Source organism: Thunnus thynnus, chromosome 12 (assembly GCF_963924715.1).
Source record: "Thunnus thynnus chromosome 12, fThuThy2.1, whole genome shotgun sequence".
In the NCBI taxonomy this organism is placed as follows: Eukaryota; Metazoa; Chordata; class Actinopteri; order Scombriformes; family Scombridae; genus Thunnus; species Thunnus thynnus.
In genome coordinates, this window is record NC_089528.1 from 17,355,601 (window position 1) to 17,477,496 (window position 121,896).

A 121,896-nucleotide genomic window follows, 5' to 3' on the forward strand; every position below is an offset into this window, starting at 1 on the left:
TAATCTTTGTTGAAACTGTATTTTAGAGACGTGTTAATTCAACTTCGTGGTCATTTATGCAGTTGAATTCTATTGTGATATATTGAGAAGTAATTAATATTTACCCTACCCTTATTAATATAAATGGGGTGAGAAAAATATTAGAAACAACTGTAAGTATAACAATTCAACAGCACTTCAATCTACAGCCTTAAAAATTACCATAAAGTTAAATCAACTAAGGCTCCAACTAACAATTATTTTCATTATTGATGAATCTTGCAATTATTCTCTAGCTTAATCGATTAGTTGTTCGGTCCATAAAATGTCAGAAAATGGTGAAAAATGTCAATCACTGTTTCCCAGAGCACAAGAGGCATCCTCAGAGGCATGTCTTGTTTTCTCCGACAAACAGCCCACAACCCAAAGATATTCTATATATACTGTACATATACTATCACAGATGAATAAAGAAACCAGAAAATATTCACAGTTAAGAAGCTGGAACCAGAGAATTTTGGCATTTTTCTTTTTAAAAAAATGACTCAAAATGATTAATCGATTACAAAAATAGTTGGCGATTAATTTTCCGTTGACGACTAATCATTGCAGCTCTAAAATCGACATATCTCTCAGTTTAACAAAAACTTAACATTATGACCTTCATGAAGGATTTGTTAGTTTTAGCTAAGTGTACAAAATAAACTGAGAGAAAATTAAATCATACAGAAATAATTCCATATTATTTATTCTTGATCTGGATAGTCTACATGAATTATTTGTGAAAAACAGCTCCAGAGAAAATATACTTCAAGTGGTTATACCTTACCGCTTTAATAAGAAACTAGGTACTTTATTTGACTAGTACATTGCATTAATGCAATTCATAAAATAACTACCCTGCCAATATACTGTACCTACACCCCAGCATATACATTTATTTGTCAGTCAAAATAGTCATTACATGCACATCAACACTATGGTGGATTCTGAGGCCATGTTTGTTTCTCAGGACAGAGACATGTTGACAGAACATACATTCTTCAAAAGTGGTTTGGTCACTCAAACTGGACAGACTCATGCAACCTGACACACCTGGATCATGTTTCATATGTCATGAGTGGCTTACTCTGCTGCAGTTTCAGGTAGTGTGTGCTGACACAAATGATTCTGATTATCCAAACTTTTGTCTTGATCTTTCCTGTCAAATCTCTGTGAAAATAATGACTCCGACAGGATTGGTCTAGAGACGGTAACCCCATCCCTCCACTTTTATCTTTATCTGATGTGAGAATTTTTATTGTGTATTTGCCATGCATGATATGGTACCATGGAAACCACCCTCCCACCTTTGTGCTTGCATTGCTTTTAGTTTCTAAGAAACCTGATGAAGAATGAATAATTGCTGAACAAAAGAAATCACCCTCATTGTGGTAAGAAACTGGTGTGTTCTGTATTCCAGTGAAATGTATTGTCACATGATTATTCCATAATTCCTTTGAAGAAACTAATGTTGTACTCAGGCAAGATAAACCTGATACTCTATTTCTTCTTTCGCCCACCTTTGACCATGGGGTGTAAACGTTATTTGTATCTTAGCAACACAAACGCCCGGTGCCAGTGTCCACCTTTTTCCTTATCTCTTTTTCTCTCTCCCTCTCTGTAAAACAAACACACCTAAGCCTACATGCGGCCACTCTCACTGTCACACACACACACACACAAACACACACAATCCAGTGTGCAGCTGAGTGTTTATGAGTGGTGAACCCAGAAACAGAGGTGTACCTCTTGGGAATTTCACAGGCACATGTGAAGTTTTACAGATGAGTGATGAAGCATTGGTCTAAAGAGAGTCCAATATTTTTTTTTTTTTAACTGGATATTAAAATCAATAATAGTAAATAAATAAATAGTAGTCTTTGCCACAATCTGCAAACTCAACCTGGGCATCTAATCTTATTATTGAGTATTGCTCTCAAACACAAAACAATTATTTCAGACACTGTCTCCAGATTCAAGCACGCCTGTTTGGTTTGGACACATTTTTGGGGGTCATTCTGGAGTAATTTCCTCTCAGTACGGTCCTTTTTTTTTCTTTTCTTTTTTTTCTCCCTCTCGCGGTCAAAGACAATAGGTTGCACACAAATATTACAGCTATGCTCAAAGTGGACACAGCCACCTCCTTTCCCCGCCTGTTATCAGCAGTGGCTTGTGAGCAACAGCAGAGAGGAACCGCCTATTGCAGTAAAAACTTCTTCCTCCCTTTGGAAAGGGTCAAAGTTTGTACGAAACCAACAACAGATTCAGGCAGAGACGCGATTTCATCTCAACAGCAGGATTTATCGAGCTTACATTCTTCAAGAAGATGGCTCCACTGCTGAAATGCAGTTTTTTAATCCTGTTGGCGTTCAACCTAACTGTAAGTAAAGACTTTGTTAAAAGTCTTAAAGTTTGTGTTCGTGGATGCGTATTTTTGTTGAATAACGGGTCTTTAACAGGTGTGGCTCGTCTCTGGTGCGTTAAATGAAGACTAGTCAAAGTTAAACGATCAGGTACAAGTAGCAAAAAGATACGACAGGAAAAGTAAATGCGTAGTCTTTAGTTTAGACTCACATATTGGGCTTGAAGGTCACGAATCAGCTCTATATTACAGTTTTTCATAACTGTCTTCCTTGATACCGGAATCTGGAAAAACCCTACATAGTTTTTGATGAAGTGCAACTATCATGTGAAAGTCATTATCAAATGTCGATTTCTCCAAATAAACCGTTTTTAAGCTTTAAGACAACTGTAGATTTTAATGTGGATGACGATTTTGGAGATGTTTTAAGTATGTTGTATATTTGATTATGGATTTTTTCCACCACCTAACAGAGAGGATGGTCATATTTTACTGGCAACAACTCCAAAAAGTCCCCAGTTGGTCTAATCTCTAGTGATCTAAAATAAAGACTTTATGCGTAAACTAATGCCATTTGTGTTTGAGTCAGGGACAACAATACCATACGATTTTGTGATTATTACATATTAATAATGACCGTCTTTTTCCTCTCTCTTTGTTTACCTGCAGCCTGTTCCTGTGGGGGCAGAAGGAAACGGGCCAGTGTTACAGAGACAGAAAAGAGAGTGGATCATCGCTCCCAGAAAGCTATATGAAAACCATGATTACACCGGCTTGGAATATATTGCTAGAGTGTGTACTTTTTTGTTCAGTTTTGTTTTCTAAAGAATTCTATTAAAGCTGAGTTAAGAGTTTTTTTTTTTTTTTTTTAAATTAACATTTACTCAGTCATGCAGGTATTTAATGTTGCAACAGTTCATTCCTCTTCCACCTCATTGGTTTAATCCTAAAGCCACCTTTGTTTCTAAAGCACCTAGTGTAGTCTGAGATAACAACTGCGTGAGAGCAACTACCCAGACATTCATAATGAGTCAGTTCACACTCAGTACATGACGACGAATACAGCCTTATTCAGATGTTTAGAGACACACACACACACCTGTGTTTGATGTTCTAAAGCTTATCAAGTCTCACATATCAGCCAGAAGTTTTAGGATCAGAGCCATGTTGTCATCATTAGATATGTTAATGAGTCATGTGCTAACAAACAATTGTGGCTTCTGTGTGTGTAATGGTTTTCATCAGAGCAAACATTAAGTAGAAAAGCAAATACTTTTGTTTAGCATACATGCCACGTCACATGCTTGCATTTACATGATCTGAATGGCCTTAATTTGAAATGATACCTCATACAATACAGTATATTAGTTTGTGATAAAAAAAAAAACGTATTGTTACATTTTCCTTTGTAATTCAATATCTTACATTTCATTCATTTTGTGTTTGTGTATTTGTGTTTCAGATTCGTTCTGATAAAGAGAATTTTACGAAGATATTCTATTCACTATCAGGGCAGGGTGCTAACGAGCCCCCTGAAAATGTATTTCGTGTCGACAGTAAGACAGGTTTTGTGAAAATCTACTCCATATTGGACCGCGAGCAGATCCCTTCCTATCATGTAAGAGCACATAAAAATTCCTGTTTCTCAAATCAAAAGCATTTTGGAATCACATCCTCAAGTTGGACAGTGAGGAAATGGTAAAGCAGTTCTGATATCTCTTTTTGTAGCTAATAGGTAAAGCAGCATACGAAAACGGGAGCCCTGCAGAAAAGGATATTGACCTTAGAATTACTGTTCTGGATGTGAATGACTGTCCACCAGTCATTAAAGTACAGCAAGTCGGATCCGTCAATGAATCCAGTGCAGCAGGTATTTTACAGTAAGACATTTACAGTATGGTATATTTGTGGCACGGCTCAGGGAAACAAGCATATGTTCACTTTTATTTAACCGCTGTCAGCAGTTAACTGACTACAGATATATTATTTCATTCCCTTTGGTGATTTCTAGGTACTGTTGTCATGAAAGTGATAGCTACTGACGCTGATGAAGAGAACACACTCGCCTCCAAGATCTCCTACAGAATTGTGGAGCAGAGTAACATAGGTGGAATGTTCAACATCAACTCTGAAACCGGAACGGTCATGGTTCAACGGAGCACTCTGGATAGGGAGGTGAGGCACTTTACTGAGCCATTGTGCCTCTTCTCATCTAACTACAACTAATTCTATTTGTTGGAAACATTTTTTTTCCATATCAGTTATGTTATGTTGTCTTGCATGATGACACAAGCATCACCACGTTATGTAAACATGCTTTCTTTTTCATCATAAATTCCTACTACTTGTTGAATCACAGTTAACGGAGAAGAAAAAAACATTTTGTAATGTTTTTGCAATATTTAACCAAATATTAATACTGAATTATATTTATATATGTCAGTCAACATTTTTTTCTAGAATCTAAACTCTTGAATGCATTAATCAGTAAATTGTATCTCTGCTGTATTTTTAAGACAAAAGATACATATAGGTTGACTATAGAAGCCTCTGACATGGGTGGACAATCGGGAGGAAACTTTGGAACTGGACAAGTTGAGATAAAAATTCTGGACATAAATGACAATATCCCCACCCTGGAGAAAGAATCGGTACATGTGACATTTACCACCAACAATACATTCTGTTCTTCTTTAATTGGTTTCTTTAATCATGTGTGGCAGTAACCGTAGTTCTAAAGCAACTGTTGGTGTGCGTTTTACTGTATTTACAGTATGTTGGGAGTGTGGAGGAGAATACCATCAATGTGGAAGTGATGAGGATCAAAGCTATTGACCTGGATCTGATTCACACTGACAATTGGCTGGCGGTCTTCAAAATAATACAAGGGAATGAGGCTGGCTATTTCAGTATCACTACTGATTCTAAGACCAACGAGGGAATTATCATGATTCACAAGGTAAAGGAGTGTAATCTCATTTTGATGGACTATAGATATAGAATGTCGTTCCACTACAAAACCTAATTTGAACTGCATATCCTGTGCTTTATCTTTGAATTTGCAGGCTCTGGACTATGAGGAAATGAAGGAAATCAAATTGAAAGTGGCTGTTTCCAACAAAGCAGCGTATAATTTTGGCAGTGGAAGCATGACAGGTAGCGCAACCTCAAAATCCTACGACGTTAAAATCGATGTGATCAATCAGAAGGAAGGTCCCCGTTTCCAACCAAGTGTCAAAGTGGTGACCATCTCCGAGGACCAGACTTCCATTTCCTTAAACAAAGTCATTGTAACCTACGCCGCTATTGACAGTGACACGCTAAAGACTGCCACCAATGTAAGGTATGGTCACATACCTAACGTCCATTTATACATCTGCCTTCCCAAATTTAGTAGCAGCTGTATAGATGTGTCTCTTTGTGTCTCTGAATTGATGCAGTTTACTTGAATAGCAAGTATCATACATGGATTTTTGTTCTTTCAGATATGCTAAAATCCGTGATGAGGACAACTGGTTGATTATTAATGAAAAAACAGCAGAAATCAAACTGGCTAAACTGCCCGACAGAGAGTCCAAGTTCTTGATAAATGGAACATATTATGCTGAAATAATATGCATCACCACTGGTGAGTACTGCACCTACCGGTATGACCATTTGTCTCCAGTGGACACATGTAGTGTGCAATATTTTAATGTTAATCTCTATTTTGATTGGCTTTCAGATGGCAGTTCAAAAACTGCCACAGGGACCATAGCCATTCAGGTGGAGGACTTTAATGATCACTGTCCGCAACTGACCACTACAACTCAGACTATGTGCCATGGGGATAAAGTGATCTACGTCACAGCCGTAGACAAAGATGAGTTCCCCAATTCAGCACCGTTTGAGTTCACTGTGATTCAAGGGAGCAACAGGGGGAAATGGACAGTGGACCATCTTAATGGTAAAGTTGTGTAAAGAGGACAATTAACGCTTGGCAAATTTCTGATGAATCAGTGTTATATAGGCATTCATCCTAAGTGCTCTTCTAAGTTTATGTTAAAGAAATACTTTGACATTTGGGAAATACACTACTTTGCATTCTCTGTGCAGCAGAGTTTATAATTTGGGTCTCATCTTTCTTCAGGAACCACAGCCATTCTGCGAGACGAAGCCAACTTGTGGCCAGGCATGTACAAAGTGGCAGTGGAGGTCAAGGACCAGCAGGGAAAGTCGTGTGCTGATGTTCAGATGATGGACGTAATTGTGTGCACTTGCCATGAAAACACTAAAACTTGTGTGGCCCGCAGTACAAAGACTGCAGGTTTTGGAGCTGCGGGTGTTCTACTATTGCTCCTGGGACTGCTGCTGCTTCTTTGTGAGTAGACTGTTTTCTTTCCTCTTCCTGGTTGGTTATTTTGATTAGAAAAAAACAAATAAACAACTTTCCCCCCACAAGGTAGCCTAACCGGACATGTTGTAACATGCCTAGGAGATTTACTGTAAAAGAAGGGTTGTCATTGGCAAATTTTTAAAGAGACATATCATGGCTCTAGCATGAATTACACAATTATTTGGTATTTTTTCGCCTTGTGGCAAATCCCTTAGCAGAAGGAAACTAAGTCACTGATTGATAATTTAACTTGATTTGACATGACCTGTATACTCTTTTTAAGAATGGCTTTTGAAGTAGTATCAAATGTGTGTATTTTTCAGTGGTGCCCCTTCTGCTGATGTTTTGCTTGTGTGGAGGTGCAGCAGCTATGGGAAACTTCAAGGCCATTCCATTTGATACAAAACAGCAGCTGATCTCATATCACACTGAAGGACAAGGAGAAGACAAGGTACTTCCTTTAGTGTAGTGTTATTGATGTATATCGTACTATATTTAGATATTTTTAGTTTTGAAAATGTGTTAATCGAAGTCTCATTTCCTTAAAATGCTGTATCTCAGACGTCTCTCATATTTCTCTCACAGGACATTCCTCTCCTACATGTCCCAGTTGAAGTTGATGGTGAAGCAGTGAATGCCAAGGACATCAACACCTATCAGGGGAGGGGGTATCTAGGAGGACTGGCTGACTTTGGAGGAACCTTAGGTGGAGGAGCCTTAGGTGGAGGAGCCTTAGGTGGAGGAGCCTACGGCGGTGCCTTTAATACTTCCAACTTGACAGCTGAGAACATGCACATGTACAACCAATATAACAACACCAGTGGGCAAATGAACGTGGATACTGGAATGATGACAGGACAAGAACACCACTTCTCCCAATACGGAGCTGGGGTCTTTGATGGGATGGCTCTATCTGAACAATTCCTGGGGGAGTATTATTCAAGTGTGAGTATCTTGAAATATCATTGAAAACCAGAGTATAATCCAAGTTCAATGTTTTTTAACTGAAGCTCAGTATTTGGAATTTGAATAGTGATGAGTTTGTTTTCATAATGTCTCAGTGACGAGTCACTAATATATAATTATCATTAGGTTACACTGCTGGGATGAAAGTCAGGCTTAAAAAAGCAGGACCCCAGAATATATTTTACAAAATATAACTCATATAGAATCATTATACAGTATGTAAAGACAAGTTAAGGCAGTATCATGCTATCACAATAGAAATGTCAGCATTATTGCCTTGAGACTCATGCAGTATATTTTAATTCTATTTTTTTGCAGAAATCCAACCATGCTGCACAGCAATCCCATCAGAAGGATGGTCTGCTGATATATGACTATGAGGGTCAGGAGTCTCTGGCAGGTTCTGTTGGCTGCTGCAGCCTTCTTGATAATGATGATGACCTTGCGTTCCTGAATGACCTTGGGCCTAAATTCAAAACCCTGGCTGAAATTTGCCAAGGGTCTTCCGTGGTGACTGAGTCTGTTGGTGCAGGCATTTCTGTCTCTCCACCTAGACCAGTGTCTCCCATCAGGCCCTCCACCCACACACACGTCCATACACACACAGAAACAATCAGGGACAGGGACCGTGTCAACATCAACACCCTCAACACCTCCAATGTAGCGTCAGGATCGTCCACCATGGTCCAGGAGGAGCGAATCACTGAGAGAGCCCAGGGCTTAGCCACTGTTCCCAAGATACATGTCCAGGACAATGTTGTGATACCCAGTCAGACGCTGCTCGTACAACAGCCTGCTATGTACTATGCTGCCACACCCATGTATGTTGTCGACTCCAAGCCCCAAGTAGTGCTCGTGGCCGGGGGCGCCCAGCAGGCAGCAGGTCAAGTAGCTCAGGTCGGGCTAAGTCAAGGCCTGGTGCAAGTTGGAGGCCTGCAAGGTAGTCAGGGTGCGATACTTATAGATAGACAAGTAGGAATGGGTGGAGTGGCAGGGCAGGCTGCACAAGGCCTCTCACAAGGAACCCTCTCCAGACAAGTGTTGGTGGTGGAGAACGGGTCCTCAGGTGGAGGGCAAGGTGCACGCTTAGCACAGACATTTGTTCAGACAGGACAGGGATCTGCAGAGCAGGGCTTGGCGGTCAGAGGTGAAGGTATGCAATTTTCACTGGGATCAAATGAAGACTTTACCCAGACAGCCACACCCAAAGTGCAAGGGAGCCAGAGAGTAGTTGTGCAACGTAAGAAGGTCTCAGTCACTGAAAGAAATATTGAATCTAGTTCCAGAGCATAAAGCAACCCTTTTGTTTAGCTTATCTACAAATGTCACACTTGTTTTGTTATACTGAAATATATTTCAGTACACTAAAAGATACAACAGTATATTCATGTATCTTTTCATACAATAGATTAAATTCTGGTAAAACTACTAAAAGGATAGTTTTGTTTGCTTGACAAAAAATGCAATACTATATGTCCTCATCTTGTAATAGCACAATACAAGATGATGATAGTGCTCATAGTAGTTGACACATGGTACAGTATTGACCACATGACTACCATGACTATAAAAGGCATACTAATACTATTTAGTAAAATGACTTTGACATATGTTGTGCATTAATTTCTTGTATGCTACCTGTCAGAATGTGGCTCTGTCAAAATTAGTTCAAAGTGTATACTTTACAGTATTAGCTCAAATTGGGAGCAAACAACAGATTTGTAAGAGGCATTACATTGCTGAGGGAAACCTTGGCAGAATATGAGGTGTGACTTCCCTTTTTCTCTGGTTCCAAGAATCGCCAGTTAGGCACAGATAGCTCTAAAAGCACCGTATTTATTTCAAGTACAAAGTATGGCTTCAGGGTGGGAACAGCCAAAGTAAACAAAAGATAACTAAACCAGTCAGACCTACAGTGTATACTTACCCATAAAACAAAAATTATGAATGCCTTATCTCCTAACTTAAGAGACATACGCACAGCCTAGCCACACCTACACCCTGTAGGGCAGCTATAGATTATTTACAACATGATGATCCAAGTCTAACATGAGATCAGAGAGTTCCCTTCAGCTCCCAAACTGTCAGGCTGGTGTAGGCAGGGAACCACTGCATTTGGTTGCAGCTGGCCTTATATCCCTGAAAGCTGCATCACAGGCCTGGAATCACTTGCACAATCAAAATTAATCAAACCATCCAATTGTAGCACCCTAAATGTAGCTCAACGGACAAATCCTCACCCCAATAGGAAAGAGAGAGGAGAGAAAGAAAAGTTAAAACTTTACGTAGTGCTCTTCCTGATGAGAACAACACAGAACACGTCTGTATAGGATTATTTTCAGAACTTCTTATGAAATGATCTGAGTTTATAGAGTTCTGATCTTTTGTCCCTCATCCAAGCTCCCGTTAAAATTACTATAATCATACTGTAAATCATCCCCCTTGAGAAGCACACATTCATTTTGAGAGTGACTAAGGCAGAGGAAGAACAAAGTTTCCGTAGTTAGTATCGTTTTTCATTTATCCATTTAGGCTTCGAACATAAGACTCAGTGCTCTGAGAACTTCCTTTTTGTAGTGTTGTGTTATTCTAAAAAATGCTTGGGTTGCATTTTGTACTGTTTTAACTTTCGCCATGCCATAAGCTGTTCTGCTGACCTTTAGATTGTTGAACTTAGATAAACTGTAACTAATCAGGAACTGCTGTATGGGTGGCCACTGCTTCCTTGGAAACTTGTGGAACATAAATGAATGCACTGTATAACTGTTGAAAGCACAGAAGAATTGCAGAAGAATCAAGGCCCAAATGTTTAAATGATTTAGGGTACCAAGGGAATAAACTGATTATTCAGTGGACAACATAGTGGCCACAGACTATAAAACCAAAGAAGAGAATTCTACACAAATTCTCTATTTTATTGTTGCACTCTTTTTATTATTTCTACTGATTATGTGTTGGTTGGTAGGTAAACCAAGTGCTAATTCCAAAACATCTCAGTGTCAAAGCTGTACAAATTGTGTACAATATCATTATGACACTATTTTTGTATATATTATCAATATATATCTATATTGTGCCATAACTCCCATGATGTGTTGTTTTCATTTTATGTAAGTGTGTGTGTGTGTAAAGATATCATGATTTGGGTATGTGGATGAGCAGATTAATCAAAGATCGCCTTGCCAAGCACTGAGAATATTTGATAGAGTGAAATTGTTTGATATTGCTGTTCTTGCTATTGATGTGTGTGTATTTTTCATCTCAACTGCAATCTCTAGTTTTTAACATTCTGTATGTATATAGCATAAGCAGCGGCAAGTCTTTTTGTTTTTTCAGGTTTTACAACTGTCATAATAAAATTGAATTAAAAGCAGGCTGTTGTATTGGCCTTTTTCTGGTTGTGCACTATTGCTACATTACAATACAGACAATGTTAAGTTTTGTGCATGCATCAGAAATCAAACACTTAACACGTTTCTGAAGATGCATTTGACCTCACCAGTCATTTCACTATTTATATTCATTAAATGAACTGCAGATTTAAGGTTACTCACTTCACTGAATGGAAAACATAAAATACAATTACTGTGCACACCTATATGTTGCAACAAGTGTATGGAAAGGGTAGAGGCATCTGTGATACTGTGATACTGTCTTCATTTAAAGAGAGGTTTTTTTTTACTGATGCAATGTTTCAGTCATCCAGCTTGCAACAGGAAGAACATCATTCAAATGTATTTGTTTGCACTGCAAATCAGGTGCAAATGAATAGATCGTTCCTCTTTCTAAAGGACTTTAATATGATGTTTTGAAATGCTATAATTGGAAATGGATCGTAATGTCTGTAATACAATTTCACCACTCACAGTCAACTTTGCTGCTTTAAATTAAATAATAGACTTGAATAATTCTGTTGCACAAATTCTGTAAAGTATTTGCATACCAGTATTCATCTAATATACCCTTTAAATTTATTATTGATTTAAGATTATTGGTCAGAGTTTTTTTAAGTGACAGCATAGTAATTTATTTAATTTTATAGTATGTTTTGGTGCGAAGATCTATCAAATGCACATACAGTACTTAAACGGTTTCAAACGCACTGACTGTGGAGTTTGCCAGATTAAAAACATAGAATCCATTCCCGACCCACAAACCTACAGCATATTTCCTTGTCAGTTAAAACATTCTCCATTCAGTGAGGTTAAAATGTCAAAAGGATGTCGCTCTAAGCATTTTCAAGTAGACAGTGGTATGACAATGTGGAATGGATACAACTGGTTTTTTTGTAGCTGACTGGAAAAGATTCAATCTTTCTTCTCATAAACAAAAGAGAGAAAGAAGAAAATTGAGGTTTCTTCATGGTTTAGCATATGAGTCCTTTGAAAAGTAAATAAAGTCCAAAAAGAGCCAAAGACTAAATGAAATGTTGATGGGCAAAAGTCTAGTTTTCAATTTACTGAATCCAAAGCTGACACTTAGCTCTTTGGCATATATATTCTGCATTCAAGAATGCAATCAATCAATACCACAAGTTCATGAGCATAGCGATGTGAGCTGCAGAGGAGAGACCCGTGAAAGTCCAAAACATGCTCTACCACTTTCTCAGATGTCAGAAAACTGGTCATGCCGTTAACAGATGGGGTTATTGTAGGGATTTTACATTCCACAAGAGTTCATTTGTGTTGTATGTAAAAAAGCAGTTGTTGTTTTTTTAGGAGAATCTTCTAGATGCCAAGAGTCTGATTCAACGTGATGTCTGCATTAAGAAAAATACCACTGTTGGAATGAATGTGAGAGTAAATCTATGTCACAGAGGCTGCTCAATCACATAGAAATTCATCATAGTGGGTAAAAGAAGGTAGTTTGTTATCTCACTGTCCTAAGGTATGTATCCCCATGAGCAAAGAAAGAATCCATAGTCTTAGTTACAACAAGAATAAGTTTTCTGTTGAGCTGCGAAAAAGTTAATAGTGAATTTTTTTGCACCCAGCAGGAACTGGTTCTCAAGATGATTAGCAAACCATAAATCAACTATGATTACCTCCCCAGGGGAATGGATGATTCAAAGGTGGGATTTCTCTTTGTCAAGACAGTTACTCTTTGTCATGTCATATTCTCCTTCAGTTCTTTAGAAAAACCCTCCCTACACTAACGCTGTACTTCCTGTATATGAAATAAGTCAGCTATCACAGATACCAGTGACTCAACCATGTAAATTTTCATGTTCTAGTCATGGCAGTACATACATTCTCATACAGTAGTTGTCCTTGCTTGTGTCGGAGTAAAATTCTTTTACTTCAAGTTTTCATACTCTTCAAATACCTTATTTGGCCTAGCCCATTTACTGTGTCTTCACTGTGCAAGTTTTTTTAAAAATGTTTTTCATAAGTATTTCATTAATTAATGTTTTTTTTTATGTTAAAAATGCTATTATAAACATATTTTTTCACTTGCAGACAGAGTTCACTTTCAGACACAGCTGTCTGAAAGTGAACCAATCCAAAAGGGTTGGAGGAGGGTTAATGACATCATTTACTAATAATTTACTTCTAATGAGATACTAAAAAAGCCTGTTGTGGTGAGTACTTTTTTTTTTACAAGAATTTGCACTTTTGGCCATCAGTCATCTCAAGGCAGATGTTTTCCATCAACTGTCAGATGAGAAATTCCTGCTTTGGCTGCCATGACTTGGGTGTGGCCAAAAGTGAGACATATTTTTAAACTTGTAATCTTTAGAGCGTAGTTCAACAGCCTGCCTCAACTGTCGTAATAACAATGTGTGCCTGAGTGTCTTTTCAAGAAGCCCGGGTATCATATTAGCAAGTGTCATCATGTCACTGTCATGGTGTTCACTGACAAAGGATTTAATCTGTTGAGATTGTCAGTGATTAATGATGAGCAACACAGAGAAACGCAAGAGATCATGATTTCACAACAAGCTTTCAGTGTTTCCAAACTCAAATCAAGCGTCTACCCTGGTTGTTCTACAATGAATCTGACATTAAAACTAAACTAAAGACATGTTGTCCATAACAGAGCCAAATGTACTCTCATCACTCATCAGTATATTAAAGGATAAGGCAGCCAAATACTGTCAATCAAACCCATAAATAGACTAAAACCAACAATGCCTTAGTCTATTTCTCAATACTTTCAGACTTCCACAACTTGTTGCTCTCAGACTGAAACCCTACTATTGAAGATATGAATCACTTTTTTTTTTTTTTAACAAAAACAGCTGACTGCACCTGTCTTCTTTAGCAAAAGCTCCTCAAACAGGAGTAAATCATGTATTTGTTGAGAACTATTTTTAGCTGTGAATTTTGTGCACTAGCGAGTATTTACAGCAGCAGGAAGGTTTATAGGGGATTGATTCAATCTGTATGTATTCATAAGAGTTGTGAAGAAACATGTCAGCCAGTGCAACTGTGTGACTCACTGATGTGTTTTTAATAGTATGGAGGTCCTTGGCACGGAGGATGAAGCTATATCAGGCTTTGCCTGCACAGCCAATACTTGTAAGAAGGATCAATTCATTGCTGGTTTTGGTCTTTTCATAGGATTTGTTGACAATAAGAAAAACAGAATATTACTAGACACATCCCATAGAGAGGAGGTGTCTCATGCATATTGTCTACAGTTTTATGGCAAATCTATACACATAAGTCACAAATAATTCAAGGAACTATATTATAATAGAAATATTGTCCTTATGCACCTTTAAAAAACACAATAATACAAGTATTGACAGGACTTGATCTTTTATTCGAGACTTGAGACAGTGAATGCAAGTAAATGTTACAAAACTGTGTTAAGACAAGACTTGTTTTGACAGTGGCAAAGCATGACTTGGAAAACCAATTACTACTTGTGTATTTTAGGTTCTAACGCCACTCATGATCTTTCTCAGTATGAGCCGTATCTATGTGCAATATACATTTTGTTAAAGAGTTTTATTTCATCATGATCTGCACACTGCAATGCGTAGCTAAACATTTGCATCTCTAGCTTACTTATTATCTCACTGCACTATCCAACAATAATTATTATTGTGAGGGACTAGTTCACTCAGAACAGCAACAGTCAGTGTTTTAAAATCAGTGGCGAACATCATGGCGGACTTCATCCTCATCCTCTATTTCATCCTCTTCGTACTCTCCTATCTCGTCAGCAGTGGCATCCTGATACTGCTGATACTCAGACACCAGGTCATTCATGTTGCTCTCGGCTTCAGTGAACTCCATCTCATCCATTCCCTCTCCAGTGTACCAGTGGAGGAAGGCCTTGCGGCGGAACATGGCCGTGAACTGCTCAGAGATCCTCCTGAAGAGCTCCTGGATGGCAGTGCTGTTGCCGATGAAGGTGGCGGACATCTTGAGGCCACGGGGCGGGATGTCGCAAACGGCGGTCTTGACATTGTTGGGAATCCATTCGACAAAGTAGCTGCTGTTCTTGTTCTGCACACTCAACATCTGCTCATCCACTTCTTTCATTGACATGCGGCCGCGGAAGATGGCTGCTACAGTAAGGTAGCGGCCGTGACGAGGGTCACAGGCCGCCATCATGTTCTTGGCATCGAACATTTGCTGCGTGAGTTCTGGCACAGAGAGGGCACGATACTGCTGACTGCCCCTGCTTGTGAGGGGTGCAAAGCCAGGCATGAAGAAATGCAAGCGGGGGAAGGGCACCATGTTGACGGCCAGCTTACGGAGGTCAGCGTTAAGTTGGCCAGGGAAGCGGAGACAGGTGGTGACCCCACTCATGGTGGCCGATACCAGGTGGTTCAGGTCTCCGTACGTTGGTGTGGTCAGCTTCAGGGTGCGGAAGCAGATATCATACAGGGCCTCATTGTCAATGCTGAAGGTCTCATCCGTGTTTTCCACTAACTGGTGGACAGAGAGGGTGGCGTTGTAGGGCTCCACCACGGTGTCGGACACTTTTGGGGAAGGCATGACACTGAAGGTGTTCATGATGCGGTCAGGGTACTCCTCGCGGATCTTGCTGATGAGCAGCGTGCCCATTCCTGAACCGGTACCCCCACCCAGTGAGTGGGTGAGCTGAAAGCCCTGGAGGCAGTCGCAGTTCTCCGACTCCTTCCTCACCACATCCAGTACCGAGTCCACCAGCTCAGCTCCCTCGGTGTAGTGACCCTTGGCCCAGTTATTTCCTGCTCCACTTTGACCTGCATAATGCATGGTATGTTTAAAGACATGTTATTTAGGACAAATAATGGTGCAACTTTCTAATAAATCATCATTTAAAAAGGTTTATAAGGTTTTTAATGACTTTATTAATTATTAATAAATGTTCTCTTACTGCTTTATAGATCAGTAATGAGCAATTCATAAGTACATAAGTTATGCTACAGTAGAGGACCATTTCCTGTGCACCAGCCAAATTAATTTTTCACATCCTAGAAACCCAGTGTTGTCTTACTAATGGCTTACTATTGATCTATAAAGCATTAATAAATAATATATTAACATTTATTAAGCAATTTTCCAGAACATATTCATTACAACCCCTTAAAAAGTATGCTGTATTAGAAAGAGTCACACAAATACGATTTATTATCAATGACAAAATCTAAAAAGAGAACACATGTAAGCTTCAGTGAAATGTACATTAGCTTTTGGCTCAGAATTGATTACATTATCAAAAAGCTTAAAAGCAGCTCTTTTGCTTGCGTATTTCCTGATAATGAGAATTGTGGAGTCATCTTTGTGGCGGACATTATTGGCCCTGTATCCTCACTTGCAATCAGCACTGCAGCAGAATCTTCAAGTAGATTTCTTTTTTCGCTGAGTCACCACGAGAGCTGTCTCAGTCTGACACAGCTGCACATGGACTATGCATCACACCACTGGCACATCGCTGAGAGGCTGCAGAAGCTTAGTGCTGGTTGCGAATATTCTGCTGCACAGCGCTTTTAGGTGAAACTATGCACATCTTTACAGGATATGACAGCAGTTGCTGCCATATGCATACTATATGTGCCGTTGGTTCAGGATGAGTGGTGACATCGTGATTTATTATCCACTCACCAAAGACAAAGTTGTCAGGCCTGAATAGCTGTCCAAATGGACCGGAGCGGACTGAGTCCATAGTTCCTGGCTCCAAGTCCACCAGAATGGCACGGGGGACAAATTTGCTGCCTTTGGATGAAAAAGAGCAGAGAACAGGGGGATACAGAAAGGAAGTGGATGGAAGGGTGGAGTAAGATACCGACAGTCTCAGTGTGCATGATGTCAGCTAAGGATTATAGTGAACCGTGACATAAACTTCTGACTGTATTTAAAAGCATTTCTCTAACTGTCTCATAGATATATAACTTTAAAAGAATATAAATGCACCAGCGCATTTGCAAATGTAATCTTTTAGGTAAACAGCATTTTTGTTTTGAAGGATACTACAGCTCATCCATCAAGCTGGGTATTTAAAGGCTGCCTGCTGCCTTTTGTTTTTTCTTGTGCTCCACTTTGCTCCTCCATCTCTGTCTGTAACCAAACTGCTGCAGCATGCTGCACTGCTTAATCTTAACCGGTGGGGCTTTCAAAGTGCTGAGCTCTGCAGTCCATTCAAACAGACGTGATCTTTCTTAAGTCCTAATGTTGCTTGATGCTATAAAAAAAAAGAAATCTGCTCATCTATTCTTTAAATTTTTAAAGGACAAATGAATCAGTAGAATCCTCAATCAATCCACATGTGATAGTGAGTTAGTAGGTGACACTGGTGCTAGCATGCAGCATGGAAACAAAGATCAATATTGCGTGCTGTTGGGGAGTAGCATAGGGGTTGACAGTTTTAGTGCTATGTTGGCCTTCCTGTGCGGGCTTGTCATCTAGCCAAAGTGGATGACTGGGCACTGTTTGTACATGGATTGAGATCTGCACTGACTTGTCTATCTGTGAAAGCATCAGTCTAAAGGCACCAGAGCTACTACTTCATAATTACTGCAACTTCATCTGGTGGGCACAGCTTGTTTAGTAGTTGTGTGTAAAAACACAGGATGCATTTGGAAGACCTTCAACATGTCATGACAATACAATCAAACACTGAGATGATACCGAGGCACAGTGAGCTTGGGGTAGAGACTGCAGATACCTGTACTCCCTAGAGAGAGAGAAAGAGAGAGAGAGAGAGAAAGAGAGAGAGAGAGAGAGAGAGTCAGAGGAAGACAGAGAGAGAGAGAGAGACAGAGAGAGAGAGAGAGAGAGAGAGAGACATATTTTAGAAGGTTCACTGTCCTAATTTTTCCCTGCTCTCATGGTGGGACCTACTTTCCCCTTGCAGCTAAATTAGTGACATACTGTGGCATTCAAAGCAGGTCTTTGTAGCATTAAGGTCATGCAAGGATATGAGCAATGGGAACAAAGCTGCATGTAGTGGTCATTTATTCAGATGCAAATATGGAATTTATTTAGGACAAAGTTTGATGTAGAGATCAGTAGACTTGATTTTTACCTGATGCCTCATTGTAGTAGACGTTTATCCTCTCCAGCTGCAGGTCACTGTCACCTTGGTAACTACCGGTGGGATCGATGCCATGTTCGTCACTTATCACCTCCCAGAACTAAAACGGGACAAACAGGGAGATACGAACTTCAGTTGTTGAGCTTATACCTTAATATCTTATAAACCATGGTTTTGGAAGTAGCTGAAGCCTGTGCCTTGCTCTCCATCATTTAGTTATTGCGCATCTGTTTGGTGACAAAATGTCACGCAGCAGCGGGGCCCACATCACTGCAGCCTCACAGCAAAACCCAGCCCGACTGGACCCCACCCTACTCATATAAACAACTAACAATCCATCTCAAACTTTTTAAAAATTCATTTTTAATCCATTCCCTCATCCGAGAGACGCTAAACTGATCGTTTAAATGACTCAAGTCAATCGTTGCAGAAAACCCTAAAAAAAAAAAAAAGAAAATAATAACACGTGAGATGTCTATTTTTCCGTTAATTTCTCCGCTTCCTAAATTAAATTATAATATTTATACCTTCGCCCCAATCTGATTTCCACATTGTCCAGCCTGGATGTGAACGATTTCCCTCATGGTGCGCTGCGGATGCGGGCAGAGAACGTCCTGTCTGGTCTTCACCGGTGTCTGGTCTTCAGTCTGTTGCCGCTGTGTTTCTCAAAATCAGCACTTGCCTCATTTCTAGGGCGAGTGTTGAGCCGGCGAGATAGATAAACGTGCTGCTGGTCAGATGACGTTACACACAGCGCAGCATCCCAGTATCCCTGTCAGCCAATAGGAGCGCACCGGTTTGATGCAGTGGACCAGCGGATCCTGCCGCATCATCCCCCTGTAGCCTGACATCATCCCCTGTCCCATGCAGATTAAATGTTGCCTTTTTTGTCGCTTGGCTGAGGTTGTTCCATAAAGTCCTGACGACTGCTTTCCCTGCCAGGGAATGTTAAACGTTATCGGTGTAAAACTAGTTCTACAAGTGCTGATTCGATCAGATCTGTGCTGTGTGAATATCATGTTCAGGATCAGCACCTACCAGGCTAGCTGCACAAAACAGCCTACTGTTTAGAAAAAAACAGGCAGAAAGAAAGCTAGCTATAAACTCAGAGTTTTCATGTTTTAGTTTGAATGATGCAGAGACCCTTATGGGTTGACAAAATGCTACAACCAGAGCTGCATTAACCCACTATGGGACCCTGGGTCAAAAATTAGCTGTGGGCACCTACTGAGCCTCGGCCTCCCATACACATGTTCCCCGGCCCAGTCTGCCCAGAGACCCAGAAACCAACCAGTATCTCCATGCTGCAATGCTATCCTGTTTGCTGTATTTCAGTTTGATTGTAATTATTTCATTGAATGTAAATATGTTGTATGTATGCATAAAATAAACTGAAATATTAAAGACATTAAAGGAATAGTAACATCACTGTAGGGTACTGGAGAAATACAATTTACCGAGCTTTAAGAATTTTAGATTATTCTCAAATTTGTGCCTAGTTTATAAAATTTTAAATGGTTTGGTCCCTCCTCCACTATGTGACTTTGTGTACACAAGCTCAGTAAGTTCTATTAGATCCTCCAGAATATCCTCTATAAAAGATCATACCATACCATTTTGTCGCACTGCATTTGGGCAGTCAGCTTTCTCTGTGAAAGCCACAACTCAGTGGAATGCCCTACCGGATGATATGAAGAACTGTAGTCCTATCAATGCATTCAAGACCAGACTGAAACATGTACTAAAGACCAATCGAGTTTAGTTTACATTATTTCTAATTGACATTGTGGGTGTATGTGATGTGCTGTGTGTAGCTTTGTATTTTGTATTTTGTATGGTGTGTTCTGTGTGTTTTTTGTTTGTTTGTTTGTTTGTTATGGGGCTTTTTTGTTTTGTTTTGGGTTTTTTTTGCTTTTTACTGTTTGTTGTTGTGCTGTTGTATGTTTTTTGTCGGGGACTACAGATGCAAATTAGCTTCAAGCTAACTCTGGTGCAGTGCATCTTAAATGTTTCAAACTGCACACCGTCCCATTCAATAAATAAATCAGTCAATCATTTTGGGAAATATGCTTATTCATTTTCTTGACTGATACCACTCTCATATCTGTGCTTTAAATATGAAGCTACAGCCAGGACACAGTTAGCTTAGTTTAGCATGAAAGTCCAGATGAAATAGTACTCGAGAGTATCTAACTTCTGTATCATGACATACTTACGAATGAAACAGGACAGATAGGCGGGACATGACGTTGGGAGGAATTTGATTGGAACATTGAATAGTGGGCATGTCACAATGAATTTTAGCTCTGTTGCGCTAAAAGTTGAAGATTGATTGATGGGTGGGTGTCATGATATTATTGGTTTAAGCCTACATATGCAAGCACACGCCATATTTTGTTTTACAGAAAGAAAATATGATTGGATTTTCATATAAGAACACAAAGAATTTGTATTTAAAATTTAAAATTTTGCATTTTTTGGCATATATTGTTAAATTGATGTACAATATGAGCGAGGATGTGATCTAAAAGGGTTAAAAAGGCATTTTTCATTTCATCTCGACTTTAAGATTGGAAACAGTCTTCCTGTGGTGACAAGTCATTCTGCCAGGACAAAACATAGTCCAGCAGATAACCCCCCCAGAACTGGCAAACTTTCTACACTCTGGTTTTTTGTTAAACAAACAGGGTATAACTTTGTAATTTGTGAGATTTAGAGGTGCTGGTGGGCAGATTTTTTTTTTTTTTTTTTACATTTAGCCAGAGCAAGAATAGCTAACCCCCCGTTTCAAGTCCCTTTCAGTCCCTATTGGATAACTTAAATAGGTGTGAGAGGGAGAAAAAGAAAAAAGAGAGATGATTGTTTGTTCTTATTTTTTAGTTCTTAAAAAGTTTATTTCTTTAAGTAAGGCCAGCCAACAGTGAAAATATTTGAATGTCCATTTAAAATTTGATTAAAAAAAAAAAAAAATCAATGAAATGTCATGATAAAATCAACGACTCAGCTAATCCACAGTTGATCAATAAATAGTGGTTTATTTTAACAACAGGTATGGCTTATATACAAGTGCATTATGTATGTTAAAACACATGAAACCAAACAATCGGAAATTATAAATGGTACAATCCATGGTTTTTACATTCATTCAAATCTCCCTTCAAGAGATTCTGAGTCGCATGGTTGAGAGAAGCAAAACCTGAAATGTGTACACTGGGGACTTCATGTCTCTGAGACTTTTTAGTTCAAAACATTTCACTAGTCCATGTTATGATCTATGATCCTTCATATCATTGACGCTGCGTGTTTCCTCACACTTATTTACAAAAGGCATAACTAGTGTAATGACAGCCTGATGTACTCTGTTTCATCAATCTTTTATTCTTTTTTTTCTTTTTTTTTTGCTTTTTCATCAATAGCTGTCTGCTAGTCTACACTTTCGCTGGTGCTAATGTTGCTTTGGATTGTTTTTATTGATTTCTACCTTAATTCTGCTCCAAACCGAGTTAAACCAATTGCTTATTAAGAAGGATGCAATAGCTCCCATCTGCACCATGAAATAGCTGCATGGAAGTTGTGAAAGTGGAAGCAACAGATCTCAGAGAAGACATCGGTTGTATTGTGCTGTGTCATTGTCTTTACACTGGTGATGCATGGGGGCTTGGCGATACACAGTTTAAATTTCTGCAGCAATATACACACTGAGACAGAGACACCGACACTCACAGGCAAGGAGGAATCAGAGTAATGTGAAGCTACTGACCACTGCAGTCAAGCCACTCTCTACTGCAGATGCCATGAATTCCTTATTAAATCCAGTGTCAACCCTGTTCCACAAAGTAGATCATATATGGGTCTATTGCAAGAGTTACTAGTTATTCCTGTATTGTATCTAAATTTCAACTCCATTTTCCCTTTTTTTTTTTTTTTTTTTTTTTTTTGCTTTTACTGTCAAGACAGCCAAGCTCCACCAAATCTGACATCACATGATTACAGGGCATTGTGCTTTGAGGCGCAGCAGCATGGCATAGATATGTTAACACATCAAATGCTCATATGAATATTTCAATGAATGGAAGTTTGCTGACTTGATAACCTATTAAAAGATCACCCTGAATCAATCTAAAATAGAGCTTTCATACTTTGATTCAAGCTGCATTTGAGGATGTCATTCACAGGAAAACAACCACAAAGAAGGTTTGCTCAATCATTCAGATACCTAAAGATATGTAAGCCTTTGTCAGTGCACATTTGACTTGGATTAAAAGAAAGGTGAAGTTTGGTGAGTAAAGTACTTGTAAGGTTCATTACAAGTGTATCACAAGGTTGTGAGAATGACAAAGTCTTCTGTCATGTCTGGAGTTGTCTTCTGACTCCTGAATGACACGTTAATAGGTCACCAATACTCCCTGGATGAATTACTTGTAATATGATATATACTGTGAGAAGGTTTTTTGTTTTGTTTTTTTTTTATCACATTTGAAATGACAAGACATCATTCAGTTGGCTCTAAGGTTTTACAGTACAGTGTAATTACTATTGTTATTTAGCATGATTTTTATGAGGATTTTTGTAAACAGTGGTATATCTGCAGTTATACATCTTTCTAAGACAAATATTACAACCTCCAACGCTTGAAGTACTACAACTGTCAAGTTACACACGGATCGTAGTCAAGTATAATGCTGTCCACAGATGGACATGGGCTTTGGAAGAAAAAGTACCACCTCAGAGTCTGTCAATTTAAGAATGTGAATATGTCAAGATCTGTAAGTAAGAATTTGACCTGTATTTTCACAAAAATGTGAAGTATTGCATTTTTCTTTAAGGTAAACTTAGTTGTGTGCGTGTGACTGTATGAACAAAATGACATACAAAAACTAGTGTTAATGCCAGATAGTGATTTGGAGAAAAACACACTGAAGGTTAGCAATGCTGTGACTGTTGGCAATCACATCAAACATTTTGTCATCCACGGGTTCATTTCAAAAAATATCATTTGCGTCTTTTTATAAGGTTGCTCATTTGTTTTGCTGACACGTTCACAATTATTTTTCATGCTTTGTCCCCACTGCAAAGAATAAGGTGCCACCACACTGAGGTGTCACGAATACTGCAAGAATGAAGTATAGCTTTGTACAGTAAGGGCATGCCATGGGAGATTATTCAAAATAATACTTTGAATTTAAAAAAAAAAAAACAAAACAAAACAAAAAAAAAACTGAATCAAGCTCAACAACTAATTATGCATTTACTTACAATATCACATTTACAAATAAAAGCATTTGCATACCAGAAATTTCATTGACTCAAACATTTGAAAAAATAAAACAGTTTTTCAGACCGACAAAATATGGGTCACTCTTTTCTCTGATGTTCATACAATGAACCACATATTGATGAAAGCAATTTGGTAATCTCATCTCTCAATTCGAATTGATCAAATGTTGATACAGCCATCAGGCTTTTATTACTTTGAGAAATAATTTAAGTCATATTTAGTATTTCTGAACTTTGAAATTGGATTCATCTGATTCACTTATGCACATACAGTCTATGGCAGGGGAATGCGCTCGACAGTATTTCCCCCAACAGGCAAATACTGTAATTATACTGATTTTTGGCACTATTTCGACATTTAATTTTGGTCAGAGTAGTTTTTGGCGCTGTATTTAGAAAATCCCTCCAATTATGATTGTTAACCTCTGTAATGGCAAAAAATACTATGTAACATTCAGATGTTTTTTGTCCATAAAGGTAAGGCGATATTTCTATACAAATATGTTAGATGGACATTTCATTTGAGCAGAAGTACCAGTGATTTGATTTTTTTTTTTGTTTGTTTTTTTAGCATCATTGCATTTCTCACCAGCCCTGGTGACACATCTCAGTGATTGTGGGTAAGTTTTAAGTCTCTTTAAAATGACAGACAGTGATTTCCCATTCATTTACATCAAAGTAGTTTATAGGCTGGTGATTTCCAGTGACATTCAAAAAAAGAGCAGAAGATATTGTCACATTGTCACAAACCAGCCTCTGGCACTCTCTCACTTGTGTGGTGTCATTTATTGGCTAAATGTAGGAAGGGGGGGCATTAAGAAACATACAGCAGCTCTGTAAGATATGTCTACTCAACTCCAGGTGGGGACAGTCTTCATTAAGTGCCTGAAGTCTGAGCAGGACAGTTTGTGTGTCCCCCCCCTCCTCTCCCCTCTGATTATTCATGTGGCGTGGGCTGTTTCCTGTTGCAACCGGAAAGCTTCCTCCTGCCTGCAACACTGGATCACGATGACGCCACTCCGTTGATGGTGTTGTTTTCTGTGCTGGCACTGTCCCTGATGGAAAGGACACCAGAGTCTATGGGGGAGGAGACGGTGCAGTCCATTACAGAGGGGGGAACTGCTTCTGTAGGGCCTGAATCCGTCACGGAAGTCGGTATTGAATCTACAACAATGGAAGCAGGTGAATCCTGTGTGGGCTGAACAATGTCTGTGACAGTCAGAGCGGTAGACTCTGGAGTGGGGGCGTGCACAATGTCTGTGACGGGGAGAATGGAAGGAGACGACGCAGTGGTGTTGACAGTATCTATGACAGGAGGAATGGAGGAGTCCGCTGAGGGCGTATGGCCTGAGTCAATGGTTGGGGGAGGAGTGGGTGAAGGGGAAAAAGTGGCTGGGCTAGGAGAGGTAGGGGAAGGAGGAGAAAGGTCATTAACACAGGGAGAGGTAGAGTCTAATTGTGGTGGTTGGGAGTCTATTACAGCCGGTATGGGTGAGTCTCTAGTGGAAGGAGTAGATGTAGATTCGTCTACTATTTCTAACTGGATGGGAATGTCAGAGTTTGCACTAATGGAAGGTGGAGGGTCAGTGGAAATGTTGCAGTCTGTCATAGGAACAGGAGAGGGAGCAGGTGATGGAGGGAGACTGTCATGCAAAGATGGAGACAGGGAGTCTGCTAAAGGGACATGAGTGGCCTCTAGCAAAGGTGGGTCGAATTCTGGGGTGATGCTGTCGATGTCATTGCCCAGCAGGTTCGGGGATTCTAATGTGGAGCTAGGCAGTGGCTCGATGATGGGTGTGGTGCAGATCAATAAGGAGGCAGGCACAGTTTGAGGGACAGAGTCCAGTGAAGATGGGAGAGGAGTAGCTGATTCGTTTGCAGGAGACGGACCAGAGTCATTCATCTCAGGAACAATAGGATCCGTCAATGGCTCAACAGAATCCAGGACTATTGCGGGAGGTTCTTCAGCACTGCCTAAAAGTGGGTCTGTGACACATGAGGCTTTGTGTAAAGGAGTGGAAGATAGCAGGTGCTCTTTACTGGCAAGCATGATGCCGTCTTTACCCAGGGCTGCGATGGGGGTCGTGGATAAGGACGAAACTGAGTGACCGTTTGGGTCTTTCGGCTCAGGCTTGACAGGCTGCATCTCCGTGAACGTGGGGGCAGACATATCCCCCACCGATGGAGCGGTCAAATCAACAGCCGAAGAGGCGGTGGAGTCCATGGTGGACACTGCTGTGGCGGCTGCCTCGTGGAGTGGCGTGTCATGCACCCTTGTGTAGTCCCTGCTGCTCTCAGATTGGGCCAGCAAGAGGCGCTGTTCTCCAGGTTTCCTCGGGGGAATAAGGGGTTGACGGGTGTAGGTTTCACCGTCAGCCAGGGTCTCAGGGAGGGGCTGGTAGCGCGTCTCGGGCAGCAGGAGAATGCAGATGATGCAGATGAGAGTGCAGCAGGCAAAGATAATGTGGTGAAGGAAATAGCCCTTCTGATTGTGGAGCTCCATGATGGGTGCAGTCAGCATGCCGAAGCCAGCACTGGCCAGGACCAGGCCAAGACCACCACCCCTATGGTGAGAGGGAAAATGTTATTACCTGGCATGATTTGGGGATTATCCCCTACACCTAAAATCCTCATAAACTACCCAAAGGAAAGATTAAATTCACTACAATAAAATAATGTTTATGTATAGATGTATATGTTGTATTGTAACTGCCAGCTAAATCATTTAGAAAGGGGAAACTCTCATTTTTGTCATGTATGCTTCTGTTGACGTATCACTGCCATTTTATCAGACAGCAGCAGAGAGTGCTGCAGTACCACCAAACATCCCTTCGTTTACATGCAGTCCCATTCCTCTCCTATCATTGCCTGTGTTATCCACCAGAGGGCGCCCTTACAGCACTTTAAGCAGAACAACACCCCTTACATAACCCCAGATAATGAACATCCAGTGCTGTGTCATATATTCTCAGAGGGGGGTGGCTAATTTGTACAAGATGTGGATTACATTTGACACTGAACTGTAAGAGTCTGTTGTTTCCAGCAGTTCAATAATTTCATACTCTCTTTTAACAAGAGGTGGAACAGCTAATCCATCTGTAGGAACATGTAATGTGGTCAAAGCAAACCTTATATCTTAAACCTCTGTACTGACTGAATTATCAGAGTGATCAGGATAATAAAACAGGTAGAAAAAGAAAAGATCAGCATTGTTTACACCATATGCATTTCTTGCAACCTGATGGCTGACATTTATAATTTAAGATACATTCAAACTACAAGAGCGAACACAAACACATCAGAGACTATTCACCCAATGGCAAAGCATGTGTTATGCATTAGAAAAACAGCTGTTTTACTCCTTCGAGGAGTAAATCTTATTTTTCCACATTTCCTCCTACTCCTCCTCCTCCTCCTCGAAGCGCTCTGTTGGTACAGTCCCAGTGTTTCAGTGGGCTTACCTGATCACAGTGGGTGTGATCTCAGCACAGAAAAAGATGCTCAGGTTGCTGACTGCGTGGGAGGAGAACATGCCGATGATGGAAAAGGCGATGGAGAAGTTCTTATTTAGTGTACCTGAGTTTTCTGCAGACAAAACAAGAGACACACACATGTGGCAATTTGCACTCAGTAACCTGTGTAATCAGTAAAAGCTTAACAGTTCTGTACATGTAAATAAGGGTTGGGAGAAAAAAAATGTGCAAAGGGTGCTGTTTTTTTCCAAGAAGCACAGCATATTTTGAATTTTTAGGAAAGTGACATTGGTGTGCTGGGAGAAGAGAATACCTTCTGATAATGATTTCAAAGGGTGTAAATTAAGGATATATGGAAGCAAAAACAGGCCATAATAATTAAAAAATTTTTATCAGCAACTGTTACCTAATTGTGGAATTTAACCACAACTGAATACTTAATATTGCAGAATGTATAAGCATTCAAATATTTTTTAAATCTGTTTGAATATATATGGTTTCATTTCCTATCTTCCATTCTCTACTGTTTAATGTTTCCAGTCACTCATCTGACTCTTTCTGCCTTGAATCATGTGACTGACAGGGCGTAACCTCACAGAGCAGAGGTCTGATCAGTTCCTTCAGGCTCGATTAACTATCCTCGGTAGCCCAGATATTCAAGTTTGACTTTTTTTTATCTCAAATTTTGGTGCCTGAATGTAACCAATCTGATTTACGGCCTGACTTGAATTTTGACATCAGAATTCAATTAACTGAATTTGAGCAACTTACATGGAGATTTTTGAAGCTGAATGTGTGAACTCTTAAGAAACGCTGATATCAAGTTTGTGAGGTTGTAGAATTTAAGAGTGGCTTCTGGAAATTCCAAAGATGGGGAAATGAAACAGATAGATACTAGATATTTCAACAATGCTATAAAATCAGTGATATTTGAATTTCAACATTAAGTATTCAGTAGTGGTTACATTTCACAATTAGATATACAGTTGTTTATAAAAATTCAAATTACTGTGGCCTCTTTTTGTTTCAGTATATCTTTAATTTACCGCATAAAGCCAGAAAAGATGGATTCCAAAGTCGAATATTTCAATTTGAAATTAAGTATTCAATTGCTTGTAAAATTAAAATTATTATGTATCTCCTCAACCACAAGAGATGTTAGGGTTTCTTAAATTAGATCTTTCATGGCATTTCAGAGTGTATCATCACTAATTTCAAACTGCACACTGCGAAAACATTAATATAAAGTGCCAATAAACTCTGGTCAAATTAAACTGTTTTCCGGCACTGTTTATTTTGATGAATCACCAAGGATTAGGCCGGTACACAGAAAGCCCATTCACACCAAAGATGGTTTGTTTGTTTTTATGAATAAGACATGGTGAAGAAAGCATAAAGAGGATCAGAGGGAACTGCTCTATGATCAGTTCCTGCTTCCCACTGGGGGATTAGCGGGGAGAGAATAAAGAGATTGATAAACAGAGGAGAACAGTAGAGGAAGGCTGGTTGGGAGATTCACCGCTCCGTAACAAAGAGGCTCACCCTCTTCCACACAAAGGGGATAAATAAGTGAAATGCTAGCCTTAATTTCATCTAGGACTTCATTATGAGTCTATGCAGGGCTTGTATAGCCCTAGTGAAATACTGCAAGATATGCAGCACATATCTAAAAGCCCATCAAGATAGCGCAGCAACCTAAGTGATGTGGTAGGAGTCGTTCCATTCACACTTGAATGTGGAGCTGATAAAAATATGATCCACCTGACAAAGAGTAATCAATTATTGATTGATTCAAAGTTTATCTACACAACCAAAACACTGCAAGTACAAGACTTGAGAGGAGTACAAATAAGCAGATGATCCTACCTATATTCAGATGGCCACTGTATTTCCCCAGCACTAGAGGAGAATAAAAGAGATAAGATGTGTATCAGTGAGAAACACAAAAAGGTTACATTTTCACATTCAGTCAGACAATAAATTAAATCCAGGGGTCAAACATTAAAAACAAAAACACGCACACACGTCGGGGAAAGCTTGTCAACACACAGTTACAACACAAACAACTTCAAAGGGGAACATGAATCATGAGCATAACCTTGATGTGTTGACTCTGGTTAAACATTAAGTCAGGCTCATTTGTAACTCAATAAACGGACTTGTGTACCGTTTTGATCATCCGGAGCACTTTTTGGTACACATTGACGACAACAGCAGTTTGTAATCATGTTCGACTACTCCATTAAAAACAACTAAAGGTAATGAAGCTCTCACGTAGTACACTCAACACGCTGAGCATTAGCATCGATAGCATGTGTGCTGGAGACAGAATTTAGACTAGAAATGATCGAGATGTCTCAAATGTAAGGACGGTCAGTTTGTGTTACTATTAAATGGGTTTAAACTGACACATTTGGCTGATATTTCCTCTGTATGAAACACTGGATAGGAGGGAGAAAGATGGCTGAAATCAGTATGATGATATAAATACTTTTTTCCAATATTGACATATATTGTAATACAATAAATATATTCACACACAAGTCATATATAAAAGAATCTCATTGATCTTTGATGCGATTAACTGTCCCACTGTTATGCATTACATCAGACAAAACTCTTTTAAAATCCAATTTGCCTAACCATAACTCTATCTGAGTCATTCATTTGGACAGATTTGTTTTAAAAACAAACTTGTACAAGACAATATAATTATATTATCATAATTAGATTAGACTGTATTTCAATATTGGCCAGTCATCTCCTCTATGATGAAGGTTTCTCTCTGACTATGATTCAAAAAAATCCTGTCTGCAAAACCTTTTCCACATATTGTGTATTCAGTTAATTTAAGTTTAAGTTATTTCAATCGTCAATTTACAGATTTATGGATAAAGCTGTCGTACATATATTTATTGTTGTCAACAAATCCCATAAAAAGACCAAAAGCAACAATACATTAGTTTGTCTTTAAATACTTGCCAACTTCTCTATCCTGGCACTCTTCCCCAAGCTCAATCGTTGATACTGAAGATGTAAATCTTTTTAAAGAGGTTAAAAAAAATACATAGTTTCATTTTTGAAATAGGCTAAAGTAGTTTCCTAAAACTGGCACTGCAGTTTTTAGCAAAAGTAGTAAATAGTGTATTTGTTTGGGACTATTTTCAGCCGCAGATTAATACCCATTTCGTACACTAGTGAGTATTTGTGGCACTCAGGTTATTGACTTAAAATAAACTACAATGTCCGTGTTTACTGTGCTGAAGGGACATATCACCAAATGCAACTGTGTGCCACCGTTATGTGTTTTAATAGTTTTGACAATAAGAAAATACAGATTAACACCATTTTTAAGGCCTAATTTTGAGAGAATTATGTGCCCCCAGAGTTTCTTTGACACAGAGTACTGACACAGAATCCAGGATATCCGAAGCCAGTAAACTAGACGTAGGCGTAGACATAACTAGACAAGACCTGCCTCAAGAAAGAGTAGAATTTCACTTGTAAGTGGATGTGTGTTCTTGATGAAGTACTCACAGTTGAGCAGGCCCAGCTGCAACAGTGATGCCAGAGCAGTGATGATCATGAACATGAGAAGGCCACCCCGTCGTCCCATCAGGCCCACCGCCGGGCACAGCGCCAGGCAGGATGCCACAGCGATGCCTGCCATGGTGTAATAGTCTGCATAGAAGTTGTGGAACATGGTGGTTTCCTGGGCTTCGGGGTCCATCATGCTGCGGGCGAAACAGTGGTGGATCCCATAACCTGTTAGCCTGGATAAAGAACATACACAATGCAAAGTGGTGAGGTAGAAGGTAAAATAGAGGTATATCAGGCTACAATAGCTAGATTAGGGGATGCTAGACAGAAGATATTAGAGGAAGGTTGTGGGAACAAAGGGATAAAATGGTATATATAAAGTGAAACGATATACAAGAACAGATATATACACTCATGTCTAAAAGATGAAGAAGTTGGGAGGAGATGGGAGAGGAAGAGGCACAGTTTATTATGTTTTCTCTCATCTTGAAAAAAACTGCACAAATGTAAATACAGACCTATTGACACACAAGCACACACACCCCACAAGCATACACAAAAAAGGCAAGCAAACACTCACACCCTTTCTCCTGCTTGTCTAATGTTTCATAAGGATACAGCTCATGTAAAATTTATGGTGACTCAGGGAGTCAGGGACACCATGCGCTGAAGCAGAGCTAAAGCTGCATCTGCCTAGATAAAGCTGAGGTCTCAGATGGAGAGAAGAGGAGAGATCTCACTGGAGATGAAAAGGCAGAGAGGCACAAATATGGAAAGGTAAACTGTTTGGACAAAAAGCAGAGAGGGCCGCTGATGAATGCTGTATCGAGCCGCCAGGTCAATAATGGCATCTTGACAGCAAAATATGGCATGTCTGACTGGCATGGCCTCGCCCTACACACACACACACATCTACAAGCACTAGCACACATTTGCTTTTTTTTCCCCCTCTTCTCTGGTTCAGATGCTCCCACACATATTAGCACCTCAATCACATAGATGTCCAAATTACTTTCTAAGCAGCAATACGCATATGACAAATACTTACGAGTTGACACACAGCACAACAATATTCTTCCACAGGTTCCTTGTCCCGACCATTTTCACAATGCATGTCTTTTTGGGTTTCTTTTGAAGAGCTCTCTGCAGTTCTGGAAACAAGCAAGCCAAGTTAATATGTGACTTTTGAGGCGGATAACAATATTTGAGAGTAAGAGTTATTTCAAGTTATGTCATAACTTGAAGTGTAGTATTGCAAAGGATAGCCATTTTGAATAGTCTAAAGTTCAGCAGTTTTTAATCACCTTAAGACTCTCATGGTCACTGTTCATAGTGTAAATGCATTAGTGTTGCTTCTTGGTTATTGTACTCTTGTATCTTTACATGGGGGGAAAAGTCTATAAAACATTACACACAAATATCTAAAATAGATAATGAAATAATAAAAATTTGATGACAATATACCAATATTCATTTTTTACACTAAAACTAACACAAAATCACCCATCTTTTGCTAATTATCCTGCAAATTGTCAATTATCTCTCATTATCACAGATCATTGTGACAAAGATGTGTACTGAGGAAGGATATTTACACCTGAACAATAAACCTTACAGTAAAAGTAATTTAATAGTAGATTCTGATAAATCAACTTCACTGGAAATTAAATAATCTCACATTGTAATTCTAAGTAAAATACGACAAAAATATTTCAAACTTTAAAAAATATAGAGAAATATGAGTCAAAACACGTAAAAATCAAGCATATAAAATATTTATGTGCTGTCCTGCAATTTCTGTTTTTCGTATCTGCCTTCATATATACAAATACAAAAATATATTTGATAAGTAAAATACAACAAAAATATTTTAAACTTTTCAGAAAAATAAGAGTGAAAAAACTAAAATAGCCTATGTACTCCAAACATATACATAACACCAATATAATCATGATATACTGACATCAACCTGCTGATATTAAAATCAGGCACCAGTCGATATAATCTTGTCAAATTGACTTTCATAGGAAACTTTGACAGCACTATGTGTTCTCCAAAAAGTCAAACAAGGACACCCCTGATTTATCGCAACCAGATATTGCACATGTATTTTTAATGAGAACATTTCTTCCCACACGACCGATCTCCTGCTGCTTTGTGAGACAGGTATGACAACGCTCTGAGAGGGCAACACCCCTGAGCCACTGGTGTTACACGACCTGGCACACGGAGGATGTTTTGGTATCAGACGGCGGGTTGCCACAGGAACACTGCTTTGCGGTCAACTGTATGTGCATGTTGACTCAGGCATGTGACAGCATTCCACACCCCCGCCTCAAGGTTATCTCTGGCAGTATCACTCAGGCTTTCCAGTGATCCTCTGGCAAGGCTACAAACCTCTGAGTAAGACTATCACAGCCAAGATCTATGCACATCTTTCGGCTCACTTTACAATCAGTATCAATTTCTTATCAGTATTTATACATGGATCTGCTGTGTCTAAATGCTTGGACATGTTTCTCAACTAGTCTGTTATAGCAGCAGTAAATGAGAAAGTAGGAGATATTACTGTAAGGGTTGGTAACAGCCAGTTACTATAAAAACAAGAGAAGATAAGCTCATGTCTGTTACAATGTACTTTTCTAAATGCTGCATCAGCATTTAGTCTCAGAGTTCTAAAGAAGTGCAGTCAATTTCACACTGAGTGGTTCCTCTTTAAGCCTTTTTTCCCAGAAGAAGCACCATTTTTCCAAATGTATTGATAACTACAGTAAGCAATAGCAGGCCAAAAATGGAAGATATATACCAAGGTAAACAGCACTGTTAAAGCTTAATACAAACACAATCTGCTATGACATTTTGACAACACAATCCACTCTGCTCTTTGCCTCCTCTACTAGCAGGTCTTCCGAGTACAGACACTAACAGTTAACCCGGGGTCAAAGTGCCTAACCCGCGTCCATCTGCCGTCTGTACACCATCATGTCAGCTCATATCCACCCACCCGAGCTGTAATGAAATTAATGAAGTCCTAAAGTGTCATAATGCAACGTTCAACACCCACTGCTACCGTTTGAGTGGTCTGTTACTATGGTAACCAGACAGTCAATGGATATAACCTTGTCAATCTGCCTTATTTAGGAAAAGCACAGCTGGGGATACTACAACACATCCTGTGCTTGGAAAAAAAAAAGAAAAATAAGCTCAGAAGATAGCACTGTGGCAAACAAATAATGACACAATGGCTATTTTAGTGAAAAACAAATACAGTAACATATACATCCCATAATCATCATATCAAAATGTAAAATGTAGCCTATTTAGTGCTTATTTCTTTAATTAGTGTCAGTATATTCCTTACCTGTGAGGATGTTATCTGTATCAAGCTCCATGTTCACCCGGTTTTTCTTTGCTATGTGTCCCATGATCCACTTGGAGCGGCAGTACTGCTGAGTGGCCAACAGCCAACGCAGTGACTCAGGGAAGACCCTGTCAAAATAGACGGGGGATGTCCTTGTTAATAAGACATGAAAAATGAGTCAAAATGAAATGAATCCTCCTTTTAAAAAGGCTTATTGAGATCTCATTTAAGCAGGGTTAACAGTATTAAATGCATAAAGAAAACTGTACTGGAATGCCAATGTAGATAATAAATTGCTTTATTACATATATTACTTTCATCATGGTTAACATCCTTAACGGGAAATCAGTCCATTGCATCTTCACACACACAAACCCTCACACACCATTTACAGGTATTCAAATTAGCTTAAACCTGAAGTCTGACGGAACAACAAATAAACATGATTGCAGTTGTTTTCCTATCATTGCTTTTATTTGCTACCTTCCATTATCTGGTATTTAGTTTTGTTGCACACACATTCCTCTGAGTGGTCAGGCATCTGCTTGCAGAGATATGTTAATCTGAAGATAGCTGACTAAAACAATGCCAACATCCCTCAGTTGGGTGGATTTCTGTGAAACAGATGTCTATGCAAGTAAAAGTGCAGGTTTGCAGCACTGGTTTTGTTTTAAATTGTTTCTCTAAATCAGCAAACTTAGATCATCTGCAGTGTTGAACTGTTCAGCCCAATCAGCTGTATTGGTGAATTTGCAGAGTCAGCCATTTTATCGGTGATGAATTCAGTTGGTGCCCATAAATGCTGTCTAGCTTAATCAAGAAAAGTCACCATGGGGTCCATACTTTTCCCCAAATCCTCTTGTGAAGGTCGGCCGATGTATTTTCATATCTCAGTATCATATGCTGTGTGGACGGCACTATAACATGTTTGAAATACCAGAAAGAGGGGGTTGCCAAAATGTGTAAGACAGCTTCACTATCCAATGCCCAGTTATATAAGAGAGAGAAAGATCAGTTTCACAACCTATTTTATGTCCTCTGTGGGATTTTTTTTTTCAGCCAACAAGGCCATGATTGCATCAAAGCAGATGACAAACATGCTCCAGGCACCTCACACATCTTAGCCACCTAACCGCTCAGTGGTGAGGGACATATCTTTGCATGTGAAGTCCCTTTCATCATCAGATGTGAGGACAAGTCAACCTTTAAAAAAGAAGCTTCCACATTTTCCTTCCCTCACACATCCATTCACCATTGTAACAGTAACTACACTGCTGTCTGCCTGACCTCTGCACTGTATCATCCTCCTGCTGTGGAAATCCCCTTCGATCGGTTCCACTCTCTGTGTCCCACACTGATTGAAGTGCACTATATCACCGATATTGATATGTGATCACATTAGTGCTTTAAAGTACTATTTCTGAGGGAAAACCCCCTTTGTTCTTTGGGCACACCATGGAAGCATGCCAAGGTCTTTGACACTCGATAAAATCTATTTTCTTGGATTTTCTTCTGCTGACTTTGTACACATCAGGAGTTTTTTAAAGCCCTCTGTGCCATGGTAAAATAAATGAACACACATATGTTTACTGCTTGAGCTTTAGCAAAAGAAACTGAAGTCACAATAGAGGTCACTAGAAATAAGTTAATGAAAAGACTTTACATTTAATTCTGCTGGGAATTCAGTGCTGGAACATGTACTGTTTCCAATTTTATCATTGATGAACACTGTACATCTCTTGACTTAACAAGGTTTTATTTGGACTATACAAATGCTGGATGTTTACAATCTAAAACATAGAATTCCAATGCAAATGGCATCACAGATTGTAACAGCAGAAGAGTCTCACGTAGAATTCAAACTAAAGAAACACAAACAAAATAACGGAAATATAAGCAGAGTTTGCGCCAAAGTGCGGCAAATGCTTGGGTCTTTTTCCTTACCAGATGTATGACAGCATAAGCAGCAGAGGGCAGATGATGACAGCCTGGAGTACCTGCCAGTCACGACAGAGGTATGCCACACCTGGCATCAGCAGCTGACCTCCCAACACCACAAAACTGGCCACCATGGTCATGGAAAAACGCCACCCTGGCAGGCACAGCTCGATCCCTGGCAGAGAGAAAAAAGAAGAAGGGCAAGAATGTTATTAGATTTTCTGCAAAGGACAAAGACACAAAATGGGCGTGTGCTGTATGACATCAAAGCAAATGATACTTTTTCCAGATTTTCTACCCTCACCAGTTGAATTTATGTAAACAGAACATTAGATCTGATTTTTTCTTGCACTGACAGAAGCATTCACCTCTGATTATGTGAGGCAGACAGACCACAAAATGGATTGCGAGGGTGATGTCATCCTCATGAAGCCAGTTTTACGTTCTGATGCGACACAGACGTTATTCCCAAGCCGTCATACATTATGACTACTACTGTATTTTTACTGTAGTTTTTACAGTAATTTTTACCACAGCGAAACATCTGGGTTTACACTTTTTAAAAACTAAACCAGTGGAGCCAGTGCCACCCCAGTTAAAAAAAAAAAAAATGTGTGTCAATCCTGCTGAAATAATTTGTTGATTGAGATTAAATTCATTCCTTATAATTTTGATAATCAATTAAACTTTTACGTCACTTATGCCAAACATTTACTGGTTCCAGCTTCTAGGAATTTTGAAGATGTCACTTTGGGGCTCAGCACAGAAATGTAAAAGGAATTTTTCACAATTTTTTGACATTTTACCAATTAAAATTAATCCAAAAAAAATAACTGATAGATTAAATCAGTGTCATAAACATGTGTAGTTCACTTTGGAGCTACAGTAAATGTATAATATTGTGACATTAAATAAAAGCGATGAATCATTGTCTACAGTTGTTGTTCAGAGACAGTAGACAGACCAAGACAGTAGCCTGCTGTGAGAGTGAACTAACTAGAAAGAGGTTCCTTGTGCTCATTTCTCCTCTATCAGAATGGCACTGATTCATTCACTCGGTCATTAGCATGCACACCACACTGGCAGCCAGCGACCACAGACAGTCAAGCCCTTTAGTTACTGCAGTGTGAGGACGGGTTCACATCAAACCACAGAAAGTGAACACTACTGTAATGCTGCTATTCTCCTACTGCCCCAATCATTTGTCCGGCTTCATTCATTCCTTTTTGTTACATGTCACTTTTTTTTCCCTAATTAGTCTTTTCTACTGCCCAGGAATGTGAACAGTCTCCAGATGGGCCTTTCAAGGTGACAGGGCCAACATAATACAGTGGGTGTCGGCAGCCCCGCTTCATTCCAGTGGAAAAGACCGGAATTTCAATTAGGACTTGCCCCCTTCTGAGGACATGAATAATGCTCTCTGTTCACAGACACTATCGCAGCTGGAATGACAAAGCCAATGAGTGGAGAACAGGGCGATGGGTGCAAGACCTGCTGAGTTTGAACCAACTAACCTTGAGTTTCCTTCTCTGTGTGCTGCTGGGAGAAAAGTGACGGTTCACTGGTTATGGACTGCATGGGATTTGAAATTCTTTAGTTATGTATAAGGCGTCATGTGCACTGAACAGGTCACTGCATTGTGACCAGAAAGTACATCCTGTGGTGAGCTATGGAAAAGTGCTCATACATGCAAAGATACAGATGTATAATAGTACAAACAATATTATTAATATAACCTTGTGAATATATATAAAATATGCCAAATATTCTGTAGATCACAATGCAGAATGAGGACCAGAGGTTATGAAAAGGAAATTAGGCCTGAGCTCCTTACTCTTGTTGATCCTAATCCTCCACAACCCACTAGATCAGCATTCCCACAATGCCCTGCTGCAGTCTGTGCCCCACTGACATAAATCTACCACTAACTAATCTGATATCACACAAAAAACTCACAAAAGATGCTAACACATGGTCTCTGGGGTGACAAAGCAAGTGGGATATACACATTAATAAAAACAAAAATAGACTTTTAAACACATTTGGCCACAGACTGAACACCATGCGACAATGACGTCATCAACAATAGCCAATTAATAATGACAATAATCCGCAAAGAAGCTTTAGCTGGTTTTGCTGACTTTGGCAAAACAAGAAAATGAATCACAGCCTCTGGTACACGTCACGGCAGCTCACTAGCCTTCTATCCAGTACACAGCTCAGTCAAGGAGGCCCATTGTTTTACAACTGAAACAGATTGGTTGACCGCTATAGGCACAGTGCAGCCACTCCCTGAACCCACATGCTAAGGTCATGACCTTTTGCTGGTCATATGAGGTCCTTATGGCCCTATGCCATGATTTCACTGCCTGATCCCGGCCACTGAGTCAGTCAAGTTTATCTTATACAGCGAGTCTATGGTAATTCTCTGAACACTGAAAGGTATTGGATTTTTGCCCTGTGGGACTATTGGCACAGATGTTTGTTGTGATTAATTTTTATGGCATAATTATGATTTATTTTTAGTTGCATCAGCTGTGGCTGCACAGGCTGGAGCTACAGGCCTTCTTGCAGGAGTCACGGATAAAAGCAGAGTACAGCTGTACTGCAGTTGCCATCCTTCATCTCCTCACACATCTTTTACCTGCACTGCTGTGAATTTCCATGCCTCACGGTAAATACTAGTCTGGCTCTAGACCTCTGAATCACCACCCCAATCCATTTATCAATTTATTGAGGGATTCAAACACGTCTGGCTGCTGTTGTGCTAATTAATGGCTCTAATCCCACCAATCAGAGCTTTGGCAGGATTAAGAATGGGGACGTCATCTTCCTAATTAGCTTGCTAGCTACCTAGCCACATACTGTACATTCATTGTTGGTTTGGCTTTACACGTGAGATTTGTTGAGAATAAGGAAAATCTAGAAAATCACCAGCCATATCCTTTAAAAATAGTGACACAAAAATGGCTACAAAAATGGCAGCAAGCATGGATGGGATACAGCTGTGCAGGTTGTTGCAACTTTTAAATGGGCATATTTCTTCAGCTGTTGTGAAAAAGTTAACTGTTCCTTGCAATCACTACCATAGCTCCAGCGTCAATTGAAAAAGGCGCCCGCAGGACAAATGCTTCACTGGCTACTGATTGGCTGAGGCAAAACCAAACAATATACAGTAACCCCCCCCTGCAAACAGAAATTGGCTAACATGACAGGCTAAATGAATGTTTTTGTAGTGAGCAGTTGGTCTACTGGAAGATGTGGTGCCAGTGGCCAGCTGGCACCAAGCCTGCCAGGTCTTTGAGACTTAGTCATCTTCTATTTGGGTGACATGACCGAGCCCAAGCAGGTGTCACTGAGGAATGCAAGCATACGTATTAGATGTGAGCTGGGTAAGGACCTCTTTGTGACCTTTTTTTATGATTGTAACGAAGTATAGACAGGTGACTAAATAAAGGAGAGCCCAAAATAAAAGGTCTTTGTAAGGTGTTAGGCCACCACAAGCTACCAGAACAGCTATGTTCTTTGGCATATTGTAGATTCTACAAGGAACTTTACTAGAAGTTAATACACAAATCTTCCAAAAGATATCCCCTCATTTTGTGTTTCAATGATGGCAGTAGGGAGTACTGACTCTCCACAATCCACAATCTCCTATAGGTGTACAGTTGGGTTAAGGTGGTGGTGATTCTTAGACCATTCAGTGACTGCTTGTCCCCTGTATGGAAGCATCTGCATTTATTGTTTTCCCACTCATTTACTCTGTTTTTTCTTTAATTTGTAGGAGAGCCAAGATGAGTGAACTGCAAACCTTCTAAGCCGTGGTCACAGATGTAAATTCTTTGTGAGACTAAACTCAATTTTAGCAAGTATAAAGCTGCTCATTAGTTTTTGGAGTGCTTCCTCTGAGTAAAAGGCCAGTGCAGCATTGTCAGCAAACAGCATTTCCTGACTAGGACCCAGTGAACCTTGGCCTTGGGCTTAAGTTACAACAGATCGAAGAGGTTTTTGTGTGAAGGCAAATTGCATCCTCAGTGGAGGCCATATAAAAAGCAGCAAGGAGGAGAAGATACCAAACTGTGTGGGGGCGAGTGCACAGCCCTGTTAAACCCAGAGTCAATCAGGAAAGTCTCTGAGAATAGGACACACCACTCTTAAGGTGTCCTTCACATGTTAATAGAACATAATCATCCAAGAGGCTACATGGCAGATAGCCAATGCCCTGATGGAGTATGATTAGACTTCTTCTGCTGACAAAGTGAAGAACTTTGTCAGGTCAATTACAGGCAAAAATAGAGTGGTCTTCTTTTCTCGTGGCATTTGTTTTGAAGTTGTTGCAGTGAGCAGATCCTGCTGATGGTAGATCATTGAGATTCTGGGTACATATATGCAAGAACAAAGTGCAAGTGGTTATTTGAAATGACTGTGGCAAATAAAGAACTCTCCGAAGGGATATTCCATAGTATTTTTCACTCTTCTTTGATTATATAGGCTATAGGGTGACTGTGTCAGCACACAAATATCCTGAGGTACCCTCCCTTCCTCTAAGCACTGAAAAGGGGCTATTGACTATGAATAAGGTCATACTCATTGATTAGTCCCTTATCTGGAACTGCAAAGAATGCCAACCAGCCCAACTAGCCACAGGCACTTTCCTTTGATCTGTGTGCTGATATTCTCAGCAATCAAATCGTAAGTAAAAGAATACCAGGAGAATATTTTCTTTTGGTAATGTTTGCATGTGAGTGTATTTGTATGTTCTAACCCCCACCCCTTCCTCCCACACACAGAAAGATCAGCACAAAACTAAGCCATCAGCTCTCCAGGAGACACCAAATGGGAATACTGACTGATGAATAGCTTGTACTATGACACAAATACAACACTGAGAGCCAGACTGTCCAAACACAATAGATTCATTAGCCAGAACAAAGAATAATTGAAACAGCTTTTATTTCTTTTTCCACTTATCAAAAGAAAGTGCAAAGGTTGTCCATGCTGATTTGGCCAATCACTGGACTTCACTCAGGAATTGGTGGCGTGAGATAGCTTGAGGTTATGTCATGCACTGTCTTTCTGAAGAAATAAGGGTTAACCATGATTCCAGCTGTGGGTCAATTACAACACAACCAATAGGTCAGCCAGAGGGAAGCAGATTTACAGTAAAGACATAAAAAAATAAAAAACAGATGTGGCATGGAGCCTTAGTCTAAGCTGTGTTAAGGGAGGAAGTCTGCTGAGCAACAAAAAATGCAAACTCGGCACAAAAGGGAACTTTAACCCTTCACAGAGGGAAATAAACCTGCACCTGCACCTTAACCCATTTATCAGGAGACAGCTAGAGCAGATTGTGGGGAAGGATGAGAACAGGTCAACCTGTGTATCATGGAAAATACCTTCCTTGGGCTGAAAAACATTTGTGCCCTGTACAGTCAACAGTCTGCATCCCACCCTGCCTCTGTATATTTCATCATCCTTTTCAGACAATTTTTAAAAGGTCCTTCTATTGGCAGTACAATATCTCTGCAGTGGTGTGAGGCGGACCTGGCTGCTATCCTCAGGGAGGCATCGCCATATGGCGGGAAGTTAAAAGCTTCTCTTTTCAGAGTCCAGATCTGGACAATGTCTGGCATGCACTCCTCAGATCAGGCTAGATTGAGGAATATCCATTAAGGACATACACACAAACAGTAAGATCAAGACAGGTAAAGAAGGGAGGTAAGCAAACCAAAGATGCTGTCTGTCAGACTGTATCAACTAACAGGAATCTGACATTCAATTGACACAAAAGGAAGCCATATACACAGATAAATACACACAGAACCTCTGTCCTTCTGTGGTTCCTCTTGCGTCTCATTTGTGTGCAGAGAGATTAATGCCTGTGGTAAGAGGAGGGCACTGCTGAGAGAAAGCACTTCATTACAGACAACACAGAACAGTGAACAGAGGACAAGACTGGCCTGGCCTCACAAACCTGATAAAACACTATAGCACTGCAGCAGGGAGCATACATCACAGATCATCCATTTACTCCAGGATTAAAAAAGGAAGGAAACACAGACAGCCAGGGAACACACATGCCCATGTACTAAAAAAAAAAGTCTCAATGTATTTTGGGCATTTCTGTCCTATATATCGTCCACTCATGACCACGACCTGTCTCTAAGCACAAGACAATCCATACAAGTATATGGTGCTCATTCAATCTACATTTATCCTTGCAACTACACCACTGACCACCTTTATTTCTATTTATGTGAATTTTAAATGTTTCTCTCAATATGCGTCAACCACAGGCTGTGCCCGAGGGGTTGAAAGCTCAGGAACAGTCTGGGTCAAGTTTGCTCGGAATTGTTCCAGAGCATGAGTGGAGCCAAACCACAAAACTGAAATGCATATTATTGTTGCGATAAATCCTCGAAACCTTGACTGAGCTGACGTAATAACTAACACACTAACACTAAGGTCAGTCAAATTATAATTTCAACACACTTCAGTGCAATCTTAAAAACTAACCATTATGATTGACTGCATGCATTATAAAAGTACAACAGAGAATAGGTCACATATTTTGAAAAACTCACTTTTTCAGTGCTTGTGCAATTACATTTGGGTCTCTGATGTGCCAACTAACACGCAACATGTGAAAGTAGACAACCCTGTTGTATACTTGATGCTTGAACTTGTTCGGGAGTCTCTTCTTGCTCAGGGTCTGACTCAAACACATATTGTTGCACCACTATGTTTTCTTTGGTAGCCATGTTTCTCCCAGAGTTCACATTCAATAGTTGCCATGGTGGTGTGTATCCGTACTCATTTCGGCACACCCCATGTAAGAGGGGGGTGAGGTGAGCAGCAGCTCATTATTATTTAAAGGAGAAGGCACTCAAACCGGCCGTTCTGAACAGGGCTGTTTAGACAGGCTGAAAAGGCTGCTGTAGTGCTTGATCCTTGTACCCAAAGCATGTCAGAGACATTTTATTAAGACCCCAGGGAACTAAAATAAAGACAGTGTTTCCCCTATAATAGTACAGGCCTGGCAAGCCGCCAGGCCAACAAGAACCCCCGCCAGGCCAAGAAAATATTTTTTAATGCCAAAAATAATGCCAAATATCAAATCAATAGCATTTGGGAGCCTCTGTGCAGCATTGTTCCGAAACGTGAGTTAACCTCTGTGTCGTTGCCTAGGAAACCCTTGGTAGTCTAGCTCCTTTTAAGGAATACGGAAGTGTGTAAAATGTGGCATAGCAGGTGAGTGAGTGGTTGAGTAAGAGAGCGAGCAGCAGAAAAGTGACAGTGGATGGGAGCGGAGCAGAGGCAAAGGTTAGCAGTAAAGTGTCAATCTGGCAGTAAATGTACAATACAGACTACAGTGTTTCAGTTAATAAATGCTGCAGCTTCTCAAGACCAAGAAAAGTCACGTCTGTTGTTTCCCAAACTGCTGGAAAAGTGAAGGGGGTTAGCAGCAATGGGTTAGCCTAACCTGCAGACACTAAACACAGAAATAGAGAACAGAGAATTGTGTGGCTGCTGAGTCTCCCGCAACCTTTCACTCAGTTGGTTATACACAAACAAAAACTCAATAAATATTAAAGTTAAAAAAAAAGATGCCAAGGAACTGTGTTAACTTACGGAAAAGGGGTAATATGTCACCTTTAATGGCATCATATCATCAACCTCTCTTCCCTGTGTTTCTAGTGAAATGTATGCATGTGTGTACTTGATCTTTTCCCATTCTAGTCCAGCACATGTACAAAAGGAGTGACAGCAAACTCTACCCACACAATCAATACAGTCTGACTGTCTGGGGTGTGTCAACAACAATGATAACAATAATAACTGACAGAAATTACACTTGCTACCCTACAGTAAGTCTAACAACCATGGCCTTCTCTCTCTGTCTGTCCCTCTCTGTGTTGCATCTTCTCTTCCCCACATGACACAAGTCCATAAGAAGTGATCACCTACATAAAATTTAAGTATCTTGGGACAACAGAAATAAAGTATGCACTTGCACTTCAGCCTGGACTCAAAACAAAACCACAGCAGAAAAAACAAAACAGAAAACAAGGTCATCTCAGCGCAGGGTGTGTTTCCATTACTGGCATTTTGCGGCACATAGCGACAGGTGAAGTTTTCCAAATGAACTATTATATTAGATTAACTAAACGGCTACTCAACGCCAGAATTGGCTACTGTCACTTAACAAAGTGTGTTTCTTTTTGTTTTTTTGACCTGTTGAGGTCACAGTCATTATTTATGTAGCCACTATATTGTCTGGAAATGTGACTTTATATACTTTTCACAGTACATGTGCTGATAAATCTGACCATGATATTCAAGTTTCCTATAGCTGTAACTACCATAATGGCAACACCATTTCATGTCAACCTTGTCCATCCATAACAATATGAAAGATCTGAAAGAAATTTGTTTTTACTGGAGGACCAAAACATAAGATACAAGGAAATATCCAGTGGCTAATTTAAAGATCCCCCCCCCCCCCCCCCCCCCCGACATGTTTTAAGACATAAAAATCCTTCTTGACGCTTTGACTAATAATTTTTTTGTTTGTTTTTTTTTTGTTCTTTTTTTTTTTTTTACAAAAAAAGTTCAATTAACTTGTTAAAATGAATGAATATGCCCATTTCAAAACTTTAACTGCTGGACACAAGATGAAAAGTCCATCCTCAGAGTTGCACACTGGGCCACGATTGGCCTCCAGACTAGTTGTGATATCACAAATTATACTCAGAGGTACCTGCATTAAACTTAGATAGCACAGAGAAACTTTTCTCCTTCAATAGATTAATGCAAATTCAGTCTTCCAGTCTCAAACTCTGCACATACATCATTCTGCACAGTGAAGCTCAAACATCCAGCTAAGAATGAGTGAAGGGGGACTTTAAGTAGTATCTTAGAAATATATCATGTGTTAATCAAGAGAGAATCAAACCTAGAAAGAATACCCCATCCCTTTTTTTAAAAAAAGTATATGTGGTAAAAAAAAAAAAAAAAAAAAATTGAAAAAAGCAGGCGAGTGTGTCTCACAACATTGAAAATAACATTGTCCTCCTGGATTATGACACAGAGCCATAATGAGCATTTATGTTAAAGGTGACTGACAGAAAAGTAATTCGCTCTTTGTGATACATTACCCAAGACTGTGACAGAATCAAAAAAGACAGACAGGAAAAAGACTGTGGCCTTCTTCCTGTCTGTCTCCTCTGTATTTCTGACAACAAGTCACCTCTCACACACACACCCAGGACATGCATAGGCATGCAACCTCTGATTCAGACATGGAAAGTGAGCATGTTCTCTTCTTAAGATGAGTTTGGAGACATTTCCTCTTTACTGTAAGGCAATTATAGGGACTCCTCAAAGTAAATATCCTGCCTTTAAACAACACTTAATGGTTGCCTGTAGGAAATTAAAGGTATGATATGAAAAACATTTAGCCCATTCATACATACACATGTGATCACACACACACTTAAACTGGAAATTACTCTCCCTTCAGTCAGGATCATCTTTCACATGAAACATTTTTATAGAGAGAGACACAACTCTTTCACAAAGGGGGTTTGCTTTATGTGCTCTGTCTTTATGTGCACTGTAAACTGCTACACTTATATTTGGTGTAAATAAATACTTCAAGGGAAGGAAAAGAAAAAAAAACCCATCTCTCTCTCCTCTCTCCTAGAAAAGCAACTGACTTAAGCCCCAAATAACTGATGATAAAACATGATATAATACGTGTAAACAAAAAGCGAGCTCTGGCCCACTGCCCCAGAACACAATCACCTCATCTCAAGCTGATCACAAAATTCTCACACAAACAATCCCAGTGCAGCGAGCTAGCATGACTCAGCTAGTTGATGTGCAGTGTATGTGTGTGTGTGTGTGTGTTTGTATGTGAGGGGTGGGAGGTGAGGGTTGGTAGTGGTGGGAGTGGGGGGGGTGGTGGGGGTGGGTGGGGGAGGGGGTGGAGGGGGCAGTGTGTTTACTGTAAAAATGCATTACTGAGCAGAACCATGAAGCTCAGCTATAGGCACTATGAACACTGCCTAGCCTGCCTGCTGCTTTGATGCTACAAAGGCTAGCACACACTGATGGAGCACTGTGGTATAAATAGCGGCGCTGCATCAGATGACTTTCTATAGCTATCGGCTTTGCTATTTGCTGTTTGACTTTGGAGCCAACATGCTGTAGATCAATGTAATAAAGAGATGCATTAGTTTGGTTTATGCGAGAGAGGGCTTAATGTTAACCTGCAGAAACACTTCATTTGCAGTGGTGGTGCGACTATATCACACTGCCTCTCAAGTCTAGAGCTCTTCAAGAATCAGAGGTAAAAAAATCTTGCTTTCTCCATCCAGTGCCCACATTCTTCTCAGTCGTTATGTTAAGTTTTTTTTTTTTTCTCCTCATACTAGTTGCTGGTCCCCGTTCTCTTTTCCATTCTCTCTTTTCTCTTTATTTCTGTCTCTCTGTGTGGCAGTTAGCTTCAGGAGCCGTATTAAGTGTCACATCACATCAGCCATGTTGGGCCCCGTGGTGGGCCTGAGTACGACAGGATATTCTGGCGGAATGGATAGTAGCTGTGTGCAAATTGCTCTGCGCTCTTGAAAAAAGGCTCAAGCATTTCCTCACGACTCGATGGATTAGCTGCTTCTTGTCTCCAGGGTACAATGGGTTAATGTACAGGGGCGTCAGGGAGGTTGCTGCCCTTTAATTCCTATACCACCTTATTCAAAAGGATTTACAAAATTGTCCTGAAACGCAAACAGATGACAGAAATTGTCATCATCGTATTGCTTCTTTCTATTTAAAATCATAGAATGAAATGGTGCCCAGCATTTAAAATGCAGGATGTAAGACTCGCAGTAATTGCACAAGGATTGATGAGAAAGGGGGGATTAGTGTTATGTCTCCAGTGCAAACACTCCAAGCTGGGATTTGGCTCCGATTTTCCTTTGTAAGCAGAGTCAAACAAAGCAAGCCACTAAAGAGGGTCATGTGGTTTTCTAATGTTACATGCAGAAATGTCATATGACTCACACACCGTCAAGACTATAACAAATATTAGCCTTTAGCTAAATTCTTAGCATATGGCCAACTTTAGTTTTCATGCGAATGCAATAAACACCCGAAACAGAATGCCTTGAAGTGGAAGGATTGATTCTCTCCAGTAATGTGTTATTGAACGACTGTGTTCCTACTCTCAGACCAGCTCTAGTGGAGTTTTGTCAATACAGAGTGGCTGCAGGGTAAATATCATGTGACAGAGGCCACGCATGATCAGAAATAAGGGCGGCAGTATAGGAACACAAAACCTATACAAATAAGCATGGCTCAAACAAACATCTGTCCAGCTAAGCCCTTCACGAGTTGAGTTTACTATATAGTACTGCAGCAGGCTTTTTTTTTCATAAGGACATGATTGTTTAGTAAAAACAATGGAGCAGCTTATGAGGGGGAATTAGTTTGATTATTATTTTATGAATATGTACCCAACTGAAATGGGAAATCCCTCAACAACAGCAATAAGGAAATATAATTGACTGATTGGATGACATGTCTGTAGCCGACTGCTTATTTTTATGCTTGTTAAATGAGGAACTGCAAGCCTGAATTATAATTACCCATTTCAGCCTGAAGCAAGAAACCGTGAAGAGCCTGTTTGCTGTCGATGCAAATGGATCCACATGGGTTATCTAACCACACTCCACAGTCCTGGTCCCAGGTACTACCTGTCAAGGGCATAGCTTTGGTTTTAACTTTGGTAGGGATATATTTTGTCAGACAGCCAAAATAACTGTGTATGTGTGCTTGCTCTCTATCACTATTTTCCCTTTCATAGGCACATGCACGCACACATGCAGACACAAAGAGCCTGACTCTGTAAAATGTTTACTGAATATGCATTTTGCTGAAAGCAGATTTGTATCATGATTTTTTTTCTGTTTTTTTTACATATTATTTTATTGATAGACTACTTAACTATAAATCTGAGACCAAAATTAATATTTTAAAATAACATATCATAGACTGTCTCAATAAATGTATAGAAACCTGTAGGTAATGTGCTGCTCTGTAACTCACTGCTGTAAGGTTTTCAAACCTCACCCGAGATTCTGTCCTTTAAATTTGTGGATTTGGGCGACACAATTTAAGACTTTCATGACAGAGCCACAGCGATGCTCAAACCTATCTTTAAATCATCTCAAACATTTCTATTTGTATTATTTTTCATTCAACTCCTGAACTTACCGCTAGATCTTTCACTATGACGTCAGAGACCACCTGAGAGGCCGAAGTTTATCTGTCTGTGTGTCTGTGACATCAGAGATCACCTGAGAGGCCAAAGTTCACCTCACTGTATGTCTCTGTGCTGCTCAGGCTAATGTTGACAGGATTTTTATGATGAAATGATGCCTCACAGTCACAAAAAAAAAGTCAGTTGGACAAGCTGTGGCTAATTTAGCTCATAAATAATGCTCATGTCTTGTCTGTTTAATTAAAGAGCATGTCTGAGCAACAATCACAAATTAGCTAACAACACCTAACCCCTGAAACTAAATATAATATCAAATGATCTTAGTTTTGTCCGGTGAAGTCGTTTTCGATTCTGAGACGTTTGGAATGTTTAAACTATAAATACTAACCGCTTCAGATTCTTCACCTCACTGACTCCACTACTGCTGCTGCTGCCAGGCTGCCACTAGTCAACAGTGTGTACAGCTTCAAGTTGAAGGTTGCCAGACCATGAGATTTGGTATCCCCCAAATCCTGCTCTTTCACTCTTTATCATAACAGCACTCTTTTTTGCAGAAAACACACAAACTTGGCATCTCTGCAGAGATCTTACTGTTAAGATTACATGGAGTTAAAGCAGCTAGATTGTTTGAGATCGGTAAGAATATTGGTAGGGACAATCCAGCAACACCTTGATATTGGTAGGTACATGTCCCTACCATCCATACCCAAATGTACACCCATGCTAACTGTAGTTACTTTTCCACAAGACTGCAGAAACTTTAACCCTAATACCAGAGATATTCTTGCCAACTTCTACCACTCTCAGACATTGCTTAGGTACTTGAATATGATTGCAGAGGGTAAGGTTACCTTTCATAAAGGCCAGTCACCTTATGAAATAAAGAAAAGAATGCCTATAAAATCACAGCAGGTTGTTTCGTGACCACTTCATTTACTCTGCAATCACTGCATTGCAGATCGCAGACAGTATTGTGGAATTGTAAATGCAGAGAATGTAAAACCAGGGTAGACAATGAGAAAGCAGGAGTGGGAGGCACAGAAGGTGAAAAGTAGGGACTGAGAGAGGTAGTGGAATAACAAAAGAAGGTAAAACCACAGAATGAATTATAAGAAGAAAATAAGGAAAAGGAGATGTAAGAAAAAAAAAGCATCATTCTTCACTCTGACTCACAATAATTGGACTCTGTAGACACAAATGTCGAGAAAATACATAGAAACACAGATAGATATATTAAGAACCACCTGAATCATACAATACTGCAGTCCTCCCTTGTGCTTGTCTTTTGTAACCTGTAATGTGAGGCCTACAATTTACTAATTCAAACATTTTGATTTTTCTCTTTTTGTTATTCCTTAATTTGACCTTTAGAGTCTCAGAGGATATTTGCAGCAAGAATACTATTCTACTTGTCAAACAAGAGCCAGAAATTGGGGGAAAAAAATACATATGATAAATAAGTTTGTAGAGGAGGAAAGTAAGATATGTTGAAAAATATTGACCCTTAGACAATTATCATGCAGACCCCCACCTTCTGAAGAGTGCCGCTGAGCTATTGAACCATAAACTGTAAGCTAATGTGAAAACAATGAACGCTGATGTCAAGTTCATTTAAATTTGATAAGATGCTGTACAGTTTAACTCCACCCTTTTGCCTTGCTCTGTCCCACCCTCCCTCCTTTGTCCTGGGAGCGGACTAAACGGTCCTTCTATTTTGGGAGCGCGGCGGAGCTTTTCAAGGTACAGAATATAGTGTGGAGTAAATTAGAATGACAAGGACACTGAGGGCCCCTTCCTTCATCATCTCGCCCTTGCTCCCTCCCTTCCACTTCTGCAACCTCCCTCTGCATTGGTCATTTACTGCGGCCAAAGAGGCTTTTAAGGATCCATCACAGAGACCAGAATGCGCATCAACTGCACAGCCAAATTGTCAGGATACAAACGTCCCTTCCTTCCCAATCTTTGCAATTAGTGTAATGTTCCCACTGCACTGATTATTTAAACCTTTTACTGTTAAAAGACAAAGTCCAATCAAAGAGGATTCATTACAGACTGCACAAGCTCTCCCTGCAGAGATGGGTAAAACAAGAGTCACCCAAATATCGCCCCCACCCCCTTCAGTCATTATCAGATTATTTATTAGCAGTAAGAAGGATTAAAATCTCAGGGAAAGACACATGGTTGTACACTTAAATGAAAATTAAAGAGTTCACTCCAAGGGTAAAGAGGCAGGCAGTTGCTCAATAATGAGAATTTATCCCGACAATGACACTCAGTTTAATAAATGTTAGAAGGTCACTGCAACACAATTACTCTTCTTTAAGCTGAATGCTACCCTCAGCTAGGGACATGAATTAAAGTGAAATAGCCTTTTGATTAGGTGTGTCTTGTTGTTAATGAGAACAGCAACAGTGGGGAAAATACGGAGGATTAAGGGTGGGCAGTGTGGACAAAATGAATATTGCAAAAATTATCACAGTGCTGATATGTTACAGTATTCACTTTGGCATTCGAAACCACACGATAAAAACTCAAATCACATTAATTCAAATAGTTATTAAGTCTTTTAGTGAAATGTGTATAATTTCAAATGTATACGATTCAATTCTGACAGATTTTGATTATAATCCAGATTATCTTTCCTTAACATATGAGATTTTGATGTCTGAGATTTTTTGTTTGCAGTGAAAGCGTTAAATGTATACTCAGCCCTAACAAAGTACACTCCCTACAACTGAACCTTAAGTGCAACAAAAGCAGCCTTACTTTCTAGACATAGAGCCAAATCCCAAACAAACCAGTTTGGCCTACAAGCAGCTAAGTAGCGTTCCATGGAATAGGGCTGGATTTTCTACATATATTGCTGCATTGCTGTTGTGACAATGGGCCTTTATAAACTTCCATAAAACTGAAACAATTAAACAACAAGCTTTCAAAGGGCCTACAGAAAAATGTCTCTGCAGGCCAAGTTTGTCAGCAAACCCAAAGACATTCTGGATATTATGATATTAGGGGAAAATATTCACCTCACAAAGTCAACGCAAATGTCAACTGACCGTTCTCTAGAGTACCACATCAAACAGTAACTGTTCAGTCATAGCTTGACAACCATAACTAGCAATAGTCTTGCTTAAAATGAGTTGGCCAGAAACGTTAAAAAGTCAGAGTTTTCAACCAGCTCACAGAGTTAGCATTTTTTAGCTAGCTAGCTACAGCTGATTAAATCTGCTAGCGACAGTTGTCATTTCAGCTGTCAAAATAGACTGTCATTGACTAGAAATGAGAGGCCTGTTTTTGTTTCATTCTGTGCCAAATCGAAGACCAATTGTTTAAAAAACTACAAAGTATTTTGAGTGGTAAATCTACCAGCGTTATCACTGTAAACTGCATATGCGCCATGCCCAAACACAAAGCTTGACAGGTGAAGATACAGCAGGTCAACAAGGCAGGGTTTAGCAAAGGGTCAATTAGCACAGGACTGTTAATAGAGAGTTAAAGACTTACTGAGGACATAGAGAGACAGGGTGATTCCTGCCAGGCAAAAGCCTTCAAAGAAGCGCAGGGTGCTGAACATGGGGACGTTGACAGAGAAGGCCACAGTCAAACCGAACACCAGCATGAACAGTACCGATATGATCAGCACTGGGTGGCGGCCAAACCTACAGGAATGAAGTAAAAACATATTTTTCGACTAAGGACAATTTCAGCTTAAAAACAGAGTTTTTGATCCTACACAACTGTCAATACGAAAAATCTTACCAGTCTGCAAGGATTCCAAACACCAGGTATCCGAAGATGGATCCAACCAAGAGAGAGAACTTTGCGATGTGGACTTTCCACGCTGAGTCACACACCAGACTCCACTGTAGAGACAAACAAACATAGACGTAAGTTCCAAGACATTTATGCTGTGGAAGTGAAAGATGAATATTGCTTTTTGAGGGAGAGATTTTTCATTTACTATCACTCTCCACTGGGTCTGTCTTATCCCTTAAATGGCCCTTAAATCCAAAACAGTGAGCTTAAAGATGCTAAAATGCTCTGAACAGCTGAGCCAGGTGACACAGAGCCAGATGACTTTTCTATTTGATTCTGTAATCAAGTATCAAAAAGCAGTATGAATTGTCAAAATGATTCAGTGGAGTTTTCCAACTCCTATTAAATGTAGAGATGTCTATGCAAAGCCCACATCCTGTATTCAAATGGATTCAAACTGGCACTAGGCAGGTTGGGAAAGCTCATTTGTCATCCGTAAATCATCATTAGGGATTAAATATTCCCTTATTTTCTCATTCAAAAATCACGGGGTCTACATAAAAAATATATATATTCATTTATGCCTCCTCTCATGTATGTTTAGATGGAAAATTACAGTCAACTTTGCCGCTCCTCATTTTCTGATGAAGTTTCGGTGTCTGAAACTTTCCACCCCAGCAGTAGTGGGGATTCCTAGAGTGCAAAACAATGCAGTGTGTGCCTGCTTCGCATGTATCAGCCTGTTTTTTTTTTTTTCTCCTTCACAGTTGCAAGTTTTGACAAATGGACCCCATACACAGCACAAGCACTGATCGTAGAGAGGTACAGGAGCAAATGGAAAGCTCCTGCACCTGCTTGTAGGGAGAAATTCACAATTTATAAAATGCTGCCTGAACTTGTGACTAGGACATCTATTGATTTTATTATTTAATAATCCTATTAGAGTAGCTGATCCTGACATGTAAAGAAGATGAATTTAGCAACTTATGCTTCTCAGCTTTTTGTGCTGACAGAAGCATTGGCCACAGCAGGTGGATAGCCAGAGAACCTGATCAACACTGACATTAATTCTGACCAATTATAAACCAAACCTCATCACTATTAAAAAAAAAATATATATATATAGGAACAGAAAAGCTGCCATGTCAAGAGAAATCATATTTGTTTCATGCATCAACTCTACCTTGTGATGAAATACAAAATGCAGTTTGTTCTTACATTTTTCTCAGAGGGGCTCTAACCTCTCATAACCTCTACTACAGTGACCTGTTCAGAATGGAACGCTCCAGGATTACTAAGAGCCACCCAGCCATCACATGATCCAGGCATGCCACTCATTCATGGTTTCAGTATCGATGTCAGCAGAGAAAAAGACACACGGTAGGCAAACAAGTTCCTGTTGCGCAATCACTGCACAACCAAGGGTATTTAAAAATCTGGAGCTGCCCTCCTCCAGGACTGTGACAAACTGGCATATGCACTGAAGTGAAACTCTGAGTGTGCAATAACTTGGGAACAGGCACTGCACAGCTGGATGATAGTTTGGTGACTATGCAGAAGAGACATCTCCGGGTGACCACAGACAGATGACCAATGTTGTAAAATACCAACGCATCAGCATTCCCATGTCACATGCTGGAGACAAAGCAGCAAATGTCTCACAAGTGTTAAGTGCTGTTGAAATGTATATCCGAATGCTTGGTTTTAATTGCCAGAGTATCATTAATGTGCTTTATTTAAAAGCATTTGCCACTTCGCATGTATTATTAACCAGGTCTCTCTCCTAGCCAACTGACCGAGCTCATACACAATCATTAATGGACACTGCTTTTGGCATTAGTGGAAAAATATGGACAGACTTTCAGCTTTAGCAGAGCAGAGACATCCCAGCACAGTGTGGCTCAATCTAAGCATGAGTCCAATCAATGCAGCTTGTCTACTATGCACCTATTATTTCTGTCAGTTGCTCCCTTACTATTGTCCTGCTCATTTGGGAGTAATGAATAAAAGTCAGTGTGTAAAGTTGGGTTAGAAGCATAAATCTATTAGCTGACAGAAATGCAAAATGATGAAAGGCCAGAGGCCAATCAGTTAAAATCCCTGGGGTGTCTGCTGACCTCTCTCAAATGACTGGACTGCAATGATCAACCTACACCACCAAGTCTCATTAGCGCAGATGAAGACACTCTCAACTACAGCTGCACATTTCTGCACTCGTTGAACTACAGAGTAGTGGGTGGGGGGTTACGAAGGGAGGGTGCAGGCAAGGAGGAAGAGAGAGAGATAGAGGAAAGCACGGGAGGAGAGAGGAATGAAGAAAATGAATATACCAATTATGAAATGTGGAAACAGAGCATAGAAAAAGAGATGAAGAGATATGCAAAGAAAGAAAAGTATGGAAATGATACCAGGCTAAAGTGAAAGGGGGATAGAGATGCTTAAAAGCAGTTGTGAGGAAAAGACAGAAAACACATGGAGAGACTGCTGCATAGTTACTGCCTAGCAACAGACCATCGCCGTGGTTATCAGGCTCTTTCTGCTTCCAAGTGCAAGTTTTAGCACCACTGCCTCACCCATGTGTTGAAATCCTATAATGTGGTGGGTGTAGGTGAGGGTAAAACTGATGTAAAAGGAGGGTGAGTGAGAGCAAAAAAAATAAATCTATGCTACATGTATTTACTTTCAATTGCGGTTTTATAGAACAGAGAATTCAAGGAAGAAGCAATACTCATATCTGACATTGGAGCCTGAGAACATGTTTAGATATCTAGTCGTGACCATGTTTCAAAAAAACTGTCATGCAAATGTGGCCTCTGGACTATACTATACTGTACATCAAATGATAAACACGAACATTTTTGACAAGCTGGATGATGGCAGTTATATTTTCCTGCAACCAACAGTGACAGATGGGGAAATAACAAACCTTTACCTGTCAATCTATTATTTATTGCCTCCTTTTGTTGACAGTGAAACCATGACTACTGTACACTTCTCTGTCACCAAAGTGTCCTGATGTGTTTTCACTCCTACAACCTAAATTCCATCACACAATCCTAAAAAAGCAACCTTAAAACCATGTCCAAGGGTCAGGCACCCCACAGTGTTCACCCCTCCCAGTTACAAAACAGCACTTATCAGAAACGAGCCTGCAGCACACACACACACTCTTGTCACAAACACGCATAGAGCCTCAACAGAGTTTTATCTCTTGGTCACACCAGCGTCTTTTCCTCCCAGCTGACGCTGTGAGTGGCTGTCATTATGTGCTGACTGGGTATCTGCAGTGGGGTCATCGCCTTTCGACAGCTGAGACTGTTTCAAAGTGTCCCACACTGATCCGGGGTCTGTGGAAGGAGCCAACCAGCTGGATAAACAGTAAGAAGGGACACAGTGCAGAGAGGCCTGCATGGGTGTTCATCTTCAGTATCATCTTTCAGATCTATGGGTGTGCAACCTCCAGAACAGTGATACTGGGTCTGGGTGTACCCACCAATGTACTTTTACAACATATCTTTCTTATCACTTCCATACAATACTCTAACCTATATTCTTAGAAAAATAATACAGAAATAGCACTAACTGCCACTGACATACTGTATAACCGCACATGGGTAGGGCTGCAACTAATTAATTTCATAATTTCTCAATTAACCCGTTAATCAGTTTGTCTATGAAATGTCAGAAAACAGTGAAAAATGTTATAATTTATAATTTCTTAGAGCTCAAGCTGACATCATCAAATGTCTTGTTTTGTCCAACCAACAGTCCAAAAAGATATTCAAATACATATGACACAGAAAAGCGTCAAATCATTACATTTGAGAAGCAGCAACCAGCAAATGTTTATCGTTTTTCTTTCAAAATGGCGATTATTCAATTATCAAAATAGTTGCTGATTGATTTTCTGTCGATCGACTAATCGTTGCAGCTCAAATACTGAGTAAATTCTAGATTTGAACTGCTTTAACATATGATGATGTTGTAGTTTTTCAGTCCAAACAGCATTTCACAACTGAGTATTACAAAAAGAGGAAACCTAAATTTAGTTTTAGACACTAAAATTATCATCAACGGCTAAATGCCAAGTGTGTCTGACTAATAGACAAGAACCTGAACTGTCATAGGGGATCCATGGAGAGGTTATTTCTTTGCTTTGAAGAGGTTCACAGGCCACTATTTCGGGCAGCATGTACAGCTGCTACCCATCTGCATGGGAGCAGAGTAGGGGAGGTTGCAGAGAGACTGGGTCTGTCTCTGAGTAATGATACATTCTCATTTCTAAGGCTCAGTCCAATTACGTAGGACCCTGAGGAGAGCTTTGACTCAATTAGAATGGGTCTCCATATTAACCACTTTGGATCCTTCACCACCACCTCAACCTTCGCCGCCTCCATCAAAGCCTTCTTTCTGTGATGTCCTGAGAACAATGAGCGATGGGAGATGTTCAGTATTCCTGTGCTACTGATTCTAGAGTTTAAAAAAACCTATATGGCACACAGTGAAAACATCTACATGTACAATATACATCTTGTCCACGTGTGATAGTAAAAATCAACAGCATAGTATGGGCTTAGAGTGTGTACACTCTAATAGAGAGACACTACTGCGTTTCGTCAGTTTTGGCACTCTGCTTTTTAGGCATCGGGTGTCACAGTAGCTGCGCCCAGTCATGTGAAGTTATGCCTTTGCAATCCAAACACAGGGAGAAATGCCAAGTCATCACTTCCTGCTCTAGTGTCACATCCCACTTTCTGCACTGTGGTAGGAGAAAGGGGGCCTTGCACGAGTGAGAAGCAGGTCATCGACAGAGGCAAGGCGGATGACCAATGGGAGAATCAATTCCGCTTCACTTTTGGCTCCACTTTGGGATTCGTCTGCATGCAGCTGGACTCAATTTCTCCTGACGGTGACCTTGTCAGAATGTCGACTGCATGGGTCAGGGAAGATGAGCGCAGGCAGACACTTCTACCAACTGCTCAGGCCTGTCACTGATCTGCAGTGGTGGTAGTGTCAACATGACATTCTCTGTATGCGTGCAACGGCAACACAAATATCTACAGGTTGCAACGCCTGCATAAGGATAGCTGCAGTGTTTTCAGTGCTAATCCTTCATAAAACAAAAGACTTGTGCGTTTTCAACCCATGAGAGCGGAGACATTTTTTGATCGTTTGTAATATGGAAACACCCAATCAATTTCATATGACTTCATAATCAGCTGCAGTTTAAGAGTATTTTAAAAGCCCTGATCCATAAAACAGTTTATCAGCCTGGCCTCAGTTCATGCGACCCCACCCCCTAAATTACTCTGTGGACAGAAGATTTAATCAGTATGTAAACTGTCCCTCAGTTCATTACTGAATCGAAATGCCACAGCTGCATTTTATTTGCCTTATTTAAATGGGGACATTATCAGTGATAAGCAGATTGGCTGTTGGCATCACAGAGGAAGCCAGTGCAGGGTGCCACAACCCCCTCCTATTGCACTGAGATGCTTCAAAGCCTGTCTTCAAACTCATCCTGATAAGCCTTTTGATTATGGCATGTATGCCAAACTCTTCAGAGGTAAAGATATAGCAAATTAATGTGCAATTTACTGTCCTCATGTGGGGGGGTGGGGTGTATCTTGATTTTAGACTTTTTGTAAGCAAAACTGGCTTATCTTTCTGTTTAGTATTAATTGCATTCTGTGAGTCTTTTCTATGAAGATTGAATCACATTATCCTATCAATATTCAAGTTTACGCAGAGTTCGGCGGATCAAAGTTTTATGCTTTCTTCTTGTACAAAAATAAAAAACTTGATATCTTTAAATAAGCATGCAGAATCCACAATGGGAGAAGAGCTGAAAAGCTGCGTAACGGGATATAAAACCCTTCCTCCTCCAGTTAACACACTGTGCAGACCAACTAAAACCACTGCAGGCCTATACTGTCTCCTCAGCCTGGCCTGTAAAGATAGGAATATTACAACGTTATACTGATGTGATACAGAGGTAAAGACATCACTGGCAGACTGAAAGTGGCCAGAATGAGACCTATAAGAATATCTCACTGGTGTTTGGTTAGGGCTGTGATGGGAGGAGGGGGGATTTGGGGGGGTGGACGGGTGAGGGTGATGTTTGGCTAGGGATGGGGTTGCATTATTCTAGAGAGTGCACTAATGACCTTTGCTCCAAATCAAAGGCTCCATGTCTATTATGTCCATTACGACAACCGGCAAATTCCACCAGCCCTGGCAGTTTTGCCCAATGTGCCAATGGTGGCGTGTCTCTGCACTTTGTGTCAGGTGTTGCGGTGACTCACAGTCAGCATGATGCATGCTCTCACCTATACAAGCCTACTACTTTTCAGTCCAATATCAGCCTATATATGCTTTGTCTAGCAGTGCTAGACGACCCACTGTGGAGAAATGCACGCCTCGGATGCAATCATGGAGGCATAACCACATCAACCATCCAGAATCTGTCAAAGAACATAATTTGTGCGCAATTGTCACGCATGAAATTCAGCATGTTTTTATGCGTCTGATGTTAATAAGTGCCAGAATTTCTCCCTCTTACTGAAATGAATCTATCCTAATAGGATTAGAGCGGATAGGGTGTCACAGATGCATAACACAATCTGATGGAAAAGAATACCCATCCTCAAGATGAACAGCTTACCTTGGTAACCACATTCTGCACAAGTCCCGTGTGCAGCTCAAATGTCCACTCGCTGCACCTACACTGCATGTTGGTCGTGTCATTGTGGCTGCCGTAACTTCCATTGGCATAGATAGGAGCCGGCCGCGCGCTAATGTTTTTTGGACTGTCTAACAACGAGGAATGACTTGAAGTCACATTAGTCAGGTTTGCCAAAGGCTGGATGCATGTGTTGTTTGGCTGAGCGAGGAGGAAATTATCAGAGTATTGGCTGAATCCAATGAATAACGCCGGAATCCATGTCAGCACAATCAGCTGTCTCTGGTACTTCCCAAATCCGCCGAGAAATGGCAGAACATAACCGTCGATGCGTGTCAGCAGCCCCGGCGACGTGGTTTCGGGGGACACGAAGCCGTTCTCCGGTTGATGGTCCTCCGTGTCGAGCTGCACCACGGCCATCGCGGACTCGCCGATAGATGCCTCCGTTGTGTAGAGAAGCCGGGGTTGCAGTGCTACCCCCTGTCGACTCCACAATGCGTCAATGCCCGCAGCTCCGGCGGTGAAAGCCGTGCGCAGTCAATCACTGGAATGGAAATAAGACGCACCTCTTTATTATCAGGAAGCACTCCCCTCCGTCTGCCAGCAAACCCGGGACTTCACTGTAGGCTCAAGCTTAGATACAAAATGTAGATGGCAATGACGAGGAAAACTATTTCAAGATCTTTTCCGTCGTCTGATTCATTTTGTCTCTGCCGGTGAGCCGCGCGGCAGCACAGCCATAGGAAGTGTTTTCCTGAGGGAGCCACAGGTAACACACCTGCCCATAAAGGCTGTGTGCTGTTGACTCAACCCCAACATGGCCACCTGTAACCGTTGGTAACCACTTTGAAAGGAAAATGCTCATTCTCTGTGCAGTAGGCTACTTGAGCATGTTAGACACAGGGAAAACTCTATTTGTGTTCCACTGCGATTTATAACAGCATGTTCAGTAATAAAACACCAACACTTTTCTTTGTATAGGCCTATTCCTCACAAATGAACACAATATTGACTCTGTATTATCTACATAGTGCATACTATGTTATATGTAAATTGTTTAATGACAGAATACAATCAAACAAAACCATGGCAACCGCTGTTCCACATACAGTAGACTATTCGAACTTTTTTAAAAACATTTTTGCTAAAAACTCATATGCTGCAGTAAATTGGATTGTGATCATTCAGAAAGTAACAACTAATAATATTAAAAGTTCCCCATAAAAATATAAATAAGTAATAAATACATACATACATACATACATAAATACACAAGTAGGCTAAATAAATGCAAATAGTTTAAATGCACAGAACAGATGTCCAATCAGCGTGGGGCAGGAGGAGGAACTAACTATGTCTCCGCCCATTTCTGTAGCAAACAACCAAAACAAGTCTTATATAGTCGCTATAAATAAATTATATTTAAACAGTGGTAGATAAAGTACTCAGATCATTTACTTAAGCAAAAGTACCAATACAACAATAAAAAAAATACTTCATTAATAGTAAAAGTCCTGCATGAAAAATCCTCCTGAAGTAAAAGTGCATAAGTATTAGCAGCAAAATGTAGTTAAAGTATTGCAGTAAAAGTAGTAGTTTTGTCCCTCTGACTGATACATTATTATATATGACATCATTAGTTTATTAATACTGAATCATCAGTGTGTAAACAGCATGTGTGTGTGAATACTAACTTTCACACCAGGTGCTCAAGCTGTAAAGACTGATAATTACACCTTGAGGTGGAGGGGCAGTCCACGCCTTTCCTTGAAGAGTTAACCAACTTTTATGTAAACAGTGTCACAGCTCTTCTCAATCAGATGTATTCGTCTTTTTAATTGAAGTTGCTGACGGTGGAGCTAGTTTGAACTACTTTATATACAGTTAGTTTAGTTTAGTCCAGTGGTTCCCATCTGTTTTCAGTTTTTGGACTTTTTTTCTAATCTTTGATTTTTGGTGAAATATTGGATCATTTGAACATTTATTGAAATTAAACCGTGTGAGAAGTTTAGAGGGAAAAATCACTATTTGGTGGAGCTGTTACCAACTCATACACATCTGAAATGTGACCCTGACTACACACTGCTTTCTGTAAGGCATCAAAAGCCAAAAAAGTTGGAAACTACTGGTTTTATTTTTAACAATGTGTTGTATTTTAAAAGCTTGTTATATTATCCATTGTGTCAAATCTTCATCTGAAAAGTAACTAAAGCTGTCAAATAGATGTAGTGGAGTGGAAAGTACAATATTTCCCCCTGAAATGTAGTGGACTGGAAGTGTAAAGTAGCATCAAATGGAAATACTCAAGTAAAGTACAAGTACCTCAGAATTGTACTTAAGTACAGGACTTGAGCAAATGTACTAAGTTACTTTCCACCACTGTATATAAATGACTTGTAATAATTGTTTCAAATGTCTGATTTCAGCAAAAATATGAGCTGTACAGGTGAAGGTTACTTGTGATTGTTGTTTAGGGACAATATTGTATGTGCAGTGTATGGATGTTGCATTCAGATGAGGTATGGTCTTGATAGTGTTCATCTATAGCTTGTGCCTGAGTGCAGGATAAGGGTGAAAGGCTAACAGAGAAAATGTGATGTTTTACTTTGTTCATCGCCTCTATAGGTTTCAGCATGCTTGGTGATTTACTCAGTTGTTTCTTGATAGAGACTACTAGTGAGTGTCAGATGTGTCAGAGTCAACATTTAGATGCAGTCAGTCCTCATTTTTAACAATTTTCACACTTGTTTTATGTTACCTCCAGATTCCCATTGAGGATTTAGCTCATTTTGGGGCAGCACTAAAAAGTGCATATTTTAATAAAAGTTTATGACTAGACGTGTAACTAATGGCTGGTGGTGAAACATTTTAATGATTTCTAACTAAAAGACTCAGACTCAACATACTCAGCAGTTATGAATGTTCCACATTAATTAATGGATCATTTCACCACAGTGATCCGTCAAGTCTGGAGTTGTGAATTTTGATAAGTAGTTGAAAAAAGGATTTTATTAAGATTGAACTTAGTTCTTTTTCAGCAGATAAATGGCTGAGCTGGTTGTCTTCTTTATGAATTAAAGAGCTAAATGAACAAAAAAGTTATGTTGGAGGAAGGGAAACTGGCAAGCCCGAACTTTTCCTTATCAATGGATTATTACCGATCTATAAAGCTTCAAAAGATAATTAATTAACCATCAATTAAGCCACAACTCATAAAACCATTTTAAAGTATGTCTTATTAGAGAGTAGTACCCTTCTTTACAGCAGCAACACATTATTATTGCATCACACGCTGTGTTCCACATTTTAATCAGCTAAAGATTTTAACCAACATATTATTATTTTAATATTTCAAAATCTGTTCCCCCAATTTCACTGATATGACTTGACTTATTTTAAGAAATATAATCAGAATCACTGCATTATTGTGAATGTACTGAAGACATATGGTCGCAAAATTAAACTTTGCACTTAATTGTAGTCACACATTCGTTTTGTTTAGTAGTGATCGCTCAAATTTGACTTGAACATAATGGTTTTGTTGTGATTCTCTGAGTGCAAAGTTTAATAAAGCCTCATGAAATTGGATTAAATGAAATGTATTTATGTTAACAAAGAGAAAAGTGGTCAGGTTTGATTCACACCCACCTGCTTGGTAAACTATATTTATCTAAACATGTGACAGCAGACTCCCACTGCATCTACAGAACATGTGTGTTTAGCAATGCTTCACCCTTCTGGCCATAATGTGCTAATACATACAGTTTCACAGTTATTGACCCAAGCCAGAATATATTATCTATTTTCTCAAAGATCCTGCAGTGAAGACATTTGGGCATTTTTTTTTTTTTGCTGTGTTTTGTTGTTGTTGTTTTTTTTTTAGAATATTTGAGACCAGGTTAGTGTTATAACAGTTATCACTAAAAGAAACTGCCTACACTTGCACACGTTAGAGTAGAAGACTTCAATCTGACCACAACTTAATTTATTTGACAGGTCATACTCATTTTAAGAAGTAACTCACAGCTCTTTTTTATGCATTATAAGCATAAAAGATCCTGAGCCACCCCAGGAATGCTGACTGAGGTCTCCCTGACAGTCCTGCAATGTCTTGCTGCTGTGTTTTGTTACACACTGATGACCCCTGCAGGCAGAATCAAACAACCACTTTTTTTATTTTTTATTTTTTTGTTATTGCAGCATTCATAGTCTATTTCTTATCTGGAAAATACAATGCAGCATTCACAGTTTTGTGTTTTTTTGTGTTTTGCAAATGTATGAAGTTGTTTTGGTGTCAAGCTGGAGTTGTTGATTTATTTTGTCTTTCAATGTGCTGCACAACAGTTAATGAATTAGATATAAATGTCTTTTGTGAGTAGATGAATGAAAAGGTTTCCACTTTTCTTCTCCTTCTTTGTCTGCTAGTGTATGTTTTATTGTTTGTCAAGAAATAAATAAAACAAACAAAAGAAAAACCCATTAATGATCGGACTTATTTTATCTACATCCTTTATATATCTGTCATTCAGACGATGCTTTTCAGCGGAGTTCATACAGAATATATTGCATGGCTGCGAGCCAACAGAAACCAGTCAACTGTTGTGCTGTCACAGTATCTCACTGTGCTGTTTGTTATCATTCAAACCCGCTTATTACCCTCCCTAGCAACCAGTCCAGGTGTGTCAGGATCCGCCCGTGTGCGACGCTATGAGTCAGCTACAGTGTGTGTACGTGTTTGTTCTGTCTGTCTGTCTCTGTGTCATAAACCGGCAGGTTACACATGAGATGAAGAAAAGAGAAAAAACTCAGAGGTGTGTCTGAACTTTCACTCTGTAGCAAGTCCAATCATCAAAAACTGTTCTGTGTGAAAAAACATGTACTGCTACTTGTTCTCAATCAGATAACAATTTGTGTCTTTGTTAACATTTCCACTAGGCCTAATTAAATTTCAATTGTATCCTAGTGAATGGTGGTATAAAGAAAAAAAACCACCCCTTCACAGGAGAACAACATAACCAAATACATTATGAATATAGCTTTAGTGCAATTTGGATTCAAAGTCCAAGAGATAGCCTTGTTGTAAACATGTGATTGATAACTTTGGGGTTAATGTCAACTTCGATAGGTAGGGAGATCCAGAATCCCCGGTGTATGAATTTATGACCATGCAATAATATACAGTATACACACTACCACACCATTTACTGTAGGAGCCTTCAGTTAATCTCCTTGTAGATAAGCAAGTCTTGTATTAAATAAGGCGGTTAACAAAAAAGCTTTTCTAAGATTGTTGCTGAACACCTGCTGTTGTAGACTTGTCTCTCAATTGAGAAATTAGGCTCTGAGGCTGTAAGATTTTGGAGAATTTGGGAGAGTTCGATGACTTAAGAAGGAGTTTACCGTCTTATAATTACACACATGTTCCATAACTTTTATTTTTATACCATATTGCTTAATATTTGACTGTATGTAGAAAAAAAAAGATGAATCACATTAAAATAATATCAAGGCATGTAGTATTTTTCACCAGGATTACATAACACTTGAAACTGTATTCTGACCATCATGTTGGGAAATCAAATTTACTGAGAGCAATTCAAACATATCTTATTTAGGGTGGGGTTTCTGGACTCTAAAATCTTGGCTACAGACCTGCACAATATTACACCCTCCTTTTACCAAATGTATTTTTATTTGGTCAACGTCTTATAATATACTATTCAACCAATAACAGAACCACCAATGGTGCTGCAATGTAATGGTGCAATGAAGAAATTACTCTCAAGTGTTGTACGAGTCTATGATTCAGTGGAAATTGTCTGAGGAGCCACCTGTATGTTAACAATCGGCTAGGGGACACTCAGATCAGGGCACAACATTAGTAAGTGAGACAATGTCGTTGTCTGTACAATTTAATAAACCAGCTGTGAGATGATGTCATCACCAGTTTCTGGAAATGATATCATGTGTGCGTCTGCAAGTGTCAGCAGGTCCCACCGCCACAATGAGTCACTAGACATATCTTCAAGAGACAACTTGATGTGAAAGTTTTATTGAATTGCTTTTGATTAATCATATTTAAGTCACAGTTACTGGTGTAAGTCCTTTTAAGGATTAGTTTTTCATTCCAGATGTCAGTGTTAACACATGTTTGAGTGACAAACTCATTTTTGCAGCTAATCTCTTCACAGTGACCCCAACTGGATTCCAGAGTAGAAAGCAAACATTTTGTTAAATATTTACTCTCTTACTGGGGAGAGACAAGGCATTTACTTTTCCCCCCGTGACGCCCTGTGTACATCTGAATGAGTTATGATGACAGAGACTTTAGGTAAAAGAGAGACATAAAGGATAAAGGTGGCTTAGCCAAGGGTGGCTGCCCCATTGCATGATGATAGACAAGTATTACTAAATCCGACAAAATGAACCATCCCTGCAGTATTTGCCACACCTCACTGTGACTGCTGAGACTCCCAGAAAGATCCTTATCTTGCAGAACAAGAAAAAAAACAATAAATTCTAATACTGACAGAAACAAAATCCCTGAACAAGTCAGTTGTGTGCCTGTGAAGTTTTCATATAATGAGGCCAAACCTTGTCTGTTGGAGAGAGCCTATAATTAATGGCCTGGTTCCAATCAATATTCACCATCTCATTATGCAGCAAGGTCCTACTGTTCAGTCCATCTCTTTTGGTGTGGGAGCAGACTAAGGTTTGGAAAATCAGACTTGCTCAGTCTTGCGGTGTGCTTTGTTTGGATATCGTGCATTGAGAGATTGAAAAAAAAGGAAGCATGTACAACAAACCCACCTGAGCTTAGTGGGGAACAAATGTAGGGTGTGTCTTTAGGGTGTGACCAGTGTGAGACTGGCCTTACAAGAAATTGTGGTTATAACAGATGAGATTGTCATCATTGAAAGTAAAAAATAATTACTATATGAGCGCAAACACGTCCTGCCGAGTTTGTCAAACACATGCATTCAAAACATTTGAATGTGATAAAGAAAAGTACTAACTCATAAACTAATGCTGGAATGGTATGAAAATGCTACTTTAGGGCGTTGGTTTCTTAAAGTTATCAGATCACTTCTTACCCCTGACTATGCTTCCCTGTCCTCCTATCTTTCTCTTTGTTCTCACACTTGTATGTGATGTAGTGGAGTAATGGTGTGTACAATTGCTATAGCTAAGAGTTATAACACCAGAGGGCACAATATGTCTTTCAGCATAGTCAACTTTTGTTTATTAAGAGCAAAGCAGTTCAGGCGTTGTGTAGATTGCACAATTAAACCATCTCATCCATGGGATAATTGTTTACTCTTCAGTCAATTCACCCATTTTTATTTTTTTTTACCAGCCCATTAAAAAAAAGAACAAAAAAACCCTGCCTCATACTGAGATTAGGTATGTGTGACCCTCCCTGCTCTGTGTCCATGTCCTCACACTCCCTTTTACTTTCCAAAAATCAGACACGCCTACTTGAATGTGTGTAGACAAACGGAGGGATAGTAGGGAGGTCAAGACAGAGTGAGAGTTAAAGGGGAAGGCACGGGTACATGAATATGTATAAAACACAAACTTAAACCAAAAAGAAGCAACTCTTCCAAAAAACTCGGTGTCACTTGGCTGTCAGTTTCAAGTAACCTCCTAAAACACTGAACTTTCAAATGAACTCACTCCTTTTGACCTCAAGAATGTTGAACCCAGGACTGCAAATTCTTTGCATAATTCTCTCCACTGGGGATAAAATGTGTTTTCTTTAATTGCTGTCAAATGGATCACTTGCCAACACTTGCCAAGTCCACATTGATCTGCAGCTAATTAGGTTCAGTGACCCCCAAAGGTCCTTAAAAGGACACTAGGTCCTCTGCAATAGTAAGAGGAATTGGTGTTTTTTGTTGTCAAATTGACTGGATGTTATTCCAGATGCTGGACATATAAAATAATCTATTTATTCTAATTAAATATTTCACAATATATGGGGTTCACCTTGCAATATAAGCAAATACAATAACACTACAGACAGTTTACTATGTCAGAGAGGAATAAACATCTCTGACATGATAAGCTGTCTCAAGATGTGCATATTCTATATAAGCTTATAGGGCATTTGGTGGTATTTCATAAATAACCAAGAATAACTGCAAATTAGCCAGTCACACTAACTTTATGTCACTTTCCCCAGCTATGTGTTTATTACATATCACAACATGTTAAACAATTATTGTGATCATCATCATCATTCAGTTATGATTGCAACATTACATTTCCATGAATTCTGCAGAATTGGATCTTCCCACACAGGCCAGTGGGTGCAGGAGTGTTTCGTAAACGCAACAAAGGTGTGGTTTCTAGCCTAGCCAAAACCGGCCAGCTTCCGTCTATTCACAGTAGACCATTATCTGCGCAACAGGAGACGGGGAGGGGAGACGCGCACGGTCTGTCCTTTGGACAGCAGAACAAAACAACTTTAAAACTATCTGAAAACATTTAAACTAACTTGGCAAAAATGAGTATGCACGGCGGCTCCACCACGAGACTGACCACCATGGGCCAGAGAAGTAATTCACGACCGGATTTGGCGAGTGCGAGTTTTAGAAACGAAGTGTTCAGCGGTGGAAACGGCTTCCAGGGGGATTACCAGATAGGGGACGGCGGATACAACTACACCTCCACCTTCTCTAGGAACTCCACGCACTACGGCACTGGGTTCGGAGGACAGAAGGGGCAAGTTAGCATGGGTGGAGGCGGAGGTGGTGGGATAAGGTAAGAGCCTCCAAATCACCTGTTGCTCTTGAATGAGTCAAATGGCGTGAAATAAACGCATACATTAGTCATTAAACGTAGCCCTACGTGTACATGATTGCGACATTGTGACAAAGACGTTCAGGTTTTCCCTTCCAAAGAAAAATAGGGTAAAGTAAACTAGTATAATTATAACATTAAAACACAAATTTAACACCTTTTTTTTTTTTTAGCTGTGTCGAACAAAGGTCCATTCGAACCATTTTGGGGAAGCTTTGGAAAATTAAGTTATTATTTCTACCTTAAAAGAGTAAAAATGTCTCAGTAGTCCATTGAAAATTCACCATCGAAAAACACAGAACACTCTTCCGCTGCACAATATTGTGAATTACAATAGAGGAAATAACACACACCCCTTACTGTATGTCTTCCCACTACTTTCATTCTTGGTAATGTCAGTGATGTGTCTGTTTTCAAACCTTTTTCTTGAAAAAAAAAAAAAAAAAAGATATTTCTAAGTGTTCCACTCATAGTGATCAAAGGTTGAAATAAAATACAGGATTTCATTCATGTGTAGGGAGGAGTTGCAAGTTTTCTTGTGGAGATAAAATTTGTTTGTTTTTTTTGCCATGGTGACCTTTACCAACTTTCCATGACACATAGCCAGACGTTCAAAGACAATAAATAAACTTGTGTTGAATTATGATGCGGGTTTGTGATGATTGTTTTAGGGGTATTCCACTTCAAGAACTAGTTGGTCCTTGCCTAAAATGTCATTGATTTTCACACGTATTTTGTATGCTATGATGTTCATCAAAAAAACTTTTCCATGAAGTTAAATAAACATTCACAAGCATTCATTACAATTTAGTAACATTATAACTACATTAACAGTGGTGGTTTTTAAAACTTTAAAAAATCACCTTGCAGCATTTTTTTCAAGGCATACTATTGATGACATCCTTTACTGAACAATATCACATTTCCCAAAAATATTCAACAAATATCTTGAACGGGTTGTCTACGGTATATAGAAATGAGTAGCCTACTTAAAATACACTGATAGCTTTGTACTTTGTGAAGCATGTTTTTATATTTTCTCTTCACATTATTATTTCTTTTTCTCTTGTGTAGTGTGATGGGTATTCAGCAAAGGGCAGGGCACCTGACAGGCCAGTGTCAGGAGTACCTGCAGAAAGCAAAAATGACTATCCAGGGTGTAAGTGCAACACACATATCACACTGAACATTACTGATCTCATATGTTTGTTTTGACCTCCAGCGGTAGGAGAATAATTAAAACAATAAGAAAATTGTTTGTTAATTATCTTATGTAGTTACGTTCAAGGTTTACCATTTTGTTGGCTGTACAAAAAACTGCATTATTAAAAGGATTTATTATTATGATATTATGAAAGCAGATGATATAATCAGCCACAGTGAGGTGATAAGTTTATATGAGGTCATTGTCTGTACTGTGTGACTGTGTAGGGGGGCTCAGCTGTGGAGGTGGAGAAGCTGATGATGATGGCTGCAGAATCCATGGAGCAGTTGAAGTCCTGTGGCAGAGAGCTGCAGCAATTGCGTGTCTCAAATGACATCTTCAGACAGTAAGACAAAGCGCAATGTGTGTGTGTGTGTGTGTGTGCGTGCGTGTGTCTTTGCAAGGTGCAGGCCTACAGCCCTGTGAGCTTGTGTACACTCTTTGCATGTTTGTGTTTGCATGTGGTCATTCATGACTGTATATAGACATGGATAGGTGGGGTTTAACGTGAATGAATAACATTCAGTTAAACGTCACATAGAATCTTTAATAAAGATAATAAATAAATATAGACGGATTGCAACACTGTAGAGTTCAGTGCCTGCCGGAGATTATTTTTATTCTGCCCCGCTGAGCCCTTTGAAGTTCAGTGTGCTCTTGGAAGATTCACAAAGTATTTCCCTTTTTTGTATAACTTAACAGTGTAGATCAGTTCCAGCACATGCACGGCGCTCTCCAACAGCAATTAAGTGGTGGTATGACCACAAGATGGAACAGGGGCAGTGTGGGCTCCGCCGAAGGGGGGAGGATCTTTAACGATGCCATGGCCTGGATTGCCCAGCAGAAGGTGAGATATTTGAGAACACAGTAAAAAAAAAAAAAAAAAAAAAAAAAAAAGAACAGGGGTGATATGGTTGAAATCAATATCACAACAAGAATCTTTATTGATACATGTCACAATATTGTAAATGTATGCAAAATCACTCAGAAAATAGTCAGTTTGGTGTTTAATGCAATGACCTACTAAAACTTCAGTGACTGATTTTGTCAGTTTTTAGTTTGGACAAATGATAATACACATCTTTGTGAACTCGGACTCTATGCCCAGCAGTTTTTAACCTGTTTAGACAGGATGAATCATTGTGTCTGCATGTTTGCGCATGCATGTACGGGGCACAATAGTTTGCAGTTTTTTTTAGGTGAAGTGAGGAGGAGGGGGGGGGATGCACTTACCTTATCACTTATTCTGACCTCCTGTAACTGAAACCATCTGGACACGCTGCCAAAACCTGATCCGTGAGTGAAAGAGGCCAAGAGAGGTGCAGGAGAATTGGAACAAAGAGAGAAGGAAAGAGCGCTTCCATTTGAGAAAGCGAGACACAGAGAGAGAGAGGACGGCAGAAGGAGACAGAGCAGGGAGAGGAAGAGGGAGGCACCGTGGTTGATAAAGTTGCTGTGGAAGCAAGAGAAATGTAGAAGTAAAGGAGTGTGAAATCTGACACTTTCCTCTGAGTCAGTTGTTATGGGACAGGGCAGTTCGACATGCTCATGGGAAAACGCCCTTCTACTCCCTACCTTCCAAACCCTCCTACCCAACCAAAAACACACCCTGTCATTCTGTCAACTAGCCCTTCCATAGTTCCTCATTGACAGATTCCTCCTACAGTTAAATATAGAAACATTTCTTTACGTAATTTGCCTTTTGTCTCAGTCCTTTTACTTTTTTGCCGATTACAAAAGTCCCAAATTGGTAATATATCACCTGCTGACCTACTGCTTTTGTTTACACCCATTGTCTTATTGTTCTACTGGTCATCCTTTGAGTCATTGTACTAACGTTTCAACGTTGTTAACCTTTTTGTTCTAGACAGTAACTGTAAAAGTTAGTCAGCTCAAAGTCTCTCAACAGCAGTGTTGTTTGTAGCTTCAGCCATGAAGGAAGGGAGTGGTGAGAGAACAAAAGCCGTGAGAGAGAAAAGAATGCAAGTAAAGAGCAGGGTCCGGCTGTGGTTGGTTTGCTAGCAGGGCTCTTATCAAAGCTGAGTGCTGCTAACAAGGGGGGAATACTTGGAATAGTTTCCTGCTTAACACTGGGTTTAATGATTAAATGCTGACACCTAGAGGGCAAAGAAGGGATGACATAGATTTAAGGATTGAATTAATAGCAGGGAAGATACTGTCTCTGTTGAGATTTAAAGAATAAGTCAGGCGATCTTGTGTTTTTCTCGTCAACTAATAACATGAAAAGACTAACTTAATTGATTTAACAAACAAGCATTGCCTGTGCAGCTAAAGTCTGATCAAACTTTTCTGTGCCATAGACCACCAAAACTGTTCAAAACACATCAGTGAAACACACTGTCGCACTGTATGACTTCTTCCTTCATTACCACGATCATGGGCACTGGAGTTTATTTTGAGTCAATCACATTAATTTTGACAATGTAATTCTGTTTAGCAGTAATTGCATTTCAAAAGGTAATAAACTATAATCCTTCATTTTGTAGCGTATGATTGAGACAGCTCCATGGGGGGATGACTCAGCCACCATAGAAAAGCAAATCATGACCCACAACAAAAACCACAGCTCTATCCAAAGGAGCCAGGAAGTAGACCGTGCCAGAGATGATCTGGTAAGTGACCTTTCTCTACCATTATACCCTGACTATAAAATCTTTTCACTCCTTGAAAAGTATACACCAATGATTTAAAGCTCTTAGTAATTGCCCTTAATGCTTATGCTTTAGATATTTATGCATCATGTGTACAGAATCCCAATATTATCATTCTGTTTAAAACGGAGAAAAAAACAAAATCTCTTTTTTTAGAACATGAGGGGTGACAAGTACAACCTCTATACTTTGGAACAAGAATGGGACAGCCTGCAGGTAAAAACAAACTCTTTTACCAAAATGTTTAGATTTGATCAGGCATTATCACCATATTCATTCATTTGCTATGCCTCTATCTCAGAAAATGTCCCACAGCCGTGTGAGTCAGCTGCGTGAACTTCAAGGCATCATCGAGGAGATCTCCCGTGCCATCATGTGGGTGAATGAGAAGGAGGAAGAGGAGCTTGTGTTTGACTGGGGAGACAAAAACATCGACCAGTATATCCCCAAGAAGCAAGAGAGCTACTCAGTAAGGATCTCTGACTGAACTCTTCTTTTACCCTGGTTGGGTGTTACTGTCTCAGTTTATGAGTGTTACCATACAATATGTTGGTGCAACGTGTGACGTTTTGTGTCCCTTACTTTCTGTTCTCTGACAGAGGCTGATGAGGGACCTGGAGGAGAAGGAGAAGGAGCTAAACAAGCTTAAAGTGAAAGCAGATGGCCTCGTGAACAACAACCATTCTGCCTCAGATAAGATTGAAGTAAGGTGTTTTTGTCTGAGTGTTTTTCTATCCTAATCAGCATATTAGTCAGTGCTTTTTGTACTGATAGCTGCGTGTGCACCCACAGGCCTACATGGACACCTTGCAGACCCAGTGGAGCTGGCTTCTCCAGATCACTAAGTGTATCCATGTTCATTTGAAGGAGAATGCTGCCTACAGTCAAGTAAGTGCTCCATCCAGTTGTTGCTCTTGTAAAAATAGAAACCAGGTATGTTTTCCTGTGAACACTGATCAAAACCTTTTTTCCGCCATCTTCAGTTTTTCAAGGAGGCCAATGAGACCTATGCGAAGCTGCAGAAGGTGCATGAGACTATCCGTAGCAAGTTCACCTGCGACAAGAACACCCCACTGGATAACCTTAGTGAACTCCTGAAAATCTTGGAGGTATCATTATACTCTATAAAATCCAGAACATACGTATTTCCCTGCAGCTGTGGAGCACAAATCACTGAACTGGTTCAGCCAGTTTCTAAGTAAATTCCATGTACACCCTACGATATGTTGTAGAGTTTTTCATTTTAAATTGACAAAAGGCAAAAAAAAACAAACAACAAAAACAAATCAGACTCCTGATGGTTGCAGTGGCTCAGTTGAGAACTTATATCTGATTTGTACATGTTCACAGAAAGAGAAGGAGCAAATCATGGAGAATAAGAGGCAGGTCCATAGTCTGGTCAACAAGTCTAAGTCTATTGTTAGACTGAAACCTCGCAACCCTGAGGAGAAGAGCACCAGCCCCGTCATAGTTGAGGCCTTATGTGACTTTAAACAAGACCAGGTGAGATATATGCTCTCTCTCTCTGTCTCTCTCTCTCACACACATGCACGTACACACACAAAGAGACACAGGCACAGAGTATGAAGTTAAATATTGCAAGTGTAATTCAGTCTTTTGTCTTTTCATTTTGTGCTTCAGAGAGGGATTTTGAAAGGGAATGAGGGCATACTGAAGGATAACTCCCAGCGCAGCAAGTGGCTTGTGACAGGACCTGGAGGTCTGGACATGTTGATTCCCTCTGTGTGTCTGCTGATCCCCCCACCAAACCCACTCAGCATCGGCCTCGCCAACAAGTAAGAAAGATTTAGTGAAGATCAAACATGGCTTGCGAAAGTGCTGCACAGATACTGGTTAGGGTAATTCAAATCCTCCCAGCTGAAACGAATTTATTCGGATTTTTTTAAATGTAATGTTGGTATTCATATATTGGATACATTGTGGGACCTCATATGTCCTGGAGCTATGAAAGGTTTTTGCTTTGTAATATATACAGTATTTCATTGACATTATCCAAAAAAGTGCTTTTATAAGCTTCAGAGATAAAAAAAAATACTCTTAACCCACAGAGGAGGAAGTAATAACATACTGTGTTATCATGTACTTTCCATATATTATGTCATATCTCACATAGCACATTTTAAGTGAAATGGAAACCCAATAAATGTACAAACATGCTTACATATTATCCAGTTGTGTTGTGTTGTGTAGTCTAGTAGTAATATCTGCTAGGTTTGCAGTTTCTCTTGAACTGAAGTGAGTGATTGATGGCTTGTGCTGTTCCCTAGGAATGAGCAGTATTATGAAGCCATCATGGGCATCTGGAATCAGCTCTACATCAACATCAAGAGTCTCATCTCGTGGCAGTATTGCGTCAAAGACATCAATTACATCAATACTCTCACGCTCAGCATGGTAAATATCATAATTAATGCATTAAAGCTCTTGGTTTTACTTTTAAAATGACTTATCCTTGTCATACCAAGCTTTCCGTCATCTGAAACACTGTCTGCAGAAGTTTGCTCACCTCCTGTGTCTTTTGCTTAACGTGATCCCCTTTTAATTTTCTTGCAGCTGTCTAAGATGCGTCCTGAGGAGTACCGCAGTGTTATCAAAAGACTGGAGACTCACTACCAAGAGTTCCTGCGTACCAGCCAAGGTTCTGAAATGTTTGGGGAAGAAGACAAGAAAACCATCCAGAACCACTTTGATAACGCCCAGAGCCACTATGACACACTGATTATCCAGCTGCCTGCTTACAGTGAGTGTAAAATGTCTTTACCTTATCCTAAATTATCAGGGATCTATTGTCTTATTGTTTGTTAGTCCACTGAATTTGCAAAAATACTTTTATTTTTTTCCACTATAAATTGACATTCTCCAAATTTTCCTCTAACCAATAAAGGGGAAGAAGCAGTGAAGCCAGAGCCCCCAAAACAGGAAATAAAGCCTTCGACTCCCAAGATCTCCAAGACCAATGTCAAGATCGTTAACCAGGCTCCCGCACCCAGTTCTGCCCTCAGCCTCACCCTGCTTAATAGTCTGCAAGAACTTCGACGTAGGCTGGAGCTGGCTGAGTCTGGCCTCACCAGTCATCTCCACATTCCCCTGGGAGAAAACAGCGTGCACGAGTGCTCATTGCACATTCAGAAGCTGCAGGTATGTAACTTTTCATTTTATTTATTTTTTTGTGTAATTGTGAGTAATTAATTTGCGAAATACCACAGTGTACAAAATCAAGAAAATTATAGTACGATTTAAGGTAAAGATAAAGGACACTTTTTTTAATATCACATTGTCTTGATGTCCAGACTGTGCACCAAGATTTGGACTCAATTCATGATGAGTACCTGCGGATCAGAGAAAATATTATAAAGCAGCTAGAAGGGATGCCTGCAGACTCCGAGCAGGCCAGATTTCTCCGCTCTGAACTGGAAATCATCAACCTAAAACTGGGAGGCCTGCAGGGTCTCTACTCAGCCTACCTTCAAAGGTATGCTTCTTTTTAATTTAACTATGTCAACTTTTTGTTTATTCCACAATGTTTGACTAAATAAAACAAATCTGCACTCTAACAAACACGCAGAAAAATGGAGTAAACACAGTGACAAGACTTTTCATCTCATTAAATGTAGTGAAAGCAATTTGCAAGAGGAAATGGATTTAATGTTATAACTGTGTGTCTTCAACAGACTGTCTGCTGTAAAGGGCTTGCTCCAGAGCCTTCTTCAGGTGGAGGATATCATTAAAGTCCATGAGGCTCGACTGACAGAGAAGGACACCACCTCTCTGGACCTCCGGGAGGTGGATAACTATCGGAGCACACTAAAGGTTTGACACACTTTTTATATTTAGTTTAAACTGCAGTCGCTTGCTTTCTAGTTTCAAAACATAAAACAGTGTAGAACAATAATACTCATAATTAATTAGCAGTACTTAATTAGCCTCTTCATCCTCTTTGGGACATTAGGCCACAATTAGTAGTACATCACCACCAAAACTTGAACATAGAAGTTCACTCTTGACCTTGGAAACAGTAAGTGTGGCAAAATAACTCAAAGGTCCACTTATTAGCTTTTTTCCGAGATTTCAACATTCACAGAGATTTTACATGACAGAGGTTCCACATTTAAGTCACATGACAAACCTTAGCCAGTTCTGTTTGCTGATGAACACAATGACATTTTGGTTTGAGTTGAGATTATTTTGTTGCACAATTAAGAAACTGTTTATGGATATAAAAAAAAACAGACAGGAATTTCTGTTTTTGAATTACTGCTAATTACGTGACAAATCATGGTACTCTATCACATTTATGCAAAAACATATAAACATCCAATATCCAATAATCCATTAGGCAAACATTTTGCACAATTCTGAAAAATGTCCTGATACAGCCAGATATATTAAAGGGATAGCTCAGTATGGCAAAATCCAACAGTTGACAATCTATTTTTGCATTTCTCTATCAAAGCATATGAAGAGTGATCTGGAGCAGAGAAGAGACTTGCTGACATCTATGGAGTCTGACCTGGCTAAAGCAGTACACTGGAACAGTCAAATCTCTGAGTCTTTCCACAAGTGTGACGTGGACTTGTCCAAGTACTCAGAGCTGGTAGGCCAGATGTCTGACCGTTGGCGACGCATCCAAACCCAGATTGATAGCAGGTAGGAAAGTTTGTACATGTACACACACTCTTTTTCAATTTTCATACCAATGGATATTTCTCATTGTCCTGCATTCGTCATTTCTGGAAACAAAACTAAAAACATCCCCTCAAAACCTTCCTCTTCCTCCCACTCTTTCCTCCACAGAGTGTGGGACTTGGAGAAACAGGAGAAACAGCTGAAACATTACCAGCAGAGCAGCACTTCCCTGGAACAGTGGATAGACAATGCCAGGAAGCGCCAGGATAACCTTCAGACGGTTAAGCTCAGTGACATCCAGACCCTAATGGATCATCTTAACCAACAGAAGGCACGTCTTTCCTTGTTTACATCAACATATTGTATTTAATAATAGGTTTGAACTTAACTGAATTAATTTTGAACTAGAAATATCCATCATTTACACTTCAGTCGAGATGTGGACATTAGTGTAGGTGTGGATTTTAAGCAAAATACAATAGCGTAAGTGGAAATGGTTGCAAAAAAAGTTCCAAGTTTACTTATTAGATTTGATTTACAAACCCTTAATAGAGAGAAAAAAGCAAATCCAAAGAAATTATCGGGCTGCCTTTGAATTAGTTAAAAGATGAAAACGTGTTTTTGTTGAGTAACAGCTTATAATAATATCATTAGAGTTCTTATATAATAAAGTGGAATGTAAAGTAATGGATGTTTTAGAAGAAGCACAGACAAGACAGTCTGATGAAATCTGTGAATTTAATGCCCCCTTTGTGTACCATACAGGCACTTCACACTGAAATTAAAGGGAAGAAGGAGAAAGTAGAGGATGTGCAGAAAAACGCAGATACCTGTGCTGCCTCTATAAAGGTTGGTAGTCAATTCATGTCTGCACTGTTTCAATTTGAAATATATTTATACATATTGACAAGCTGGCAAAACTAAGTATGATATAAAATAATGAAGTCCATATTGTGTTGTGTGCATTCAGGACTATGAGCTGCAGCTGGCTTCCTACAGTTCAGGCCTAGAAACTCTGCTTAATATTCCCATCAAGAGAACAATGCTGCAGTCCCCTGCTTCTATGGTCAGACAAGAGGTATGAGCACTGGCTCTCAATTAAGTCACTCTAATCCAATTTTTAATAATATTTATACACAAAATGATACAAGTTATTATGTATTTAAGTAATTATTATCTGTTTATTAAATATAATCTAAACCATTGTCTTTCTTTTGTATTATGAGCTTGTGTAATTTAAACCTTAAACCCTTAATTGCATGTGTCATTTAAAGATCTCACTGCTATGTTATTAAAACCTGAACATTTGACATCAGTATTCATCCACTAATTTTGACTCCATCAGGCGGCTGACCTGCAGTCCCAGTACATTGAGCTACTTACTCGCTCAAGTGACTACTACAAGTTCCTAGGGGAATTGCTGAAGAACATGGAAGAGCTGAAGGTAGATTTGTATGATGCCATTTAAGACATCATTGTTTCTGTAATTCAATAATATTGTGTTAGTAAAATAAATACTATGATAAACATAAGATAAATGAACAAATAGGTTTGTTTGACAATGTGAACATAGGTGACTGAGGCTCCTCCTGTTTTTGTCATTGCTGTCCCCAGATCAGGAACACCAAGATTGAGATGCTGGAGGAGGAACTGAGACGTCTTAAGGAGGACCTCCAGGATCGTAACCAGAAAAACAAATCTCTGGAGGATGCTTTGGCCCGCTACAAGCTGGAACTCACTCAGTCAAAAGAAGACCTCATTTCTATGGAGGAAGTGAAAAGAACCACAGCAATGCAAGCGAACGCTGCCAAGGAGAGCCTGGGCAGTACACACAACCAGATTCAAGATCTTACGGACCAGCTGACACGCATTAAATACCAGCTGGAAGAAGAGAAGAGGAAAAAAAGACTGGCAGAGGAGCGCTACACCAGCCAACAAGAAGAGTATGAGGCCGCTGTCCGCCGCAGACAGAAAGAACTTGAAGAACTTAACTGGAACAAGATTGACTTGGAAAAGGCTGTGAAGGACAAGGAACGTGAAGTGGAGAGGATGAAGATACTGTTAGAGGAGGAGGCAGCACGTCGACGAAATGCTGAAACAGATATTTCAAAGGTAAGAACACAGTGCACCCAGGAGATTAATCAGCTTAAACAGACACACGAGACAGAGATCAACATTAACAAGACGACGATCCTGAAAGTCTCACAGCAGAAAGAAGAAGACACAACAGAACTGAGACTGCAATGTGACAGACTCACTGCTGAGAAGAGAGATCTAGAAGAGGAGCTGAGGAGACTGAGACAATCAGTTACTCACACAGAAGAGAGGAAAAACAGAGCAGAGCAGGAGGTCAGCCAGCAGAGGGCCTCAGTGACAAAAGAGACAAGGATTCGCAGTGAGCTGGAGGTGCAACTGAGAACGCTCATGCAGCAGAGAGGAGAGGATGATCTCAAACTAAAGGAGGCCACCACAAACAATCAGGAAAAGAGCAGGCAGATCAGCATACTAACATTTAACCTGGAAGAGGAAGTGAAGAAGAGGAAAGCTCTGGAACTGGAAATAAGTCACTTGAAAAAGGCTGAGGCAGAGCTGAAAGCAAAGAACACCTCCTATCTGGAGGCAATCAACAAGCTTAAAGTGTCTGAGCAGGAGACTCGCATCACCAGAGTGGAGCTGGAGAAGCAGACCAGTGAGAAAACCAAGGTTGAGCAGAGTTGTGCCAGGCTGCAGAGCCGTATCCGGGAACTTCAGTGCTCTCTGGATGGGACGGAAGCTGAGTTGGAGAAGCAAAAGAAAGCAAACCAGGAGGAGTTCACACGTAGAAAGAGAATGGAGGCCGAGTTGGAGAGGGTGACACACACCTGCAGAGAGCACACCACCACAATTAACACCCTGAAATCAATCCAGATAGAGACTTCCACCTCTAGTAAGAAGTATGAGCACGATCTGAGGGACCTCCAGGAGGCCCTGGACAAGAGCCTAAGAGAGCATAAAGTCACCAAAGAGGAACTGGCAGCTGCAACTGCTGAGCTGAAGACACTGAAACAGAAGCTCCAGCAAGAGCAGGCCCGGATTCATGAGCTCAACCAACGTAATGAGAGTCTGTATAAGACCATTGAAGAGAAGAGCCGCCAGCTTAACGATTACACTACTGAGATTGAAAAGCTGAAGACTCTGACACAGAACCTGACAAAGGAGAGACTGCGGTTGGAGGAGGAGCTGAGGGCAGTTAGACAGGAGAGAGATGAGCTAAAACTTAGCAAAGACACCATTGACGGAGAAAGTGCCACTCAAATCTCAGCACTGCATGTCCAGCTTCAGAGTAGCAACAAGAGGACATCAGAGCTCCAGGCTCTCATCAATGACCTGACCAAGGAGAGAGAAAAGCTTAAACTGGAAATAGACAAATTCCAAAAGCAATCGATCGAGGTATATTTGATTGCACTGAAGGATCATCTCCACATAATTCAATTAATTTCATATTTTGGTTGCTTTTGCATGTGCAGGTGCATTAAGACTGAGGCTGATTTCAAACTAGTCCTGTTGTATCTGATGACAGAACTCAAGATTACTTATTTTAGGGATTTTGCATGAATTTTCTTTCTTACTAAATGCTTTTACTTAGATATGCATGGCTATTACACTTTTATACTACATTATGCCACTAAATTTAATTAATACTTTAATAATAATCACTTATTTAATCACAATATTAGGGATCCCTGGATTAGCCATAGAGAGAAAAAATATATATATTGAGGCCATGTTTTACTACATCAAGCACTTGAAATGCTATTGCATGTGCACAAGATAGCCCACTCCGGGGCTCTGTACAATATACTAACTCATTGTAGAGATGTATGCACACATCTATACATATTTACAGTATCAGTTGGTTCCTGCAGTACTGACAACTGAGGGACATGTAATTGTGTCAATCAGAAATTAAACAGACTTTTATATAAATGTTATATGTTCATAAGCTCTGATAACAAACTGCTAAGAAAAGTTCCCTTGTGTACCCCTCAGAATAATTAATTCATTAATTAGAGTTGTAATTGTAGCTTTTTTGCAAATGTGGCTTTTTGCTTTGTGCATCACTTGCTGGCGTTTTTGTATAGACATAATAATGTGTTGTCTTATCTCTCCACAGACATCCATGATCGCGCATGAGTCCCAGAGCCAATACAGTGAGCTGCTGCTGGAGAGGGATGGTCTGCTATCCAAGCTTAAACTGCTGGAGCAAGACAAAAACCGTTGTCAGCGCCTAGAAGAGGAGCTCACCCGCATCAAGCTCACGCTAGAGACTGAGCAACGCAACAAACAGCGCCTACAGGATGAAAAAAATGCCATCCATAAGGATTTCACCTATATGAAGAGCCAGTATGAGCTCAAAGATAACCAGATTAGGCAGTGTGATTCAGACAGGGACAGGGCTGATCGAGAGAGGCTCTCCCTGAAGAATGAGATTGAGAAGCTTATGAGGGAGTTAAAGAGTGTTGAGGAGAGGTACAAGAGCCAACTATTGATCTCTCAAAAGGAAGCATCAGACCTGGCTCTCAAGAGGGATGCCCTGGAGAGAGAGATACAGAGGCTGCAGCAGAGACCCATCACTTCATGCAGGCAGACCCAGACAGATCAGATGGTCCCAACAATTGATCCTTCCAAGCTGTTATTTGATGGGGTACGCCGCAAAGTCACAGCACACCAGCTTTGTGACTGTGGTATAATCAGTAAAGCCACCCTAGACCAGCTCCTAAAGGGAAAAAAGACAGTGGATGAGGTTGCTGTGGACATCCAACTTAGTCTCAAGGGTACTGGCGTTATTGCTGGCATGACAACAGGTTCTCAAGGGAAAATGCCATTCACTGAAGCCAAAAACAAGAACCTCCTCAGCCCAGAAAGCGCACTCATGCTCCTGGAAGCTCAAGCAGCAACAGGCTACATAGTGGACCCCACTTTTAATGAGAAGATGCCTGTGGATACTGCCTGTTCCAGAGGGATTGTGGATACAAAAGACAGAGACACCTTGGCCACAGCTGAAGCAGCGAGCACAGGTTTCAGAGATCCATACACTGGCAAAGTCTTATCTGTGGGCCAGGCTTGCAAACAGGGCCGAATGGACAAAGAGACAGCCATCCGCTTGCTCCAGGCTCAGGAGTCTGTCGGAGGAATATTGGACCCTGTTCTGAGTGTGTTCCTGCCAAAAGATCTGGCTTTGGATCGCAATCTTATTGATGAGGAGCTCTACAGGGCATTGAACAAAAAAACCACCTGCTACCTGGATCCAGCAACAGGAGAGAAGATAAGCTACAGTGACCTTAGGAAGAAGTGTACAGTGGAACGCGTGTCTGGATTGCTTCTGCTCCCTGGCCCAGAAAAGCCCATGACAGTAAAGGGTCTCCGTGGGGAAGTCTCTGTTGCAGAGCTCGTCCAATCTGAACTTCTGGATGAAACTGACTTGAAGAAGTATAATCAGGGTAAGCTCACCGGCAAAGATATTGAAGACAAGCTGAAGTCCTATCTCCATGGCTCCACCTGTATTGCAGGGATCTATGATGAGGCCAATGACAGAATAATGCCCTTCTATCAGGCAATGAAGGAAGGTCTGCTCATGAGAGGAACCACCCTGGAGCTTCTTGAGGCCCAGGCTGCATCTGGGTTCATTGTTGATCCAGTCAACAATGTCTTCTTGACAGTGGAAGAGGCTGCAAAGAGAGCCCTTATAGGAAAAGAGTTCAAGAACAAGCTGTTGTCTGCAGAGAAGGCTGTAACTGGATACAAAGACCCAGCCACAGGAATAACAATCTCCCTCTTCCAGGCTATTGAGAAAGATCTTATTGAGAAAGGTCATGGAATCCGTCTGCTTGAGGCCCAAATTGCCAGTGGTGGAATTATTGACCCCAAACATAGCCACCGTATTGATGTTGGTGTTGCCTATAAAAGGGGATATTTTGATGAGGAGATGAATGAGATTCTAACCTATGAAGGAGATGACACAAAAGGGTTCTTTGACCCTAATACCAAGGAGAACCTGACATATCTTCAGCTGAAGGACAGGTGCATCACAGATGACAAAACAGGCCTGATACTCCTGCCACTAAAAGACAAGAAGAAGCCCCAGAAGTCAGAAGAGAGCCGTACCAATGTTCTTCGCAAGAGGCGGGTTGTGATCGTCGACCCAGACACTGGGCTGGAGATGTCAGTGAGGGAGGCCTATCACCGGGAGCTAATTGATTATGACACTTTCCTGGACTTGTCGGAGCAGGAGTGCGAGTGGGAGGAAATAACTATCAAGGGGTCAGATGGTTCTGCACGTTTGGTGATAGTGGATAGGAAAACAGGAACCCAGTATGACATCCAGGAGTGCCTGGACTGTGGTATCATTGACCAGAAGTCTTTGGATCAGTATCGAGCTGGAAAACTAACCTTGACGCAGTTTGCCGACCAAATTACCAGCAGAACCAGCTGCAGCGAGTTGACCATTTCAGCCAGCAATGTTGATGACATGGTCACCTGCAGCAGTCCCAGCCCAACCTCTCCTACCGTTCGCAAACGCTTCAATAGTATTTCTATTACGGTCTCTCCCCCAGAGATGTTTGATGACCAGAGTCCTGTGGCGGCCATATTTGACACAGAGACTTTGGAGAAGATAACTATTCCAGAGGGGCAGCGAAGAGGCATAATTGATACTATTACAGCGCAGAGGCTGCTGGAGGCCCAGGCTTGCACCGGGGGCATTATCAACCCTGCCACTGGTGAGAGACTGTCGCTGCAGGATTCTGTCCATCAGAGCATCATTGATGAAAGCATGGCCACTAAGCTGAAACCTGCCCAGAAAGCCTATGTTGGATTTGAGGATGTGAAGACTAAAAGAAAGATGTCTGCAGCAGAGGCAGTGAAGGAGACATGGTTGCCTTATGAGGCTGGCCAGAGATTTTTGGAGTTTCAGTACCTGACAGGAGGCCTGATTGAGCCTGGCTCTGGACGTCGCATTACTATTGAAGAGGCTATCCGCAGAAGTTGGCTAGATGGTAAAGGAGCCCAGAAGCTTCAAGATACACGCAACCACCAGAAGAACCTAACCTGTCCCAAGACCAAACTGAAGATCTCCTACAAGGAAGCCATGGACAGCTGCATGGTGGAGGAAAGCAATGGTATGAAGATGCTACAGGCCACCTCAATGTCCACCAAGGGAATCAGCAGCCCTTACAATGTCTCTAACCCAGGATCTCGCTCTGGGTCCAGGGCAGGTTCCCGTACCGGCTCCAGAAGTGGATCTCGTAGAGGCAGTGTGGATTACTCATCTTACACCTATAGCTTCTCTTCCAGCAGCAGCACCACCTTTAGCTCCAACACTAATTCTTAATGCACTGCATAGAATAAGAAGGGAACTAGTCATTACTAGCTGTTCCTTTGCAATTTGAGTAATATTTTAACAGTTTGCTTTTCTACAAGTTTTTTCTGCTACCTATGAGATTTTGAAAAGTTTGTTTAAATGCTGAATCTGATTTGTTTTTTTGTTAGCAGTTTTTGGTAATTTGGTGTTTCATTAATGCTGAGTATAATGAATGCTTATTTTCTAATGCACACGTGTTAAATGAATATATTTGTCACAGCTCATCTTAATATATGGCTTTTTTAGAATGTAACATTTTGTTATTTTAAAATATGCTTGTTGACCCTGGCTTCAGCATGCTCTCACAATTAATTGAGATATCTTTTATTCATAGTTTATTGTAGCTTGACTCATACTGTCTTTTATCTTTTAGAAAAATGTTAAATGATAATTGCAAATGCTATTGTTTGGCTTAAAATACTGACTTGACAAAGTAATGATCAATTATAAAAAAAAAATCTTTGCCACTAAAATGTCATTCATATGTGATTTGCAAAAATAAAGATATCATTACAAATTTGGTTCATTCATTTACCTCCTGGATAGCTCAGTTTATTTGTACCAAAAGCAGTTCCCATTGTTACCAGTGGATGGCGCTAATTGTCATGCTTAAACTATTTAATTGCAAACCTGTTTGTTCACCACAGCACATTTGACATTTTACCATTGGTATAAAAAAGAAAATTGCACACTTTGGCTTAGTTTAATATTGGTAGGATTGTAGTATTTAGAACTTTTAACACGCTTAAAGGGAGATTCACCAGTAATACATGAGCTGTCCCATTTGAAATTTGACTTAGTCCACAAGGCCTTACCCAAACACATAAATTCTCAAGCCAGTTTCTCTTGTGCCCTAAAGATAATTAACGTGTTCAGACACCATTTGAGAGTCAGACATACATTTATGATCATTAATATGATCATTTGAACTAATGAGTCAATTATTTATGAAGTCATTTTGAATAATGGGCTACATTCCATCAAAATGTGGTAAACTCTACAGTTGCATACGCACCAGAGTAAAGCAACATTTTTTTTTTATTTACAGAGAATTTTGAACATAAAAATGACATATATAAAGCAAGCTTTTTAGGCAATTTGTGGTTTTGGATTGAATAAATAAAACTGACTTGACCAGAATTGAAACACTAATGACTAGTCTTAATTTTAGGTGATGTAGGCATAATCAAGTTTTAGCTGCGCCAAAACAAACAAAAAAATAATAAAATAAAATTCTGTGTTCTGATAGAATGGACAAATTCATGAACCAAATATGAAATAATGCCACGACTTCTATCGTTTATTTTGCAGTCTCCACATATTCAGTGGTGAGTTTTTGGGGGGTCCATGGGGGGTTGCTGGAGGAAGTCTCCGTCTGCGTGTGAGGGGTAAGGGTGAGAACAAATGGAGAGAGGCAGAGGGAGGAGGCCAAAGAGGGGAGGTAGAGTGGAAGGGGGAGGGAACAAGGGAGACAGCCCTAGCGGCGCAGTGGGAGGACTATCCCATGCCAGGACTTGTGGCGGCTGCAGCGGCAGCCTGGACTGGAGGAAGTACGCTGGGGGGGGGCTGAGCAGCAGCAGCAGCAGCAGCAACAGACAGCAGGAGAAGCAGCAGTTCAGGAACCGAGCAAGGGCTTCCATTTTATCACCGACAGCCACAGAAAAGACCGAGGAGAGTACCGGGTCCAGCTGGGACAAAGTGAGCTCACAGGAGCGCCTCTGAGAGCACATTCCAGCAGAGGAAAATGAGCCTCTCACCCTGCACTAAGCCTGTATGACGGGCTGAGGGCTCTTTGACTCAGGACTTTACCCCCTTTCAGCAGCTCTGACTGACAAAGGGAATCAGAGGGGGGAAAAAAGAAGAATCAAAATACTCGCTTTCATTTTGAGAAGGTAAGGCACAGTGTCTGAACTTTTTCCACGGTCAGTCATTAGCAGCGAGGGTTTCAAAGTCGGGCTGGTCAGTGTAGGATTAGGGCTCCACACACTGGAGTACCTTTCAACCTTTTTTTTTTTCTCTTCTCTTTAGCCCTTTGCTTAGTCACATTTCATTGGGTTTGCTCATTTATTCAAAGTGCAAAACAGGGCAGTGCTCTCTGTATTTACCTTGGCTCTGTGTCCTACTAAAACCAGGAGTGTGTGTGTGTGCATGTGTGTGTGTTTGTGCCCCAGCTCTTTCAGCAGGACCCTGAAGACAGAGAAGGGAGTCATTCAAACTGAGCAAGCACTGATCTTGTGATTTTTTTTTCTTTTTAATATGAAAGAGTATTATTGAAAGTCTTTGACTTGAACTTCCTAAAGCTTGACCTCTGAGTCTTTTTAACTTTTAAATGTCTTCCTCAATGAATTGTGTTTTGCAGTGGCTATAATTTGGGGTTCCTTGCTTTTGTGGGCTATGGTGAAGTGGAGACCTTTTATAATGTGAAGCATATGGGGCCATTCTTGTGGAAGACTTGTACCCAGTAATCTGTCCTTTGTTTATTGTTTGGTCTCTTCTGCCGGTGGATAAATGATGGAGACAAACAAATCGAGAGAGTGTGGCTGTTTTCTTTGAGCTACAGCTGCTGCGTGGTATTTGCGGCCTTAGGGCTATGCTTCTCAGGCAGCCATTGTTGATGACATGTACAAGCGTCCTCACATCACAGCAGCTGCAGTCCTCTTCACCTGAATATCAGTCCCTCCCTTTCCCTGCTTACAGCTTGAAATCAGACACACACCTGCATTTACACCCCGCTGCGCACCTTTCTTTCAAGCAACATAAACCATGCAGGTTGCCCCAAACATTTTGCAGGCTAAACTCTTTCAAGATTAGCTTTAATTACAGACCCAGCGAGACAGGAGAAACACTTTTTTTTTTTTTTTTTTTGAACTGGCAATTATAGCTTTTGTTGCTGGTTCTATTTTGAGGTCAGAGTCGTATGAACAATATCTGTGTCTGAAGGCGAAAGAAATGCGCGCCTGAGCAAAGTCAGACACCCAAAGCGTCCGTTTTCTTTCACTGATAACAGGCGGCAATTATAAAGAGTTGGCAGAGTGACAAATGAATGGGGATGCTGATAGTGTGGTTTGGACAGGTGGGTTGGCAGAGGGTTGGGGTTGTGTACTGTAAGCAGAACACTGTGATCTAACTCTGGGAAGAACAGCATGGGCCAGAGCACTGGGGCATTTCACTTTGTCACAGTGGTGCCACGGCCACTTGGCTGACATGTGTAAGCCATTAAATGTGGAGAAGGAGACCTGGGAAAAGGAAGGAGAATGAAAGCAATAAAGAGGCAAGAATGGCAAGAAAGAAGGGAAAGAAAAAGAGAGATGGAGAGAAAGAGCGAGTGAGAGTGGGAACGTAATCCATTTTGGAACACATTCCACTATGACCTTGGGATAGAAAACAGTAATTAGGGAGTACTTTAGGAGCCTTAAGGGCGCACAGATTTGCTCAGAGCTAGGGCTGTCATTTTTATTCCTTTCAAAATATCTCATGAAAATGTGGGACAAATACATGTTAGACTTCCAGGGTTACTAAATAAACTTGCTAAAATACCCGCTCCCCTCTTCCGTGGCTTTTTTCTTCTATAGATTTCATGGTTTTGTTTATTTCAGTTCTTCAGCAGTAGTGAATGGGTGTCAAAGCCGCAGCGTAAACATATAGAGCCCCTGACAGGAAAAGGCCAGAACAAACTGTGGCCTTGTCCCTCTCTGGGCCCTGAAACCAGCCTGTTATGTCACTCTGGACATGTTATCCCGCAGTATGAGGCAAACAATCCTGCCAAGTATAAATACAAGGCGGTTTGGAACAGTGAACCTGATGGTATCAGAGTTATTAGGTGGCTATTAGATGTGAACGCTAAATACCAGCTGGAGTCTACAGCCAGGGGATAAGGGCAAGAAACAAATGTGGTGTGGTTGTACAACCACTGCCATCTGATGTGAGTGGTAAACAGGCGTGAATAGTTCCTTTTATGTGCTAGGCAGACAATGAAATAAAGCTGATAGGAGAAAATGTAGCCAAAATATAGTAAAAAACATTTCAGTACAGCAGGCCCCCGCAGGCAGCCAGACTTCCTGAAGCATTTATGGCACTTTAGGTGTTACCAGACAAACAGCGTAGGAGATCATTAATCTGTCCAGAGACTCCCAAAGAGACAGTAGTGTACTGTATGTGTGGCTCCTATTTTCATAGGAAGAAAAAATACATGTCTTACAAGATTGGTTGGATGGACTTTAGCATCAATGAAAGCTAAATTCTTAGCCATAACAGCAGTGGAGTCTGTACCAGATAAGGTTTGTGTTGAAGTGTAACAAGGGGTTGGGTGCTATTTGGAAAATGTTTTTTTTTTTTTTCTTTCAGTGATGAATATCAGTGGACCTATTTTTATTTCAGTTTAATGGACCTATAAAAATATTCAAGTTGTCAGAAAATGGAGGCTGTTGCCATAACATGTCAATCATAAACCGGAGGCGAGAGCCAAAAGAGGCAATTTCGTTTGATTTCGGAGTGTGAATGTGGGGGAGGGATCCTTTGATTGCTTTCATATGTGTGCAGGAATAGTTATAGTTTGCTTTAACTAGTTTGAAAACACTGGGCAACTCTTACTAAATTACAACCAATCCATTTGAATAAAGATGAATCGATAAAGGCAGACTTTTATCCGGTAAAACTACACCAAAGTTTGGTTGTAGCAGCTTCTCCAATATAAGGATTTGATGCTTTTCTGCTTCATATCATTGTAACACTTTTTGGCTTTGGGATGTTTGGTATGAAAAAAACCATCACTTTGAGCTCTGATGTTAACTCGTGGTAGGAATTTGTCACCAATCTGGCATTTTACAACTAAATCCATCATCAAATCCAAAAAGCTGAAATACTCGTCTCATCATGGACACTGTCTTGAAAACATATAGCATCTTTACCTTATACTTTCCTCATTTGAATAAGACTTTTTCTCAACACTGTATTTCCTCTTCCACTAGTTTGTACAATTATGTAAAAGCAATCTATATGATGATGACCACACAGAAATCACTAATAGAAAATGCAGCCAGGGAGCCTCTAGACATGTAGCAACCAGCCTAATCACATAGAAACACACTTCCACGTAAATGGATTTGGTTGCTTTGGCTCAAGCCAAGGCTCTGGAGAGTTTTATTATTTGTGACAGACAAGTATGCAAAGTTTTTGCCAACTGTTGTCACCACAATGGACTCAAAAATGAAAACAACCATGAGGTCATCGTTCACATGATTAGGCCGTGATTTAACCCGTAGGGGCTGACTAACTCTGTCTGAGTTTTTGGAATTGCTCTCTTCCTGCAGTGCGTGTCCACTTACATGTCGCCGTCTTCTTTCATCTCGCGGTTCACCTGCTCATACAAAATGGAAGATTCCATACAGTGCAGGCCAGGTGAAGGGTGTGGCTCTTGAAATAGAAGCATGCTGCATCCCAACACTTTAATTTGGCTTCCTACTCCTAATCTTCCTGCATTTCTTTGCTCATAAATGAAACATTTTATTAATTTATTTCAATGTTCAGGGTGATTGAAAGGAAGGCATTTGGAATAGGTCCCAGCAGGTGATGGTCATGCATGTGTGAACGTGGCTGACAGCACCCACGCAGCCGAGTCAAGCTCTTACCTGTAGGGGTTGGAGCTAGGGGAGCCAGACACACCCTAATCCCCCAACATCCTGACCTTAGTAAACCTGTTGCAGCTTGTTCACAGTAGACCTGGCAACCCTTTTTTTTTTAAAAAAAAAAATCACTCAGCCTACCCAAGTCCTCTCCATCAGCCATGCTCTCACAGTGCCATGGGTGGGCTCGGGATTTGAGTTCCTTGGCACTGCTTATTCTGCCTTTGTGAGCTAATGCTGTGCCTCAAACCAGGAACAAAAGCAGTCAGTGCAAATTAAAGACCAATTATCTTTAGTGCGTGCTGGGGCAAGTCGCTCACGTTGGCTTGAATGATGAGTGGGAGAAATGAGAGGTCTTAGTAGGAAAAGGATGTTGGTTACTGCTGTGCTGCACATGAGTTATTCATGTGAAATTAAAAAGCTGCAAGCTGATATTTAGAAGTTTTGTGAGTTATTTTATAAAGTGATGTATTGGCATCTTTTGTAGATATTAATGGCTTTTAATTGAATTGGCTTGAACTTTAATTTCCCTTTGTTTAATTACCTTGAAATTGCCCACTAAGTATGTAATTAAGTAGGAAATTACTGTGCCTGGGCCAAGTAAAAGTCCGGCACATAACCTCCTGAAAAAACAACATTTTTGCTTTTAAGTGTTTGTATAGATAAAAGAAACGAGATAATCAGTGAGCTTTTTCAACAGCCAGGCTAGCTGTTTCCCTCTGTTTTCAGTCTTTATGCTAAGCTAAGCTAACGAGCTGCTGGCTGTTCTTTATATTTAGCATATATTGAGCAATTAGTTCAATATCACTCTCAAAATGTCAAACTACTCCTTTTAAAAAAGATCTTATCCAACTCATAACTGCTGTAGCAAATTAATTAACAGTCTCTGGGTCACATAGAGGGTAAGTGTTGGTTAGATTCCCTTCTAATCTCTAGTTAGCATAGTACTTTGACACTTCCAAAACATTACTAAGCCCTCTTCCCATGCCTCTGCCCTGGAGATACACAGAGTCTAAGTACTGGACGACCTGTTCATTAATTTCCCATTAGTCAACAGTTTTGCCTCAGAGTCTCAAGGGAAATAGACTAACCCTGCCATTAGTTCCAACAACCCCCAAGTACCTCTTCCCCTTGCTCCCACCTCCTCCAACACACATACTCACAAAACACCCAGCTCGGTTTCCCCGAGTGATGACCTCTTCATACACATGGCCTCTTTCATTCCGCTCTGAGGGTTGGTTTAAGCCGTGGCTACAATGTGCTCTGGTTTATGGCTCCCTCTCTGGCCCCCTTCAAAGTGTTGGGCTGTAGCCTGCAGTCATTTCAGACTTAATTGACAGACACATTCTTGACTGCGGATAGTTTAATCACAACAAACAATCGGGGTCATTCAAGAAGGATGATGATATCTTTGGCAGCATTTGGAATGTGTGTCTGTGTGTGTGTGGTTGTGTTTGTGTTTGTATCAAATCTGAATCATTAATCAACCAGAATTGATCACTTATCTCTTACAAATGCTGCACACATGTATAGATCAATGATTTTTTTTTTATTTTAAAGTCGTCAACATTCAGTCAAAATCTGGCTCAGCAGTTTGTTTGATCAGGGAAAGAAAGATGAAGCCCTTGAATTACTTCCATCGTTGTCCCCGGTGTTTTCACAGTCCACCAACCATTATCAAGATGGAGACAGGAATTCTATGTCCGACAGTAGGAAATAATAGAACATTGGAACTGAAAACTAGAAACCATTGAACCATATGAACAATCAGCAAGCCGACAAGGTAAAATGTATCACAGACACCCCAAAAAGAAATCAGATCATAAAAGACAACAGTTGAATGATATAGTTCGAGATGTGAATATCATGAATGAAAAATTAAAACATGAAATATCCACATTCTATCAGGGAATACTATCTATCTATCTAAGTTTGTTTCACTGGCTGTGATGTGGCTGTCAACACCCCTCACCTCCTTGAAATAACTGGGAAAAGTAGCTGGGAGCACTTCTGTGGAAAAATCCTCAAAATCTCACACAACACAAATCAACAACTGCAATTTGCCACTTTGTTCACACACACTATGTGCACACTATTGGCTAAAATCAAACTCAGGTTTATCTTTAATTAGTCTGCTGATAATTTGTTTGGTTTATCGATTGTTAAGTCTATGAAATATGAGAAAATGGTGAAATCTGGCGATCACAATTCCCCAGAGGCTAAGTTTTTATCTTCGAATGAAAGAAAATCAGCAAATCCTCACATCTGTAAGCTGGAACCAGCTCATTTTGGCATTTTAACCTAATAAAAGACAATTACTGTTATCTCCGTCAGTTGATTAACAGACTAATTGTTCGTTAGTGTGGGCGAGAGGCAACAGTTTGCTTTTCTCCAGCTGACAGGCAGCTACAGGGAGGCCATACAGAGATGACTAGATAAGAGAATAAGGGATGTGTCTGTGGGTGTGGTAGGGCTGCGGGGGGGAGACAGGCTCTCTCCAGACCACCACTGCAGGAAGTTCATGGCCATGAGGTCAGAGGGACACGCCATCACTCAGGGATTTACAGCAACTGGTTTCAACCGGAATTCTTTGAAAGTTTTTTTTTTTCTTTGTCATTGTTACTTTGACTGTGGTAACTAGCTAGCTGGTGTTCAATCTTTTGATACCACTGTACTGTATCTCTCTTTGCAGTAGAGATAAGTGGCAGTCATCTCTCACCTGTTAAAAAGCCGTTGGTTTACCGTTCATTTGTGACACACACTGTTGGCCGTTGCTGCTCAAACAAGACACCCTCTGTCATACAATCTGGTATTGAGGTCATTCTATAAAGATATCGGGGGGAAATGTGGACACAATGACTGAAAGCTGAGGACTTTGACCATCAAATATTGACTTGAGCAAAGTCACCTGCTTAAAGCGGGAATGATGTGAGGTAGTTGAAAGGCCTGAACCACTACTTCTTTATTTTCAACAGGACGGCCCCAGATTCAGGATGGAGGAGGGATATGAGCTCGACCTGACGTACATCACAGAGCGCATCATCGCTGTGTTCTTCCCCCGGGGATGTTCAGAGGAGATCTACTCACACAACCTGAAGGATGTCACGCGAATGCTCAAGTCCAAGCATGCAGACAATTACCTGGTCAGTGCTCGTGCGTATGCTGCTCGCTGTCTCTCCGAGCCGAGTGTCAAAGTGCAAACAGCATTGATGTCAGGGCTCATGGGCTTTCAGCGGATGTTGACAAAGTATTGATCTCAGAGCGCTTAGCTCATCTTTTTTACGCAAGCTAACGTAAGAATCAGTCAAAGCAGACGTTTGTTTTAGAAGTGAGGTGCAGTAATCTTGGAGACAACCTGTTAAGTCACACACTTTGTTGTATGTTTTCTTTAGATTATCAACCTGTCAGAGAAAAGACATGATCTCTCTAGAATGAACCCAAAGGTAAGTTTGCATGTTGAGATATCCATTCATCTTCTTTTATCAACTGTGTCCAGTTCCAGTAAACAATATAATATTGATTGGTAATGCAGAGGATGTGCCTTCTAGTTGTGTACAAAGATGCGGTATATGTTCACAGTGTATAATATGTCTTTAGACCTTGGATACAGGCTGGCCAGACTTCCATGCTCCACCTCTGGATAAGATCTGCACCATCTGTAAGGCCATGGAGGGCTGGCTCAATGCTGACCCTCTGCATGTGGTGGTTATACACTGCAGGGTGAGCATTCACAAGTTTTGTTGTATCAGCTGTATTTTGGTGTCTTGTTAATAATTTAGCCCTCATAATGTACCCCTGACGGACCACATTTTCATTACACATTTCTAAAGTTTTGTTAAAGCCCCTGAAAGTTTCACATTTTGAGTATATCTCTTTGACGTTAAATAAGAAACAAATGAAGAAAAAAACATCTATAGGCATTATTTATGAAGAGGTTATTGGATCAAATTAAGCCAATCTGTTCACAAGAACTGGTGTGGTTTGATCAAATTTAATTGACAGTGACCTAACAACCAACCAACCATCACTGGAGTTTGATTCAAATGTTGTTAGATCTTGTTGGTGCACAAAGCCTTTTCCTAAATGAACCCTGCCCACTTCAAACCAGTGTAAATAACACTGAGAAAAAGAAATACAGAAATATCCCACAGGAATTAACCAACACTTTTCTAACTTTGGCAGAAAATAGCATGTTTATGTAGGTAGATGATTGAGAAAATAAGTTTTTGGGGCCTTTGAAACAGAGTACAACCAGAAGTTTTACATGTGTAGTGAATCATCTCCTGTCCTCTCTTGTTTCTTCAGGGCGGCAAGGGTCGGATCGGTGTTGTCATTTCATCCTTTGTGCATTTCACAGATGTATCAGCCAGGTAATCGCTGCTATGTGTCACCTTTTTAATCCTATGTTACTATAAATGTAATTGAAGTCAGGATTTATCATAATACGCCCACTCACTGTTGCCAACAAATGATATCAACAACAACCCACAACACACATGGAGACTCATTTCGTAGACCACAAGCAATGTCATCGCTCAACCGCAGCTGATTTGTTTACCTCCCTTAACTGAGGGTCAAGGTGATTCAGAAAGTGAGTCAAAAGAATATCACCAAATTCAAAGGAAAACCACACAATTTGCAGTATGAATCACCCCATATAGAGTTTCATGAATCAACTCGGAAACATGTTAGTTACTGTAACAGCTTCTGGCCACAGTTTCGGTTTCATAAAATCTATTCATCTCGGAGAAAAGCGATTCTAATTTTCAAACCGTTGTCAGTCAAATTGATTCAAGCCAGGTTGCCGCTTTTGCTAAGCCCTAAAGTCAAGAAATGCAGCAAACATTTTGAGAGACGGGCCCGGTGTTATGCCACTATGTAGATCCTTTCTACACACAGCAGTCATTGTGGCATGAGCACACACCGGCCTTCTGGTTTGACCAATCTCTGCCTCCCTTAGTGTTTGTGTCCCACTGAGGAGGACCGGGTCGGTAAGGTGAATGTGAAAGACAGAGGGCAAAAAGAGGTAGAGGAAGAGATAGGAAAACAATGAGGCAGAATTACAATGGAATAGATTCAGGGAGGGGGGGGGAGCAGAGAGAGAGGGACGACGAGAGAGAAACAGAGCTGTGGTGAAAAGGCTCCAGCGCCTGTTGGTTTTAGGGCTGTCTGAATAGCCGAGCTGTGCACACACTCTGGCCTTTCTCTGTCCTCCTCTCCCCCTCCGTGTTTACTTAAGGCTGGCATTCTCTTCCTCTCTGCTGGAATCCCTTGTCTCTCCGGTTACTTTCACTCTTGTCCATTATGCATGTGTATGCATGTGTGTCTGTGTTGTCCTAATTTAAGTTAGGGTTAACACCATTCAATTATAGAGCAGCAGAGTGTAATCTCTCTCTTAAGTCATAATTACCTAAAGTGTTTAATGTGTCTCCCCGTCTCCCTCAAAGTGCTGATCAGGCGTTGGACCGCTTCGCGATGAGGAAATACTACGATGATAAGGTCTCAGCTCTGATGACACCTTCGCAGAAACGGTAAGACCCAAAACATAAGCACGCCCTTCTGTATGATAACATACGTCTATATCCATCCATCCAGCTGGTGCTTTGTTGGCCCATGTCTCCGTCCAAACACATTCAGACCCACCTGATTCAATACAGACTTTGTGTGCCCTGGTGTTGTTTGTCTATTTTTTTTTTCAATGAGAAGATAGTCATTGTTGATAATTGTAATGAGAATGAGCTCCCATGGTGACCTGGCATGATCCTAACCCTTGTGTATTACGGTGAATCATCATCGCTCACACCAATGTCTCTTTTGGAGAACCGGTTTCTCAGATTTGTTTTATTATAGTTTCTCCAAGCTGTCTTGTCACCATGTTTATCTGAGATAAACCTTCAATGAAGGCAACATGGACAGATGACACTATATTAGGATGGTTGGGCATTGTTGCTGATGCTGAGTTGATATAAATGCTTGAACCATACTTTTTGCGATGCCTGACTTTGAGGGATACAAACATTTGTTATGTAACATGTTCTTCCAACCCTCTCAAATGTTTCTTTATGCTAAGCTAAGCTAACCTGCTGCTGGTTGTAGCTTTAAATTTCTTGCCTTGACAAACAAACGATGGAGATTGAGTTGCATTATGTGTGTCAGATCCAGTCTGAACTTGGCAAAAAATATTATTTAAATGAGTAATTTTTGGATTAAAGAATATGTAAACATCTGTCAGCCTTAAAAACATATTGAGATTTGATACACAGCATGTTTAATGTGTTTTTGGTTTTGGTAATACATAGTCGCCCTGAATATTATTTAACTTCGCCTCTGTGCTTTCATGTCAGGTATGTTTGGATCCTCAACAGTCTTTTAAGTGGATCCATGAAGATCAACACCTCCCCCTTGTTCCTACACTGCATCATCCTTCACGGGATGCCGAACTTCGACGCCACTGGAGGTTAAGCTCATATTGTTTACCGCCACACACAGCTGCAACTCCCACGGAAAATACAGTCACTGCTATCATGACAGTATACAAGAATCCAGACACAACCACATCAGTGTCGGGGCAGTAAACAAGATGGAGATTTATCTGCCCTTTATATCTTTCTCTCTTTCCAACACACATACACACACGCAGGCTCAGACACATAGAAGCACTTATACTGTACATATAAACAGAACTGAAGAGAAGAACGTCTTTATGGGCTCCCAGTAAATCCACGGCAATTCACACCCACGTTTGCATGTAAATTGCTGTTTTCACTCATTTGAGTGAAACAACAAAGCTCTTCGTCACATGTGAAGTTGAAATCTCTTTCTCACAAGAAGAGCTTATCACACTTGAGCTGTGAGCAAAACCATCTCAAAAGCTTCTCATGAATATCTTACCTGACAGGCTACTGAAGGTCGTGATATAAATCCACTTGTAACAAACATTTTTTGAGAATTAACCTTTTTTCTATTATGATTTTTTCAGTATGTCGACCATACATCAAAGTCTACCAGGGAATGCAAGCAGTGTATTCATCTGGAGTCTAGTAAGTAGCTCTCACATGCGGTATAGTAATGGAAACATTATAGTTTACATCAAAGAATGCAGAAATACATCAAAATAATTTTCTGTTTAACTTAGTTTAATGCTGATTTTAATTCGGAGTTACTGCTTTCTGTAAATATTTATGACTGCTTTCAAACTCCAGCTCATTTTGCCTGACTTCTCTGTTGTTTTTCTTTCAGTCATATTGGTCCAGGCCACAGAGGCCGTGTATGCATCACTCTGGAGCCTGCCCAGCTTCTAAAAGGGGACATTATGGTAGGAAAACAAACAAGATGACTGTTCAGAATTTCATTACTCATTGTAGCAATCACCATATTTTTTTTTTTTTTTTTCGTTTAGATTAAATGTTATCACAAAAGTGACATTTCTTCGGAGCGTGAAGTCATCTTCCGGCTGCAGTTCCACACGGGAGCAGTGCAGGGCTACAACCTGATGTTTGAAAAAGAGGACATGGAGACTGCCAACAAAGGTAACAAAAAAAAAAAAAAAAAAACCCAGGGAACAGGTCTCAACATGCCGCTAGTTTACAGCAACTCCTCTGCTCCTCGCTGCGTTTTGCGGGGCTCAGTCTGGACTTAATTTAGACTTGGCGCTTTGAGACTGATAATCTTGTTTTCCCAAACATGTTACGTGTACTGAGACAATCTTAGCTGCAGACCAACAACATCGTTCATCTTTCCAATTCTGAGTGGCCACGCTCATTGCATTCCTGTGTGCTAACATTTCAGATCCCAGATTTCCAGATTACGGTAAAGTGGAGCTGGTGTTCTCTGAGGGACCGGAGAAGATACCAGGTAGATTCCCAACTCTTCAATGTTTCAATAAGTTGCTACAGGGAGAGCTAGTTGGAAAAGCAGACACAAGTGCTTTCTCCATTTTCCCTTTCGTGCCTTCCTGTGCTCTGTTCCTCCCCCTTTGCCCCCCGGTGAGAAGGGATGTGGAATGCTGCAGAGGGGAAATGTAGTGTGAAGTGTGTGCTGACAGAGAGGTAAAGAAGCACAGCATGTGCTGCCTCAGAGCCCCACAGGAGTGAAACTATGTTGTGTGGGTCTATATATGTGTGTCTGATATTGCATGCGCTGTATATATTTTCTGGTGTGTCTGTTAAACACATTTTCAAAAATGTAACAATCCTCTTTGTTCCAATTACACAATGAGAATGGTCAGAAAAGGTCAGAAAGATTTTTCGGTAGAATTTTGGGCATGCGTTGGTCTATTTATCAAAAACTTGACATTTCCAGTCATTGTTATCCCCCAACAATGTGATGTAGATATGATTTCAGTCAACAGCCTCAGGGGTCACAGTAAAACCTCGAATAAAATCCCCTTGGGCGTTATTTTTTGTTATATCCCATGATATGTTGAGGCCATTTTAAAAGGAATAGTACAATATTCTGGAAAATAATATGCTTACTCCCTTTTGTGCTAAGAGTTTTATTGATGTCACTCTCATGTCTGCATGGTAAATAAAAGCTGGAGCCAGGAGACGGTTAGCTTAGCTAAACATAAAGACTGGACGTAGGAAATAGTTAGCCTGGCTCTGAATAAATGTAAAAAAACAAACAAACTCAAATGCCCATTAATTAACACTATATATATATATATATATATATATATATATATATATATATATATATATGGCTAAGCAAACTCCCTGCTGTACAGACATGAGAGCAGTAGCCATCTTTTCATCTCACTTTTGGCAAGAAAGCAAATAGGCATATTTCCCAAAATGTCCAACTATTTCTTTAAGGCTTTTACATCTGAAAAATCTAGAAAAAATATCAGGCCCCAACCTTAAATATCTACACAAAAATGTCCAACTAAGTCAAATCCTACTTTCTTTCTCCTCATTCGAGCCATTACTGAAGTTAAAATAATAACAGTATGCTGTGCTAATCCCTGTACTGAAAACATACCCAGATACAGTATCTACAAAAAAATGTTATTTTTGGGTCCAGGTCCTGACAGGTGGCAAAACGGGGCGGATGTTATTGTGGACTACAACACAGCAGATTCTCTAACCCGCTGGGACTCCTACCAGAACATCTGTGATGGTGAAGGTACTGTTGCTACGCTGCATTAGTCACTACATGACTCACAGTACTTTGTTTTAACAGCATCAACCTAATGAATCACACTCCGTCTGAGGGGAAATATCAGTCTGTTTTTTATGAATGGGAGAAGAGTCCATAGGGTGTTATTTAGGCATAACATGAGGTTCCCCCCCCCTCCTTTTCTCTCGCTATGACTTCTCCTGTGTTCAGTGTGTTTCTCACTTACACAAACAGACACACACACTCTATTTTTCTTCCAGGGAATTAACAGAGCGTGACAGGTCCTGCTCCATGTTGTTGAGGGACTGCAGTGTGATTGCATTAACATGCACACACGAGCACCGCTAGCTTGGTTTATGTTGCAATCGTTGCTAACGGGAATACTTAAAACCCCGGACAGGCCTTGTGGAAGACTTTAATTATGGCAAGGAAAGGAAACGAAAGCTAAAATTTACTTTGGTGTAAGAAACTCTTTAGGTTGCAGCATGATGAGTATGACGAGCAGTGTTGTTTCTGTGTGAAGGACGGGGAGGAGTGTTGTTGTGTGTAGGGAATACTGGGTTCAAAGGAAGAGCTGTTCTCAAGAGGTTTCTATTTTGTTGTTTCATCAAATGAATAGGCATGCTTTAACCATCTCCCACACACACACACATACACACTCTCACTAGCGCCTGCACACACACACACACACAGCCTCACACTCAGAGCCACCCTGTCGGGGCGTCCCGTCCTAGCTGCGGTTGTTGCTCTCCACTCAACCACAGAATTCACAACAACCTCCCAGAATAGAGTGACTTGGTGGTGGCATTAAAACGCAGATCCACCCATTCCCAGGATTCATTGAGTGTTTTTATAAGCTAAGTTCAGCTTGATGAAAATGAGCTGCCTTTTTTTTTTTTTTTTCATTTAAAATACCCCAACACATTTATATATAATTTTATGCTCACCTCTGGGAATGCAATGAAAGAGCAGACGCTAATATTTAAGAATTCATCAAAGCAATGCAACAAGGGAGCAATTTTTCTCTCCCCTTGATTCCAAAGCATTCATGTGGGATATTTACAGCCTTGTTTTCTCATGTAAACACTACATCTGAGAGGGAAGACTGGGAGCTTTGTTTGAATTCTACATCTACTTACCACCAGTCCTCTAGCGGGCTCAGTCTCCCTCCGAGACGCTGTCACTCACAGGCTGGTCGGGAGGAGGAAGTCTCAAAAACGTTTGCCACTGTAGTGCTAAGACTGTGAAAAGAAAACCTCATTTACTTCAATGGGTTTTCTTCAATAAGCAGTGAGAATGTGTGTTTATCCCCATGTGTGAATTAAGAATTGGATTTTAAAAGATTGTTTGTCCAGAAAGGGTGTTTATTTGAGTTAACCGTCAAAGCAGGTCATTGTCTTAACCAACAGCTGTCTGTAGGAAAGAGTTAGTTGATTGATTGATTCATTGAGAAATGCTGAATAGATATTCATAGTTATATCAGAGGTTTTGGGTGCCACCAACCCCCAAAAAAATAAATACTTCCAAAAACATCAACTCAATGTCTGTGTCTGTTCGTAGCAGTCGTGGAGCTTTCAGTTGTATAACATAATGTTGGTCAGCAGATGAGATTGCCCAGATGTCATGGAATGATGGATGTTTGAAATTTCCATTTTTTTGGAGCATGTTAAGGACTTTTTATCCATGTTGGCTTTAAAGTTGTGCTTAGTAGTTCATTCCTGACCACAGAAAAAGCGGCTGACAAAGCAATCTCACTTCATGGTCCATTTTAGTAGCTGTTCCAGTCCTTAAAGTACTCGGAAAAAAATGGAAATTTGAAATTTACAGTTTCATGACTTACTGGATAATCCTTTAGTTGAGATTATCAACTGCTGTTCCCAAGGTCAAGAATGAACTTAAAAACTCAGTGTTTCTGTTGCTCTGGATAATCAACAATTGACAGTATCAACAGCTTTCACTGAGACTATTTTTACTAGAATGTAGTTCCAATTAAATCTGCTCATAGTGAGGACATTTTCTGAAAAGATATGTTTTTTTTAATAGAATTGTCCAATACTTTGAGCACTACAAGAGAAATTTAATTCACATCCATTGAATTGGAGTAGACAGAAATGTTAGAAGTGGATACCTCAAAACCTGGGCAAGCAAAAGAAAAACTTTCTGCATGGCTAAATACCACCACAGGTATGTGACAGAATGTTTTTGTCCAATTGAGCAGTTCTATAAAGGGGTTTCCCCTCGACAGCGAGTTCCTTTCTATGCTTTCTATATGTACAGTATGTCCTGTACAAACTGTACGCAGGATTTTTAGGGGCCGCTGTCTACACATTGAAGGCACATGTAGAAGCTTGGTTGGAAGAAAATGAGGATGATCATCATCATTATGCTTGACTCATGATTTTGGCATTCAGGAGGTGCAGGATTGTAGTAACTGAGATGGAATGGAATGGAAAGGGTTGGGTAATTGCATGGCCATACACAACCAGACCTCCTCTTGTGATACGAGAGCAGCCGGAGGAACAGTTCTGGTTTTGCCGCTCTCTGCACTGTAATTGGCAGATTATTCAGGGACCGACCATACCACAACAACCAACATGATGAGTGCTAGATATAAATGACTGATTTTCAGAGGTTTCATGGGTTTGTTAATGTCAGTACAATCCTGATAGGTAAAACAGTTTTTAAAACAATTGCGGAACCCCGTAATTGAGTTTCGGGCACATCTGTTTCTTGCCGATATTGTACATGAGGGCGGCAGGCATGTAATTTAATGACACAGAAGAGTGAGAGAAAAACAACTTGGCTGCCGCTTTTCGTGAAAATTGCCCAGAGCTCCAAGTAGAAGGCAAGGATTGCTTTAATTAAAAAGTGTCTTTTTACAGAGTGAAAAAGTCTGGAGCTGCAGGAATGTTGTTTTCATTCTCTGATCCTCTCCAGGGCCGCCCTCTTTCTTTCTTTCTTTCCCTCTTTTTTCCTCCCTTTTCTCCCCAGTGGGGTAGTCCCCCTGATGCAGGGCAAGAGGTCGGGTTACTACTTTCCTCCGGCCCGCCCCCACGCCTAAACCCCGCCTCACTTGTTTACATTCCTCTGCCCTTATTTGGAGATCTCAAGGTCCCCCCTTGTGTGGAGTGCAAACACTCTCACCTTCTCAGCAGAGAAAGAAAGCAGGGCCAACTCATTCGAAACTCACTTGATTTGACCCTGACCATCATCTGCTGGGTAAAAGCCATGTCTGCTCTCGTGTGTCTGCACGGCCTCTTCTCCTCTTCTTTTGTTTTGCTGGAGATGGGGATTGTCTTGCATGCTTACCTGGCAGCGGCGGTAAAGGTAGGAAGTTTTTTTTTTGTTGTTGTTGAGCCAGATGGGGGGCCATGAGGAGGAGGGAAAAGAGAGGAGAGGCAGGACGATGACAGGGGGAACAGAAAGAAAAAGATGGGCAGCATGGAGGGAAAGGGGAAACATCTGTCTTAAAACCTGCTTGCACCTTGCCAAGAGGAATGTTACGAGAGGGATTTGTTGGAAAACTCCCGGTGGAACTGACCTGTATGGAGGCCTGAGCCGAGGCTGCTCAAGGCCGGATGCAAGTCTCACCAGTGTGTTTGTGTAAGCGGGGGGCAAGTCATACATACAGGAGCTTTCGGAGAGGAGGAGGAGGGGGGAGCTTTTATCATGCGTGTCTGGTATTCAGATCCTGCGGTCATGGTTTGACTGAAAGGCAAGTACTTAAGGCGGCAGATTGAGGGAGAAGCATAGGAGTCATGTTCCAGGTCTCTTTTGTTGAAGCAGAAAGAGAGTGACAGTGAAACAGCAAGTTTTACGTACTTGGCAACGCCGCTCACATGCACTTGGAATTCTACTCCAGCCCTCATTTTGCGTAAGTCTATGCCATGATGGATTTGACTCAGCCTTGCAAAATGACTGACCTCTGTGATTTTTCTTTGACTTCTGAGGATTAAGGAGGTTGTTTGGACATATGCTGGGGGTCAAGGGGCAGGCGAGAGGGAATAGGGTGGCTTAATCACAGAAGGGTGAGGAATGCAGGGGTCAGACTGTGAAGATCCACTATCTGACTCTTGTAGCAGCATATAGAAGACTCTCAACATCTCTTATATAACCTGAGCATGAGGAATACCTTTGTCTGGTGCGTGCGCTGCAGGCACTAGCACCTTGTTAGTTCACCTGGCAGCCTGATCGGAGAGGAGAAATTGTTGTGGCAAGATCACTGGAATATTTTTGCTTGGAAATAAACTCAGATTAGAATATCAAAATGACAAATTTGCATAATTTGGTTGGTTTTACCTATTTTTTTTTACATATGTAATTAGGTGATTTGTTTCAATTCATTAACATGTTTTCTCTGTCAATGTATTATTCTCCTAGTTAGAATGTAGTAGTATTTTAGTCTGATGTGAAATGTTGCCCTGTAATGTCTGCAATGTTGTCTTTGTCAGGTGTTGTGTGATTGTAAGTGTTGGGCTTTGTCAGTAACAGATTGTGAATGATGGAGCTCGTGGGGTGACATGATTATGCATGTTAACAGAGTCTTGTTTTGTCTGTGGTTTTGTACCGTTTGTCTGTGTGAGTTCCTGCTGTTTGTGTGTCTCTGTGTGTACGTGTGCCCATACCAGCTGACTGTATGAAGCGCTGCATCTCTTCTATTTTACAGCGCCACGCTCTCAAGGCCTAACCCAGGACAAAGCGGCTAACAAGCGGAGCGCCAACGGAGGAGAGGCCACGCTGGGCCGAGGGGCCCGCACAACCTCCGCCACCTCCAGCCCCGACCACAGCGACCACGCCCTCTCTGTCAGCAGTGACTCGGGCCTGTCTAGCACTTCTCTGTGGGCAGACAGACCCACACCTATCACCAACACCACTGCCACCATCAAGCCCAACCAGGGTCCCAGCCAGCAGGAAAAGGTCCAGCTGAAGCGCCTTCTAAGCGGCTTTGGCGTTGAGGACCCTTCACTGGAGGAGATGGATGATCAAGGCCCCAGAGTGGGCATGCAGCAGATAGTCCCAGCGCAAGTGCACATCAACGGAGATCCCCGTCCCCGAGAGAGGGAAACCGACATCCTGGATGATGAGGTCATCACAGGTCATGATCTGCACAGTGTGGACAGTTTAGGGACCTTGTCGTCCTCCTGCCACAAGAGCAGCCAGAACTCCCTTCTTTCAGATGGCTTTGGGAGTCCTGGAGGAGAGGAGCAGCAAAGCCAAAGCCAGCATCACCACCTCCACCACCCTGGACATCCTCCAATGGAGGAATATGAGAGAGCCTATGCTGAGGCTAGAAGGGGCTGTCTAAGCTCCAGGAGTAACTCTGTGGCCTCGTCTAATCCCAGCAGTGCGTCTATGCCAAAGCAGCATGTCTACAGACAGGGAAGCTATTCCACACAGTCATGGGTCCGCCAGCAGCAGATGGTTGCTGCACAACAGTTTATCTACATGCCTGAGGATGGAAATGATACAGAAAGATACCTGGGGAACAAACAAGGGAGCAGTTCACCCAAAACCAGCCTGCCGACCGAGCCACAGGTCCCCACCAGGGACACGACGGCGGATACTCTGAGAGACACAGCGCCTCACAAGGACCAGGCGACGCTAAACAATAACAACAACAACAAACGGGACGAAGAGTTCAAATCTCTAACGATGGACATTGACAACTCCATCGACCAGCTCAACCAGCTGATCATGGACCTGGATCACGCATTCGAGCCGGTATCGAGCCACACCAGCTCCATTAAGAGGAACGGCGGGGCGCACGTGAACGGCTCAGTCGCCAAATGCTCAAACGGCATCAATCTCAGATTCAACAATAATAATGCAGCAACCCTGAAAAACACACAGCAGACAGGTAAGATAGTCAGAGAGTCTGGGTGTGGTGGTGGTGACGATGTGGTGTTGTCTGGAAGTGTGGTCGTGAAAGAAATGTGTCACAGTCATTATGAAACCAGAGGTTGTTCTCCAAGAAATGTCTGATGATGAACATGGCAAAGATATAAGTAATAAGACATTTTTTATTAACATGCTAAGAATATTTTAAAACAGAGTAGCTCCTCTCCTACAGCATCAACTTTTCTTCTCCTTCACTACAGAGTTAACTTAACAAAGCACACCTTCTCTCCCTCTCCCACCTGGCAGAAATAGCAGGGTTGTTGCCAGGTTTTCAGATGTTTTCAGTATGTTTCTGAGGAAAGAACACTGTCCAGACTTGTCTGTATAGTTATCTTGACTCTGGGATCAGTAAGGTACATGAAGAGAAGGAGAGCAGCTGTCATCGACCTTTCTGTACATCACCATCTCTCAGTGTTAGATTAAAGAGATTGTGTTCTGAGGAATATAGATTTCTGAAATCTTTAAAATTGTGTTTCCCTCAGACTTACCTGCAGACTGGCAGCTTATTGTTGTGTGTAGAAGAAGTATTACGCATTGAATATTCGTCATTTCCAATAGATGCTCCCCTACTTATTGCCTCATGTTGTTGCAACATCTGGCAGCAGTTCAGTGATATGCTCTTATAATATTAACATGTGTCCTGTGATTGTTGTTGTTAGATTTGTTGTGTGGACAGATTCTATATTATGCAACGTAATGACTCTTTTATCTACAGCAGATGTCTGCCATTTATTTCTACTTGGTTCATGTTGTAATTGATCCCAAGACCATTTTGAAGGGCATAACTGTACAGTATGTCTGCCTCGACCAAAAAGCTGTAAAATTTAATAGAAATCACTAGATTACAAAACTTGACTATCTACAGCCCTACAGTTGTGTAAACATAATCATCTCAAGTAATGTTTTCCATGCTACAAACATCTGAATTTTACAGTAGACATAACAAACTCTTACAGGTCATCAGATTTGATACTCTTAACTCAAAGATAGTCATTCCATGGGTGTTTTTAGCTGGAAACCAGTGAAAATGCCTGGGTGTTAGCGCGTATCACACTCCACCATGTGTGTGTGGTTGCAGGGGGGCACAAGATAGGGAGGCCCGAGTAATTTCCAAAGGAGGAACAAGTGAGCCCAGAGGCAAATATTTTTTCCATTTGATTCCAAAGGCATACCTGTCTGTGCATATCTGCTACACATGAGCGTCATTCCAAGAAACAAACGCCGAAGGCTGTAGCTTTGCTAATTCGCAAAAGAACCTGTAGGAAGTAATGGATTGCTTGGTTTTAATGTAGGTTTTAATCATTTTACACTGATGACAGGAGCCTCGGAGATCATACAGGGAGGCAGATTTAATTATTTTGTTTTCATGGATGATGCATCATGACTGTCTAAAGCCTTTCAAGCTCTAATACTCCTTTGTGGCTAAGGTTTGCCAGTAGCCATGTAACTAGACTAAACAAGCTTTCCTGTCTGCTCATCATGTCATCACACCAAGCCTCCATGTTTCTATTTTCACTAACTGTTGACCATTTTGTCTTAAATTCACCTGTTCTGCTCAGTTTATTTTAAACATCTTTAACCGCACTAAGGAAAAGAAAGGGAGCTGAGGGAGATGCCAGAGAGAGGTTACAGTGTTGATGTGGTGCGAAGGTATCTGGGGTTGTTGACATACAGCAAGTGATGAGAGGTGGTTAAAAACTCAAGTGGAGGATGATCTCCATGTGAGACTTGAATAAAGCCTGCAGAAGAAATTTGGCCCAACGCTAAATTCGTCATACCTTCATATTTGCAGGAGGCAGCTAAATTATATTGTAATTACATTTGGATTATATATATTATAATCTTCATCGCTTTATAGTAGTAGTGCATTTTATCAAATGCCATTATACTGTAGCACAAGATCCAAGACATATGTGCACATGTTTCCAGCTCTTCCTTCTGTTGATATCAGAGTCACACTATTACTCTGATGAATTATTGTTTTTTATTATCTTAAATAAAATGCATGTCTCAGTATAATATTTCTCTTGAGTAGGGTGTAAATTTATATCACTATAAAGATGTTTAGCGTAATAAATATCTGAGTATGTTCTCCGAAAATTCAAATGGCAAATCATTTGAAGCAAAAATTATCAAATGAGATAGAACTGAAATCAATGTACTTATTCACTTTGATGAAAAAGCCTGTGTTCACTGATTTGCAGCATTGCTAATATCAGCCAAATATCAAGGGTGTTACCTCGGTGGAAACGGCATAGCCAAATTTCTGTTGCCTCACAGTATATAGTTACTTGTCATAATGCCCAACCCTGCTCTTGAGGTTATATTTGGATAAAGAAAAATTGTGGCACTTGTTGCAAGTGAATCATCGGAGAGAATGAGTTTGTCTCGTGATAGTGAGCGAACCATTCAGATCCATGCTCGCCTGTCCTCATGACAGCTTCTCACACCTCTTAACCAACATACAGACAAAAGACAAAGATTATCCGGATCAATGGTACACACATGCTGTATATAAAATTCTGTGAGGCGGATGTATGTAATGAAAAAGTAAAAACTTGCATCACTGTGATGCATGCATGGAGAAAAACTGCCAAGTATGCATGACACAGTCTGTGTCATCCATACCTGCCCCAGACAGCGTGAGTAATGGTCCCTGCCATTAGCACTTCTGCACCATTAGCATTCTTCAGGGTTGAGAGGCTGGAGCTCACTGGGAGGGCTCAAATTAACACCCTAGTGCTGAGTGGCAGCACTCTTCAGAGTAGTCACAACATTGAACCCCCCCACACTCCACACCCTCTAGACCACCAGCCAGACCCCTGGCATTCCTCAGCTGTCCTCTCAAAACATTACTGCAGGCAGCACCACTGGGGTTAGATACTGTTCAGATGAGCAGTGTGGCCCTTTTCCTTTATGGAATGACAAATATGTCATCAACCCCAAATTCTGACCAGAGCGTCGTCATGAAAGTACCAGTTTAAAAAGATGTCTGCATCGAACATGGGGAATAGATTTTTTTTTCGATTTGAAAATAATGATAATATTGTTTATTTACTTTGAGTGAAATCATGTGATGATATGATCTTAGATTGTTATAGTTCGAGAAATGACTCATCTGACTCATTCTGAGCAAGCTAACAAATTTAGTTTGTGCTTTACACACATATGAAACTGTTTGATATCTTAACATGTGATTCTGAGGAGTTTATGCTTTTATTCCTGAGTAGACAGACATTTCAAACAGTAACTAGAAGACGATACAGGGTTGGAAAATATTGCTGAATACTCCTCTTAAAAGTACCAAAGGTCAAAGCACTGTTATTTTAACTTTCGGTGTGTTTTTTGACACACTTTACTTCCTTGAAATCAGTCATTCCTGTAAATCCGTTAACGTTTAATGATCCGTTTGCTCGTGTCTACCTGTGTGTATCCAGCTGTCCAGTCCAGCGAAGGACGTGGGGTTGTCACGCGGAGTCTGAGTCGTCAAGGAAGTGATGTCATGGATCACCCAGGCTTCTGCAGCTCTGGATGGGGTGTGACAGAGGAGTACAGGGGCCAGCGGACATACCCCTCCTGTGTGCCACAGGCCCAGGTAAATTCTACATGTGTGCACAATGTCTAAGAATGTATCTATCTGTTCAGTATGGTGAGTTACATGCATGTATGTGTGTGTGTTGTTTGTTCCAGCATCCTTTGTTGTACCGGACCGACAGTGCCGACTACAGGGCCCAGGGCCCGGACATAGACTGCGGGGTTGAGGCTGGGAGTGACATGACTCCACCGACGCCTGCCTTCCCAATCTCACCGCCTACACCTTATGGTAAGTGCTGTATGTTTACCTGTGCAGTTGATTTTGCAAGCATTTGTGACCGGGCTTTCTTTGTTAGGTTTAACTAAATGTCTTGTCCTTGTTTGCTTTGTGTTTTCAGTGAAAAATATATCAGAATTGAATCACCTCAGGCAAACTCCATCTCCCAGCATTCAGTCCTACGGAGGCTACAGAACAGACCATGGTAAGGTCAAATTTATTCAGAATGCAAACTGAAGTGACTATCTTGAACAAACAGATTATCACAAAAAGCTATTAAGAAAAGTTTCCGCCTTAAGTAAAGCGAGTGGAACTTATTGTGATAAGTATTGTCCAAGTTGCTGTGAAGAAGAAAAAATATGTTTTCTTTGTGCAAACACTCTTTGCATTCCCCTACATTCTTCTGTTTACTTGTGTTTTTCCCCTGAGCTAATTAAAGATAGTGAGTGAGAAACAGACACTTTCACTTCTGCTCTGTGACTGCATGTCGAGATTCACTATTACATTAGAACAGAGCTATTTCAGGTCCAACTTGCCTTACCTGATAATGGTGACATTGTTGTCCATGGAATTTTTGAGGTTTTCAAAAAGGGTCAGAAAACAAAGACGTCTCAAAAATTCAAAAGAAGGGAGATTCCTAACCACTCTCTGCCCTTCATGTTTGGTTTTCGGAGAATGTCTGCGTGGTCGTGGCCTGAAGAGAGAACTTGTTTTTTTAGACATAACAGAGTTGTTCTTTAGATTAAAACCAAGCCATTTTAGTTTATTTTGTGTGTGTGTGTGTGTGTGTGTGTGTGTGTGTGTGTGTGTGTGTGTGTACATTTTGTTTTGTTTTGTGGGGTTTATCTGAGGTGGAACACACCGTGGGTATGAGATTGTTCTCAGAGATGGGAAGAGTTGTACATTTACAGCCCTTTGTACCCCCAGCATTTAAGGACTTTGATGTAAATTTCCAAATCCTTTGAAGTTATTGTTTACTCAATATTTTTCATACATCTTACTCAGAATAATTACAAAATCTGTCTGCCGATGTTTGTGTTGCAGTGTCGTCACTGAGATTCACTGGAAAAGCACAAGATTGCACATGTCTGGCTCTACTCACAAACAGATCTCACCATAAACTTAACCTTTACTTTTATTTTGATTCAGCTTTGAGTCCTTATTAGCTTGTTTCCATAGTGATCTACAGTATGTCTAATGTTGTAGGGCCTGGGAGCAGATCTGTGCCCCTGCTGTGCCTCTTACTACCTCAGACACCCAGGCAAGAATCACTACATTCAGTCCTGCCACATCTCCATGGTTACTGCGGGTCAGGAAGCATGACACAAAAAAACTTTTCTTCCCCCATGAAAGTGTCTCTGTGTACACAGTTGGGAAATAGGAACAAGAAGAAACCAGCAATTCTTTCAGCTATGCACCTCTTGTTCCTGTAAAAGTAACGCTGAAAAAAACCCAGCTGTAAAGCCTGAGTTGGTCTTGGGTTTGAGGCTGTGAGGTTCTGATTGATTAAAACTAAAGCTTTTAGCTAATTATGTCAGAGAGCTTTTAATTTCTAGAGAGAGAGATTTGTTGACTGTGTGGGTTGTGGCAGGGATAATTGGTGATGGTGGTTTCATATAGATTGATGGCTGGGTTCAAGGGTGTGGGAGTTTCATTTCATTTCAACTCTAGTATTGATTGTTTTTTACTGGAAATAATCCAGAGTTCTCTCTCCCAAGGGGATTTTTCCATATTATGTGGCCTTTTTCTTTTTTTCATACAGTACTACTTGTTACAGCAGGTCGTGTTTGTATTTATTTTCATGTAATAAAACATTTAAAACAAAAACAGCTCCACCATGACTCTTAACATGTTCATAAATGTGCTAGAGGTGACATCCCCTAATTTCTTTTCTTGCTCTTGCACAGAACCCCGGGGATATTCAGAGATGATGAGTCATGTTGGAGTTGATGGTTTGCCTGACTCCTCCATCAACTGCCACAGGACGCTAAGTGCTACACACTCTGCCTCCATTGTTGAGAACCTTCAGCGGACAGAAAGGTAAAAATCTATCCAATCTAGAACCTCGAAGCAGCGTTAAGCATTTTCTTTGACGGCTTGTTGATTCTCAGTGGGATGGACAGTACTAGTAGACAATTTTTGTTTATTATAAGGAGTCTTTGATTTCAGTGTTAATATCAAATATATAAACAATGCTTATTTACTGAGTGCTTACAATCCTCTATCTTGTGTTTCTTCTCTCAACTTAAGCTCATCAATAAACCAGTCTTGGCCAGAGCATCCCGTCCTGAGCTGCCACTCGTCTCTGAGCAGCTACCCCTCTGCCAGACAAGCACCGCCGCACTCCATGTCACTAGACTATGGTCACCACTCACCTCCACTGCACCACCCCCACATCCACCCCGCCCCCAATGCCCACAGCTCACCTCGAAGCAGCCAGCGAAGCCGCATGGCTCACTACGCTCTCAGCCGCAGTCCTGCTCAAAGCTTTGATGAGCAGGACGACTCGGGTCTCGGTTACGGCATGGACTGTCCCACCTCCGCCTCCTCTCTGCTTGGCAACGGAGGCATGAAAAGGGATCTTCTCAACTCCATGGATGGGAGTCAGAATCAGTCACAGCCGCTCCAGATGCAGCCCCCACTTCTGCCTGAGAAGAAGAGGGCATCAGATGGGGAGCATTCGCTGGGAACTGCCTCTCCAGCTCTCAGTGGGTTCTCAAGTCCCCACAGTGGGAGCTCCCTGAGTATTCCCTTCCCCAACGTCTTGCCTGACCTCTCATCTCAGATGCCAGGCACAGCCTCACCTCTGCCAGGTGAGCTAAGATCCACTATCCACTGCTTATGGCCTCATGGGTGTCATGTTTTGATAAGCACACACAAATAAATACTATCATTGTTTTGGCTGATTTATTGTGTGTTTTCCAGATGTTCTGGCCAGCAAGCAGGTTACTGTAAAATTTGTGCAGGACACATCAAAATTTTGGTACAAGCCGGATATCTCAAGGGATCAAGGTAGGCTCAGTTTCTGTATTTTGTTCCAGAGTAATTAAAGAAAAGAAAGGGGTTTTTTGTGTGGAAAACTATATAACAACCTCACCATCATTATGCTTCTTTCACTCAGCCATTTCAGTCTTGAAGGACAAGGAGCCTGGCTGCTTCATCGTGCGGGACAGCCATTCCTTCAGAGGGGCCTATGGGCTGGCAATGAAGGTGGCTACACCCCCACCCTCAGTTCTCCAACAGACCAAGAAAGGTATGATAGATATGAACACCAAGAACAGATTTTGAACTTTTGTTTAAAATTGTTTTGTTATTCATAATTGGTTTAAATTAAGATTGTTTGGTTAAAAGTATCACCTTATTGTACATGTAATGGGAAATTGCTGATCACTCAATAAACACACAAAGAGAGCATTGTTAGGTAATGAAATAATGTATTCAAATAACACAATCAGAAGATACATACCGCCTAGCTATCTTTTCTTTGTCTGAAAAGTTGGCATTTAACCAGTCCCTTAAATACTACTTGTACAGAATCTATAACATCTGTTTACTAACCTTACAGGTCAGCAACCAACCCTCAGAAAGAAACACAAGTCAAAAGTTCAACTAACCTAGAAACAGTCTTTCTTCACAACCATATATGACAGTACATAAGCATGCACCAAGTAACATCACAAAATAACATTACTACTATATTAAATTAAGGACAAACCACACTATCCTCTAAAAGCGTATCAGATTTACACAAAAACATCTACATAACTATAGTTTATCTTATTACTGGCTCAGGTAAAAGTACAACAGAATAAACTGACCGTTAAACACACAACTGCCTCATCTTACACAGTAAAGAACTAAGTTTAGAATAGACATAGCACAGAGGAATTTAGAACATAAGTGAAACACAAACTAACACTAAACTGAACTTAAACACTATCTGAAACATGTATGATATATACAATAAATACATCATACTATTCAGTTTTCTTTCACATACGCAAGGAATATTCTTATCTGTTTGTCTTTAATTTTTTCATGAGGTCAACATTTTGGGAAACAAACTTACTTGCTTTCTTTCCAGGAATGAAATGAAAAGATTGATATAAATCTCCTCTTGTCTGTGTGAAGTATACAGCTGATGTCTGACATGCTTAGCTTAGCTTAGCATAAAGACTGGAAACTCGGGGAAGCAGCTAGCCTAACAACGACTTCAAGGCTGACTTATTTAAACAATGGATCTTGTGTGTTTAACATTCACATGAACGTTAATATAAAAGCACCAGTTGTGATTTAAATTGGATTTATTTGTTCCAGCACATAATTTCTTCCCCCTTAAACATGTTTTTATATTCCCCCAGTTTTCAGTCTTTATGGTAAACTAGGTTAATCTCCCATTTCAAGCTCTATACTTGAAGTACAGACCTGAGATTGATATTGATCTTCTCATCTCACTCACAGAAAGAAGTGTATTTCCCAAAATGTTGAACTATTCCTTTAATTATCATGTCAGGGATTGGTCCAGTAGCAGGGGCATGCTGGGAATCATACATAACACAATCACTCACAAAGCCATCTACAGTTACAGCCCATCATACTCGCCTGCATATTGCAACCTGAGAGTTCCTCCCTCTGTTTGTGTATGAGAGCTCCTCACTCTGTGTTTCTCTCCTGGGCATCCTCATGATGAAGCCAAACAGACCCCTATTACCTGATAGTCTTAGATGTACAGCTAGTGTTTCACCCCTAAACAAAGGATGTGCTGGGTCCATAAGCCTGCTCTGATCCCAGGGCCTTCTCCTGGGAAGCTCCCTGCCCCACATAACTTAGGGCAGGGATATACAGTAGATGCCTGATATAGACCAGGGACTGGGGTCAAAACAGGATTTTGGGTTATTTACTCTGTGGTGTGTTTGTTGTGCATATTCAGGAAATACAAGGAGGGATTTTTTTAGAGAGAAAACAAAGTCTCCAGTGAAAGCTGGCCAAACATTCTCTGGCCATGTTTCAACATGAAAACAAAGGCTGACTGAGTGATAATAGAGACTCACACATCACTTTCTCTTTAGCAGAAAGAAGGCCAAGGACATTAAATCCCTCACAATGTGTGTCAAAAACAAGTTGTGCTATTTGTGAAGTATATTTCTGACACAAAATGTGCTCTTTCCTGCACCAGCCCACCACAGTGTTCAGCCCGTTTATCGCTCCTCACACCTGTCCTTTTGTTTGCCTTCCTCCTTTTGCAGTGCAATGGCACCTGTGGTGACATCATGACACGGTCCTTCTCCACATTCTGAGCTTAGGGCATTGTGGCTTCTTATAAGTGTGAAACCCAACCCACCTTAAGGAGTGGGCCTTTCTCCAAGCCTTTGTGTCAAGACATTCCTCACATAGACTCCTCCTGCCCCCTCAGAGGCGCTTCTGTTGAATCATAATCCCATTCATCTCTGGAGAGATTGAATGTAGCAATTTAATATGTTTTATGTAACTCTTCAAGGCTGGGAAATTACATGTTGACTGAACAAACACTCAAAGCTGTTATTTAGGTCAGACCAAACATTGTGTGTCAAATAGAAGACAGTTTTGCTAAAATAGATCACAGACTATTGTGAGGAATTAACTATCTTATATCTCTTTCTATATCTTGTATTTGTTATTTTTTTCTAACAGGAGGAGATCTATCCAATGAATTAGTACGCCACTTCCTGATTGAGTGTACACAGAAAGGGGTTCGGTTGAAGGGTTGCCCCAATGAGCCGTATTTTGGTGAGTGCCCACTTTATTAAAACCTTTGTGTACATAGTTGGCTTACAACAGTGACGCCACCTGGTTAAATTACACCAAAGATCAGCACTTTACGCACAATACTGCCCTCTATTGGTCTGTGGTGCATTGTACCACTGGATGGTGGTTGGTTCTGCAGCATAACATGACAGATCATTGCACCTGGCACTTAAATTTCTAACCTGAATTATGTGGTTTTTTCCTGCTTAGAGTCTTAAAGTTGCATGATTTTAAGCTTTTATGAGTATATTACAAGAAACTATTTAAGCTGATGCTAAAAGATTACATGGATTATCAATCAAATCAGATCGTATTTACTTGTATACAGCTGTATTGCTTACTATATGGTTTACTTATTCTAATTCTTGTTTTTCTATATTTAGTGTTACCTTTGCATTGTGTGCTCTTTTTTCTTTTTTCAAATATATAAATGATGTATATGACAGTTTTTCTTTTTTCCATTGTTTTCTTTTTCTTTTAAAGCAAACAGTTATTGTAAGATTAAAAATCTGCATTCATGCAGTAAACTACTGATGTGTCAATAAGCATCAAATCTCTGTAATTTTGATTGTATATGCTGTTGTTTTACAGGAAGCTTAACTGCGCTGGTCTGCCAACATTCAATCACACCCTTGGCCCTGCCCTGTAAACTAATTATACCAGACAGAGGTAAACATTGTCTCTCTCTCTCACACACACACACACACACACACAGTTGTACTGTTTTAATTTCTCGGGGAAGGTTACGGTCAAAGTAGAAAATGAATATTATTTAGGTTTCGTAGCTACCTACTGCATATCTGTCAGTCTGTCTATTTTTCTGTCTGGCAAGTTTATAATTTAATTTGTTGATGTAGCTGTGGTGGTTTTGAATAAATAATCTCACCGGCATTTTTGCTTTTCTTGTTTATAGATCCTTTAGAAGATGTTGTGGAGAATACCTCACAATCAGTCACCAACTCTGCTGCTGAGCTGCTAAAACAGGGAGCAGGTAATCAAGCATCTGAGATCACTTTCTGTGAATAGCCACTGTGACAAAGCAACAGTGGGACTGTACACAAACGCTGACACTATCAGTGGATGTAAACAGTTCTGTGACATTTGGAAATGGATGCATGTACTCATAGCTTTTTTCCTTGTCTTCTTATTATGATCTGTGACACCTTGTCAGTGTGCCCCTGAATACAATTGCTCGACAGTCATTTGCTTTTATATGTTCCTACAGCCTGTAATGTGTGGTACCTGGGCTCTGTGGAGATGGAGTCCCTGACTGGGGTCCAGGCAGTGCAGAAAGCCACAAGTATGACTCTGAGCTCCAACCCCCTACCAACGTCTACTGTGGTCCACTTCAAGGTGTCCTCCCAGGGTATCACCCTCACTGACAACCAGAGGAAGTGAGTGCAACGCACGCACACACACAAACATCAAACATACCTGCAAAGACACAATTCTTACAATAACTGTCACCTTGTCTCTTTTTAGACTCTTCTTCAGGAGGCATTACAATGTCAATACAGTCATATTTTGTGCATTGGACCCTCAAGATAGAAAGTGAGTATTGCTGATTTCAAGTTAAAACATGTCATTTAAGGGTTTTGGGAATGCTGGTCAAGGTTATTGTTATACCAACCTGTTATTATTAAGAATGCGGGGTATTACAAAATGTGTCCTTTACATCATTATTATTATTAGAACTAGGGCAGGAAATGATAGAGGCAAAGGAATATCGAAAAACTTACTATGAGAATAAAATGCTAATTTTGAATGTGAAGGTGGACAGAAAGGTTCAATGTATTAAACAAGCTCTAATAAACCAATGACACTGTCCTCTTTTCACTGATCACAGGTGGAAAAAAGATGGCTGCCCTTCAGCAAAGTAAGTAAATTATTATTATTTTCCGCATACCTACAACTAGAACAGCATTAATCCAGTTATTTTTAAAGGGACTTTGGGTCAGTTTGAAGTGGTTGACAGTACTCCTATTAAGTTGCACTACTGTCGGTTATGGAATCACTGCGCTCAGCTAGAGCTGCTGGTCAGTCCTCAGCCCTTTTGCTACTGGACCTGTCAGCTGCCTTTGATACAGTTAACCACCAGCTCCTCCTATCCACACTCACTGAGCTTGGTATCTCAGGATCCACCCTCCGCTGGTTTATGTCCTACCTGTCAGGGAGATATAATAGAGTATCTTGGAATGGAGAAATGTCCAAACTGCACTGCTTATCCACAGGGGTTCCTCAAGGGTCAGTGCTTGGTCCCCTCTTTTTCTCATTATACACCACCTCACTTGGCGCAATCATCCACTCCCATGGTTTCTCATACCACTGCTATGTTGATGATACCCAGCTCTTCCTGTCATTCCCACCGGAAGATCATTCAGTCTCCGCTAGGATCTCTTCATGCCTTGCTGATATATTGGCATGGATGAAAGAACGCCACCTTCAGCTTAACCTCTCTAAAACCGAGCTCCTTGTCATACCAGCCAGTCCTTTCATACAACAAAACATCAGCAACCAGCTCGAATCAACCCAACCCAAATGCTGCCCGCATCAAATTCAAAAATTCAAAACCCTGACACTTGCTTACAAAATAGCAACTAAAATGGCTCCTGCCTACCTGAACTCCTTCATTCGGGTCTAAACTCCCTCCCGCCCACTACGCTCTGCCAACGAAAGGCGCCTGGTACCACCACCACAACAGGGCCCTAAGTCACTAGCTAGACTCTTCTCCTCTGTAGTTCCCCGGTCGTGGAACGAGTTACCAAACTCTGTTCGATCTGCAGAGTCCCTCTCAATCTTTAAGAAAAGACTTAAGACCAAGCTCTTTTGCGAACACCTCTGCACTCGATGAACTGTAGGGTGAAAAAAAAACAAAAAAACAAAAACAAAAAAACATTCTTCTATGCACTCTATGCACTCTAATCATTGCCTGTTGGCATCTATGTCCTATTGGGCCCAAACTTAAGCTTTATGGCACTCACTCGTGTTGTTGTCTCCTGACTGGATCCTTGCTTGTGTTGTATCAGTCTCATATGTACGTCGCTTTTGATAAAAGCATCTGCTAAATGAAATGTAATGTAATGTAATGTAAAAGTTCTTTGCTCCACCTCTGCAGGATCTTCGGCTTTGTGGCGAGGAAAACGGGCACTTCCATGGACAATGTATGTCACCTGTTTGCCGAGCACGACCCCGAGCAGCCAGCGAGTGCTATTGTCAACTTTGTGTCCAAGGTGATGATTGGCTCGCAGAAGAGTAAGTAGGCCTGCTTCAAACTGAGCTGATCTCCTGGAGAGACTGGAAACAAGATATAACACTGAAAGGCCGGATGGTAACTAAGGACGTTTTATGAAATTTAAAGACTGAAGATGGCGATTACCTGGATATTAATCCTGGATATTAACTGGATGTTGCATTCTAAATAATCGCTTACCAGCACCAGGACATTTAATGACATATTTTAACAGAAAAAAATGTAAAAATCCTTCTGTGTAATTGTGTATTTTTTTTAATCAACTGTAGAGTAGCCATTTAAGAAAACAAGAAAATAATTAAGATGTGTGTAATCTTTTTCTACAGATACAACTGTCATGACTTATACATTTAGAAATATTCATTCTCAAAACATATTTTAAATACATAACACAATGGCTGATTTTTTTAACAAGCATGGCATTTTTTTTTTTGGAGAAGTCAAGAAAACCCTATCGTGTTGCATGTAAAACTTTTTTGTTATATTAAACCAAAACAAACTTCAATAAAGGTATTAACATTGTACAGAGTTGTAGCCGATATAGAAGCACCTCTATGCTGCTGCATCTGTCCAGCATGCAGTATTTTCTTGTGGAGTTACAAATGTGCAAAAGCATTGCAGCAAATATGTATAATTTGGATTTTTGGGAAAGCTAGCTACATTACATACATCTTATTTTATCTATGCAATGTAAAATGTCTATTTTTTTAAACCATAGCCTACTATACATGCGCAGCATGTGGCTTCTCTGAACATGTTAAATCATTTTCCTCTATTTGATGTATGTGAATATGACCACTTTTAAAGGAACATTTTAATGAAAATGTGTGTGTGTGTGCGTGCGTTCGTGTGTGATGAAATGAGAGAAACCATAGAAAAATATTATAAGTAAACCCTAATATATATATATTGACTTGACATGAGCTGGTTAAAAACACATCAGTACTCGTAGTGGCGTTCCACTCACCGCAAACAGCACTGCAGTGTTTCAGTATCAGAAATATATCAGTATCCATGATTTTGTACATTATTTGATTTTTTTTTTTTTTTTTTTTTTTTTTTTTTTAAATACAGGCTGCTATATTGAGAGAACAAATGCTATAATTGCATTAGTGTTTTTACAGTTTCTTAGAAGAAAGAAAAGCGCTCAGTGTTGGAATTGCACAAATACATTTCAGATTTGACACACTCAATTAGTCATCTGTCAATGATATATACAAATAAACTTGCTCTGGGACAAAGGTAAAGCTGTATTATCGATTGCTTGTTGATATTGTATATGAGATGATGACCATAAAAATTCATTCCTTACCTTTTGTGTTGGGCAGCCATTTTATCCATAGAGGGACCTACCACCACAATAAAGCTGTGTTAATATTCTTACATTGATTATGTATGCGTTTTTTATGTTGTTATCATATTCATGACCTTTAACCTGTACCTCATACAGTACTAATAGCATACAATACTGGACCTCTGTTTATAACATGCTACATGTGAACAGTTTATTTGTATATTGACATTGCATTGTTTGATGTGTTCTGTAAATAAACAAAAGGAAACATTTATGCAGTCTTTTGGATCCATTGAATATGATGCACAGGTCTGTTGGGGATCAGACTGGTCTAATCCTCAGCCACAACAACTCGAGTATGAGTCACAGGCAGGTTTTTAAGCTTCACTGTCTTCCAGTAGTAGTCGCTGAACTTGCAATACAAAGATTTGAAAACAGTAAGCAGATCATGACACCTTGCCCTAGGGTCAGTAATGACAAACCCCTGATGGAAACACCTAAATTAGCAGCTTCAGTTCAATTTGCAGCCAGCAGAGGACACTAGCAACACAAAACTTTTGAACCCTGTACAAGATTGTGGAGTCAAGTGGAGTGGCTCAGTGACGTGGCTTATTTCCCCAGTCAAAATTAACTTTCTTAGCCATTGCTCAGGGGTGAAATAGTCACGTTAAATGGACTTAAGTGGACCACCAGCACATCTTTTAATAAGGCTTCTTGCCTCAGATGTCTATTTCTCTCTCTGTACATACGCACAGATGCAACACGCACATGTCCACTGTCTCGTTTGTGAAGTGCAGTAAAAGAGGTTTTTACCTCCTCACAAGCCTGGACAGGTTTGCTCTAATGGTGCTAAGAGGGAATAAAATTGCAGAGCCAAAGAGGGAGGAAAGGTGTAATGGGGACCCTCCTCCTCCTCCCCCCCCTCCTTCACTACTGTCCCTCTGCAGGTGGTGAAAGTGAAGAATTCCCGGGGAGGGCAGGAAGGAAGTGAAAGCCCAGGTGTGGCGACTGCAGACTGCTGCAGAGCCCGTCTTCCTCTGTTATTTAGTGCGGAGTGGCCTTGAAATAAAAGAAGCCGGGGAAAGTCCAGAAAACCAGGCAACATTATTAGACTACAGAGGAACCTGTCAGGAGAGACAATATTTCACATAGGTAATAACAGTGTGTGCACATGAGAGTTATGTAGGCCCCAACTCTCAATAATTCCCTATCAAACTTGATTTATATGACTTAATATATACTATTATCAAGCCGATTAATGACATAGGAGAAGTGCTTACAAGAAAAACATACAAGAAATTGCCTAAGAGCAGAATTAGACCTATTTTCCAACCCTTAATCTAACCATGACCATTGCTGGTGAGCTTCTGTAATTCTAATAATAATGCTATTGTGTTGACATGTCTGACCTGACCAGAGACCCATAACAGACACTGATTAAGCCTTTCACATACAGAACGTCTGTCTCAATAAATGCCAGCTTTCTAATACACTTCACAGATCTATATTGTTCACTTCTAGCCAATCAAGTTTCATTTTGTGGACAATATGGAGGTTGAAAGGCCCTGTTTATCAGGCTGACGGAGCTCATTCTCATTCCTCTGAGCACCCCAGCTCGGCAGCATTTTTACGGCCACTTAATTAGAGGGGCAGGGCTCATCTCTTTCCTCTGAGGCAGAACAAAGGTTGGGGAGCAAAAAATAGAAAGTGCATTCTGGGATGGCTGCACAATTTGAGGCCCCCGTTTGGTTTTCAACAGACGCTGAAATCTTGAAAAGACACTGTGAGATATGGGCTTTCTCATCAGGCCATGTAATAGTTCAGGTCAGGTCAAGATGAGGAGATGTTATGGAGTGAAGTTGACACTCAACACCATTAATGGATCAATCATTAGTCATGAATGAGCAGTTGAGTAAATCTAATATTTTTCTCCAGAATCAAAGTTCATGCATAGTGTCAAAGCTGCAAATTTCTGTGCCCAACATAGACTGACCGCACTGGAAGTAAAGGTGACCCATTAACTGGAAGTTCACAAGATGCTTTCTCTCTTTACTCCCAGATGTCAGTGAGCTGAAGCCTTGGAGGGTTCTCAATAGGCAATGGTCACTGGACTGGAAACAACAAGCAGTAAGGTCAAGCGTTGCCTTTGTGAAGTGAATTTGTGTTTACATGGTTTGAGTGGAGGTGTAAAGTAAGTGGTACCTTTTTTTGTGTGTGATCAATTAGTTTTACTGAGATTTAAACGCAATTATACTGCATAGGAATGGGGCTGCAAATTTGTTAAGCCACAAAAAAGTAAATAAATGTTAGCTCAAATGTCCATGCATTAATCAAAAAAGATTAACAAGCAGGCGAAAATGAAAAATTCAAGCATCTGTTTTGAACCCCACTTGGTTGCCCATGAAATCTGAGAATATTATTATGAAATATGTGGTGATTGAAGACACCGGTTCGGAATAATTTTGTAGAGCCGAACAGTGATTACTTCTTTAATGATACAGCCAAATTTCTTTTGTGATTGTTGGATGTTGGAGTGGATCAGGTCTTGTAACCTGTGAGGATACACAATGTTCTCTTCTATTGGCCCCAAAGACACATGAGCAGTAGGATTGAACTATTTGGAGACAGGATGCAGTACAAATGACCAGTAATACCACAGGAAGTTGGGGAGACCAAATCTCCCTTCCGTTTTTGTCTTTTGAGGGTTTGGGTTTGAGTCTGGATTTTTTTTTCTCTCATAAAAATTAGAGAGTGGAATTTTTCCCAGTGGTCTGTAGGTGGTGGTAAAGGTAACAGAGCTAAGAAAATTGATTTGAGGGAAGACATTCATTGTAAAAAAAAAAAAAAAGAGATGCAAGAGTGAAATGATAAGGAGGGGATTTTCCATCTTTGTTAATCAGATTTCACCTCTTCTTTTTTTTTTTACAGAGGTTTGTACTATTCATTGTTTCCATGTACCCCTGGAAGACGAAGAAGAAGAAAGAGCCATTTGTCTCTACATACTTCCTCTCTGTAGAAAATATATTAGATTAGTACCTTTCCACAGCTGGGTGAACCTGTCAGTGACAGTTTAAACTTTTTATTCAGTGCTCAAGATCCAACAGTGATAACTCTCTGTCTTTTCTCTCCATTTCAGCATCAAACCACATCTTACAGCCACAGACCACCATCACTTATAAAGTAAATGGAGCATTATAGGGTCTGCATCTGTAAGGGATATTCCCTCCACCACCAGCTATAATTTTGTCTTTGATGAGCAATGGTGTGCCGGTGTAGTATGACACTGTACATGACTTTGCAAGAATAAATGACTTGTATTGCTGTCTTTTTCATTTTTATCTAAATCAATTGACACCATTGTTGTGGATAAAACACTGAAGGAAAAGACTACTAAATACAGCATAAATGAAAAATTACTTTGCACGTAATTGGAAACTGTTTCTACACTATATTATTCTGTTAATAACATGACTCAGTGACAGAGCACATCTGAGGAAATGTACATACATGTGTAAAAACATGTTAAAAAGCCCTGATGCGTCTATATGAGACAAACAAATACAGACATAGGAAGTGATGCTGTCTGGGGGGGATTCGGGGGCCCAAAGTGAGCGGCGCCACTCTCAGCCCACTTCCGAGCACTCTGCAATCTGTCAGACTGAATGCTGAGAGCTCCTCTCTCTCCGTCCTCCACTTTGCTCAGGCCTAATTACAGCCTTGGACTGCCTCAGGGGCCAAGCCTCGAGAAATGGGGACCATGACAGCTCCTCGAACAGACCACTCCAAAAAATAATTAACCGACCCTGGAATTAGATGAAAGGTGACCTTTGCACTTTTGGCTCTTTATTTTGTTCGCCATTCAAACCACATCTAATAATCGGATA

At 40.6% G+C, this 121,896-nt stretch overlaps 5 protein-coding genes across 7 annotated transcripts; 3 read left to right on the forward strand and 2 right to left on the reverse strand.

Annotated features, from left to right (window-relative positions):
* Positions 1–1,998: 1,998 nt before the first annotated feature.
* On the forward strand, positions 1,999–11,098 carry LOC137194247 (desmoglein-2-like protein). Its single transcript, XM_067605965.1, has 14 exons — positions 1,999–2,401; positions 3,053–3,175; positions 3,846–4,001; positions 4,112–4,253; positions 4,395–4,558; positions 4,900–5,034; positions 5,157–5,342; positions 5,449–5,726; positions 5,869–6,011; positions 6,108–6,329; positions 6,513–6,743; positions 7,082–7,209; positions 7,344–7,703; positions 8,043–11,098. The coding sequence occupies exons 1-14, from the start codon at positions 2,348–2,350 to the stop codon at positions 9,015–9,017; spliced, it is 3,297 nt and encodes a 1,098-aa protein (XP_067462066.1). The 5' UTR covers positions 1,999–2,347; the 3' UTR covers positions 9,018–11,098.
* A 3,373-nt stretch (positions 11,099–14,471) lies between these two features.
* Positions 14,472–18,976, reverse strand: LOC137194248 (tubulin beta-2A chain). 2 transcript variants are annotated; one of them, XM_067605966.1, is made up of 5 exons: positions 18,728–18,976; positions 18,192–18,300; positions 17,832–17,840; positions 16,772–16,882; positions 14,472–15,909 (listed from the first exon to the last, which is right to left on the reverse strand). In XM_067605966.1, the coding sequence occupies exons 1-5, from the start codon at positions 18,782–18,784 to the stop codon at positions 14,825–14,827; spliced, it is 1,371 nt and encodes a 456-aa protein (XP_067462067.1). In that variant the 5' UTR covers positions 18,785–18,976; the 3' UTR covers positions 14,472–14,824. The 2 variants fall into 2 exon arrangements, with proteins under 2 accessions (XP_067462067.1, XP_067462068.1); XM_067605967.1 differs by lacking the exon at positions 17,832–17,840 and having other exon boundaries at positions 18,728–18,973.
* A 2,180-nt stretch (positions 18,977–21,156) lies between these two features.
* Positions 21,157–59,646, reverse strand: LOC137194249 (solute carrier family 22 member 23-like). The gene is made up of 10 exons (XM_067605968.1): positions 58,493–59,646; positions 51,832–51,935; positions 51,577–51,731; positions 35,796–35,964; positions 33,852–33,979; positions 31,539–31,641; positions 30,488–30,723; positions 28,817–28,849; positions 26,939–27,062; positions 21,157–26,041 (listed from the first exon to the last, which is right to left on the reverse strand). Exons 1-10 carry the CDS (start codon positions 58,928–58,930, stop codon positions 24,481–24,483), a joined length of 3,051 nt encoding a protein of 1,016 aa, XP_067462069.1. The 5' UTR covers positions 58,931–59,646; the 3' UTR covers positions 21,157–24,480.
* A 7,244-nt stretch (positions 59,647–66,890) lies between these two features.
* Positions 66,891–83,754, forward strand: dspa (desmoplakin a). 2 transcript variants are annotated; one of them, XM_067605969.1, is made up of 24 exons: positions 66,891–67,276; positions 68,390–68,474; positions 68,747–68,865; positions 69,222–69,366; positions 71,027–71,152; positions 71,348–71,407; positions 71,493–71,660; positions 71,791–71,895; positions 71,984–72,079; positions 72,175–72,300; positions 72,542–72,694; positions 72,833–72,987; positions 73,480–73,606; positions 73,766–73,952; positions 74,097–74,350; positions 74,503–74,684; positions 74,884–75,022; positions 75,666–75,859; positions 76,007–76,169; positions 76,604–76,687; positions 76,809–76,916; positions 77,184–77,282; positions 77,453–79,267; positions 79,992–83,754. In XM_067605969.1, exons 1-24 carry the CDS (start codon positions 67,020–67,022, stop codon positions 83,205–83,207), a joined length of 8,163 nt encoding a protein of 2,720 aa, XP_067462070.1. In that variant the 5' UTR covers positions 66,891–67,019; the 3' UTR covers positions 83,208–83,754. The 2 variants fall into 2 exon arrangements, with proteins under 2 accessions (XP_067462070.1, XP_067462071.1); XM_067605970.1 differs by having other exon boundaries at positions 77,453–77,950.
* Positions 83,755–84,713: 959 nt separating this feature from the next.
* Positions 84,714–118,286, forward strand: LOC137194251 (tensin-3-like). Its single transcript, XM_067605971.1, has 27 exons — positions 84,714–85,129; positions 91,834–92,001; positions 92,251–92,301; positions 92,456–92,578; positions 93,164–93,228; positions 94,306–94,389; positions 95,203–95,315; positions 95,838–95,898; positions 96,098–96,173; positions 96,258–96,387; positions 96,647–96,712; positions 97,880–97,981; positions 102,642–103,832; positions 107,311–107,468; positions 107,564–107,696; positions 107,806–107,889; positions 109,592–109,724; positions 109,935–110,497; positions 110,610–110,696; positions 110,806–110,937; positions 113,355–113,450; positions 114,060–114,137; positions 114,382–114,459; positions 114,694–114,862; positions 114,951–115,019; positions 115,315–115,344; positions 116,584–118,286. The coding sequence occupies exons 2-27, from the start codon at positions 91,852–91,854 to the stop codon at positions 116,726–116,728; spliced, it is 4,167 nt and encodes a 1,388-aa protein (XP_067462072.1). The 5' UTR covers positions 84,714–85,129; positions 91,834–91,851; the 3' UTR covers positions 116,729–118,286.
* Positions 118,287–121,896: the final 3,610 nt, after the last annotated feature.

Coding starts and splice junctions, on each gene's coding strand:
- LOC137194247 (XM_067605965.1), top strand. CDS start 2,348: ATGGCTCCACTGCTGAAATGCAGTTTTTTAATCCTGTTGGCGTTCAAC. Junction 5,035..5,156: donor CCACCCTGGAGAAAGAATCG/GTACATGTGACA, acceptor CTGTATTTACAG/TATGTTGGGAGTGTGGAGGA. Junction 5,727..5,868: donor AAGACTGCCACCAATGTAAG/GTATGGTCACAT, acceptor TTGTTCTTTCAG/ATATGCTAAAATCCGTGATG.
- LOC137194248 (XM_067605966.1), bottom strand. CDS start 18,784: ATGAGGGAAATCGTTCACATCCAGGCTGGACAATGTGGAAATCAGATT. Junction 18,301..18,727: donor GAAATCAGATTGGGGCGAAG/GTATAAATATTA, acceptor GTCCCGTTTTAG/TTCTGGGAGGTGATAAGTGA. Junction 15,910..16,771: donor GCCTGACAACTTTGTCTTTG/GTGAGTGGATAA, acceptor TGCATTATGCAG/GTCAAAGTGGAGCAGGAAAT.
- dspa (XM_067605969.1), top strand. CDS start 67,020: ATGAGTATGCACGGCGGCTCCACCACGAGACTGACCACCATGGGCCAG. Junction 76,917..77,183: donor CTTCTATGGTCAGACAAGAG/GTATGAGCACTG, acceptor TGACTCCATCAG/GCGGCTGACCTGCAGTCCCA. Junction 77,283..77,452: donor AGAACATGGAAGAGCTGAAG/GTAGATTTGTAT, acceptor TGCTGTCCCCAG/ATCAGGAACACCAAGATTGA.
- LOC137194249 (XM_067605968.1), bottom strand. CDS start 58,930: ATGGCCGTGGTGCAGCTCGACACGGAGGACCATCAACCGGAGAACGGC. Junction 51,936..58,492: donor TGCAGAATGTGGTTACCAAG/GTAAGCTGTTCA, acceptor TTGTCTCTACAG/TGGAGTCTGGTGTGTGACTC. Junction 51,732..51,831: donor TTTGGAATCCTTGCAGACTG/GTAAGATTTTTC, acceptor TCATTCCTGTAG/GTTTGGCCGCCACCCAGTGC.
- LOC137194251 (XM_067605971.1), top strand. CDS start 91,852: ATGGAGGAGGGATATGAGCTCGACCTGACGTACATCACAGAGCGCATC. Junction 97,982..102,641: donor GAACATCTGTGATGGTGAAG/GTACTGTTGCTA, acceptor TCTATTTTACAG/CGCCACGCTCTCAAGGCCTA. Junction 107,697..107,805: donor CTCACCGCCTACACCTTATG/GTAAGTGCTGTA, acceptor TTGTGTTTTCAG/TGAAAAATATATCAGAATTG.